This window comes from Arvicola amphibius, chromosome 6 (genome assembly GCF_903992535.2).
Source record: "Arvicola amphibius chromosome 6, mArvAmp1.2, whole genome shotgun sequence".
In the NCBI taxonomy this organism is placed as follows: domain Eukaryota; kingdom Metazoa; phylum Chordata; class Mammalia; order Rodentia; family Cricetidae; genus Arvicola; species Arvicola amphibius.
Window position 1 is genome coordinate 106,281,947 of NC_052052.2, and position 139,577 is coordinate 106,421,523.

General features: G+C 41.7%; 4 protein-coding genes across 6 annotated transcripts in view; 1 reads left to right on the forward strand and 3 right to left on the reverse strand.

Annotated features, from left to right (window-relative positions):
- The window catches only part of Taf3 (TATA-box binding protein associated factor 3), a 145,118-nt gene extending 110,067 nt beyond the window's left edge, over positions 1-35,051 (reverse strand). Inside the window, exons 1-2 of the mRNA XM_038335305.1 lie at positions 34,695-35,051; positions 30,413-30,655 (exon numbers count right to left, since the gene is read on the reverse strand). Of these exons, the coding sequence (XP_038191233.1) occupies positions 30,413-30,655; positions 34,695-34,860 (409 nt within the window). The 5' untranslated portion in view covers positions 34,861-35,051. The remainder of the gene's footprint in view (positions 1-30,412; positions 30,656-34,694) is intronic.
- A 10,487-nt stretch (positions 35,052-45,538) lies between these two features.
- Atp5f1c (ATP synthase F1 subunit gamma) lies at positions 45,539-68,372 on the reverse strand. 3 transcript variants are annotated; one of them, XM_038332527.1, is made up of 10 exons: positions 68,221-68,371; positions 58,000-58,034; positions 57,129-57,260; positions 52,193-52,397; positions 51,571-51,714; positions 51,404-51,468; positions 49,814-49,969; positions 49,209-49,305; positions 46,265-46,301; positions 45,539-45,664 (listed from the first exon to the last, which is right to left on the reverse strand). In XM_038332527.1, exons 1-9 carry the CDS (start codon positions 68,274-68,276, stop codon positions 46,295-46,297), a joined length of 897 nt encoding a protein of 298 aa, XP_038188455.1. In that variant the 5' UTR covers positions 68,277-68,371; the 3' UTR covers positions 45,539-45,664; positions 46,265-46,294. The 3 variants fall into 3 exon arrangements, with proteins under 3 accessions (XP_038188455.1, XP_041911129.1, XP_038188456.1); XM_042055195.1 differs by lacking the exon at positions 45,539-45,664 and having other exon boundaries at positions 46,260-46,301; positions 68,221-68,372; XM_038332528.1 differs by lacking the exons at positions 45,539-45,664; positions 46,265-46,301 and having other exon boundaries at positions 49,205-49,305; positions 68,221-68,372.
- Positions 68,373-68,451: 79 nt separating this feature from the next.
- Positions 68,452-80,362, forward strand: Kin (Kin17 DNA and RNA binding protein). Its single transcript, XM_038332526.1, has 5 exons — positions 68,452-68,618; positions 72,497-72,591; positions 77,574-77,617; positions 77,700-77,822; positions 79,380-80,362. Exons 1-5 carry the CDS (start codon positions 68,505-68,507, stop codon positions 80,177-80,179), a joined length of 1,176 nt encoding a protein of 391 aa, XP_038188454.1. The 5' UTR covers positions 68,452-68,504; the 3' UTR covers positions 80,180-80,362.
- Positions 80,363-82,899: 2,537 nt separating this feature from the next.
- Positions 82,900-120,765, reverse strand: Itih2 (inter-alpha-trypsin inhibitor heavy chain 2). The gene is made up of 21 exons (XM_038335563.2): positions 120,543-120,765; positions 119,265-119,339; positions 117,582-117,614; positions 115,998-116,167; positions 111,783-111,887; positions 107,664-107,826; positions 105,974-106,081; positions 104,831-104,959; positions 103,543-103,659; positions 101,189-101,357; positions 100,277-100,402; positions 97,700-97,881; positions 96,379-96,564; positions 95,877-96,016; positions 93,251-93,420; positions 90,948-91,085; positions 87,093-87,206; positions 86,335-86,533; positions 85,462-85,634; positions 84,493-84,604; positions 82,900-83,200 (listed from the first exon to the last, which is right to left on the reverse strand). The coding sequence occupies exons 1-21, from the start codon at positions 120,624-120,626 to the stop codon at positions 83,053-83,055; spliced, it is 2,841 nt and encodes a 946-aa protein (XP_038191491.1). The 5' UTR covers positions 120,627-120,765; the 3' UTR covers positions 82,900-83,052.
- Between the last annotated feature and the right edge of the window lie 18,812 nt (positions 120,766-139,577).

Here is a 139,577-nt window from a genome sequence, read left to right on the forward strand (position 1 = left end):
GTTTAAGTGATGAACAAATATTAGAAATTCTTGGATAATTCAACATTTCTTTGTCAAAGATTTAGATGGCAAAAGAAACTAAGATCCCCAATTAAGTGTATGAATTATATTTCTTAGCATGCCATAAAAATGAGCACCGGCCTTATCAACAACAGGTCTTCATGCATGTGGACGCTAAACAGCAAATTGTTTAAAGCCAATTCAGATGTGGAGACAACATGTGGCTTTACTTATCTCTTGTAACTAGCAGTATCTTTTTAATGCCATGAGTAGTTCCCCAAGAACACCCTTATTTTCAGTCACACTTGATGCATCCACACCACACACCCGTCAGTAACAAAGCAACGGCGGAGTTTCTTAGCTGGAACAAAAACTCCACGTGTTGGTAAGAAACCACAATACGAGTCTCTAAGCAACATGAATCCAAAGCTTTGAATCTTACACTATAAGACAGGACATTAAAAACTGTTTAGGAACGAGCATATTAAAAACAACTGATTTCAAATTATTGCTAGTTCACTATTAGTTGACTAGGCTACAGAAGACTTTCTGTTGCCTTTACTTACCTATAAATAAACAGGTTAATTCTACTGGAGGGGCTAAAAGCTCAAGCTGCAGAAATTTTATCATAAAGTTGGCCCCAAATGAAACTGATTTCCCTAGAATCATTCTCTCAAGAACAAAATGGCCACAGCAGGGAGCGATCAGGCAGGAGTTTAAACAGTCTTAGGGCAATGGGCTGTTGAGAAGTGGAGACTTTGAAAAAGGAGAGAAGGAAGCAAACAGAAGTGTGTCAAGTCCAGCAGCTCACAGACCATGAGGGGCTGAAAACTTTCATGAGCTGGGTTTAAGAGTTACCACCTCACCAGGCGATGGTGGCACACATCTTTAATCCCAGTACCCGGGAGGCAGAGACAGGTGGATCTCTGTGAGTTCGAGGCCAACCTGGTCTATAAGAGCTAGTTCCAGGACAGGCTCCAAAACTACAGCGAAACCCTGCAAAAAAACAAAACAAAAACAAAAACAAAAAACAAAAACAAAAAAAAACAGTTTACCACCTCAACAACACGTCTTCATTTCGTATTAATGGTAAAATTTTCAATTTTATAAGGGAAATCAAGAGAAAAATGAAACTTTCATCTAATCTTTTATTTTATAATGAACTCCTAAAATCACCCTTCATTAGGCAGTAGTACTTATGTAAAGAAATTATGCTTTACATTGTCAGTGGAAGGAAAAACAGAAGAAACAAAGAATAAATTTTGAAAGTACAAAAGAACTATCTATATATTCTGTATACAGACATTTCAGATTTCAGATCTGAAATTAAATTTTTACAAGAATATACTTTCCCCAAAATGGTCGAAACTTGCAAATGAATGACTGGTGATATTTTTGAACTTAAAAACATAATGGATTACAAAAGGCAAGGAGCAAAGTGATCATGGGTTCAGAATTCTACTGTTTCCTCTCCAGAGAAATAATTCACGGCTATGTTTCTCTTCCACAAGCTCTCAGTGTGTGTGTGTGTGTGTGTGTGTGTGTGTGTGTGTGTGTGTGTGAGAAAGAGTGCAAGCCAGGTGTGTTCACACATGTGTGCACATACTTTCACTATTATTTGTATAACATCCCAAGCCACTTTTTATAATTCCTAGTTATCTACCATTTTTAAGGTATGAACACCTAAAATCTCTGAATTTAAACATGCAAAAAGTGAGATTTTAAAAATCTACAAGGAGGGACTGGAGAGCTGTCTCAGTGGCTAAGAGAACTTGGTGCTCTTGGAGAGGTTCCAGGTTCACTTTCCAGCACCCAGTGGTTTCTTCCCAACCATCTCTAACTTAAGTTCCAGGGGTTTTAACATCCTCTTCTGACCTCTATGGGCACCAGGCACATACATGATACACATACATACATGCAGGCAAAGCACTCATACACATAAAATAAATACATCTATAAAAGTTAACAAAACAAATATTTTGGAAATGAAGACTGAACTAGAAAGTAACACAGCAGCACATAAATTAATATCTTTAATACAGAAGGTAAAGGAAGAGGTTAAGAGAATTCACATGAAATAGCAAATAGTGAAGAAAAACAAAAAGGGTTCAGCATGGTAGAGAGCAGGAGCTCAAATGAAGCCAAACAAAGATCAGTGAATCAGATGCAATATTCCAGGCAGATTTCCTCAAGATTCTGAACTAATTATTCATAAAGGACACTGTGTGCCACCAAATGCAGCTCAGAACAGCTGCTATCAAGAACTGACGAACTCTTTAGACTTTCAGAACAGGGAAAACAAACATGTTACATACAAGGAAAAAAGGCCAGACTAGGGTCCTGAACACAAGTCTGAAAACTTGTGGGTCAGAATCCAGTTTCTACAAACTGTAAAGCTGCAAATCAGAGAATATAATGTAATTCTTGGCTATCAGATAGGAACTCTGGATAAAACACTAACGACAGTTATTTGAAGGTTCTAGAAAGCAAGGACAAGCAAGCAGACTTGAAAAATAATTACACTTGGGAAAGGGGCAAACACTGGGAAGTGTTGCGATTTGGGGTCTTCTGCCTGTACTCTGTGAAATCACTGGGACAGAAATGGAAGCCTACAATGCTGCTGTCTTCTGGAACCAAAGGACGGCACATGTGATTAACAAATCTTACAAAGGAGATGGATGGGGGGTAGGAGATCAACTGGGGACTGGGGGCGGGAGTGCTGGCTTCTACTTTTAAACTCTGACTAACTTTTAAATTCTGTAAGCACAGGATAGGCTCCGTGGGTCAGGTAATGACAATGACAGCAACACTTAAAGTGCTCCCTGTGCACAGATTTTTACAGCAACTTTATCATAATGAGATAGGTTAGCAACTAGGAATGCTCTTCAGTGGGCAAACATAATCTGTGATAGATGGGGCAATGGAATACTATTCAGTGCTAAGAGGAAGTGGGCAAGCATGGGAAGTCATGATGGAGTCTTAATACATAATTGGAGATGGTGGAAAGATCAGTGGTTGCTAGGGATTAGAGGGAAGAGGGTTACCAGTGGCAAGGCGGGGAAACAGGTTTTCACTCTGTATGATACCATTATGGTGTTCTGATGTTTGGTCAAAATGAAAAAAAGGGAAAAGCAACAGTGAATCTTAAGTAAGCAACACAGTTGGGGTAATAGCAACATGACTGTCCCAGCTCCTTAGGTTACTGACCTCATTTAAGGTCTTGGCGTGGCAGAGTGTGTTTGTAGATGCAGTGAGGATGCCAAAATTTTTGTATGTTCTGCACAATTTTGCTTTGAACTGAAAATGGCTCTTAATTCAAACACATAATTAAATAAAACCCAGGTCATGTAAAATAGCATTAAATATAAAATATTCATGGATAAGTTGATAAATTATGTACAAGAGGCACACTAAAAACTACTGCACAATGCTGAGAAAAATCAAACAAGATAAGAAAGTGAGAGATAAATCAAGCTCATTAATTGGAAGACTCAACATCCTCAGGATAGAAATTTCCTCCAAATTGACCTAGAGATTTCATACAGTCCCAATAAATTGCCTGCAGTCTTTCCTGCAGAGGTCAGCAGGCTGATTCAGTCTCATGAGGGAAGGCAAAGGACTCATGGCAAGAGTTCTGAAGGGTCTAAACTGCTAGCTTACTTCAAGTTTAGAAGTTGGTCTGGCACAGTTCTCTGCATTTTCATAGACAATATCTGATCCCAAGATCACAGATTAAAAAGTTTATCTCTCTCAGCCTTCCCATCTCTAGGTATTTATGAGATAAATTGAAACATAAATGCTCACAGCAACTTTATCTGAAACAGTGTAAAACAAGAAACAACCCAAATGTCCATTAACAGGTGAATAGGCAAATAAACTGTGGTATATATACATAATAAATTGCTACTCCACAATACAGAACATGCAACGACATAAATGAACCTTAAAATAATTATGTGTGTGAAAAAAATGATAAGCTACCATAAAGGAAAAGATGCCAGCAATGACCTGGGGACAGAGCTGGAAAGAAGGGAGGAGAGACTCCTGGAGAGGTGGGCATTTCCTTACTTTGTCTATGACAGTAGTTTCAGAAGTATTTACACATCACAAAACTTAGACTTTAAACACATGGGGTTTACTGTGTACTAGGTATACGTCAATCAAAACTAAAAGGTAGGTTCCCAAACAAGTGCCAGGTGTGACACAAACCTGCAACCCCACAACTCAGGAGGTTGAGACAAGACTCCGGCTGGAAGGCCAGTTTGGGGTACACAATGCTAAGCTATCTCAAAAGGAGTAAGAGCACAACCAGCAATACTGAACCATGCAGACTTCAGATGCTGTGCAACCCAAGAGGCACAGCTGCGAGTCTGAGCTTAGATAATTAACTTCCTGCTGATACAAGCAACAAAACCAACATCAACACTAATCAGTGCAGTGCAACAAAACTCCAAGTATTCTACAGACTAACACTAACAATGTCAAGAACATAACTAGGAATTATTAGATAAACAAAGAAATGCTTGTAAAGCCTGACCTGTGCACTAGAGAAAAGGCAGTGAGAGCCAAACTAAGATGATCAAAGGAGGTGATCTCTCACTATGTTGAAAACATAAGTGATATTCACAGGCACTCTCAGACAAGGAAATGGAATCATCACAGCAAGTCAGATGATAATTCAAGAAGTGGGGGTGAGGAGACAGCTTAGTGGGTAAAGTGACCACCGTGCATATGTGTGCATATGTAATCCCAGCATTGGGGAAGGGGAGACAGACAAAGTCCAGAGTTTGCTGGCCAACTATTCTTGTTTAATTGATAAGTTCCAGAGCAATGAGATGATTGTGTCAAAAGGAGGTTTATATATAGTTCCTGAGGACGATACCTGAGAATGTCCTCTGGTCATCACACATATGTGCACATGCTTGTCTGCACATCACATACATATGTGCACCTGCATACATATGAACACACACCTGAACAAACATTAAAATAGAACTGGAAAATACTGACTCTAAGTTAAAAATTAGCTACATATTGCTGCAGAAGTCAAGGACCTTAAATATAGATTAATATAGCATTACTACATCTGAAGAACAGAAAGAATAAGTTCTGTATAAATGAATAGCCTACCAAGAATGCATAGAACCATGTTAAGAAGTCTAACCCTAATCTCAATACCCAGGAAACAGAGGTAGGCAAATCTTTGAGTTCAAGACAAGTCAGGGATACATATGGAGAGCCTATGTCAAATAACACAAAACAAGAAGTCTAACCCTGGGGCTGCTGAGATGGCTCAGTAGTTGAAAATGTGTATTGCTCTTACAGAGGACCTGAATTTGGTTCCAGAACTCACATCATGTGGCTCACAACCACTTGTGACTCCAGCTCCAGGGGATCTGATATCTTTGGCCTTCACAGGTACCTGTACTCCTGTGCACATATGCTAACATACACACACACATGAATAAAAATAAATTATAAAAGATGAAGTCTAACATATGTTTAATTGAGGTCTCAGAAAGAGATGACAGAATAGAGCAGAAAAAGTATGTTTCCCGAGCATAAAGGGAGGAAACCGCAAACTGCTGAGATACAAATATAAAGTCTCAAAAGTAAGCTGGGCGGTGGTGGCGCACGCCTTTAATCCCAGCACTCGGGAGGCAGAGGCAGGCAGATCTCTGTGAGTTCGAGGCCAGCCTGGTCTACAAGAGCTAGTTGTAAAAAAAAAAAAAAAAAAAAAAGCTGCAGAGAAACCCTGTCTCGAAAAACCAAAAAAAGAAAAAAGAAAAAAAAAGTCTCAAAAGTAACGGCAACAACAACAAAAATTCTACAAAATTACAACACTTGGGTCCATGAAGCATCAATGAAAACAACATCTGGCTTCTTATAGAAATAGTGGACATTAACAGGCAGTATTATGGTGTCTGTGAAGCAGTAAAAGAAAAGAAGAGCCCGCCAATGCAGACATCTATATTCATCGTAGCTGTTTTAAAGCCAAGACTGTAGGGGCTGGAGAGATGGCTCAGAGGTTAAGAGCACTGGCTGCTCTTCCAGAGGTCCTGAGTTCAATTCCCAGCAACCACATGGTGGCTCACAACCACCATGTTGATGAAATCTGGTGCCCTCTTCTGATATGCAGGCATACATGCAGGCAGAATGCTGTATACATAATAAATGAATCTTTAAAAAAAAAGCCAAGACTGTTTTGAGAAGTGGGTGATTGTAGATCTAAGCCAGGGAACACACAGGATTAGCCTACAGCATCCTGACATAGTTAGGAAGAAGCCTATGTTGATGGTGTCTGAGGCTAAAGAACAAATGTGACAAGGCTCCTGCTGCTGAAGGGCAGGGCAGATGAGTTCCAATAAAGATAAGAACTGAAATGCTTGATACCATTAGGAGGTTTAAACCAACTAGTTTATAATGCACAAACTTTAATTATTCTGCTAACCTCAAAACTGAGCAAGTGGGCCAGGTGGTGGTGGCGCACACCTTTAATCCCAGCACTCGGGAGGCAGAGGCAGGCGGATCTCTGAGTTCAAGGCCAGCCTGGTCTACAAGAGCTAGTTCCAGGACAGGCTCTAGAAACTACAGGGAAACCCTGTCTCGAAAAACAAAAACAAAAACAAACAAACAAAAAAAACCAAAACCAAAAAAAAAAAACTGAGCAAGTGAAGGAGACACACATTTATCTAAATTTTTAACTACATAAACTATACCAACTATATAGACAAAAATGTCATTATAAAAGCTTTCAACTGACAGTGAAGAGTTACTTTGGGAGGGAGGCAATGGTTATGATTCAGGGGCAGCAAAAAACCTGCAGGAGAACTTTGACCTTAATCCTAAACCTCTAAGGTCACTTTCAAAACAGGTGTGGGAACCCTACGCATTTAAAACCCTGAATCTGCCAGGTGTGGTGACCAATGCCTTTAATCCCAGCAGAGGCAAAAGCAGGAGGGTCAACATGGTTTACAAAGAGAGCTCCAGGACAGCCAGGGGGACATAGAGAGATCCTGTCTCAAAAAATAAACAAACACTGAACATGGCTTTGACTTATCTGGGTTATAGAAACTGGGTCCCTAACAATCAATCAATCAATCAATCAATCAATCAATCAATCAATACACACACATACAAACAAACAAATCCTTTCTAAAAGATAAAGTCTGGAGATTTAAATGGCTTCTACATGTCTGCTACTGTAAACAATTTTAAACAGTTCTAAAGTAAAACTTCTTGAAGAAAGTTCACTAAACAACATAGAATTTTAAACCAAAGCTTACTAAATATGCAGAGTTCAAAGAATTACAGAATTGATGATGGACAGCAATCTCAGCTCACATCCCTGAGTTTGTATTAGAGGACTTCTTTTTGCTCCTCCACTCTTTGACTGTTCGGTTGATGGTGCTATTACGTAACTCTTACTGGAGATTAATCAAATAGTGAGGAAGCTTTTTCAGTTCACAGTGCCCTTACTGTCTCAGGCCACAAAAATGATTCTACTGGTTAAGTAGTTATAGACTCAGAATTTAGAATTCATGTAATAATGACTTACTTAACTGTTTAAACAAACTATGCACAAATATTTAAAACTTTGCTAAGTTGGATCTGGACAGAGCAACCCCTATTTCCTGCTTTTCATTAGATTTAATGAACTGCTTACTTCTTAATCATAGCAATGACTAAAACTCTAGTTCTGAAAAGATATGACATCATCAGGAATTAGGTGTGACCTAATGCTAAGCCTATAAAGCATGGTGAGTGAGCCCCACACAAGTGTCTGGAAGATGTTAAGCTGTGCTTTTCATTGAGTTTAAAATTCTTAGGGCAACCTTGCACATTCACTGTGCCATCTACAGCATCAGCACAGAGCGGGAAATCATAAGACCAGACCACTGGATCCCCGGTCCTGCTTTATCAGTTACTTTTACAAACATTTTGAAGGTAATAAAAAACTATTTTTCTTAAAACAATATTTTATTACATCATAGACTAAATAAGCTTTAAAGAAAATGTCAGTGCGAATTTCAGTCTATATAGTGGCCATCAGTAGCCACATTTAGTATTCAATGGATTAGAAGGCATAAAACAGGAAGAATGCTAGGGACTGGCAAGATGATCGAAGGTTAAAAGCACTTGCTACTCTTACAGAAGATCCGAGTTTGGTTCCTAGAACTGATCATGGTGGCTCATAACCATTCTTAATTCCAGTTCCAGGGAATGTGACAACCTCTTCTGATGTGGGATCCCCCTCTGTATGCTGTGAATACCATTGGTTAATAAAGAATACAGGCAGGAGTGTATTTGCCCTAGCAATGCCACCACTTAGGTTTTTAAAAAAGCACTTAGCATTTTAAGAAGCAGTCCTGGTCAGAAAAAAAGTTACAGATACACAATAAAGACAAATTCAGATGGAATAGACTTCTAAATGGGTCACACTGTTGGATAAATGTACATAGGCTTGGGAAAGAGAAAAAAAAGAATATAGAGTTATAAAAAGAAATAGTTTTTAAAAAATAAAAAAATAATAGAGTATGAAAAATAAGCCATGTAAAGATGGAATATACACAGAGAGTCTAGATTATGTATTTTACTGTGTTTTCTTTGAATTTTTTGACTGTGAAGGAATTAAGTAACCAACATATATACTTTAAAGGTATATATACTTTAAAGGTAGCTTGTCTTCAATATTTGAGTCTAAGAATATGTTGCTTTGGAAAAGAGGTTCTGTTTGTGTTTCCACAGATGATGAGAACCTGTGGATTACTTCCAGACTAATATGGTTTGATGTACCAAGATCCCCCAAAAGGTCACCCTAAACACCCCCAAAAATTACTTCACCCAACAAAAAGCAGAAAGCAGTTTGGAGAGAACTATGCCCAAATTCCCAAATACTGTTTATAAATGTTTGTTTACATTTTAAGTAGGATATGATATAGATATGAATAATTTGCCTCAGTATGGATCTTGGTCTATTGATGGATATTTCTGTTCTTGATTAAGATATTATGATTGTGCCGTTCATTTAAAAATATAATGTATAATTAAAAAACATAGGTTAATAGATAATCATCTATAATAGTCAAACTTGTAGTCATGTTAGTTAGATTTTCTAGAAATATAAAGATATATTTCAGTTAGATAGGTAGTCTTCAAATCCTTCAAAGACCTTCAGAATGTGGCATTTAAAATGTTTAAGAACTTAAGACTTTTCATGACAGTGAGGCACATCTGTTCCTGGCAGCACCAATAACTTCAAGAGGATGATGGGCACCAAAGAGGCTCCTTATGGAGTTTGCTAGCCATTTGGATAAGAAACTGTTCTTGCCTGGACTGCTTGATGCTATGTTGTATGAACTGGACATGCAGAACTCACAGAGAAATGACTGCTGAACTTGCCTAAAGGTGAGACAATCCTTCAGGGTTCCTGCTTCATGAAAAAGTCTGCCAGACATTCTGCAGGACACAGAAGAAAGTGACTGACAAACTGCCAATATAATAGAACTGTCTTTGAAATTTCCTGCTTCATGAAAAAGTTTGCTGGATACTATGGGCATATAGGCTGAAGATGAATGTTCCAATGTTGTAGAAGAACTTTGGATGACTATCCAGGCAGCGAGATGTCTCTGTCAATTCTATAGTTTTGGAAGTTGCTTACAATGCCCTTCCTTTTTACTTAGGTGATATTATATTCTTCTGGAGTCTTTGATGGAATTGAAAAATAGACAGTTATAATATAGTTTTCCTTAGTTATGAAAAAAGATAAATATTTATATTGTAACTATAATTCTTGCTTGATACCTGTTTTGTTATATGTAATTTTACTATTTAAAGTTAAAGCCTTCCTTTTTATTTAAACAGAAAAGGGAAGTGATATGGGATTCCCCTCTGCATACTGTGAATACCATGGGTTAGTAAAGAAACTGACTTGGCTTGGTAGGGTAAGTAGGGCTAGGCAGGGAAAACTGAAGTGAAGGCTGGGAGAAAGAAGGGCGGAGTCTAGAGAAGCCATGTAGCCCTGCCAGAGACAGACGCCCAATGGAACTTTACCAGGTAAGCCATAGCCATGTGGCGATACACAGATGAATAGAAATGGGTTAAATTAAGATGTGAGAGCTAGCCAATAAGAAGCTAGAGCCAATGGGCCAAGCAGTGATTTAATTAACACAGTTTCTGTGCGGTTACTTTGGGGCTGAGCAGCCGGGAACCAACAAGCGGCCTCCCTACTCTTCTCACCTCTGAGGATATCAGGCACACCTGTGGAGTACATACATCCGTGCAGGCAAACATCCACACACATAAAATAAAAAAAAAATTAAAAAAAGCTAGGAATACTAAGGCACTAAGCATGATGATGGCAGACAAACCATATCTCTGGAAAAGAAAAGGAAGAAAGAGGAGGAGGAAGAAAAGGAGGAAAAAGATGAAGACGACGACGACGACGATGATGATGACGACAAGCAAAGAGAAGCAGTTAGGGATGAAAGAAATGAGATCAGATCAGTAAAGGGCAAGCAAGTTCAGTCAGCCCTGATTTCAGGAGCCAAGGGTGTTAGAACAGACAGCATCATGATCCTTCTAGCCCAACTTGAAATGAGCAAAAGAAAAAGACCATGTCAGATAATTCTGGACTTCAATGCTGCTCTCCTGAAATCCAGAATCCACACAGCAGAGTTTGAATGGCACCCGTCTATATACAGAGGGGGGGTAGGTCACAATTGGAAAACATGTGAAAAGCAACCTGAAGAAGATGAAGAAGCAAGCAGACAGGCTCTGGGGCCCTCTGAACAAACCCTCAGGTCATCCAAATTAAACAAGAGACAGCTTGATTTTCAGAATGGCTGTGCACCCCCAGTTGTACTTACACTCATTCACTGTAAGATTAAAAACAAAAACTCATGCTGTTATATAAGCCTCACTTTGTACATGGATCTCCCGTGCAAAAACCGTGTGAATTTAAACAGTCAGGTAACGCCCCTGTCTATACCTGTTTGGGTTTTTTGCTTCATTTTTCACCTAAAATGACGATGATACAAACCTCACAAAACTGTTGAGAACTGCATAGATGTCCTTGAGGCAATACGTACAGAGAACACTGACTGTTGCTCAGAAAAAGTTGGTCATGGCTAGGCTGGATACTAACATGCCCATTCACAGTGCCTGTAGCAAGTGCCTCCCCTATTTGAAATGGGATATCAAGCCTCTAAAATTAAATACTGTCTGAAGACACTGAAAACCAAAGTTCTGTTTTTTTTTATTTTTATTTTCATTTTAGTTTAGTTTTGTTCTGTTTTTCAAGACAAAGTGTCTCAGTAGCTATGGAGACAGTCCTGGAACTCACTCTGTAGACCAGGCCGGCCTAAAACTCACAGAGATCCGCCTGCCTCTGCTTTGCGAGCTCTGGGATTAAAGGCTTGCACCACCACGGCCCAGCAGACCAAAGGCTTATTAAAAACAAACTACTAGATAATAAAAAATTTTTTTTGGTTTATACCAGAAGTTTTGTGACTTATTTCCTTTTGGTCTGGTCATGAACTAAAATTTGCTATGAATCCAAGACCTTATCTCATTGCCTGAATGGTGGGATTACAGCCATGCCACTATGACCAGCTTCTGTATTGTGCCAGGTACTGAATATAGAACTTTGTGCATGCCAAGCCAAGTATTCTACCAACTAACCTGCACCCCAATCTGAGATACAGCATTTCTTTTAGCAGATGGGTTACAAGGTCTTGGTCATTTGGGGTCATAGCACATTGCAAACAGAAAGAAGGGAAAAGCTAGAATTGTTTCCTTATAATACCACCAACAACAGCTTGTTTTAACTATACTAGAAACCAAGGAATAAGCTACTGAAGGCACTCACTTTTCTGCTTCGTTTAGTATGAAGAGAACTGGACTTAGGTAAATAAGGCTAAGGGTATTGTCTTATAAGATTCCATATCCCAACACTAAGAGAGACTTAAATAGATCTAGTCTACATGGGAAGTAGAAAAAGACAAGATCTCCTGAGTAAAGTGGGAGCATGGGGACCTTGGGGGAGAGTTGAAGTGGGGAGGGGAGAGGCAGGGACGGAAGAAGAAAAAATGTAGAACTCAATAAAAATCAATAAAAAAGATTCCATATCCCAATTTGTAATAAAATATATAAAAAGTAATATATTTTCTGATAAACAAAAACACAACACACAAATGTCTATAATGTGCCAGTGATCTCATGATGAAAATGATGCTGAAGTAAAAAGAACAAGATGGCTCAATGGGTAAAGGTGTTTGCCTCCGCTCTGGGTAACTAAGTTCAATCACAGGAACCCACATGGTGGAAGGAGAGAAGAGATTCCCAGAGTTTGTCTCTGACCTTCACACTTTCTCTCCTTCCCTACACATATAAAATTTGAAAAAAAAATTAAAAACAATAAGCAATAAAAGAATTAAAAGTCACTGTATGTTATATATTAAACTCACAAATATCCTAAAATGATACATCCAGCATGAACAGTAACTGAGGAATTAAGGTTAGGTTTTTGAATTTTTGTTGGTGGTGATGGTTTGTTTTTTGTTTGTTTGTTTGTTTTAGTTTTTTGAGACAGAGTTTAGGTTAGGTAACTGAGCAGTCAGGATCAGAGTTGGTTAAAAACAAAGTGTGTCCAACAATAGGGAACACCTGTGATGATAACTGTAGATCACCTGACAAACGTGATTACACAATCTAGAATATTCCAGCACAGCAAATGTTAGGCAGAAAAAGAAAAAGTAAAACAACCAAGTCCAGATAATATAAAACCACTGGCAATATCACCCATTTCTTTGACAGCTTGTAAGTAAACAGACAAAAGATGATGAGGATTTTTGGGCTGGAGAGATGGCTCAGAGGTTAAAAGCAGTGGCTTCTAGCTGCTCTACCAGAGGTCCTGCGTTCAATTCTCAGCGACCACATGGTAGCTCACAACCATCTATAATGAGGTCTGGTGAGTAGGCACACATGCATACAGAACACAGTATATATAATAAATAAATCTTTAAAAATGTTGACTAATTAATAAACTGAATTTTGAAAAAAAAAACAAAAATACACACAAAAAAGATGAGGATTTTATTACGACACTCTCCAAATTCTTTAGGAAAAGCCCTTGACACCCAGACCAACCACTATCATAAAAGAGCAATTCTTTTACTATGGTATATAAGAAAGTAAAATGATTTCATATTCCAATCTGTAATAAACCAAAGCTCAAGTTAATATGCTTCCTTAGACATTTGATGCTATTTATATTACATCTGCCACATAATCTCAAATTCCAGTCTTCCCCACTCTCACCTTCCTACTCAAGTCATTCAAGTGGCATAAGGTTCTGAGAAATCCCTAAGGTCAGAAGGGAAAAAAGGAATGTTGAAAAAAGCCATGGGGTGTGATCCAGCTGGAAAGGAGTTCCCTAGGAAGGCAGAGAGCGAACAGTAGGCTCCTAACTTCTCCAACGTTCTCCTATCGTTTTCTCGCTTGACCTTAACAAAACATCATCTAATATACTGAGGTAAATAGTCACATTAACAAGCAAAGAGAAAGCTAAGAGCTCTGCTTACATATTTATACCCGTGTGAAAGAAAAAAGTCATGATTTCCCTCAAATCAAAGTACAATTGCCCTTTCACGAAATAACTCACAAATACGATGATGAATTCAGGCAACATAAACTCAAAATGCCTTTTAAAAAACTCTAGAGCAGGTCTGAGGAGAGTCATCCACCAAGTAATATGCTATCCAGTGTCCACTCTAATGTTCCAAAGACTGGCCGGCACCAAGCCTTCCACTCTGGGAATAGCTACTGCGATCCCACAGGCATCCTGCCAAGTCCTCCTCTGGTTCAGAGAACCAGCTCCTGGCCACAGCACCTGGGGAGCAGGGCTACAACAGCTCCAGCCAGCTAATGGGGAAAGCACAGTCCTGGGCAGTAGAGAAGGCTTCAGGAATGAGCAGACAATGTGGTGAAGACCCTGAATTTGAATTCGTGTAAATTCTAGGTTTGCCTTCCTCTCCCTTCATAGACATTCATTTTAGGCAACAGCAAGATGCTTCCAATTCTATCACCTTAGAAACAGGGGCTTACCTACACTAACTGTTACTCCAACAAAGAGAAGATTGAATTCCAATTAAAAAGTAATTTCAAAAGAAACTTCAGAACACTAGAGAGTGTATTGTCCTTTTGGGAAGGGATGATAACATTGTTAACATAATATTTTAAATATACAGCACTATCTACCTTTCCTCCAGTGATAGAAAAGTTCAAGATGTAGTGTTATGATCTGAACTTTATGACTAGATATTCCTCTAAATTTAGCCACGCAAGCATACATGACAAAGAAAAAGATACACTGTCTAGAGGAGGGAGGGAAGTTCACTACATTTGTATAAAGTATGTTCGAAGTATATTACATTTCTATGAAGACGTGTGAAGCCCAGTACCACATACAATGAATATGTGCCAACTATAGATATTATTAAAAACTAGAAGATGAGCACATGGCTTTTAGAATAGACTTGTCACTTCGCAAAAGACTCAGGCACATGTCATTCAGTGGAGAGCATTTTTGGCTACACTTTAATTCCCTTTGGAAAAAACTGAGTAACAGCCTGGGGTGGGGATCTGGTAGCATACAGTTTTAATCGCAGCACTCAGAGGGCAGAGGCAGATGGGTCTCTGTGAGCTCAAGGCTGAAGGCCAGCCTGGTCTGCAAGAGCTAGTTCCAGGACAGGTTCCAAAGCTACAGAGAAACCCTGTCTTGAAAACAAAACAAAACAAAACAAAACAAAAAACACAAACTGAGTAACGGTTTTTCTCAGGTGTTTGTCTACTGTAAAATGTGCGATCCCCAGGGGTGTTCTGGGACAGTTTATGACTCAGTTGTATCAATAAAGCTGCTGCACCCAGGCTTGCAGTCCTCTCACCAATGGTGCATTGGGAACTCCGTGACAGTGGAAGTCCCAGTTCTCGCCTACAATGATGGCCTTCCACTAGAGGCTTGAAATTGGCCATGGGGTGGAGTGTGAGGAATCACAAACCACAGAAACATCAACTCCTATGCTGACTCTGAAAACTGCAGGAAACTTATAGAAGAAATACTGAAAATGTAGACTAACTGAAGTGTGCTGTGTGTGCACAGCTGTTCCACTGAGGAGACATTCTTCCAGCATTCAGAGACTAGAGCTGATAGAGAGTCACTCACTCATGCCATAACAAATAAGTGAAGTTCAACTAACATACAAGACATCAAACAGACTCAGGCCAACATGACCCAATCTGTCAGTACCAATAGTGGTATGTTACAGACCTGAGAGCTCAGTAAAACTTAACTGAATTAACCAAACTTATACATCTTCCCATGTCCAGCACAACAGTGGACACACAGAGCTAACTGTCTGAGCTATACGTTTCCTTCTAATTATCTACTGTGCAGCTTAGGGCCACAGTTCTCCAGAAATCAACAGCAAATTTTAAATACAAATTATGGTGTTTGGAGAGATGTCTCATTGGTTAAGAGCAGTTGCTGTTCTTGCAGAGGGTCTGGGTCTGGTTTCCAGTGTCCACATGATGGCTCATAACCATTTCTACTACTAATACCAGGGAAACTGACACCCTCTTCTAACCTCTGTAGACACCAGGCATGTATATTCTACAATACATACACATATGTAGGCAAACACCCATACACATAAAATAAAATTAAAAATCTTTAAAAATACAAACTATGAATATATGCAATATCCACTATTGAAAGGAATTTCTTTGAGCTCCTAGCTATCCTGCTGAGTTTTATATAGGGTATATTGTTTGTGTTTTAATAAATAAGCTTGCCTAAAGATCAGCGCAAAGCAGCCAGACAGTGGTGGCACACACCTTTAATCCCAGGAGCCTCTAGTCATAGAGGCTGGGTGGTGGTGATGCACACCTTTAATTCCAGCACCAAAGAGGAATATAAAATGGGAGGAGACAGGTCTCAGCTCAGTGTCAATCTGAGGATTCATGGAGGCAAGATCACCATTTTTGGTCTGAGGCAGAGGTAAGAGCCAGTGGCTGATTGCTTTTTCTGATCTTCAGATTGAACCCCAATATCTGTCTCTGGGTTTCTATTATTCATGCTACAAGTTTATATACTTGCTTTTTGTAAAACCGATGGTTCCTTCTGCTTACTCAGTTTCCAATTCCCCATTCAGAGGGCAAAGTCATTTATTTCAGCAATAGAATCAGTTACTGGATTCACTTGCTAGATGACACTTCAAGTTTAGCAACTGCTTTGGGACATGGTGCTATGCACACATGCTATGTTAACATTTTAGTTACATAAAGGATTCATAGAACATAATTTAAAAATATAGTACTATTTGTCATAAATTACCCCATATATGCACCTCTTCTTCAGCCGTACAAAAGAATACCTGAGGCAGACCGGCTCTGTAAAGAAGAAGCTTGCTCAGTTCACAGTTTCTAGAGGTTCAGGTTCCAGATAAGGCATGGGTGGAGAAGAACCTGGAGGTACTTGTTCTGACTCTGCTGAGTATCCTAATAGCAGCTGATGTCACAACAGTAGGAGCCCATGTGGGAGGAAGCTATTTTATCTTTATGTTCTGAGCTAGCATCTCACATTGTAGTTCAGGCTAGTATCAAAATCATGATTCTGCTGCCTCATCCTCCAGGGTGGTGGGATAGAGGTGTAGAATATCAATCCCAGAAGAGAGTTACAACTTGAAATAGGAGGCCATAATTGGATTCAGCAGCCAGCTTCATTCCTAACAACTCACTCAGAAGGGCTTAAGTTCCCAAGAGAGCTAACTCAATTCCTTCTGAGGGCAGTATCCCAAATGAACTAAAGAACTCTCACTAGCCCCATCTCTTATAATCCCGCATCACCACACTGGGAACCAAGCTTTCAACCCATAAACCTTTTGTGTATGTGAGAAGGGAAGACAAATTCAAACCACAGCCTACCATAGGATGAATACGTGCAAAGTACCCCGAGACACTTCACTGGGATAGAAGTCTGGGAAAACTGGGAACTAAAACCTCAAAGTTAAACTTTTCCCCCCAAGACAGGGTCTTACAGTATAGCCTTAGCTGTTCCAGAATTCACTCTGTAGACCAGGCTGGCCTCACACTCACAGTATCAGTCTGCCTCTGCCTCCCCAGTGCTGGTATCAAAGACTTGAGCCACCACCACCCAGCTGAACCTTTATCTCTAAATATTACAAAATATACTGCAAGGTTGGTTTGTGATATCATGTGTGTTAGCATCAGGCTTAGTTTTATGTGTTCTGTGGATTTTGCCTCCCATAAATTGACAAGAGGAGTTTTTCATCAGTACCAGAATGAAGGGAGTGCAGCACTTTCTCACTCTGGAAAGGTAATAAGAAGATTTCTACCTTTAATACACACATCACCGAGGACAGAAAAACACTGAGTGCTGCTGCTGACTGAACAACTCACCCTGCGCTGGCTAGAAAGGGCTATTAGGAGATGATGGGGCTCCACACCCGAAGTGAGACCTGCAGCTGTTCCTTCAATGGATCTCTTAACTACTCCTGTAGACCCTGGTCCATTCCACACACTTTACTCATGAATATCACTCATAGGAACAAATTCTAACTACAAAAATGAGCCAAGATATAAGAAAAGGGTTTTGGAGCTAAACTGCTTCAATTCTTTTTTTTTAAAGATTTATTTATTATGTATACAGTGTTCTGCCTGCAGGCCAGAAGAGGGCACCAGATCTCATTTGGGAGGTTGTGAGCCACCATATGGTTGCTGGGAACTGAACTCAGGACCTTTGGAAGAACAGTCAGTGCTCTTAACCTCTGAGCCATCTCTTCAGCCCAACTGCTTCAATTCAAACCTCAGATTCCCCCACCAATTATTAAGGTGTAACCTTAAAAATTATCATCCATACACCTCATTTTGCTCACCTATAAAATAAAACTGTAGTGGGTTTTTTTTCCCAGTTACTGTTAGAAAATACGAAAGAAACTGCAGTGTGAAATAGTTTATTTTTAGCTCAAAGGACAGTCCGCAGTGACAGATGTCTTGGGGAACTGGCCACACTGCATCTGCTCAAGATGACCCAGTGTTTGTCTCCCTCCCTTTCAGTCAGTCCAGCCCAAGAATCAGTCCTACCCACTATGAAGAGGGCCCTTCCCACATCAACACAGGTAAAGTAATCTCCCATGTACATGCCCAAAGGCCCACTGCTCAAGTGACATACACACACCACACACGAGGGTTGGGGATAGCCCTCAGTAGTAGAGCATGGCCCTGCATGCAAGCAGCCTTAGGTGCAATCCCTCATCATGAGTGATGAAGTTCTATTTCAGCTGCTGTAGTAGGTTCAGGAAAGACTCCCAGCACTGTGTATGAGGAGAGTAAGTTTTACTGAATTTTTAAATAGGGAAAAAGCAAATACAGATAAAATAAGTAAATGAAGGGTTAGTGTGCAGAAACCCTTGAATACATTTATGGTACTTCAGTCAGGGGCACACAGATGCTGGGTTTTTTTTAAATTTTTATTTAAAAGTTTTCTTTTTATTTTACATACCAATCACTGTTCCCCTCCCCTCTTCCCTCCTCCACTTCCCTACCCAGTCCCCCAAACACTCCTCAGAAAGGGTAAGGCCTCCCATGGGGAGTCAACAAAGTCTGGCATATCAAGCTGAGGCAGGACCAAGCCCCTCCTGCGACCCTGTATCGAGGCTGACAAGGTATCCCTCCATAGGGAACGGGCTCCAAAAAGCCAGTGCTGGCACTGGAGATAAATCCTGCTCTCATTGCCAGTGTCCCCCAAACTGCCCAACTCACAGAACTGTCACCCACATTCAGAGGGCCTAATTCGGTCCTATACAGGTTCCCCAGCTGTCAGTCCAGAGTCAGTGAGCCCCCACTAGCTCGGGTCAGTTGTCTCTGTGGTCCCCAACAGATGCTGTTTTTACAGATAACATTTCTTCAAACCCAGAATCCAGCCTCTTACCCCTCGAGGTCTAAATCTAACCCACCATGTTTTATTTCTTGTTACTACTAAGACACAGAAAGAGAAAATTGAAAAAGAAAAGCTTCAAAAGAACTCTGCTATGAAACGGCTGTTGAAAACTACAGACAAGTCCGCTAACAGACTGCATTTCTGTGGGCTTGCCGACCCTGGACATTAACAAGGAGAACTGTTAAATGCGCCACATAGACATAGAAAGGTACAGAACTGAACGGCATTCATTTTCCAACAGTATTTTCTATAACACCACAGAGACAGTCAAGCTATCCCTTCCTTCTCAACAAAGCCAGCTTTAATAAAAACGCATGCACCAACAACTTCATCTGAACTTGAAGAAATCCTTCAAATGCAAAACTAAGTCCATCCCTGTTTCATATTTAATTTGCAACAGGATATCTGGCAGTTGTCAAGGGGCCTGGCAAGGCCTGTTAGCTGGTGACTGGATGCCTGCTGAGATGGGCTCCACACACAGGTAGTACTCAATTGTAGACAAAATCTTCTGACCTACCTCTCATGCTCCTTTAAAGTTAATCTGAACACACTGTGCATGAAAGGAAATGAGAAATGAGCTTTTCTCCTTTACCACAGTGCTGGGACTTCCTGAGTTTTCATTCCACTGACGACTGCTCCAGAGCTACCATTTTTTTTCTATTCCCAGTTGTGTCTGTCAGCCACAATTAGGGCTGGACACTGAAGAGAGGTGCTAAATTTCAACAATACCATTAGATCTGACAAGTCTGGTTTTTCCTTTCTCACTTTAACCCTCCCTATGTTAGGAAACACAGTCCTTGCCACTTAGCAAACAAATCTGATGTAATCTTTACGTTTTAAAATTTGTGTATAATTTATAGAAGCATGTATAAAGGACAAAGAAAACAACTTTATTAGAGATTTTACTACAAGGCTGGAGAGGGATTGCCCAATGGTTAAGAGCACTTGCTGCTCTTGTGGGGGACCACAGTTCAGTACTCGGCATCCTTATAAGGCAACTCACAATAGCCTGTAACTTCAGCTCCTAGAGATCCAACGCCCTCTTCGGATCGCAAAGTGTACCTGTGCACACATGTGCACACACAATATTTTTAAAAATCAACAAAATAATGTTTTACTATAAAATATATTAACCATTACTATGTAAATATTGTTGTATAAAATATTTTCATACTGTTACATACCTTTTCAAAAAAAGAAAATTTAGGTTCTAGTCCTGAGAGTCTTCCTGTATGATAAAACCTTTCTTGTTGAATGGTAAGAGAGACTATACTTGTATGTTCCTACAAATAAAAATTTTTTTTAAAAAAAAATGGCTGTGTACAGGGCTATCTGAGATAGATGAGACACTGTCTCATGAGAAAAAAGAAAAAAAAAACCTAAAAGCAGAGAATGTCAATAAATCATCTGCTAAATCAGAAGGCTCAGCTGAGGAGGTAGGCTGAAATGAATGGCTACCCTGTGTTGATGGAGCAGTGACTGTTTCACACAGGGGCCTGTCGTGTGGCCATTTACAATGGTGGCTGGAGAGACTATCCAGCAACACAGAACCATATTCTTTACCTTTATCTCAGAGACCTCTCAACCTTCACTTTAAATCTGCGTGGCTAATTTAGGTATATATGTTCAAATATTTACTAAGTAAGCATTCCAGACAAAATTACCCAACATACTTGCATAGCTCCAGTATATTATGTCTCTCAAACACAATCTTCTATCTGCAGCTGATCATGCCTAACTGGTCCACTTCAGCCCAAATTTATACATTTACCATTAACCTAGGACTCACAACTATCCAGCAGCCAGAAAATAGTCAATGGCTAATACAGAATAGGTGTGAATTAATCACATGGAAAATGCAACACATAAAATCATATATGCTAAGCTACACTAAAATGGGCACTGCACACACATGTGTATGTACACTTATAAAAGTATATAGGACCTCAAAGACATTAAAATTACATCAGTGGCCACAATTTTAGCCAGGGTCAGGAGTGCTAAAATTTTCATTAGTTCCTACCTTTTAAGTTAAAGCTTAAAAAACAAATGACCCTGTCTCCAAAAATGTTTACTCTAGGCTACCAGGGGGAAAAAGAGGCTTTGACATGCATTTAGTGAGAGCACTGGAATGTGGCCCAATCCCACATTCATTGTGGCTCTGTAAACTGACACAACTCTTTTTGAAACCAGAGTATAAGATGTGTCAAAACTCATAAACATGTTTATACCTTTGACCCAAGAACTCCTGAGAATTTGTCATAAGGAAATAATATGAAAGAAGAATGTACACAAGGAGCTATGTTATGAAGCCGAGAGACTAGCTACGTAAATTGGGGTATATTGAATGTACAAAGAATAAAGAAATACATGGATATAATAAACACCACACACATGTGAAATCTATGAAGGGAAGAGACACGGCTCCAGTCACTCAAATACTCTGTCATAAAGAGGGAGCTGCATAAATAAGAAAGTCTGCTGCTTTAGCATAAGAGAAATGAGTCCATTTCTAATGTGTCCTTTGCTGGAAGGTGGGTGATAATGTTTAAAAATAAAGCATATAAGAAACAGAAGAAGACAATGGATAGTAATTTTAAGCTTTGGAAAGGCAACTTGACTTCTGAAAGGACGAGGAATCTATTCTAGATGCACATGTTTCCTCAGGGTGGACACGAATTCAACAGATTGACATGTCATCATCCCAGCGAAATTCCAAAGAGCTAAGTGAGAAAATGGAAATGAGAAGGTCTAAAATGCCATGAATAAACAGCTGACGCTGCTTGTACTCACAATCTCTAAAACATTCTGGCCTTTGATAGATACTCATTGATACTAACAAGAAAGGAAAGGGTGCCTCCTACTGAACTGCAGTCACCGTCACACTAGAAAAGGGCTTATCTTCTTCCTTACACTACAATACACTACTTACACTTCTTACTTACAGCTCCAATGAGAATAAAACAAGTAAGAATATTACTAGCAATATCAGTACATACCTAAACTTTATATTTTGTACATATAACATTTTATTAAAAATTGTTAGCTGAGCCTGGCAGTGGTGGCACACACCTTTAATCCCAGTACACGGGGAGGAAAAGGCTGGTGAATCTCTATGAGCTCAAGGCCAGCCTGGTCTACAGAGCAAGTTCCAGGCAGCCAGGGCTACATAGAGAAACCCAGTCTCAAAAACCAAAAACAAAAACAAAAATATCAAACAAACAAAAATTGTTAGTTGTTAGTTGAAACTAAATCTGATGAAATGAGGGGAAAGTGTGTATCTTACACATAGGGTATTGCAATGTACAATGCACCAACTGCCAAAATTTAATTAGCACCATAACAAAACTTGTCATAGAGTGAAATAAGGCAAGAACAAGTAAGAGAGACAGAAAGAGAGAGGCAAAGACAGAGTACAGCAGGGACAAGAGGAGAGGCACAGAGCGAGAAGCATTACCTCCTTATGGTAAAATAAGATGTAAATAACTATATTTAAATATTTCTAAATAAAAATAACTATATTCTTGGGTTTCAAAAAACTAAAATATATAAAAGAAACAATTACTAAAAATAAGCCTATTATTACAAACCAGTGGAAAGCAAATATGGAAAGTAAAAATACATTTGCACAGATCTCCATTTCTCTTACAGGACTAACTACCTTCCCAAGACCAAGTCACTCTCCGGTCTGTGTAAGTGGAAGTGCAAAGAAGGTTCTGTGGAAGAGATGAAGTAGAATTCCCTCAGGCAGAATGCAGAGGAATCCCCCAAACAGAAGCAAACTAAGCCCTAATATGTGCTTCATTCACACGGTGTTGTTATTCCCAGGTTAGAAAGACTCAGGGGGAGACTAATCACAGATATACTTACTGCATTGTGGTTTTGAAGCTATGTGTTATATAAATCATCATACCCACTATAGATTTTCAGGAAAAATAATGTAAATGGGAGTCTATTTTCAGGAAAACACACCCAAGACCTACAGTAAGATAACCTATGTCATTCAATTAAAATTCCAAGAAAGTAATTATCCCCCAATTTACCAGATCGAATAATTTTCCCAGTTCTATCATAATTATTTCCATTTACCAGGTCTATCATATTTGAGAGAGAAAAAACAATGACTTTGCACTGTCCTGTTGCAATAAATGCGAAGTTATCAATCAGGACAGCAAATATCACGTGGCAACAGCAGATACTATAGCATCAGATACAAATGTAGTTAGATAACTTGAAACTTCAACCCCAAAACCTCAAGATTAACACCTAATCTTCTGTAACAAAACTGACTTCAGACTTTTAGCAATTTCTGCTTACGAACTGAAAGAGCCAGAACCAGTGGCATATGCCAGTGTCCTAGTACTCAGGTTACATGGCGAGACCCTACCTCAGAAAAACAACAGAAACAATGTGAGGTCACTGTCCTCCAGTGAGAGCAGGGCCATCTTTAAATACTTCACTAAACCAAGAGAGGAGTGACAGAACCTGGGTCCCAGTGGATGTCTGGCACATGGAAGACACTCAGTAAGAAGTCCAGATCTCCACCCATCTGCAGTACAGCAAGCATATCCACTGTTCATAACAAACACCTTTGCCTGCCCTGGGCCCAAGGTCCTTGGCATATTGCATAATCTTAAACTCTATCTGATTCCTATCTTTACAAAAAGCATAAAAGGTGTCAGAATATCCTCTTACTATAAACTTGAACTCAACATCTGGCCAATTTCTTTAAGGTCTGGGTAGTTACATATCTGATCACCCACAGTCTCCCAACTATGAAATCTTGGCTCTCCTGTGTAGTGAATTCTCTAGAACAACTCTATAACCAAATCTTATTTATGAAACATCCTCCAACTGTGCTCTTTCCTATGGTCATTCTCCTTTCCTTGGATAGCTACAAGGAGTCTATTAGGTCTTCAGGGGTACCGCATCCCTGGATGCCTCCCCACTCAACAATACCAGTATTTACCAACTGAACCATCTTACCCCACACACTTTAAAAACAAAATCCATCCATATCCTTCATCTTTATTGTTCACTAAGTTAAAGACCCCAATACTTACAGTTTGGGAACAAACTTTGCTTTCCATCGATGGTTCCAAATTATAATTCCACGTAATACGTAGACTTGAATCTTTTAAGAGCACTAGAAAAGCTAACTTGAAGGGAAAGGAAAGATCCAGGTAAAAACCTGGGAAACAGGAATGGAAAAGTTTCAGTATTTGGGGGCATTACACAAAAGCAACAGAAGAGGGCGCACAGAGAAGCTGGAGAAACTACCTTGAACCTCCTAGAAGGTCACCAAAGCTACAGACAGCCTTGACCAACAATGGTTCAGTTTAGGATTTTTAGAAGTGATGATGGCAAAGGAAGCATTGTACTTCGAGGTTCAGATGTTCAACACTTTCTTCAGATGCTGGGCAAAGTCAAGAAATCCCACGCCCAGGTCACTGAGTAAACAGGGAATTTTCTTCAGGAGCTCTGAGACTATACATACATTTTAATTTATGATATGTTCAAGTTATAATATGTTCATGAGGATGTAACTTCACAATAATTCAAAGGCACATCTGTAGCCACACTTAGAATTTTTTAAAGCAAAAGGTGATTAAATACCAAAAATAACACCTCAACTCAAACAACAGTCATTAAAAAAATGGTCAACAAGATGAAAACCATAAGAAAGCAGCTCTATGACCTGGCAAGGTATACACAGCACAGCTTTCTCTACATGTAGATACGACAGTGTGTGCAAACACAATATAAAATGTATTTACCTGCTTTAGTACTCATAAATGACAGTACTCTGAGATAAGAAAACGAACAATTATAGAATATTCTAAAGCTATGATCTTCATTATCCCTGAGAACTGTTAGTTTAGATAAAACACATATTGATATAACATAAAAAGTAAAATTCCTATAGTCCTGATCTTGAACTGGAGATATCTGTTTGACTGCAATGGGTATCTCTAAGAAGATACATGGATATTAACATATACATTTAAATGTGCTCAACATCATTAATCTTTAAGGAAATACAAACTGAACTCACATTACCTCACACTGGTTAAGAAAGGCTATTACCAGACAGATAATGTAAAAGTGTGGCAATGATGTGTGCGAAGGCAACTCTTGGACACTTTTAGTGGGGCCTCACTTAGACCTGGAGCTCAAGACCAGCCTAGGCAATCAAGAGAGACCCTATCTCAAATAAGTAAGTAAAACGGAGCTCAGAAGTTAAGGCCACTTGCATTCACATAGCAGCTTATAACTGTTCATATCCCTAGCTCCAGGGAATCTGATGACATCTATAGGGACTGGGCACTCATACATACATACACACAGGCAGTAAACACCCATACACATAAAATAAAAATTAAAATAAATAAATGTAGCAGTTCCCCTTTAAATGTTTGACTTCTTTTTTCTTTCTTTTTTCTCCCCCAACCTTTGGTTTTTTGAAACAGGTTCTCTGGGTAGCCCTGGATGTCCTGAAATTCACATTGTAAACCAGGCTGACCTTGAACTAAAAGATCTGCCTGGGTCTGCCTCCTAAGTGCTGGGACTAAAGGCATGATGCACCACCACATCCAGTTAAATATATGGTTTCTAATGAAAAAAAATTTAAGTGAGATCATTTTGCTTCAAATAATTCAGGAAAGAAACTCCAATATTACTTTTTTTACTCATGTATTTTCATTACTTACTATAAAACTGATATTTTAACTAAAGTTATTTGGCAGCATTTAAATATGACAACCATAACTTTATAAGAATTTTATTACATGGCCAGGTGGTAGTAACTCACCTTTAATCCCAGTACTCGGAGGCAAAGGCAAGCAGATCTCTGCGAGTTCAAGGCCAGCCTCTACAAGAGCTAGTTCTAGGACAGATAAAAAAAAAAAAAAAAAAACCTGTCTCAAAAAAAAGAATTTTATTACATCAAATAAAAATAAAGGAAAACAAATCCATGTTTTCCTGAATCCAAATTTCTTGCCTCTTATTTGTTCTAACTACTATGCTATACCTTAGTCTCATAAATCCAGTTCTCCTCCCTCCCCTTTGTTTTTCGAGACAGGATTTCTCTGTGTCCCTCTGGCTGTCTTAGAATTCATACAGATCCACTAGTCTCTGCCTCCTGAGTGATAGTATTAAAGGTGTGTGCCATCACTGCCCTGCATAAATCCGATTCTTTTTTTTGCCAAATTCTTTTTATTTCTTAATTAATTCTTTAATTTTTTATTGAGCTATACATTTCTCTCCTCTCTCCTCCCTTTCTTCCCCTCCCCTTCTACCCTTTCCTGTGACCCCGATGCTCCCAATTTGCTCAGGAGATGTCTTTTTCTCCTTCCTATGTAGATCCATGTATGTCTCTCTGAGGGTTCTCTGTTGTCTAGGTTCTCTAGGGTTGTGGATAAGTCCAATTCTTAAAAGAACCTTTCTTCCTTATACAGCAACTTAATTATTAAGTAGGCAGTCTCATGTCTAGTAGATAAGAAAACTGCAAAAATGTTCAATTTAGAAAGTTTAAAAGGTACAATGAACGTGGGCTAAAGTTTTGAAGCTAGAAAAGATACCTGCAATCCCAGTGCCAGAGAAGGTTGTTTACCAGTTTAAGGTCAGCCTGGGCGACATACTGAAGTCCATGCTCACTTGGGCTATAGTATAAGAACCCTAACTACATCAAAGAAAACAGGAAAGACCAACCCCCAAAACAAACAAACAAAGCAACTACACAGATGGAGCAAGCGGGTCGGTGGACAATTCCAGATTAGCCACATGCCATACACATGACGATATATGTAAAATCTTGGTCGTTAACTTAGCCTCTATCTTATTCACTAATATAACACTCATGATCGCATCATTTTAAAAACCAATGATGAGCCAGGCGGTGGTGGCGCACACCTTTAATCCCAGCACTGCAGAGGCAGAGGCAGGTGGATCTCTGAGTTTAAGGCTAAATAGAGAAATTTTTTTAAAAATTGATGTACTGATTACTAATACATTAGTATCATTTTTTAAGTTTCTTCCTCTAATACCTTGTTTCTTCTCAGCATTTGAGTTTCATCCATGTTTTCAGAACACAAGTACAAACTTTGGGTACTACTAAGTACACTAGGAGATAAAAACTTCACAGACATACATGGGTTCATTTTCACAGGATGAAAGGACATGTCATGGATTCTTAGTACTATCTTCACAAAGATATCTTGGATATTTAAGTAACCACATTTATTGACACCAATAATAAAGAAATTCCAGGACCACCAGAGCCTTTAGGAGACAATAGAATTCTAGTCAATCCAATTATTATCTGGTCACTGTCCCACCCCGAAATCCTTCATTAATATTAGTATTTAAATGCACTAGTTACATTTTAAAAGTAAATAATTTCTGTTAAAGCAGATATAACAAAAGTAGCTTTATAAGGTTAAAAAAAAAACATTATCACCAAACAATAAAGGGTTTAAAAAGAACTGCATCGAAGTAAGATTTTCCCAACAGTAAATAAAGGTCATAAACACAGATGATCAGAGGCAGAGATAAGCAGCATGCTCATTGGCAGTGGCTGAGTTATAGCTTAGACTCAGTCTGAGAGAACAGCACTGGCACAGAGGGAAGAGAGCAGGGACTTCTGAGAGGTCTGGCAGGACAGGTGATGCCTCGCTCCATCATGAACACCCACTGATGGTGTTGCTTGGCTTGACCCACCACTCTCAGCCCTGTACCACTACTAACTCCTGACTCTGGTCAGTATCCTCAAGATTTTTTTCCCCAAGATCTTGAAGAGAAAGTGCTGAGCTAGTAAGCACAGTTTGTCTCATAACAGGCTCAGACCAGAGAATGATGATAACTTTAAAAAGTTACAGTGAAGGGGAGACGGACGGTCCAGCGGGTGAGTGTGCTTGCTGGGCAGGAACGAGTACCTAAGCCTGGATACCCAGCACCCTGTAAAACGCTGGGTAAAACATGCACACCTAGTACTATGGGCTGCAGGGGAAAAAAGAGGATCACTGGCCAGTCAGGCCAGCCAAAACCCAGCCAACTCCGGGTTCAGTGTAAAGCCATGCCTCAGCAAGGGAATAAGGCAGACACTGAGCAGGACATCTGACATCTTCCTCTGGCTTCCTCAGGCATGCACATGCCCGCACCCCAATTCTAACCATATTCACATACATCACCACCTCCCAAGAAAAGAAAGCTTACGTCAAGTACTTTCCTTGTCTACCATGACGACTGCCAATATGAATGGGCTTCACTTTCAGAACAACGCATTAGAGCCCCAGTACTTCTCAGGGGAACACAATGCACACTAGAGCCGGGGTCTAGCAGCAGCAACCCATCAGTCCACAAGAAGCTCTACAACTCCAGTGCTTGTCCAGTCTTCAGATAGGCAGCATGACCACATGAATTGTAAAACACCTTACTCCAAGCTTAAGCTAGTCCATGAAACAAGCACCTAATACTTCAAAGGCTAGGGGAACAAGAGATATACAAATCGAACTGTAAGAAACTGCAGCTTTGGCCATTCCTGGCTGGAAGGTAAATGATGACAGCTGCTTTGGAAAATAGTAGTATGGTTTCTCAAAAATGAGATATACACTAGAGTAGCAGAGATGGCTCAGCAGGTTAGGGAGCTGTTGTTAAGCCTGATGACCTGGCTTTCATGCCCAGGACCCACAAAATTGAAGGAAAGAACCAATTCTGATCTCTACACACATTACACACATGGTGTGTTCTCTCTCTCTCTCTCTCTCTCTCTCTCTCTCTCTCTCTCTCTCTCACACACACACACACACACACACACACACACACATACACACATACACACACAAATAAAATATAATAAAGTAAAACTTAACATGTGGATGGGTTGCTCAGCGGAGAAGCATGTGCAAACCCCAGCACTAAACCAAGCAAGATTCTATATTCTATACTTCATTCCAACACAGCATGTCCATTTCTGGGTGTACACGCAAGAAACCTGAAGGCACGGACATAGACAAGGATTTACACTCCATGCTCACATGGTCCTAACATCCTTACTCACAGAAAGTGAAAGGTAAAAACAACCGAGTTCTATTAAGGTGCTGAAAGAGATGTGGAATATGCAAATGTCACACCACCCAGCCTTAAAAACAGGATAAAGCACCAGGCATGGTGGTGCCTAACTTTAATCCCAGCACTCCAGAAGGCGGAGATAGAATGATCTCTGAGTTCAAGTTCAGCCTGGTCTACACAGTGAGTTCCAGAACTATGTCTCAACAAGCCAAAACAAAAACAAACAGGACAATTTTAACCCATGAACACTGGAGACAAAGCATAAAGACATTATGCTATGTGAAACAGGCCACTCACAAAGTATAAACACGGCATGAGTCCATGCATAGGGCATTTAACCACTTCTAGTGGTCCAGTTCTGTGGTACGGAGTATATTCACATTCTCATGAAACCATCACCACCATCAATCTCTACAATGTATTATCTTCCCAAACACAGACTGTTCTCATTAAACATAAATCACCATTCCTTACTTCCCCCAACCTTAGTAAATATGATTCAGTTTCTGTCTTTGTGAATCTGTTTAGCCTGTAAACCAACTAGCCTTCCTTCCAGCCAGTCAGCTGCTTGCCTGCCTGCCTGCCTTCTTTTCTTTGAGACAGGGTCTCATGTAGGCCACGCTGGCCTTAACTCACCACGTAGCCTCGGATGACCTTGAATTTCTGATCTTCCTTCTTTTACCTCCCGAGTACTGGCATTACAAGCACGTGCCATCACGCCTGATTTTATACAGCACTTGGGGCTGAACTCAAAGCTTCCTATAAAAGAAAGCAATCTACCAACTGAGCTACATCTCTATCCTCTGTATAACCAAAAGTTCTAAATGGCCCAGAGGAAATTATTTCTACTCATCCTGAGAGGGGGAAAAAAAAAAAAGAAACAAAACAAGAGAGCCAGGCCTCATATCAGCAAGTGCTCACAATGCACTCATTATCCCCATGCACACAGTGGTGCATTCAGCTCTCCAATAATCAAATAACGGGAGGAGAGGAGATACCTAAGGTTTCTTTTTGTTTCAAAGGTCTTCTAACTTGTGTAATACATGTACCAAGAAGATTCTGTGTGGTCACACTCTGTTCTCGCCTATCTACACATTACAAAGGAGATCAATGCCTCTTCACAAAGAACCTTGATCACGCCATGACTGCCTGATAACACCAGCCGCAAGCATGTCCAGTAAAGGGTTAGAGTAATCAATCTGTAAATCACTTTAAGACGCAGAGACTGAACTTGCAGGATGTCTGTGCTAGTAGAGTATGAGAAGCTAAGGAGACGAAGACCCCATCAAAGCAGTCACTAGTACAGGAAGATTAAAGGGCACAAACCTTCTTGAGAAGACACAATGGGCGGCAGGTAATCGGGAATGTAGTCTTTTCTTTCCTCTGCATCTTTACTTCCGGGTTGAGGAAACTGAAGGACATTGTTCTTGCTAACAGGAAATGAAGGAATTTGATGTGGGAAAGTGACAGGTTCAATATTATGAATATAGTCCTCTAGTTCATGCAAATTAACCCCCATAAGTTGGAAAGCTTCACCAACATCATCCAAAATGGGGTCTGTTCGGCCATCTGAAACAAAGTCAAAAACAAATCTTATCACTGGAAATCCACAATTATTTTCAAAATATTAAAAATATATATAAATACAAAGTTTGAAATGAAATATATTACTTATTTAAACCCTAGATAAAGGAAAAAATTTTAGATTGTAAACAGAATATCACATTGTTTAAATAATACAAAGCTGACTGCCAAGCATGGTACACACCTTTAGTCCCAGCACTCAAGAGACAGGCAGAGCTCTGTGAGTTTGAGGCCAACCTTGTATATATAACAAATTCAAGGAAAGCCAGAGGTATGTAGAGAATTGCCCTACCCCCCCCCCAAAAAAAACAAATAACAACAGAAAAACCCAAACACTTTCAGTAGTGATGCACAAAAAAGAAAATAATGCTCATTCTTCCTCTTACTAAATAATAAACATGCATTTCACTTCTTCTCATTAAAGTCTTTGGTGTAGAAACAGAACCATCTTAAATTCTACATGTCTCATAGTCTCAGTCTAAGAAATTCTGTTATTCTCCCGACCCCCTTTTCTTGCCAAAGAGTTCAGATAATTTTTTTCTCAACGCTATATTTTTATTATAACTCTATCAGTAAAAAATGTCTCCTGCCTACCAGGTGTGGTGGTGCATGCCTTTAATCCCAGTACTAGAGACAGAGGGTAGGCAGATCTCTGAGTTTAAAACTAGCCTGGTCTACAGAGCAAGTTTCATTAAGAGACAGGGCTACACAGAGAAACCCTGTCTCAAAAAAACCAAACAGAAGAATGGTCTCCTTTATCCTCAGAAGACATTACAGCAACCCCAGTGGATTCTGGAACCATGAAAAGTACCAAAGTCACGTAAACTACAGTTTTTGCTTATGTATAGCTTAACTATGTTAAATTTTAATTTATCCATTAGGCACAATGAAACATCATAACCAATGCCAAAACAGAAAAATTGTGATATACTCTTTAAAGTGATTTAAGGTTTATAAATTGCTTATTTTTTATAATGTAACATCCATGACTAGGGTAGCTAAAAAGTTATTATGATGTGGCTCAACATGACTGATTAGTTGAGACAAGCTCTAGATATAGTATTCACTGACACAGAATTCATTATGTAGCACAGGTCAGTCTCAAACTCACAGTGATCCTCCTGTCTCAAACTTCTGGGTGCACAGGAGTGAACCAAAGCTCAAGGGAGCTTTGGAAGGTAAAAGGAAGATAAAGCAGGGCTGTGGCTTCAAGTTCTACCGACTTGACATGTCACTGGCAGAACAACTTTCTTAGAATACCCTTTCCCAGGAGACAGACTGATCGTATTCATAGTCTACATAAATTCTAATATTCTAACTGATTGGAGAGCACTGTATTTGTATTACCCTAAGGTGGGGCCAAAATAGTACAGACGCTCAGGAAATAGTTGTCCAGTAAATGACACAATCCTACAATCTATAACTACTTAAATAAGCATTTCTAACAAGTCACCAAACCCAAATGGAAAATAATAAACCTGACAATCATATTCTCATAAAGGAGGGGAGTCTGGGGGGGGGGGGGGATGAAGAAAAGAAAACTATTTAGAAAAAAATGGGTATTTAAGAAAAAGGTTCATATCGGATGTCATGGCCCACGCCTTTAATACCAGCACTTATGAGGCAGAAACAAGTGGATCTCTGTGAGTTTTGGGCCAGTCTGGTCTACAAAGAGTTCTGGGATAGTTGAGACTATGTAGAAAGACCCTGTCTCAAAAATAAAACACAATAGAAAAAGAAAGAGGTTCACAGTAAAGCACAATGATCCCTTGGCCATTTTGGAAAGCTTAAATCCATTACTACTTTGGCATAAACGGTAACTATGTATTCAGGGGATATTTTGAAAACCAAAAAGGTACACAATATTTAGCTCAAGAACTAGGTAACAAAATATAATTTATCTTAAACATAACAATAACAATATACTCAAGATCAGTGGAGGAGGGTCTTAAAGACAAAGAAGCAAAGGCTAGAAAATCATTCTGCATGGCATATTTTTTTTTTTTTTTTTGGTTTTTCGAGACAGGGTTTCTCTGCAGCTTTAGAGCCTGTCCTGGAGCTAGCTCTTGTAGACCAGGCTGGTCTCGAACTCACAGAGATCCGCCTGCCTCTGCCTCCCGAGTGCTGGGATTAAAGGTGTGCGCCACCACCACCCGGCCTGCATGGCATATTTTTAAGGTGCCAATGAATGAATGCCACTTTGGAATCCCCTGGGTAGGAAAATAAACACTCCAAAACAATGCATTTTAGGAACTCATTCAGTAAGTAGCTACTATTTGTAGACTATCCATTCATTTACTAGACAACTGTTTCCTGAGTGTCTATACTATTTTGGCCACACCCTAGGTTAATACAAATACAATCAGGATGCTCCAATCAGCACATTAGATACTTATGCAGAGTATGAGTATAATTTATCTGTCTCCTGGGACAGGGTACACACACACACAATTAGAAAGCAAGATGACAAACAGCACAAGAGAAACATGCACAGGATTATGACAGCTGATAACACAAATTCCCCAGAGCAAGTGATAAGTAAATCTCAAAATATAAGTGGTACTGCTGGTGGACCAGAAGGACAGTCAGTAAAACAACGCGTGAATGCGAGTGGATAGCTTCAAATGTGTTGGAAAAGGCAGGCACCACAGCATGGTTGCAGATTAATAGTTAGGCTGACAGAAGATAAGAAAAAAATTGTGAGCTCACTAAGGGAACTGTGCATTGCTAAGATTTTTAGAAGGTAGCAAACGGAACATGATCGAAATACTTTTTAAAGGATGATTGACAGGATGTGATTTTTATCATAGACAGGATCTGATTTATGTTGGGATCTGATTATTTTGACAGGAATGGCATTTGGAGTCTTAAAAGTACAAAGAGTCTATAGGTCTTAATTTAGCAGACCAAAGTACTTTATAAAACACAGTTCTACAATTTACTACCTTAAAAGCTGTATGTGGGCTGAGTGGTGATAACCCACGCCTTTAATCCCAGCACTTGGGAGGCAAAGGCAGGTGAATCTCTAAATCTGAGGTCAGCCTGGTCTACAGAGCTAGTTCCAGGACAGTCAAGTCTACACTGAGAAACCCTGTCTCGAAACTGCTGCGCCCCCCACCCCCATCATATCACGCAATTTAAATGAATGGTGTAACTCCCAATACAACACACACAAACACAAACACACACGCATGGCTTCACACTTCAATAAAAATGATCTGTAGTTTCTTAGAGAAGTTTAAAATTATTAAATACTCCCCGGTTAAAGATACTATTGGGCATCCAGTTAAAAGCCAGTAGCTATGCAGCCCTGATGACCCAGGAAACCTTGCAAATTACCTATGATGGCTCCCCTCACACTTGGCTCAACACTGACATAAAGGCATAAAGAAGGGACTCCGTGCGTAACTAAGATGCTAGTCAAAGTTATTCAGCGACATCGACAAAGCTGGCCTTGAAAAGTAGCAAGCGGAGATGCTGTCTGTGAAACGAACAGATAACAGAAAACCAGAGGCGACGACCCTGACTGAGCAGAGCTGTCAACGAGTCTATAGTTAGGAGCTCCAGAATGGCCAGCCTTGTAAGGAACGGCCGGTAGACGGAGCGCCTGTGACAAGTACTTGTAGTAGTTTGCGGGCATGGGAAGCAGAAGACCAAGGTGAGCGAGGTGGAGAGCATTCTGGGGTGGTTCTGGCCGCAGCCGACCCGAGACAATGAGAGAGAGCGCAGCACCATGGCAGGACCAGGAGAGGTGAGAGGGTATAGAGCTGCAAGCAGGGACCCTGCTTCCCGGCTGGTGGCGGGAAGTTAGCGGATGAGGAAGAGGCACTTAAGGGATGACTGGAGTTCGCAGGGGACGGTGGAAGCCCAGAACCATCAGAGTCTTAGAGGATCGCCCATCCCGAAGCCGGATTCCGAACGCCACCCCTGGAAGGGACGCCCAAAGGGGGCCGGGGGGGGGGCGGAGGTGTCACTCGTGACCGGCTTGGAAGCAGCCCTCCCGCAAGCCAGCCCCAGTACTCACAGAGTTCAGAGTAGCGATGGCAGCCTCGGCCCAGCTGCTGCAGATAGCGCTGCAGGACGTCGGTGAGGAGGTGGCAGGCACTGAGCTGCACCGAGTCCCAGCCCAGCGCCTGGCAGATCTGCGCCACCGAGACCCTCAACAACGACCTGGAGTAACTCTCGCACATCCCGCTGCGTGGACGCCACCGCAGCCCTTTGCTGCCACTGCTCTCCAGCCCCGCCGCCTCGTCTCAGCAGAGCCCCCGATTCATTCTCTGGGGGCCCCGCGGCGGGGAAATCGTCCCCTCTCCGGCCCCGGGCGACCACCTCAAAGCCTCAGCAGCACGGAGCGCGCCAGCCTGAGAGCCGCCATTTTGGACTCGCTCCGCCTCTCGCTGGACGGCCGCCGGGGCGAGGCAGCACAAGCAGAATGCCGAGAGGGAGGAGGCGCAGGCTCCGCCCCGTGGGAGCGGAGCGATAGTCTCGAGATCGACTCTAGGGCCTGGAGGGCCTGGAAGCCGGCCGGAAGCCGATCGACCGGGCGCAGGTGGAGTCAACACCTCCCTGACAACAGGTGTCAGGGGCCTCTCCTGGCTGGCAGCAAAGTAAGAGGGGAACGTCGGTGTGTCCAGGGGCAGACCGGGGAGACGCTGCGCGACCCTGGACTAGGAAAGAATTAACATTAATAATGTTGGTAGAGATTAAATGTGAAACGAGGGAACTGGGAGTTTAACCTCCTTCCCAGAATGTGGATTCGATTCAGTCTAACTTTTCCAAAATAAATAAATAAATACACACACACACACACACACACACACTGTATGATGTAAGATAATATCCAAAATGAAACAGAATAAAAGACAATGGTCGCTTGCCACACTGAGATTTGAATGAAATGCAAAGTGTTCACTCAAGAAGCTGAGGCCGATGAATCATGTTAGAGGGTAACCTGAGCCACCGAGAAAGACTTCATCTCCAAAAAGCAAAGTTAATAAACTGAAGTTGTTCAATGCTCTTCTGGAGAAAGCTGGAATTAAGGGGAAGAAGGACTCAGTGCTCAATTCATGGGAACCGACTCGCCCCCAAGGTAGTAAGCAAAATACATACCATTTTAGTGCAGGTTTCTGTTCTTTCTTTTAAAATAGCTAAGCTCTCATTCACAGTATGCTACAGAGGTTGAGCACTCATTTAAACCCTTGAGATTGGCTGTGTCCAGAGAATGATTGCCTTGCCTTCCTCGGAACCTTCTCCCAGCGCTAGCAGAATTTTGCCTGGATGTTTGTAGTATGCCAGAAACTGAGATGTTTTGATAAAATAGCTTGGTTTAAATATTGAGTTTTTTTTCCCTTTATCTCTCAATTTTGTTATGTTATCAGGACTGTCACTAAACTCCCGGGCTGAACTGATCCTTTCATATCTGCCTCCATGACAGCTGGAACTTCAGGTGTCTGCTCGTGGACCCTGGTTACTGGGAATGCAATATAAAAATTCCAGTTTATGCCAGGCGGTGGTGACGCACGCCTTTAATCCCAGCACTTGGGAGGCAAAGGCAAGTGGATCTTTGTGAGCTCAAGGCCAGCCTGGTCTCTAAGAGCTAGTTCCAGGACAGGCTACAAAGCTACAGAGAAACCCTGTCTCAAAAAAAGAAATAAGGAAAGAAAGAAAGAAAGAAAGAAAGAAAGAAAGAAAGAAAGAAAGAAAGAAAGAAAGAAAGAAAGAAAGAAAGAAAGAAAGAAAAAAGAAAAAATGTTTCAGTTTGCAAGCCAAACTAATCCAAAGGACTAGTTAGCCTATCCAAATCTAGTTCAGCTATATTCAACCTCTGAGTTGCCAGGTGGTCTTGGTTCATCTACTTAAATCCTTAGGTGTGCCTGCTGTACCTAACATTGTGTATTAGAGCTATAACTTTATGTGGCTCCTCCAGTGAATTCTTTCTGGGTAGGTATGATGGCTAGTCTTAGTTGTCTACTCAACTACATCTGGAATTCTCTGAAATCCAAATAGCCAGGCGCATATGTGAGAGATTTTTCTTAATTAAATCATTTGAAGTCGGAAGACCCACTTCTAATCTGGATCCTTGAGGTAGGAAGACACACCTTTAATCTGGGTCGCACCTTCTGCTTGCAGCCTCTATGTGGAAGAAGGCAGCTTGCTCTCTCTCTCTCTGACTTCTTGCCCCTCACTCTGGCTGGCAAGTGCATTTTTTTCACTGGCATTAGAGCCTCTTCTTTGGGATTCTGGCCTATACTGAAGACCAGCTGAGTCATCCAGCTTCATAGACTGAACAACTACTGGATACTTGAACCTTCTGCTGGTAGACAGCCATTGTTGAACTAGCTGGACCACAGTCTTGAAAGTCCAATAAGTCTGATATATGGTGCTTTTGACAAATAACAATCTGTAGGGAAGCAACAACATACTAGGTCCATTGCTACTTCTGTCCCCAAGATTCTCGGGAACCTGTTTGATGCAAAATCTCTAGGACACTTTTCACTCCTAGCATTACTTGAACATTTTTATTTTTTGGCTTTTCATGACAGGGTTTCTCTGTAGCCCAGGCTGGTCTTGAATATAGAGATCTGCCTGCCTTTGCCTCCCAGGTGCTGGGACTAAAGGCATGTGCCACCACACCCAGCCCATTTTTATAACTATTTGATAACATTGAACACTTCCTTAATTTGAAAATCACACCTTAGATTTTACCCCCACTGCTTCTTTATTTGCCTGTGTGTGGCGGAAAAATTTACAAACTACAGAAAAACTGAAATAAACATAAATGACTTGGTCTAGATTTGCCAATTATTAACATTTTGCCACATTTACTATATGTGAATATATTTTTAAAAATCTACTTATACTCACTTTTTCCAAGAACAGTTTGAAAATAAGTTGCAAACCTCATGACACTTCACTGAAAAACTTTAGCATTTATCTTACCAAACCGGCATATTTCCCTGTATAACCATATGTATGACCATATGTCCACAACTTTGGTTTCCCAGGAAGCCAAGAGTGGGATGGAGCAAACTCTACAGCAGGTTTATCTAGGAGGACTCCTGGGATATTAAATGTGGGAGGGAAGGAGTGGGAGCCAGGCAGATGCCTAAGTCAATGTCAGAGTGCTGGCTGAATCTGTCGGGCCTTTAAATTGCCTATTCACAGGTCACTTGGTGTAGACTTTCCAGGAAAGGGTGTGTGATCTTAGGCCAAAGTGCTGTTTAAAGCTGAGTCAGTCCCAAGGAAGACTGAAGTCCTTGAGGCCCAAGGAGCTCTGGGTAGTGTATTATGACATTCAGAATAGTCTCCCACTGTTTCCGCTCTGGTCTCCCTCTTGGTATAGGTTTGATGAACAGCTTCCATAGCTGGTGCGGGAATCTCCTCTCCTGAGAACACCATTTAAAAAGGAAGAGTGGGAGATGTCACCATTCTTCCTGCTGCAGATGGCCCCACTTAGATGCTTGCAGTGGCTTTGCTCAGACCTCATTGTTAGGGTTCCGAGTCCTTGGTTTCCATAGTCTTCCTAGAATGTGACTGCTGAACTTGTCAATTTACCATCAAAATTGAACAACATCACCCAAACAGACCACTAGTAAGGCAAATAGTGCCCGTTGCCCACTGTAATAACAGTTCAACCTTTTTTTTTTTTTTTTTTTTTTTTTTGAGACAGGGTTTCTCTGTAGCTTTGGAGCCTGTCCTTGAACTAGCTCTTGTAGACTAGGCTGGCCTTAAACCCATAGAGATCCATCTGTCTCTGCCTCCCAAGTGCTGGGATTAAAGGTAGGCATGCACCACCACTGCCTGGCCAACCATCTTCTACAATCAAGGTCAGCTGCTTGGATGGTGACTTCTCTCTGCTGCTATGTCTTGGCTAAAGTATCCAAGTAGCACCTTTATTGCCTTTATTCTAGCACGGCTTTTACTGTGTCCCCTGGTGAAAGTCCCCTATTTTGGAGACTAGACCCATAAGCCTAGAGAACTCTGGGTTTTAGGGATTGGAACAATTACCTAAGCCCCTGGGAATAGTGGCAAGTGGAGAAACTTCAGCCTTTACCCCATATTATCTACCTGTTGAGAACCCAGCTCGAAAGAAAAGCATCCTCAGAGTTTGTTTCCCATCTCCACAAAGAATTCTCTATAATCTTGTGTTTTAGCAGAGTCTATGAAAAGCCACAACATCAGAAAGCCAGCATGGCAGCTTCTGAGTGGTCTAGGGCATTAACAGTGGATTCATACAAACACTCTGTGCTGTAAAACAGGTCCTTGTGGATTGTTGCAGCACGACATGGGTCACCAATTGTGCTTCAGATGATAATGGCCCTTATAAGGTTACATATTTGAGTAATTGTTCCCCATTGGTGGAACTGTTCTGGAAGGATTAGAAGGTGTGAATTTGTTGGAGAAGGTATATCACTGGGATGAGATTTAACATTTCAAAAGCCCATGCTATTCCCTGTTGTGGGAGGTCCTTCTATCTATGTGTTGCTTTTATTGGTTAATCAATAAAGAACTGCTTTGAGCCTATGGCAGGGAAGAACAGAACTAGGTGGGGAAAGCTAGGCTATATGCTGGGAGAAAGAAGGGCGGAGTCAGAGAGAAGCCATGGAGCCGCTGGAGACAGCCACTGGGAACTTTACCTGGTAAGCCACAGCCACGTGGCAATATACAGATTAATAGAAGTGGATTAAATTAATATGAGTTAGCCAATAAGAAGCTAGAGCAAATGGGCCAAACAGTGATTTAATTAATACAGTTTCTGTGTGATTATTATAGGTCTAAGATAGCTGGGTGGCTGGGAACTAACAAGCGTTTTCCTACAAACTGGCCCCCACGGGGAAGCCGGGAGCCAACAAGCACCCTCCCTAAAACAGTTCCCAGTTACCCTTTTGTATCTGCCTCGAGCTTGTGGATCAGATGTAAGCTCTTAGCTACTGCTCCAGTATCATGTCTGCCCGCCTGCTGCCATGCTCCCAACCATGATAGTCATGGACTCTAATATGAATCCCTAAGTTAAATACTGTCTTTTATAAATTGCCTTGGACATAGTGTCTTGGCAATAGAAAAGTAACTAAGACACTAGTGAATCAGAAACCATGAGCAGAAATGTCCACTCCAAACCTAGAGTATGTATCTGTTTCTTAGGAATGCAGTGGCTGCTCTTTCCAGAATAGAAAGGCCTGATGCAATCACCTTAATCTCTTTGGAAAGCCTCAAAGGTTTCTGGTTTTGTTTCTTAGTTTGTTTTTGTATTTATTTTTATTTTTTTTTTTTTTTGCGACAGGGTTTCTTGTGTAGTCTTGGCTGTCCTGGAACTCACTTGTAGACCAGGCTGACCTCAAACTCACAGAGACTGCCTGCTTCTGCCTCCTGAGTGCTGGGATGAAAGGCGTGTGCCACCGCCACCGCCAAAGGCTCTCAAACTTGTATAACACAACTCTGCAGCTTGGTGGCTTAACCAATGGACATTGTCTTACATTCTGCAGGCCAACATGCTTGGTTGTCTCTGAGACCTCTCTCCCTGGGTTACAGACTGCTGCCTCATCTTGTAGTGGCATTTCATTTGTATTTTAATAAATAAAGCTTGTCTGAAGACTGGAGATTAAAACAGCCCCACTGGTCAGCCTTACAGACCAGGCAGTGGTAACACACACCTTTAATACCAGTAGCCACACTAGTTGCCATAGAAACTGGGTGGTTCATGCCTTTAATTCCAGCCCTAGAGAGGATTATAAAATGGGAGGAGACCGCTCTCAGTCAGTCTCATCCTGAGATTCCTGGAGGCAGGATTGCCATTTCAGACTGAGGTTGAGGTAAGAGACAGTGGCTGGTTGTTTTGCTTTTCTAACCTTCAGGTTGAACCCCAGTTTCTCTCTCCAAGTTCTTATTAATTGTGCTTCACTTGGTGACCTTTTATGACCTTTGTCTCTGTATGTGCATCCCTTATTTCTCTTTCATTTCTTAAAGGACAGCTAGTCCAGTGAACCAGAACTCCATCCTTATAAAAGTTTAATGTTAACCATTTTATCCATTGAATTTATTTGTGTGTATGTGTGTATGTATGTATGTACACATGCACATGTGCATACATGCCACATTATATGTTTGGAGATTAGAAGACAACTTTTGGGGATTAATTCTTAATTACATTTGGGTCCCGGGGATCAAACTCAAGTCTTCAGGTTTGGCTGTAGGTGCCCGTACCAACTGAGTCATCTTGCTAGCTGAACATTATTTCTTTAAAGACCTTATCTCAGCTAGGTGTGCACACTTTTAATCTCATCACTGGGGAGGCAGAGGCAGGTGGATCTCTGTGAGTTTGAGGCCAATGAGACTCTGTCTCAAAGTAAACAAAACAACAAAAACCTAACGCAAAAGACCTTACCTTCTAATCCAGTCACATACTGAGGGTGGGGTTTCACAATCATATTAGGAGACACAGCTAGCTCAATGTCACAGAAAATCAGCTTTGGTTTCCGTTGCCAAGAAAATGCCCTAGAGATTTGCAAAGCCCTTGTTCCTAATGGAGAAGGTTTAACTGACAGTGACATCATGGTACAGTCCCATTCCACTTGTGACTCGATCTGCCTATTAAGTCTCTTCCATCCAAGAAAGGAGCTTGGCTTTTTCTCCTCCCCGTCAGCAGGAAGAACTGTGGTGGGACCATTGTTCTTGGTGAGGAAAAGTGCTGGTAAACACAAACAAAGGCAAGTGGGGGGCCGGCAGATTCTGTGTATTCCTGGTGTCTTGGCACTCAATATGGAGACCAGGTTGGCTTTGAACTCAAAGCAGTCCTGCTACCTCTGCCTCCATGCCACCGTGATCAGCCTAGTGTGGAAAGTTTGGACTTGCTGGTTTTAAACACCTAGCATGTGGTGAATAGTACTGGCTTCAGAGTGACCACTTGCCATCCGTCTCCAGACACTTCACCTCTACTCTAGCCTCTTTTCCTTCCCCTCCCTTTCGGCATAGCCTTGGAGGTTCATAGGACTCTTGATTTCACCTCACTGGTAACCATCTAGTGTAAAGTACCGAGCAGAAAACCAATAAAGAAGACCTTTCGCAGCAATTCCTCTTCCTGTAAAATGGGGTAGCCCACAACTCAGTATACTAAATTGAATTTCTCCGTTTTTGAGACAGTCTCACAATGTAGGCTGGCCTGGAAGTTGGTAACTCGAGACCCTCCTGCCTCTGCCTCCAGAGTGCTGTGACTAACCAAGCTTGGCTGAACTATATATACTTCAAAGGGTGTTTTATGACAAGTGACTTGTATCTCAGTAAAGCTGCTCTTTTCAAATAGGAAGTTTGGAAGCAGGAACTCTCTTCTCTCTCCTCTATGTCTGTTGGTACTGGGATTGAACCTATGATATTCCACTTGCCAGGTACCAAACTATAAACCCAGCCTAGTAGGACATGATGTTAAGTGCAACAGAACTTAAATGTCTGTAGACAATTTTTAACTTTTTCAATTTTCTTTTTTTTTTTTTTTTTTTTTTTTTTTTTTGGTTTTTCGAGACAGGGTTTCTCTGTGGCTTTGGAGCCTGTCCTGGAACTAGCTCTTGTAGACCAGGCTGGTCTCGAACTCACAGAGATCCGCCTGCCTCTGCCTCCCGAGTGCTGGGATTAAAGGCGTGCGCCACCACCGCCCGGCTCAATTTTCTTTTATGTATGTGCATTAGTGTTTTGCCATGTGAGGGGACTCCCACGTCAGCCATGGATTTTGGGTCCCTTGGAACTGGAGTTACAGACAGTTGCGAGCTGCTATGTGGGTGCTGGGAACTGAACCCAGGTCCTCTGGAAGAGCAGTTTGTGCTCTTAACCACTGAGCCATCTCTCCAGTCCTGTTTGTAGACAATTTAATAGGACACAAAAGCAAAGACTTCTGAGCCCCAGTCCCTATCACTCTCTCTTCATAGATGAAAAGAGCCAAGGATAAAATGACAAAACCTTATATTGAGATAAAAGCAGTGCCCAGCTAGATGTCATCCCAGTTCTTGGTAAGGTTTAGGCAGGAGGATCAAGAGTCCCAGGCAGCCCAGCTGCATTTGTAAGTTCAAAGATAGCCGCTAAAGACTGCATTTCAAAACAACAAAGGGGACTGGAAAGATGGCTCCCTGACTGTTCTTGCATTGGACCCTGGTTCAGTTCCCAGCACTTACACGATTGCTCCCTTACTCTCCTCTTCTAATAATAGCCAAAAAGTTATTTTCCAGGCGGTGGTGGCACATGCCTTTAATCCCAGCACTCAGGTGGCAGAGACAGGCAGATCTCTGTGAGTTCAAGGTCAACCTGGTCTACAAGAGCCAGTTCCAGGACAGGCTCCAAAGCTACAGAGAAACCCTGTCTCGAAAAACAAAACAAAAAATTATTTTACCCACTAGGATTAAGAGGGCTGGAGAGGGGACAAGAGGAAAACATCAACAATTCTGAAGCTGAAGCCTGGCCCCTTATGTACCAGTCACTCTCCAGTCCTAGGAAAAGCCACAGGTTTGTTTTCTGGAGAATTAACATCAGTTTGTCAGTCATGACAGTTTCGCTTGTGCAGGTGCTAGCCAGAAGAATTTTTATTGTGGTTGATCTCTTAGCTGCTTCTCTACCCTGTACCCCACAACTAACCTCAGTCTTCACTCTCCAGGAAGAAGTTGGGAAAAATCTAAGACCTGAAGATACTGATAAGGGTAGTGGTCCAGTAAACAACTCAACTATCTGATGGCCACCAATATATTCAAAAGTACAGGTTTATGATTTACATATATGGATTTTCATCTGCACACCAGAAAAGGACATCCGATCCTATGGGTCCAGTTATAGATGGTGATGAACCACCACGTGAGTGCCAGGGAACTGACCTCAGGAAAAAGAGCTGGTGGATAAAACAGGATCAAGTTGCTAACCATGTTTTTGTTTTTTAAAGAATTGTACAAAATAAAACAAGAATGAATGTGCAGCTGGGCGGTGGTGGCGCACGCCTTTAATCCCAGCACTCGGGAGGCAGAGGCAGGCAGATCTCTGTGAGTTCGAGGCCAGCCTCGTCTACAAGAGCTACTTCCAGGACAGGCTCCAAAGCCACAGAGAAACTGTCTCAAAAAACCAAAAGAATGAATGTGCAGCAGAGACCTTATATGGCCCATAAGGCCTAAGGTATTTACCATACGGCTTTCAAAAGTTGCCAAGCCTTGGGAACATGAGAACTAGCCACTGTGCAGGGAAAACAAATTGAATTAATAATATTTAATGTTTTAAGGAATTACAAGAACACTGAGGAGAGAAATGATTGCGGTAGATTTACTGGAAAAGATTGGAGAACAAAAGGGGGAAATTACAAACCAATGTAAGAAACAGGTTCTGAAAAGTGGAGAGATGGCAGGAAGAATCCATCAATGAAATGGGGGATGAGAATATCGGTCCTCTACTATAGGTCCTTTTCCTCACTCGGTTCCCACAGCTGAAGCTGAGTGCTCAATACAGTGTACATTCAGAATTATCAGGACAGAAACCTAAATGCTTGCAGGGGGCAAGGGGTGTGGCTCAGTAATAAACGACTTGCTTACCAAGGGAGACTGTGTATGTTCCCCTGCACTACACACAACACAGTGCTTTCAGAACATATCATGGATGAAACAGCTCCAAGACTTGGACAGTCATTTGGGAGTCAGAGATTAAAGCCTACAAACTTAGGGAAACCAATTTCTATCCATACTCAGGAAAAGAGACTGATACGTGAGAGGACATTCAGAACGCAGGCCTTCGAATGTGTGCCACTAAAAGAGAATAAATAGGAAATGAGGCCCTGTTCAGAAATGCCAGGAGAGCTTGCCATGTAACTCCAGCCTTTTCAATGAGGTTTCATACAGATATATTACTTTGCTCTTTCTTGTTCACTCTCCCCAGAGCCCACTTCACATCCGAGCTCCTGTTTTCATCACAAACACATTTTGATTTCCCATTACTGTTTCCTTCTCCTTTGAGACTTTGTCTTCCCACTTGATCCCTCCTCTACTTTCATGTCCTATGCATGTGTACTGGAACTAAAATTAAAACCATGAGAGGAAAATATGCTGTCTGAGCGTCCCTCACTTATGATTCCAGTTGCATTGTGACAGGTACTTCCTTTTATTCATCCATCTGTTGGTGGACATCTAGGTTGGTTTAGTATCTTAGCTACTGTCAATAGTGCAGCACTAAACATGGTATGCACACATCATTAAGGTATGCCAACAGACTGCTTTGGATACACAGCCAGGAGTGGCATATAGCCGAAGCATATGGTAGTTCTGCTTTTCCTTGTTTTGAGGGACCTTTATACTGATTTCCACAGTGACTTTATAGTACACGGAATCACTTCAGACATTCAGATTTATGCCACAAGTACGCATGTTCTCAAGGAGACCGGAATATAGACTGGATCCCTGGAGCTGGAGTTGCTGGGAACCAAACTCGGGTTCCCTGGAAGAGCAGCAAACATTCTTAAGTACTAAACCATCTCCCCGCCCTTCCAAATCTTAACGGTAATCTATATGAAACATACTTGCTTTCTCAATGCATGTAAAGTGTTAAAGAATTACTGAATATATATGAGCACCAGGAATTCTGTAGAATTTTTTTGTGAGAAACAGTAAGTGCCCCCAGTAGCAAAACTGATTTTCCCCTGGTCTTTAAGGCTGCAGAGGAATGGTAGCCTGGGAAACTGGCCTGCAGGTATTCCTGCCTTGGTCACAGAGTCCAGACTGTTGCAGGTTAGCAGAAAACTGTAAACCAGAGCTTCTGAAATTATCTTCTCTGAGGGGCTGTAAGAGTGCAGTGTTAATATTTTCAACCACTTAGCATTACCTCTTTTTTGAAAATATTTTACTAATAATAACGAGACGGATGTTCTTTCTCATTGTAAGTTGTTTATTGCAAGATAATTTACAAACATCTTGGCTTTGTAACTCTGTGGATCAAGTTTCTTCTGACAAAGACAGCAATCAGTTAAAATCAGCTTGCTGTTTCTTTTACCTGAAAGACAGTACAGAACAAAAAGGAGTCAAACAGAACGCCTTCTGGAAAATGAGGAAGAACACACACATAAGGCACAAGGAATTGCATTTACACAGTAAGATGCAGATGCTTCTCAAATTCTGGTCTATGGGACCCTGGGATTTATGAGGGCAAACTGGTCTCATAATAATGCTGTTTCATCCTCATCCCACTCACAAGTAAATGATTGTTTCTCCAGAGGCAACACAAAACACAACAGAATGAAGAGAGGAGATTCTCCTATAGACCAGACCTTAGGAGTTTGGCCATGAGGTTTGAGAACCACTGTTCTCACTAACCCACATTTAATACTCTCCAATAACTCAAGTTTTCTATGCCTACAATTATTTCCTTATATCTGCACTCCTAGAACACATTCATTCAATGTAAAATTACAGTTTAAAAAACTCACCAGCACCACCCACATTTAGCTGTCTCCCTATCCAGTACTGCCCAAACACACCCACCAGCCGGCTGCACTTCAAACCAGCCTGCCCATCTAGCCTTAGAGAAACCATTTCATTACTGCTTTGTTGGCCTTGATAATACCTGGCTAGGGGAAGAGTGTATGGACTTTACCTCTTATCTGCGGATGCAACTTGATTTTCATTAATCCCTGGTTATTATATTAGAAGAAAAAAAAGAGCACAAAACAAGCAGGTTAAGAAGCATTCCATGCTAGTTAACTTCAGGCCATTTCTTTGCATGTTACTCTGAGCATACAATGTAAATAGTTACACACAATCTTTAACACCAACTCAGTATAAAAATGCCAGATTCTAATGTAGTCAGAGACAATAAAAACTTCATATAAATAGGAAACACTCAAAAAAAAAAAAAAAACAAAACAAAGAACCCAAATAAACAAAAAAGCAAAACAAAACAAAAACCAAATAGGTAAGACAACATGTACTTTTCTATCTAAAAAAACACACATTAAAAACATTAATATAAAAATGTAAACATGATTTATTCATGCTTTTCACTTTATCACAAAATAGCCAATGTTTGTATTAAAATTTGAATCACAATCTGTGTTAGGTTACAGAGCATGCAAATCAATTCATAAAATGATCTACTGTTGAGACTGGACAAGTAACTTTTTACAATAAGGGCTTTGATTATCTAGAAAGTGAAAATACATTTCCAATAAGATTATTTTTAAAATTCTCAGTTTAATGCCCCAATTCCCATGTTTTCATTTTCCTAGTTTAAGTGAGGTTTCTCACATTCTTTTTCTTTTTCAAGACAGGGTTTCTCTGTGTAACAGCCCCAGCTGTCCTAGAACTCACAGAGATCCGCCCATCTCTGCCTCCTGAGTGCTGGGATCAAAAGGGGCATGCCACTATCACCCAGCGTTTTTCACATTCTTAAGCAAGACCTCAATTGTGCAGAATTTATATTCTCACTGTTCATGCAAAAACCTGATCTAAGATTTTGTGAAGTCAATTTCCCCCCTAAGTATTCAAAAATATGCAAGTTTGGGGGCTGGAGAGATGATGGCTCAGTGGCTAAGAGCACTGACTGCTCTTCCAGGGGACCTGGGTTCAATTCCCAGCACCCACATGGCAGCTCACAACTGTTTGAACTCCAGTTCCAGGGGATCTGACACCTTCATATAGACATACATGCAGGCAAAACACCAGTGCACAAAAATAATTTAAAAAATGCCATCTTAGCATTTGATAAATGTTGTAATGACTTAATCCTAGTGTTAGTCTCCATGTCATACAAGACAAAATCCCATGAGTCAAACAGAATACTTTAACCATGTTTATAAACTGGATATCAAGACTCCATATTGTGTGATGCTAATAAGGCAATGATGAGCAGGTTGGGAGATGGGTCAGTCCTAACAATGCTATGTTCAGAAAGCAAAATGGTTTAGGAAGAGGATGCTCAGCATGGCAAAGCTGATGAAGCCAAGCTGCAACTTTTAACATATTCCACTGGCTCAATCAGTTTCAGGACACGGTCCCATCCTTCCGAGGAGGATGGAGACCAATGCAAAGTCAGTCCCTAGTAAAATGGCATAAGTGCAAATACCAAGTGAAGCCAGATGCTAAGAGATACCTTACTCAGACTATGAAGGATGGTTTTTTGGAAGCAAGACTTCCTCTAGCCCAGTCAAGGAAGACAAGTATCAGATGAAGAATGAATAAAGCAATCAGAAGAGAAAACCCAAAGCCCAGGCAAAACCCTAGAGCACCTCCATGGAGGTGAGAAACAGAATGAATTATTTAAAGATCTGGGAAGATGGATTGCTGAGGTCCAAGCAAACAACTAACTATACGACATTATATTGGAAAGAGTGCTGATGGCCAGAAAATACAGGATCACATACAATAAACTTAGATGCTGGTTGATTCTGTGAAAAGCCAGCAAGGAAATATCTTAGGCCTTGTGAGCCATATACTGCCTTTTTATAACACTTTAAAATCTAAGACATAACCTGGACCATAGTTTCTAGCTCCACAATTTTGCAATTTCTTCTTTAATACCTGTTTCTTCTGTCAAGAGAGTGAATTCTCCAAAAACAAACACTGCCTCCACTACATCGTGAGGGTCTGGCACCTACAAATTACAGCTGTTGCCAGGCAAGCCTATGATGGATCCCAGCTAAGGAGATGGAGAGTTGGCAGCTTAAACCTAGGAGTTTGAGATGAACTTGGGCAATATGGTAAAACCCCCACCTCCAGCAAACCATTTTATAATTTATGAGATGACAATAACCTGTAGTATGTGGGCATGAAGAAAAGAAAAGAAATTTTTCTTTTGGTTTTTCGAGACAGGGTTTCTCTGTGGCTTTGGAGCATGTCCTGGAACTAGCTCTAGTAGACCAAGCTGGCTTCGAACTCACAGAGATCCACCTGCCTCTGCCTCCCGAGTGCTGGGATTAAAGGTGTGCACCACCACCGCCCAGCAGGAAAAGATTAAAGGATTTAGAAGGTGAAACATTGGTGAACAATCAGGAGGAGGTAAGACTCAGTGACCCAAAGGCAATATACTGCACACGTCATTGTCACATGGTTGATGCCTAGTATAATTTTTCAACAATCCAGAGATTTTCTGGAGGAAAGCAGTATGCTGTTTTATAGTACCAATGTAGAATACTTAATAATTTAAAACCCTCATCATTCAGTAGATAATAGAATTATATAAAATAATAAAACCAGTCTTGTAACTCAGAAGTTTGCCTTATAAATGTTGTTCTTAAGTTCCAAAGACTGACTTTCCAGATTGATAGGGAATTGTTCACACCTTTGGTCCTAATACTTTTGGAAAGTCAAAGCTGCAACATATGTATCTCTCAAGATGAGAAATTAAACTTAAATGTGTCAGCTCAAATAAGCAGAATAAAGCAAAGATCCCCCTTCCATCAAGATTTGATGAAAGGACACAAGAGGCTGTAACAAGTCTTCCTGATTTTAATAAAACAGAAAACTCTAGCAACCAGAGACCCACTAGACCCCATGCAAAGATAACAGAAGCCTTCTGAAGACCCCCAGCTACATTTACTTACAGAGCAGCAGCCCCAGAGATGATTTCAATCAACTCCTTTGTGATGACGGCTTGGCGGGTGCGGTTGAACGTCAGAGTCAATTTGTCAATCATATCAGCTGCAAACAACAAAAGGTTAGAGAAGAGTAATTTCTGCTTAATTGAAGAGGAGTTCCTGCTGCATTTTGGATCATCAAACTGGCCTCTCTGGTCAGTAAGAATTTTATCAAGTTATTTTACATTTTTCATAGGCTATTTTCAGTCTTGCAAACCCACTACCTACCAAGTAAGTACTCCCCCCAACAAGACAAAATAATCTGTTAGCATTTTTGGGGGGGAGGGGAGAAGGTTTATCGAGACAGGGTTTCTCTGTAGATTTGAAGCCTATCCTGGAACTAGCTTTTGTAGACTAGGCTGGCCTTGAACTCAGGGATCCACCTGTTTCTGCCTCCCGAGAGAGGGTACTAAAGGCGTGCGTCAGCACCACCCAGCTTCTGTTAACATTTTTGAAGCTACTACCATGAGCAATGTTCACCTCTCCTCTCAGCAGAGATGCAGGTGGGCGCTTTGTCTAATCCCACATTTCTAGGGCAGGTTACATCCTCTAGCACTGTATCATGGGCTTACAAGCATTCTTGCTGGCGTTGTCCATAGCCGTCATCCTGGCACTCTGCTCACTGGTGGTGGACTCCTTCAGGGAGTAGTAGATGATGTTGGCCAGACTGTACTCCTGGTAATTCTGTAGCACATCAGCATCGATGTCATCATAAATGCTCATGCTCTCTGTTCAAACAAGCAAAGAGTTTCTTTGAAGACAAAGACCTACTCATTAGATTTTTTTATAATTATAGAAATCATCGAGTTGAATAAAATTTATTCTAATAATTTCTTCTATTTCCATAGCATATTGTCAACAAAATGTGTCAATAGTTATTTAACATTTTACCCCAGAAGGTTAACCAAGTTCACATTTAAAATAAGCTCAATGGCAGAATGCTTGCCTAGCAAGTGTAAGGTCCTTGGTTCAGTCCTCGGCTATGGGATTAAGGTGTGTGTGTGGCGGTTATAAAGCTCTTTGAATAGCAGTCAGCCAAATGTTTGCCACATAAACAGCACTCTATAAAAATGCTTTTTTCCAATGAAAAGAAAAAAAAAAATCAAAGACTGAATCTAAAAGCACTATACAGATCAACCTTAACCATTAATTACTAAAGAAATAAGAATGTCAGTATGACACAGTGTTTATTCTACAAGTCCAACAAAGGTAAAACTGCATCAGGAAAAGTCTTGGAAACACCACCATCCAACAACGGCATTTACGGTTGAAGAATCGACAACTAGAAAATAACCTGGTTACCAACTTCAAGAGAACTGAACACTTCAAAGGAAAGGAAGGCTATGGTCACATTTATTCTACTTGATTCCTGGTATAAATGAGATCTATGGAGATAAAATACAAGAGCTCATGCTTGGAGCAAAACCCTCCTGAGTGTAAAGGCTGAAATCTGAATTGTAAAATTTTTAGGAAAAGGTAAACTCTCTATTGAAACTTGGCAAAGTGTTTTACCTGTACTATACTCTGATCCACAACATGCTTGTGTAACTTCTTGACATACAAAGTAGGCTATCAATATCCAGTTAAACATGCATAAAGCTAATTTTTAGTAAGGCTTTTTGGTCACTGAAAACAGAAGCATGCTTACCGGTATTTGTTCACTAGTGAAGGAATGGAGCTGGGTTGTCTACATGACTGAGGATTGCTAAAAGGCACTACTGCTGCTACTGCCTTTTTTCTTTTAAAGACTTATTTTTGTTTTGTGTGTTTGAGTGTTTTGCACATGTGTGCCTTATGCCCACAGAGCCAGAAAAGGGTTAGAAGTGGACTGAAAGATGGCTGTGAACTGTCGTGTGCATGCTGGGACCAAACCCACATCCTTTGCAAGAGTAACAGGTGCTCTTAACCATGGAGCCATGTTTCCAGTCCCCCTCTGGTGCTCCTTAAAAGTAGCCCAATCCAGAAAAGGCAGTGCACACTTAACAATCCTCACTACCTGGGAGGCCAAGCGGTTCGATGAAAATCGGAGATCAGCCTGGGCTACATACAGATAGAGACTACATTCAGAAATTAACACTAACAAAACAACCCAATAAGCCCTGGCTTTCCTCAGTGTCCAGACAGCTCCTGACCCCAACACCTGCCGTGCGAAGGCAGCTTACCAGCACTTGCAATGGTGTTGAGAGAGAAGATGGGCTTCTCTTCTGTCTTGTAGGAGATAACAGATCTGGAAATGACAGAAGCACATGTGAGTAACAAAATAACTTCTCAACTAAGCAGGCATTCAGAACACGAACACGAAAGAGCTCTGAATTCTTAATGTCCTTACTTGAACTGATTAAAAATGATAGAGCCTTCATCAAATTCATATCCAGAATTCAACAATTCCAGGGCAATGACTGATGCGTCTCCAAAAGTAGGGGGCTTCCGTCCCACATCTTTGAATGACACCAAAAACTGGTCAGAGTGAGTCCTAGAGATCATATAAAGAAGTTAATGAGATGCTTGTGTTGCAAGAACATAGCAGTTAAGGAAAAGGTTAACATGGTGAGGTTTCTGTGGGGTGTGGGGATGTGGGTGGCGGATTGCCCGAGGGCAGTTGTCCCATACATCATGAGCACTGCTTTCGTGGCCCCTCCCAAGAGCTAAGAACTACAAAGGGCTCTCTATTTTATATTCCTCTGTTCAATCTTAACAAGTTACTTAACAGATTTCCGTTCTTGTATTTCTAGGCCGTGACAATTCTGTACGGATTACCTCTTTAGCTTAATGCCAATAGACCTGGTAATTTTTATTATATTCCACTGAAGGTATCAAGGAAGTGTACACACACACACGCGTATACACATACATACAACGTAAAAAGTAACACAGGATACATACTCCAATACATCATGAGACTTCTCTATCAAAGAGACTCCACTCCTCAAAACATGAACACATCCATTTACCTATAAAGTATGCCCTTGATTTTGTCACCAATTCCAACAATCATAACTTCTTTCCCGGCTGCTGTGAGGTTAGCTACCTCATTCTTCATCTGTTTAGCCACTGAGGAATGAATAGCACCACAAAGCCCTCGATCTGACGACACACCAATAAGGAGGTGTTTCTTCTTGTCCTCAGGTCCCTTAATCTCAGCCTTCTCATAAAGCGCTAAAAAACGAAATAAGGAGTGCCGAAATGAAATTTATAGTAAATGTAGTGATCATCTCTAATTTTAAGTCGCTGAAGGGAGCTGCTTTCAACACTTCACTTGTCTCATTGCCTGCTGAGTATAATCAAGGGTGCTTGTGTACTTACTCCATTTACAACCAGGACACTGCAAAGGTTCCTAAGGATCAACTGGTGGCCAGATTTTTAAAAAATATTGAGTAAAATACCTAGATACAACCAAAACGAAGGTAGAACACAAAAGTAACTGCTTAACTGGATACCAGACTTTTATACAATGTAAATTCCAGCACACAGCTAAAAAAAAGTAGTAAGCAAGTATTTATTAAGCCTCTGGTGTAATCTGCACATCATGCTCTTATTTTATAGAAACTGTGGATATTGAAGTTATGGCTGTGAATTTATTTTTGGCATTACTTTATTAACTTTCCTGGTCTGTTTTCTAAGAAGCAGAGGCAAAGAAATCAAGTGGGATTAAAAATACCTGGATTGCCAGGCAGTGGTGGCACATGCTTTTAATTTCAGCCCTAGAGAGGCAGAGGTGAGCACATCTCTGTGAGTTCAAGGCCATCCTGGGCTACACAGAGAAACTCTTGTGTGTGTGGGGGGGGGAGAACACCTGGATCTTACTAGATGAATTACCTGTGACAGAAAACAAGAAGTTGAGGGGATCAAGAGCATCAGACCCAGGGGTGGCTTTCAACAGCTGGCTGCTGCCAGGACTGCAGGAACATCCTCACCGCCACCATATGTACTCAGCTTAAGAAATCATTTCTGTGTTCACTGCACAGTAAGAATTTGGCATTTTTATGCCAAGTGCCCCTTCCTAAGCCAAAAGAACCTAAAACCACAAAGTCCAGGGCGTGGGGAGAACACATGAAACTTTTTAGAAAACATTTCACAGCATAAACTCCTGCCCCCAGTCTTGAGACACTTAGGTTAACGTTCATTTTCTGTCTGCAGTCAGCACTTCCCAGCTTACATGCCCGACTGCTCCATCGCAGACTCTCTCGGGCATTTCTCCTTCATTAGGGGAGGATTCCTTATTTCACTCTTATCAGCAGGAAAGGTATCAGTTAAGTGCTCTCCTTTTCACACGAACGAGGCAGAGATCTGAAAAGAACCCCACTCTTTCTGAACATTAACTTGGTTTGAATTTTTGATTGTGCAAACCAGTAAAGCAATGACGTGTTTGTGACTGCAGGGCAACAGAGGTGCAGCTCAAGTGCTGCAGAGTACAGGGTGAGGCCCTGAGTTCAAGTCCCAGCAACCACATGGGGACTCACAACATCCACAATGAGTTCTGGTGCCCTCTTCTAGCATGCAGGCATACATGTAGGCAAAACACTGCATACATAGTAAGTGCGCATATATACACAGATAATTAATTCATTTCGAAACAGGCAAAATTTTCCTTGAAAGTTAATGCTTCTTTTTCTCCATCCTTTTTTTTTTTTTTTAAAAAAGTTAGTTTCATTCCCTTATCTGTTTAGCAAGGGTTAACTGTCTTAAGTGCTGGACCTGCAGGAATAATATTTCTATTTTTTTGTTTTGTTTTTGAGACAGGGTTTCTCTGTAGCTTTGGAGCCTGTCCTGGAATTAGCTCTTGTAGACCAGGCTGGCCTTGAACTCACAGAGATCCACCTGCCTCTGCCTCCCGAGTGCTGGGATTAAAGGCGCGCGCCACCCCCACCCGGCTGATATTTCTATTTTAAAAAGTAGTCAATAGGAAAACAAACAAGGACACAATGGGTCATGACATAATTATTAGGTGAAAAAAAAAAAACCCATGAGGGGTAGAGGAGATGGTTCAGTTGGTAAGTGCTTGCCCCACAACCATGAGGACTTAAGGAATGCACCCACGTAAACACCAGAAATGTTGGTGAATGTTTATGACCCCAGTGTTAGGGTGAAGACAAACGGATGGATCCCTAGGGCTCACTGACCAGCCAGACTAGTCAAAACTGTTGAGTTCCAGGTTCAATGAAAGAGCCTATCTTTGAAAGAGACTATCAATGAAAGAAACAGGTAGAGATTTGACAGAGACCTCATATCCACCCCTGGCTTCTACATATACACAGTACATACAATAGACCTGAAAGGTAGAGCGGGGAGAAAAAGTCCTAGAAGAGAGCTGTAGCACAATTAATAAAAACCCAGAGACAGAAACTGGGGTTCAACCTGACTATCAGGAAAGCAAAGCAGCTAGTCACTGGCTCTTACCTCAACCCCAGTCTAAAATGTCGATCCTGCCTCTAGGAATCTCTCAGAATGAGACTGAGAGCTGTCTCCTCCCGCCTTATATTCCTCTCTAAGGCTGCACCACTACTGCCTGGTTTCTATGGCTAACTAGTGTGGCTACTGGGATTAAAGGTGTGTGTCACTACTGCCTTGTCTGTAAGGCTGACCAGTGTGGCTGTTTTACTCTCTGATCTTCAGGCAAGTTTTATTTATTAAAATACAAATGAAATATCACTACATTGAGCATAAACCTTATTTGCACTAAAATCTCGGTTCAGAATTCATGATAATGCCAGTCATAAGAGTAAACATGGATTCTGAGCAGTCTCAAAGGAGTTAGATACAAGGTTATCAAGCAAACCATAACTGAATCTTGTTGGGTTTGGGATCTCTCTTGACTGCCAAAATGTTCCTTTCTGCGTAAACATCCTTGAGACTGAAGACTGCTCTTGCTAAACCAAAAACTGAGGCAAAGACTGGACAAATGGCTCAATGGTAAAGAGCACCTACTGCTCTTGCAGAGGACCTGAGGTGGGTTCGCGACCCCGCTGCATTATAACCCCCATAACTCCAGTTCCAGGGGCCCTCACACCCTGGCCTTTACTGGCACTTTTACACAGGCACATAATTAAAAATCTTAAAACCAGAGCATTCCCCGCACACATACATAGTAAAAATGTCTGCACGATCAAGAAACCTTGGTTATACATCAGCATCATTTACAGTGTGGTTTTGATATCCTTATAGTGGACTTTCCTAGGTGACTGTGAGAAGAAAGAAGGGTGTTTCTCTCTTGGAAACCCCCCCCCCCCTTCAGGAGTTTCCCTCGCTTTCCTTTAACAATTCTACCTTGGCTGTCATTTCCAGAATATGCCACCCACCTCTATTGACTTCATGGCAGCCCACTCCAGTGTCTGGAGTGTGTGTTTTTCAAAATAAACTGCTATTTATACTTTCTATGTCTCTTCACTGAATTCTTTCCTTCAAGATGAAAGAAAAAAAGAAGAGAGAGAACCCTGTAACATAATGACAGGAGAAATAAAGTACAGGAAGTGATATGGAAGGATGCCACTGGGAATAAGATGGCTCGGGGGGCCTACAGAGCAGGTGGCCAGAGGAGAAGAAGCAGGATTACAACCATATAAAGACTTGCGCGCCACTGACAACTGCGTTCTTATTGTAAAGAGATGTGCAGGAGGGACAGAATGGCTTCATTCACTGCAGCCTTGGGTGAGGAAAGACTGCAAGAAAGCAGAGCAAGGGAACCAGCAGAAGGCTGTAGAGGATGGGCAACAAAATCCGAGCCGACTATATGACCTCCTTCACTTTCAAAACATTTCACAGTAAGTTAAACTCTGCCAGCGCTCAGGAGACAGACAGGCGAATCTCTGTGAGTTCAAGGCCAACCTGCTCTATAGAGTGAGCACCAAGACAGCCAGGGATACATAGGGAAACTGTCTTGAAAACCAAAACCAAAACCAAACCAAAACAAATTCTTTGACGTGGATTTCAGTAAAAGGCAGCAGGATACTGAAAGAATTTGGATAACGTAATTATAGTTAGGATGGGAAATTTCCTACTGCATTTGCTTATTATCTCTATGACAAATAATCAAGTCAGTATAAAATCATCTAAACATTAAATGTAAGTTCTAAAAATACCATATCACTTTTCTCGGTAGGAAAAGAATTCAAGAAGAGATTATATAAGTTACAATCAAGTTGTCCTGTCTGTTTTCCCACCAGCTGTCCCCACCCCACTGTCCTAAAACAGCAAACAAGGTTATTAACGGGACGACAGCATTTCTTCGTCTTTCAGATGGCAGTATAATAACCCAGGAAAGGTTTTAGGCTGTTTAAGTGAACAGTCACAGAGAGTGCTAATACAGAGGCTTTGTGGCAAAACTCAAGAGAGCTTTGTTTAGTTATGTGACCCTGGGCAAGCCCCCAAACTCTGGTGTGCAGAAATTACATGAGCACGTAAATGTACATGCATGAAAACACGAATGCACATATAGTGCTCAGGATGGGCTTGGTACCATACCAAGTATCTTAGTTTGGTTTCTGTTGATAAAACGGGAATTCAAAGTAACTTAGGGAGGACACGTTTTACTTCATTTTACATTCCAGGAAACAGTCCATCACCTCAGGGAACCAAGACAAGGACCTGGGAGCAAGAACTGAAGCAGAAGCCTTGGAGGACTGTAGCTTGCTGGTTTTCTCCACTTATTTTATATACAGCTCAGGTCCTCCTGCCCAGGGATGGCCCACACTGGGCTGGGCCTCTCTGCATCAATTAACAGTCAAAAAGATGTCAAACAAACACGCCCATAGGCCAATATCACGGGGGCAATTCCTCAGATCAGAGTCCCTCCTCCCAGGTACATCTGGGCTTTTGAAAGTGGACAAAAGCTCCCAGCACTAGATTCACAATGAGCACATCATCTCTGTGTGGACACTCCTCCTCACTCACCCAAGGAGCCTGTTCCATACACTCGAGCTGGCTTCAGCTCCCGCTCAGCCCGGGCATACTTTGCAGCTGCCACCATCTTCATAGACTTGGTAATTTTCTGGATATTTTTGATGGACTTCAGTCTCCTGGTAACTAAAAATTCAAAGTGCTATGTTAGACAAAGGAGGCAAGTACAATTTCATCTGTGAATACAGAGAGCAATCTTTCTTAAGTGCCAAGCAGAATAATTAGCACTACGGCTCAACAACAAGCAGCTGACACTAAGCTAATCTAAATGCACAAACTAGTCCCAGTCACGGAGCGAGACTAGCTACACAGGATGTAGAAATGAACATCACACACACATATTAAACTGGAAAAAATGGCCTCACTTACTTACTTCATACCATTATTTTCAGTTGTTTTAATACAAACATGAAACTAGTATAAATTTTTTTATCGTTATTATTCTGCAGGTCATAAGGACCAGCATTCTTCTGTGTCATTCATGTGGTCTTTCAAAATAAATCCAACACATAGAGTGTAAACTAATTTGACAACTTTGAAAAAGATACAATGGGCTAACGAGTCATATATGTGTGTATGTATAATATATATAATATTGCTATTATTATATTAATACACATATTGATATTGATATTATTTATCTTGTGAGAGTGCCCGTGTGGGTGTGCACCATGGTGTGCATACGGAGATTAGAGAACAACTTGCAGGAGTTGGTTCTCTTTCTCTGAAGTCTTTAAGCTTGGTGGCTAGAACCTTTATCTGCTAAGCCATGCAGCCTGTCCAACTGGCACATCTTAAAAATCAGTTCTATTTGTCAAAATTTAGTTTGACTTAATTTGCATATCTAGAGAAACAACATACTTACTATCTTTCAAAGTTGCCATGTTTCGAACTTGGATCCTGAGGATAAAGATTTAAAAAGTACTTCAGTTTTTGTTCTAAAGAAGCTTTGCTACACAATTATTATCTGAGTATACTATACAAACATCAAATACAGGACAATGGATATGAACAGAATGTTTGCCTATTTAAAATCTAGTATTTATACCAAGCCCTAAAGCATAATAGCACTCCTTAACACTGGATTTCCACTTCCATACCCCTGCTTACTTGATTTCAGAGCAATAGAGTCTTTCCCATCTTTGTCTAACTACATTTGAAACTCAGGATTGAAATGAAACCCGACTCCCATGGTGCATATTAAAAATAATACTCAAGCTGAGCAGGGCACAGTGACACATTTCTTTAATCCCAGCACTAGGAAGGCAGGTAGATCTCTGTGAGTTTGAGGCCTGCCTGCTGTTCCATATAGTAGACTAGGATGGGCAGAACTATATAGTGAAATCCTGCCTTAAAAACAAAACAAAATAAAACAAACACAACAAAACCACTACCACCACCAGCAGCAGCAAAAATAATACTCAAGGCTCTCACTGGCGTGAGCACAAGTATGTTAATACATTCATCTCAATTTATGTTTAACTTTTTCATTTCAATAAATGTTTTCTAAAGAGTTTTTACATTTGTGCTAGTGAACAGATCATGTTTTCTGAACAAGAACATAATATCAGGGAAAATTCACAGAAAATGTAATCAAATATTTGTCAAGTCTTTAAAATTAGAGTGCTAATACACAGAAGTAAAAAGGAAATGTCAGAGAAAACAGATTTCTACCCTAGCAGGAAAGACAGCATGTTATTAAATACCACTTCTAAGCTTTGGATCCACACAAGCTACTAAACTAAAAACAATGACCAATGAGCAAGCTTATAGAGAGGACTCAAGGAGGGCAACCGCAGAATACAGTTCTGAAGGTCAGCGTCTTGTTTAGGGAGCATTAAGACACTAGCGGGGAAGTGAGGGTCAAAGACTGTGTTGAAATATTTAATATTTAATGTTTTTAATATTTTTTCTTATAGAGGGAGGCTGGGAGCTTACATATACATACGTGCATGTGCACGCACACCATGAAAGAGCGAGAGGTGATAAAGATGAGATGCATGAAAATGGCACCACGGAACCCACCTCCAGCACACCCACTAAAACCATTCTAACCCCCCCAATAACAACCCTAAAGAGTGGGCTCCGCACCCTCAGCAATCTGACAGCAGTAGCTTAGGCTATTCCTGTCACTTGTTTGTCCATGCTGATAGTTTAGGCCACTCACAATAAAACTTTCTTGTTTCCATTAAAGTATTTTCTTTCTTTTAAGTTAGATATTAGGAAAATTAAGACAGTTTTTGTCCCTATGGGAGTGGGCAGAGAACCACAAAGCAAAGCTACACACTACACGACCCCACCTCACCTACATATGGTAGACTTTATTCCAAAGTTTATTTTTTAGTTTTTATTAACATATATTAATTATAAGCAAGGACTGTTTCATTGACAATTAAATACATATGTGCATTTAATTTTGATCACATTCAGCCCCCATTATCCTCTTCTGTCCCCCCCTTCCTGTTCAGTCTTCCTTCCACTCCACCCCTTTTGCCCCACCCCTTATTTTAGGTGAACCAATGAGTTTAATTAGGTTTTTTTTTTTTAAAAAAACAAAACAACAACAACAACAAAAAAAAAAAAACAGGAGTAAAGGACTATTTATTTATAGGGGCAAGGACAACTCACCAGTGCCTGATCCACTGAAAAAAACACCTCTTCCTCCCTCAGCAACCCTCAACTGCCCATAGATCCTCAGGAAGAGGCAGGGTCTGTGAGTCCCTCCCCTTCAGCAACTGTTACCTGCCAATCAAATGTCACTCACAGAGGGAGGGGTTGCTCTCCTCCCCTTGATGAATGCTGAAGGGCTCAATCTTGGACATAAAAGAGTGCCTCAGCCATGTCACGGCTAGAAGACTGAGTTCTACAACACTCCACTCCACCTGATGGCTCTTGACGTATTTTTTATGTTGGGGATGTTCCCTGAGGGACATTAGAGGGAGCAATACAGATGTCCTATTCTCCCCAGCTGGCAGAAGCACTAATCTATGGGCAGAAAAGTTAAGTATTTAGAAGGCAGTTTGGCAGGCACAGCGTATCCACTAGCAAGACCGCAGCAGCAGCTTCTCTACTGGCGCCTATGGCCTCCACAGCAACAGGCGTCTGACCAGGTTTATAGTACCAGAGGTGAATCTCCTGTTGTAAGGTAGGCCTCAAATACAATCAGAAAGTAGACGGTTAAGGCAAAGATGTTTATAAGCCCACAAATTAGATTTCAGATGGCAATCCCCAGATGCGATGAGGATGCGATGTGGTCCAGCAAAGCAAACGGAGACAAGACGTTAGTACGCTCTTTGAGGAAAGGGCAGCAGGAAGGCTGACCCAGAGGCTTGATCTAAGTGGACTGATGATCATAACCAATGCAGAGAAACAGGTAAGCTCCCTGGAAGAACTGACTTTTGAGGAAGACTAGAGGTTAGCTGGAAATGTCTAGTGGGAAACAAGAGACATATTGAGAGTTTAGATACAAATTTGAAAACCATCAGTAGAGAGACAGTAGTTGATTCTAAAACCAAAACCAACCAGAACTAACAAAAACAAAGTATACCCAATAATGGCAGGGAAAAGGAGAGGCAGAAGGAACTCTTTCGAATTCTACAAAGAAAGTAGTAACTTAAACTAGATAAATGCACTGTAAGAAATAAAAATACAGGAGCTGGAGAGAGGGCTCAGTGGTTGAGAGCATATACTACTCTTCCAGGGTACCTCACACAGACATACATGCAAGCAAAACACCAATGCATGTAAAATAAGAATTAAAAGTAAAGAAAACTACAGAGACTAACACCTTTCATGAACACAGGCACAAAATATTTAAAATAAAATTACACCATAACCAGGTGGGGCTTATTTCAGTTGTATATATTCATTTACCATTTAAAAACAATATAGGCCCATCATACCAATAGCTTAAAGAAGAAAAACCATACCAATCTACAAATGCAGAAGCATCAAATAGAATCTAACACGGATTCGCAACAAAGCCTCTGAAAACCAGGGCAGATAATTCCCTTAAGCAAAACCTATGAGTTTATGGTGAGAAACTAGAGGCTTTCCTCCCGAACCTGGGAGTGACCCACGACGTCCTCTCACTTATTATATTCCAAGTCACAGCTAATGCAGGAAGGGAAGAAAAAAACAGAAAAGAAAAATTCATCTCCACAGATGGCACAATTGTCTATTTAGAAAATTCCCAAAGAATCTGAAGGGGGAAAAAACCTTTGTGGCTGGAAAGAGGGCTCAGAGGGTAAGAGCAATTGCTGTATACAAGGACCCAACCTCACATGCAAAAGTCCACAGGCAACTGAGTAAATAAATCTGGGAGCAGGGAAGGTGGCTCGCCCTTCACAGGGAAGATACCAAATACACATACAAATAGCATTATATAAACTCATCAGGTAATAGGAATATATGTGTATATACTGATACATATACACATGTAATTGGTGTTGGCGGTCCTTCTATGTGTTGCTTTTATTAGTTAATGAATAAAGAAACTGCTTTGGGCCTATAGCTAGGTGGGGAAAACCAAACTGAATGCTGGGAAAAAGAAGGACGGAGTCAGGGAGAAGCCATGGAGCTGCCACTGGTAGGCCACAACCACGTGGTGATGCACAGATTAATGAAGATGGGTTAAATTGATATGTAAGAGTTTAGCTAATAAGAAGCTAGAGCTAGCGGGCCAAGCAGTGATTTAAATAATAGTTTCTGTGTGATTACTTTGGTTCTGGGTAGCCTGCTGCTATACGTAATAACAACAAAAGAATAAGGACCCAAGTTTGAATCACTGGCACCTACATAGAAGGACAGGTGTTGCTGCCTGCATGAGGGAGGGGTAACAGAAGGGTCACTACCAACCCTGCTCCAGGTTCAGTGAAAGAACCTGCTTTTTTGTTTGTTTGGTTGGTTTTTAGAGACAGAGTTTCTCTGTGTAGTTTTGGAACCTGTCCAGTCACTTGCTGTGAAGACCAGGCAGGCCTTGAACTCAAAGAGATCCACCTGCCTCTGCCTCCCGAGTTCTGGGATTAAAGGTGTGCACCACCACCATCTGGTGAAAAGAACCTGTTTTAAGACAACTGGAACACCTCATGTCCTCCTCTGGCCTCCACACACACACCACCACTACAAGTAATAAATAATTTAGCAAGGTTGCAGGACAGGAGGTTAGTGTACACAAAAGCTAACTGCTTTTGTATATACCCATATACTCTCAGCAACCACAGGGTTTGGTTTCAGGATGCTTTTTAAATACCAAAACCCTTGGTGTTCAAGTCCCTTACATGAAATGGACTAATATGCTCAATGTTCAGATGTAATGCCACAAAAAAAGATGGCTAATTATACCAGTACAGACAGTTGGGGTACAAAGCTAAGACTATAAAATAGTTAAAACAATTAAATCTTATGTGTATTTTACAATAAAAAACACCAAAAATGGAAGTAGTTATGCATATAAGGTCTATATGAGGAAAGGCATATTATTGAGGAAAGAAACTAAATTTTAAATAAAATTTAAGAAAAAACAATATTGCCAAAAAGGTCAATTCTCCTTGACTTGATACATAAATTCAACATAACCCCAACTACAATCTTAGCAAGCTACTGTGGACACAAATAAACCAATATAAAGTTTATATGGGACTGCAATCAATCTAGGGTGGGCATGTAATACTGAAGAAAAAAAGAGCTGAAAATCTGACTTAAGTCTTCTATGAAATTATAGCAGTTAACACTGGTTGAGTGGACAAAGAGCTGGGCAATTAGATGATTCTACTTCTATATCAAAGTGATCACAGACCTAAATAGAAAAGACAAGACCATAAAACTTCTGGGAGATTAAAAAGACTTAGAACAGCCTCTTAACCTCTGAGCCATCTCTCCAGCCCTTAAACCTCTTTAAAGACAAAGCAAAAACCATTCTTGTATGTAAGCCACATAAGTGACAAGGTACATATGTCAATGTCAAGAGGACAACTCTGAGGAGAGGGATCTCTCCTACTATAAGGGTTCTGGTATCAAACACAGTGCATGAAACTTGGCGGCAAGTGCCTTTATCTCTCTGAGCTATCATGATGGCTCTAAAATTTGTAAAAACATTTTTTAAAAAAATCACAAAATAAGTGAACCTTAACAGAACTACAGACTGTAGTAACAATATATCAAAAGTGATGTTAAGCACAGGGAAAATGGTCCAGAGTGGTGAGTAGGGATACGAACTCTCCATAGTAAATGAATGCTCAACATCACACAAATCTAGAACTATAATGGAAAATGTGCTTTTCTTTTAATTAAAATTTTCAAATGTAGGTTACAGAATGATGTATGCTCTGTGTCTCAATTACATGTGTAAAAATAAGAGCTGTTTTAAAGAGTCAATCTCTTAGCTCGAAAAGTGAAGGATGCAGCTCTCTGGTATTTTATTTACCTGCCATGTTCAAGGTTCTGGGATCAGTCCCTAGCACTAGAAAAAAACTAAAACACAAAACACAAACTTTTGACTTACACAATTAATACTGGTATTACTCAGCCATAGAAAAAGAAAATTAAATAAATAAGAGAAACAGACTATCTAGAAAATATTAAGTCTGATTGAAAAAAAATAAAGAAAAGAAAAAGATCGAGGCCAGCAGACACGACAAGCTATTTTAACAGACTATTGGACATAGCGATCGTTCTATTCATCCCTTCTAGAAATGGCACAGCCAAAGATTGAGCTGCCCCCCCTTTCTCTCAATGATGTTATCAAAGGCTCTAGAATTACAATTAGAAAAGTGTGGTTTTAGGCACATGCTTCAATTTAACTGACATGTGATGTGGGATGCCCTTCTGTATGCTGTGGATGTCTTATTGGTTAATAAAGATGCTGATTTGGCTAGGCAGAATATAGCTAGGTGGGAAATATTAGCAGAGACACAAAGGGAAAGAAGGCAGAGTCAGGAGACATCAGCAGTCACTAGAGAAGCAAGATGTGAGGCAACAAGCCACAAGCCCCATGGTAAAATATAGAACAGAAATAGGTTAATTAAATTGTAAGAGTTAGCCGGGTGGTGGTGGTGCACGCCTTTAATCCCAGCACTTGGGAGGCAGAGGCAGGCGGATCTCTGTGAGTTCGAGGCCAGCCTGGTCTACAAGAGCTAGTTCCAGGACAGGCTCTAAAAAAGCTGCAGAGAAACCCTGTCTCGGAAAAAAAAAATTGTAAGAGTTACTTAATAATAACCCAGAGCCAATAGCCCAAACATTTTGTAAATATTAAGCCTCCGAGTGGTTATTTGGGAACTGGCAGGCAGAAGAGAAACCTCTAGGTACAGGCATGAGTTCCTAATAAAGGAATAGTGCACAGAACAATTCTGAATTGCACAATGTGTCTGAGCCATTGTCACAATGCTTTTGTTTTGACATCCCAAGTTTGTAGTATGGAGAAGAAATATCTTTTAACTTTCTATGTAGGCCACAGGCTGCCACTCCATAAGCTCTGAAGTGCTCTCATAGTCTGCCTTCACTCAGCTCAAGATGACTGTCTATGCTACAAATGTATCTTTAAAATCAATTTGATCACTGAACAGCCATCAGGTGCTTGAACGTTTAAAAAGTATTATGGGAAAAATATAAATATGGAATATAGAGTCTCACAGGTAAAAAGTCTAAGGACAGGACAACTTTTGGGAGTTGGCTCTCTCCTTGAGTTGTGAGTTCAGGATGTTGTTTTCAGAATGTCAAGCTTCGGAAGAGCAGGCAATGCTCTTAACCGCTGAGCCATCTCGCCAGTTCAATTCCCAGCAACCACATGGTGGCTCACAACCATCTGTAATGAGATCTGGTGCCCTCTTCTGGCCTGCAGGCATATATGTAGACGGAATATTGTATACTTAATAAATAAATAAATTAAAAAAAAAAAAAAGAATGTCAAGCTTGTACCTCTTGGGTAATCTTCCTATCCCTATTTCTGGAACCTTAAGGGACAATTTGATCTACTGAATCTCACACTGCAAAGCAGCATTAAGAGGACAAAGTCTTGGTCCCAACTTCTCCTCTGGAGGTATTACAGAGACTCGGTATTATCAAACGCAGTGGATGCACAACCAAGGGGACAGCGGGTAAATTGCAGGATCTCCTCTTAGAGTACTGGGTTGGTTTCAAACTTCAGGAGTCATGGGTAATGCCTATGCAAGAATCAGCAGTCTGGAGGGATTTTTTTTTTTTTAATTTTATGTGCACTGGTATTTTACCTGTCTCTATGTCTATGTGAGGGTATTAGATCCACTGAAACTGGAGTGGCAGACAGTTTTGAGTTGCCATGTGGGTGCTGGGAATTGAACCTGGGTCCTCTGGAAGAATAGTTAGTGCTCTTAATTGCTGAGCCATCTCTCCTGTCTGAAGGGATTTTAAGGAGCGTGCAATGCTGTATACTATACAAATGAAGGAAATACTTAGCATTAACTAACTCTCAAAAAAAGTCAAGTTTATCAAATTCTTTAACACCTTTATTATTTCCTCCTTTGACAGAGTAGCCTTTTTATACAGTGTACGTAGTATTTAGAACCCTGTTTTCATGGTTTCAATTTATATATTTGATCCAGACCAGCAGCAGTTCCTCCATGGTGCACTCATTTATTTAGTCCTACACTCAACAGTCAACTAGCACTGCCTCTGCTTCAAAGAGGAGAACCCAGTAGGACAGACACTAGGGGATTTGCCCAAGGCCACACACAACCACACAAGTGGCAGTGTGAGTATTCAAACCCAGTTCCAGAGTCCATCTGTGAGATGACGCTCTGATGCCTTTCAGTTCATAGTTATAGTAGATAAACGTGTGTGCCCTCCTTACCCCAGATGAACTCTGCCTCCCCACACTTCATTATGGCCACTTGTACCCATTATAGCGCAGTTCCATTTTAGAGCTTGTTGAACACTAAGGAAATAAAAACATTTCTTTCCTCAAAGCTGAAGATGGGAAATAAACTCAGGAACCTCCTTTCTCCAGTCCTCCCTGAAAACTGACAGATTGCGGTTTCTAAAGCTTCGCACAATCAAAAGAACCAAGAAAAAGCTTCTCCATGGTTCTCTGAAGGTGAAGGAAGGCACAGTCTCCTCCCTTCAATTACCACTCTGGAATATGAATCCTTAGACTTTTTTTTTTTTTTTTTAAAAAAAAGGGTTTATGTGTATGAGTATTTCTGCCTGCATGCATGTATGTGTACTGCACGCACGGCTGGTGCTTATGGAGGTCAGAAGAGGGTGTTGCATGCCCTGGAGCTGGAGTTATGGATGGTATGTGTGGGTGCTGAAAACCAAACCCAGGTCCTCTGCAGGCGCAACAAATGCTCTTAACCGCAGAGCCAACTTTCCAGCCCCTGAAACCTTAACATCTGAATTTGCGAATTCCAAAGGCAACTAAAATGGGGAAAACAAGGACTCATGATGGAAATCAAGAACAATGAAATACTTGAAAAGAGAAAGGAATATGCATTCCATAGAATACTGAGGCTCACGGAATCTCCAGTCTATCCATTTAAGACCAACATTCCAGAGGTTAAACTCAGCTTTCATTTGCCCATTACGCTCCAGTTTAGGTTCCCAGCAGCTCTTAAGGAAAAAGCAATACTTTACCAGACCTCATCGTCAGATGCTCTCTCCCGTGTTTCATAAAAAGTTATGTCTATGAGTTTTATGTAAAACATCTACCTTGCATTAACTTCAGGCTCTAAAACTATGAGCCCATAAAAGGCACAGCAAGTGCAGAGGATGGAAAAGTGCCGGCTACCAAGCACCACGGACGTCAAGAAATTTCCCAGGAAGCTCACAGACCCTTCACATTTTAACGCCTGCGTGGTGCCAACTGGTGCAGGCAGGCACTCCACCAATGTCCAAAGGCAGACTGATGCGGCGAGAATCCAGCTGCTGTGACCTCCCATATCAAATGAACCGACCTTCCGTCCAAGGTTAACCTACCAACATGCTTTATGTATATATTCAGTTTCCTCAGTACTTTGGAGCCTTGGCATATGCCTATAAATTCCTTGCTTAATGAAAGAGCTATATTTCAATTCATGCTTAGTAGTTCCACAAACTAGGCTACAAGAATCTAGTTTAGCGCTGGAGGACCTTAACAATCCTCCATACTGCAAAACCAAAGAATCTCTAGGCATTGTTTATAGTTAATAACTCCTAGCACCAATTCTTCCAGACTTCTAGCTTCAAAGCACTATATGGTATTACACTGTGTTATCCATAAAAACCACATTCTATCTGTTCATCCCTAGACATTCTAATACATACACATATATATGTATGTATATATTGCCCAGAGAATATTTAAAGTCAATCCTTGCAATATCTATTCTCTTTGTATGGAAGCTAACAAATGTCACTTTTTGAAAGCCCATACGCGGTGGCCTCCCCCCTCCTGCCAAGGTCCCTTGGAACAGTTTAATGACCTTGCAGAGAAACTACCTCAACACGAGAGTGCGCTTGCTGACAATGCTTCGTGTCTTTACCATTAAAATCGACAGATTTTAAAGTCTCTTCAACACCAAGGCGACCAGCAAGATCAGGAGAGGGGCTAATTTAGATTCCCTTAGTTTCTCCAGTACCTAGCAAGGAGCCCGATACCCGGTGAATACCTGACCAATGAGTTCAAGCACAAGATCAATCTCGTAGCTCAACAGTGCAATGTTTCACAGGGCGTCACAGACAAAAATGTACAACCCAACTTTCCCTAGGCCTTTTCTTCTGTCTCCCCTGCACCCTGAGGACCTTCCTAAAGACTTTACAAGCCATGAACCAGGGTACGCAGCGGAAGTACAGAGCTGATAGAAACCCAGATGGTTCCAACGCTCAATTCGACTCCAGTCGGGTCCTGAGGTCCCGGATGGCCGTTTCAGTCTATGGGGACTAAGCCGTGACCTTGTTCCCTTTGACCCCGGCCCGGGACTGGCACGCGCCCTTCCCGCTTTGCAGACATTTCCGCGGCCCGAGCGTCCGGGACGTGCAGGAGCCCGTACCTTTCTCGGCCTCGGGTGAGCATGCAGCCCGTACCCTTCTGCCTCGCAGTAGCCCGAGCCCCACATCCCTCCCGATGTAGTCATACCATTGCGGCTGCAAGGCACAGGCCGACAGCCCGGCAGCACTGGCCCGCGAGAACATGGTGGAACCTTGAAGGTCGGGCAGACGGGGCTCACTGCGCGTGCGCGGGAGCTCCCACGGCACCGGCCTTCTTCGCTTGCGTCTTCAGTCTCGCTAATTCTCGTGAGCTCCGAAGCCTCAGGTTCCCTAGCCCCACCCACTTCCTGCTGTCAGTTTTAGTCCCGCCTGTCCTCGCGTCGATCCAGTTCCGCTTCCGGCTGCTTCAGCATTGTAGTGCTCTGGGTCACCATGGGCAAGTCGGATTTTCTGAGCCCCAAAGCTATCGCGAATAGAATCAAGTCCAAAGGGCTCCAGAAGCTTCGCTGGTACTGCCAGATGTGCCAGAAACAGTGCCGTGACGAGGTAAGTGGCTCAGAGTGGCCGCGACTCCAAGGTCCCGCCAGCGACCCTGGTACCCAACCGACGCTGCGCCCCGCTTCGGAGCGTTTTTCCGCGCAGTCTTCCCTAGCCAGAGGCCTGTGAACCCCAGTGCCCTTCGCGCGACGCTCCAGCTCCACCAGAAATGATCCCAGACAGGTACCTACTGATTGCCAGGCTCCGACTTCCCTGGGGTTGGTAAAAATTAGGAACTCACACTGCACTGCTTAATAGAGATACGTACGGGCTTGGGCAAATAAAGTGCCCTATAACTGTTAAAGTGGAGGTAATAACTGTACCTGCCTGCTCTGAGGTTGTCACTGGGTTGTATTTTTGTTTTGTTTTGTTTTTCCCCTTTGAGACTGAGTCTCCCCATAACTTAAATGTCACTATGTCCCGAAGTTCCCACTTGTTACTGCTATCAGGGGGTTAGAGATTCAGTATATAGATTTCAGGAGGTACCTAGCACCTAGAGGAGGTTCCATAGCACCTAGAGGAGGTTCCATAGCACCTAGAAGTTACCCTTAAGTGTTCTACCAAATTTACTTTTTTCCGAAATATTTTATAATAAATTATATAAATGTCAGTATACTTAACCTTTGAAAACTTATGTGATCAACATAACAAAGTAATCGCCCGTTTCATTTCAATATATGTCAAAATGCCACCAATATAGCAAACCTAATAAAAATTCCTTTACATCATCCAATACACTATTTAATTTCTGCTTTATTTTGGAGACAGTGTCTCAGTATGTAACTTTAACTGGCCTGAAACTTCACCATGTAGATAGACCCTGTTCACCTCAAACAAGATCTACCTGCCTCTGCTTCTCTAGAGCTGGTGTCAAAGACAGACCAACCCACTTCATAGTAATGCTTGCTCAGTTGTCTGGTGGTAGTGGTGATGGGGACCAGGAACCTTGCTTGTTAGTGGTACTACAAGTTAATTCAGAATCTTACACATGGCTGGCAAATGCTCTACCACTGAACTACTTCCTTATGCCCCTGTAGTGGTATGTTATTTGCATTTTAATAATTAACTCTTGCCTGAAGGCATAGCTAAAGCTTCTAGAGGTGACACACACCTTTAATTCCAGGATTTGGGAGGCAGAGGCAGATGGATCTCTGTGAGTTCAATGCTACCCTGGGCTACACAAGATCAATGCAGAAACAAATCTGGGTGGCGGCAGCTCACCTTTAATCCCAGTTTTCAGGAGTCAAACACCTTTACTCCCAGCAACAGGGAATATGAAAAGAGAGGAGAGAAGCTCAGTCTGCTTAGTTTGCGGTCACCCAGCCTTGGTAGAGATAAGACTTCTCTAGTGACTTGGCGGCTTTGCTTTTCTGGTTTTTCAGGTTGGACCCCAATTTCTGTCTCTGAGTTTTATTCGTACTACATGCCCCCCTGATTTATATTACTTTTTGATGAGCGTGTGTCACCAAATGTCTACAGATGCCTACTGATGCCAGTTAAGGGCGTACAAGTCTCACACACAACGGGGATCAAAGGGCAACCTGTAGTTGGTTATTTCCTTCTAGCACGAGTGTCCTGGTGATTGAAATGAGGTTGTCAGCATTTGACATGAGCACCCTTACCCACTGAGCTACCTTCCTGCCCTTACCACCTTCCTAATAACTCACACCTTGCTTCTTAATCCCACTGCCACTGGCTAGTTCTCAAAACCCCATCTCTTTTGTTGTTGTTGATTTTTTTGAGACAGGGTTTCTCTGTGTAGCCCTTTCTGACCTGAAACTCTCTCTGTAAACCAGGCTGACCTTAACCTCACAGAGATCCATTCGCCTCTGCCTCCCTCGTGCTGGGATTACAGGTGTGTGCCACCACTGTCCAGCTTCAGACTCCGCCATACTTACTGTCAGTTTTAACCTTTCGTTATCCATGGACCACCTATAATTTTCCCTAATTTGTGCACTACCTGAAAGAAATGGTTATTTCAATTTTACTTCAAAAAAATTTGGTAACAGACAAGTATTGCTTTCCATAAATTAAAATATAAATAAAAAGGAAAACAAAATGTTATTAACTTCTAGAAATCCAAAGGAATGGATTAGGAAAGGTGAAAGGGATATGGCCCTTATGTTCTTCCTCCTCAGTTCTTCTGCATTGCAGGGTAGGAATAGAAAAGGGAACGTGTAAGAGCCAGCATCCTCCTTCCTTTGAGCACCTTTGAAGGAGGAAGGCAGCCAGAATCAAAAGAACCTACAACAAAACAAAACAAAACCCTGACACTTAACGGAAGTAGTCATTCATCCTCTTCTCATGAGAATTTAATTTCAGAATAACTTCTGAGAGTAATAAGTAGGTGCAGGTGTGGTGGTGAACACCTCTAATCCAGCAATCTAGAGGCAGAGATGGGAAGGTCACAAGTTTCAGGCCAGGGTGTCCTAACGCAGTGAGACCTGGTCTCAAAAAAAAAAAAAAAAGAAAAGAAAAAGAAAGAAAGTAAGCTTAGACAAGCAGTCATGGTTTCAGATCCCCAGTCTGTTCGCTCTTGTTCTCCTCTCAGGAAGGGAAAGCCCTTATGTGTATGAGTGCTCTGTTTACGTGTATGCCTGCATCACAGAAGAGGGTACCTGATCCCATCATAGATGGTTGTGAACCACTATGTGGGTTGTTGGAAATTGAACTCAGGACTTCTGCATATGTACTATATGTACTATTGAAATTTCAGGCTCAAATAAAGGTAGAAGTAATTTACTTATACAACAAAGCATATATGTTGATTTTAAGTTATTTATTTATGTCAGAAGAGGCGCTGTATCTCCTGGGCTGGAGTCACAGGCAGTTGTGAGCACCCTGGTGTAGATGCTGGGAACTGGGCTGAACTTTAGGTCCTCTGCAGGAGCAGCTTGTTCTCTTAACCACTGAACCATCTCTAGCTCCCACTTGCTTTTTTTCTTAACAGTCTTAAAAAGCACAGCTAAAATACAGTTAACAAAATTTAAGTAATAGGATAATAAACTAAAGAGGAAGAAAACAAGAGAAAAGAGTGTTTGTAGGGGACACTCAGATATGATCCTTTTTGCTCCATTGCATCTCCCCCCCCCCCCCCCCCCCCCCCCCCCCCCCCCCCGCTCTTGCTAAGAAGCAGGTGCTGGGTAAGAATTAGTTAAATCCCTAGTGAAGTCAGCAGGGTCTGGTAACATTTTAAATGTCTGTTTCACAGTGCAGCTTCCAGTCTCTTGACCTTGACTACCCTGTAATTGACAGGGTTGCAAGACTCAACTCTGGGGAAGCAAAATTTGACACAGGGCTGCAGAGAAGTCTCAGTCAGTACAGTCTTCTCCCACACAAGTGTGAAGACCTGCATTTGGATCCCCAGTACCTGTGTAAAACTAATTACTGAAGGCAGAGGCAAGAGAGCTTACTTGACTCTTCTGAACCTGTGAGCTCCAGGTTCAATGAGAGACCCCATCTTAAAAGAATTAGCTGGAGAGCGACAGGGAAACTTGCTACCCATCTCTGGTTCCCCCAACACATACACACTCACTCAAGCTAGAACATGGTTATAGCTAGTGATTTGATTTCGTAGAAATAATTTATCAGTACTAGAGAAATGGCTCAGTGCTTAAGAGCTCTGGTTACTGTTCCAGAGGACCCAGGTTCTATTTCTAGCACCCCTACCGTCTGTACTTTGGTTCCAGTGGATCCAACACTGTAGCATGACCCCCTTGGGCACGGCGCAGAAGTGGTACACAGGCGTGCATGCAGGCAAAATACCTATAATTTTACAAGTTAAAAAGAATTTATCATTAAAGGGCGCATTTACAGGCTTAATGTCCTACTATGGGGGAGTGTGTGTTATGGAGATGAGAGCTTAACACCCTTTGCATTTTTTGTAGAATGGCTTCAAGTGTCACTGTATGTCAGAATCTCATCAAAGACAGCTGTTGCTGGCGTCAGAAAATCCTCAGCAGTTCATGGATTACTTTTCAGAGTAAGTCACTCAAAGACAGTCTTCCCTCTTAAATGTTACTAAGTTGGCCGTGTAATAGAAATGCTTACAATTTTATATTGAGATCTGTTGTCGCCTACGTTTTGTGATGGCTGGAGTCTCACTGTACTCAGTCTTTGTCTTCTGAAATTAATCAGTGCCATTGTTGCCATAGTGTATCTTAGAACTTCCCTTTTCTTTTAATTCAGCACCGCCTGGCCTCACATCTTTCCCCCTGCAGGGGTTTTGGATGATGCCTTGGGATGAGGTTCCTGAGTTTTTTTTGTGCTTTAGTATTCTCATGGGTATGATGGCACTGATGTGGCACCCTGACCCAGCTGTTGGGCTGCCATGTAGGTCTGGAAGAAGAGTGAGAGAATTAATATTTTTAAAGGACTGAGAAGTGTGTCTAGTACTAATAATGTTTTTTTGTTGATTATTACCAATACTAGCCTTTATTTTTTTTTCTTTCTTTCTTTTTTTTTTAGACACTATTTGTCTGTGTAGCTTTGGAGCCTGTCCTGGAACTCGTTCTGTAGACCAGGTTGGCCTCGAACTCACAGAGATCCACCTGCCTCTGACTTCCAAGTACTGGGATGAAAGGCTTGCGTCACCACTGCCTGGCTTTTTTTTTTTAAAAAAACTAGATACTTTCTGAGAACCCCTTTATACATATGTTAAAGATTCCAAAGGGCTTTTGTTTCTATGGGTGATATGTGTTAACATTTGAAATTAAATTTGAAAAAAGTTAGAAACTCTTATTAGTCTATTTAAAATACTAATATATTTACCCTGTATTCAAGTAAAATAGGAACCTGGGGGAGGACCTAGAGGATAAAATGGTTGCTGTCACATTTGAGGACCAGAGTTGCAATTTGCAGCATCCACAATAAAGCCAAACAGGCATGATGAGAAGCCCATAATCCCAGTGCTCAGGAGGCAGAGACAGTTGATTTCTAGGGCAAGCCACTAACTAGACTTGCTAAATTGCTACGTTCAGCAAGAGTCCCTGCCTCAATAAGTAAAGTGGAGAGCAATCGAGAAAGATACTCAGTTGACCTCTGGCCTCCGTATGTACACAGATTCTGTGTACCTACACTCAAGTGCGTATACATGGGTCTTCGTGTGTGTGTGTGTGTGTGTGTGTGTCCCACCCCTGTTAATTTAAGATCTCACTGTGTGGCCAAGGTTAGTCTTAAACTCACAATCTTCTTGCTTCAGCACCACGAATGCTGGAATTATAGGTATGTTCCACTACACCTGGTGAGATATTTTAATAGAAAAACAAAACCAAAGCAACATAGTATATTTTCCAAATACAAAAACATCTATTTTACATTTTTGTAAACCTCTTCAAATATCACTTAAAAGGCAGCTGAGTTCTCACCTTTTCTTCCACATTTAGCCTGTTATATTGTCTTAGTAGAAGTTACGCTTTGATGCTGCATCAAGAGTGTGTGCAAGCTTCTTAGAGTAGTTATAATACAGATCCCAAAAGACATGTGTATTCTGTTGAATTAAAATCCACTGATCTACATTTTATGTGGATCTTGTACATGTACGTGGTCTTGTAACATATGCGAGTCTCTTGGAAAATATCAGTTGAGTTACAAACACCTTCCTTTCAAATAGTGACCCCACTTAATGTACAGTGTCATCTGATGGTACTCATTAATAGCACAGATGTTGTCAGAACAGCTCTGAGTTTGAGAGGTATGTTGAGCTCACAGTGGCAGGTTCTACTTGACAACATTCTAATCGTGGCTCAGGAGCTCCAGTCTCTTCATTGGCAGCACAACGCCTGTTCTTTACCCCAAACAGCAATCTTACTTTAATTTTGAGGACATGTCTACCAGATGTCCAGTTTGGAATAATGGTAGTTTATGTCTTTCCATCTTTTATGTCCCAGGAGAAAAAGTATTCAGCTCACAGCGCCGTCGCACGGTGCTTTGTCACAGCGGCTGTGATGCTCAGTGGTGGTGGTTCATCTGTAATTCCCAGTTTATCCCAAACTATTAGCAAGGTGATGTTGACGGCTGAGATTTAATACAACCCACAAATTTTACTGCTCCATAGCGACGTGCTAGATAAAGCTAGTCTAAGTTTTCAGTAGTTGGTGTGGTGTTGTAGAGTCCATCATTGTTAGATGGCTTGAGATTACTACCTGGGACCTTCTCTGTATGCTAAGCTCCTGGTGGGTTTACCTTCCATCTTCAGAAAATTTATTTGTGCACTCATTCATTCATTCAGTCATTCATTTATTTGTGTTTTGAAACAGGGTTTTATGTAGTCCTGACTGGCTTGGTACTCAGGCAGTACAGGCTGGTGTCAGATTCAGAACAGTCCTCTTGTCTGAGTCTCCTTAATGCTGGCATGACAGGTTTCTGCCATGAAACCCATTTTCTTTCCATTGCTTTTAACTTTGTCAATGTAAAAAACCACAACGACAAAGGAAAATTTGTTTTATCTGTGCACTACCTAAAACAGTCTTGAATAGCACTGGATGCTCAGGCCACACACTGGGAAAGAGCATTGTGACAAGTGCTGGACTCTTCTTGCCTCCGCGTGTTGTCCACAGCGCCGTCTGCTGTCAGCTGCCCCGCATGGCTTTTCCCGTCTTCATCTTCCTTGGTCTGTCTCCAGTGGGTAATGCTTGAAACTCCTCACTGCCACACTTCCCTCTGTGTTCTCCCGCGGCCCTCTTCCTTCTTCTTCCTTCTTAGCTCCTCAAATAGCGGAAAGTTCTCTGGAAGTTTTAGGATTCTCTCATCTTTTGGTCCCATCCCACAGTCACCTTAAGTCACATGTCACCATAAATCACACTCTTTTCAACTGTTGCCTTTATGGTCAGGTGTCTCCTAAATCCCTCCCCCCTTAAATCTTGACGTTCTTTTCTAACATCTGTCCTAAGTTACACATGTTTTTTTTTTTTCCCTTGACAGCTCTGCTTTTCTGAAAGCTCGTTCAGAATCATCATTTCTATTATTTTTATTTTAAAAATTGATTTTATGTGTATGAATGTCTTGCCTGCATGTATGTATGTGTACCATGCTCATGACTGATGTGTGGAGGTCAGAAGAGGGCAGTGGATCTCCTGGAACTGGAATTAGGACGGTTGTAAGTTGGGAATCAAACCTGGGTCCTTCACAAGAGCAACAAGTACTCTAAACCACTGAGCAATCTCTCCAGACCCAGAGTCAGCATTTCTGAAGTTGAACTCAGTATGCTATCCTCAGTGTCAACTAGTAGAACCCCTAGTCCACTTGGAATCCTTCTTATCTATTGTATGTGATGCCCTTCAAACTCAGGTCCTTTCCATTCCTTCTGTCTAGTATTGGTTCCCAGCATTTCTCACTTGAATCACTTTCATGGTTCCTCACTGTTCCAGCTTGCAGCTTTAGCCACTGCTGTTCCTGTTCTACCCAATGTTCTACAAACAATTGTGTGTACAGGCTTAGCTTTGATTTAAAACAATGGCAGACCCATACCCAGCTTCTCATTCAGGAAATTTTGGATGGGGCCAGAGACTTTACATTTCTGTGACATTCCCAAGTGATGGTGTTACTGTTCTCTGCTGCCCACCATGATTTTCTCCCTCCTTCCCCCTCCCTTCCTGCCTCCCTCACTTCTTCTCTTCCTCTCTCCCATCATTTTCCTTTTGAGTATAGGTTAAATTTTTTTTAAGTTAGCATGTAAAGCATTGATTTTCCTCATAACTTTAAAACGTTATTGTACTGTCTCATAATTCACAATTCTCCTACTGGCATCCTCTCCTCCTTGTCCTCCACTACTTGTCTCATTCCCTTTTCCCCCAAGTAATCCACTCTTCCATTTTCTGGGCGCATGTCTTCTGTTACCCTCTTTTTTCCTCTCCTTTACAATCTTATCATCCTCTCTTATGAGCCCCATCAGGATTCATTTTACTCCCCTATGCACACACACACACACACACACACACACATTTAAATCTAAGTTTCATATGAGAGAAAACTTCATATTTTTCTTTATGATCTAGCTTAACATGATTTCTGTTTCTGTCCTTTTTGTCTTTGCAAATGTTATGATTTCATTTTTCTTTTAAAAATTATTTATTTTATGTGTATGAGTATTTTGCTTGTGTGGACTCAAAGAGGGTGTCTTTGGAGTCAAAGACAGTTTAGCTGTGTGGTTTCTGGGAATCAAACCTGGGTCCTCAAGGGTAGCAGCTACTACTGTTATTGACTGAGCCATCTCTCAGCCCCTTTATTTTCCTTTATGACTGTATAATTCATGATTATGATTACAGAGTTTAATTAATTTTTTAAACTTATGTTATTTGGGTTGGAAATGCTTTTCTATTGCTTGCTGGAAACTAGATTTGTAAGACATGACATTCAAGATGTCAAAAATTGGATCAGACTTCGTCTTCAAGCCACATCTTCTTCCCTCGTGTTATTCTGCTTCTGCTCATCCTTACTATTATCCTAAATTCCAGCCAACGTCAAATAAGTGTCGCCTTTCAAACACACCCTGTGGTCTGTTAAGAAGGAATGGGCTTCCCTTTTGGCCTTTGAATCATATTTCACTGTCCATATTAAAGTCCCCTCTGACAATGCCCTCAAATTTGTTTATGATATTTTGTTAAATTTCTTTTTTTAGTTGACTTTATTAGAACTGCTTGAAAGTTAAGATGTGACGTCCTGGACAGAGTGGTATTATTATACCATAATAGTCAGTAGTCATTAGAACAAAGACCCTATGATGAACCTAAAGACATGGACTAGCTTTTACCATGGCTGCTCCTAAGGCCAAGCATTTCAACTCCAGGCTAATCTTTGCAGTTCTTTCTATGTTCACGTTAAAGGTTTATAGCACATTGGCACATAGTAACATAGATGGTTGATGTGACATCTGATCACAAAAGTTTATGATTGCTTAAACTTCAAGAAGATGGCGTTTTATGTTTGTAGCAAATACCATAATGTTTTCATTTCTTTCATCTCTAGAGAATTCCGAAATGACTTCCTGGAACTTCTGAGGAGACGCTTTGGTAAACATCTTAAATATTTTATAAATAACAATTTCATAATCGTGTGGGGTTTTCAGGCTCAACGGTGTCACTTCTTTTTCAGGCACTAAGAGAGTCCACAACAACATTGTCTACAATGAATACATCAGCCACCGAGAGCACATCCATATGAATGCCACTCAGTGGGAAACGCTGACCGACTTCACCAAGTGGCTGGGCAGAGAGGGTAAGAGGAGAGCAGTGAACTGGTCTTTCATGGCTTTATTTCTGTGAGAGAAGTCATTGTCAGTTTCTGTCTGATTTTATGGAAAATAAGATCTCTAGGGCAATTAGGAAAGCAGGAGGGAACCTACTATTCCATAGTTACTTCGTTATATGCCGCTTTTGTCTCTTATTTTTTGAAGCTGGGACTTACATAGCCTAGGCTGCAATGGAAATTATGATTCTCTTGCCTCTGCTTCCCAGGGGTGGGGTTACAGGTTTTGGATGCGCAGTGGCCAGCTTGAGGACTTCTTTTGACAGTGCACTGCAGCATTCTGTAGAAGGCACCTTCCATCACTGTGACAAAATATCTAAGAAAATTGGTTTTGACTCGCAGTTGGTGAGAATTCGCTTCACGAACTCTTGACTCCTGTGCTTCTGGGCCTGAAGTGAGGGAGAAGCTTCATGCCAGGGGCACATGATGAGGCAGAGGAGGGCAAGAGGGCTAGGGTGAGATGCGCCCTTCCAGAGTGGCCCAGTGGCCGCTTCCCCCGCCAGCCTTACCTGTTAGTCTCTACCACTTCTCAGTAGTGCTATCAGAATAAAGTTTGTGAATGGGGTAATTCACCAATGAGGTCAGAGCCTGCAGATCCAGTCACTTCACAATGATGGAGACCAAGCTCTCAACACATGAGCTCTGTGAGACAGTTCGTATCCAATCCATAGTATTTGTATTTAGTTTGTTCTTAGCAGTCCAGTGACCTGAGATTGATCCTTAGGACACACATGGTAGGAGAGAACCAACTCCTGAAAGTTTCATACCTCCATGTGTATGTCCACACACATACATACCTGTGCACCACACATACATACACATTTTTACCACATATACTTGTATGCCACACATGTACAAATAAAAGTAATAAAAATTATTTTAAAAGTTATTAGCAGCCTTTTCCATTCTTTCTTTTCCTTCTCTTCCATATTCACCCCCGCTCATCCCATCATTTATGTGCTGAGACAGAGGCTCACCGTGTACTCCAGTCTACTCTAGAGCTCAGTATGTGCCCCAAGTTGGCCTGCACTCATGGCTGTCCTTCTGCTTCAGCCTCCCAAGTGTTGGGTTTATAGCATGACGACAGCACTCAGCTTTATAATCCTCTTTAGGAAATGTTTCATGGTCTATCTCAAGGTGATTGTTTAAGTTGCTTTTTTTTTCTCCCATCTCTAATCTTCATATGATGATGAGAAATTAGGAAGAAACTTGGTGTCAGTATTTTTCTTATTTATAGTGTTACTTTATTCTAAGTTAACAGATCCTTCTGTATTCACTAGACAGTAAGAACTCTGGTGCAGGTGGATAGTTGTTCTGGGGCATCTCTTGTTTAGCTGTCACCTCAGTGTAGCTATGTAAGCATGGAAGTGAAAACTCCCTGTGTTTCGGAGCTTTGTGTTTGAGGATACTTGGTTGTAGTTACTGAATGAGTAAATGTGCAGAGATGGAACACAGTGTGCTTGCAGTTTTCTTTGGATATATACAAAGTCACGCTGGGTTTCTTGTTTTTCTTTTTTTTCCCCCAAGGCTTGTGTAAAGTGGATGAGACACCAAAAGGCTGGTATATTCAGTACATAGACAGAGACCCAGAAACTATTCGCCGGCAGCTGGAATTGGAAAAAAAGAAGAAGCAAGATCTTGACGATGAAGAAAAAACTGCCAAATTCATTGAGGAGCAGGTGAGAAGAGGTCTGGAGGGGAAAGAGCAGGAGACGCCTGTTTTTACAGAGTTAAGCCGAGACAATGATGAAGAAAAAGTTACATTCAATCTGAATAAAGGAGCAGGTAGCTCAGCAGGAGCAACATCGTCCAAGTCAAGCTCTTTGGGACCAAGTGCACTGAAAACCCTTGGGAGTGCAGCATCAGTGAAACGAAAAGAGTCCCAGAGCTCAGCTCAGCCTGCAAAGAAGAAAAAGAAGTCTGCTCTGGACGAAATCATGGAGATTGAAGAGGAAAAGAAAAGAAATGCGCGAACAGACTCCTGGCTACAGCCTGGCATCATTGTAAAAATTATAACCAAGAAACTTGGAGAGAAATATCACAAGAAAAAGGGTGTCGTTAAGGAAGTGATTGACAGATACACAGCTGTGGTGAAGATGATTGACTCTGGAGACAGGCTGAAACTGGACCAGACTCATTTAGAGACTGTCATTCCTGCACCAGGGAAGAGAATTCTAGTTTTAAATGGTGGCTACAGGGGAAATGAAGGCACTCTAGAATCCATCAATGAAAAGGCTTTTTCAGCCACGATAGTCATTGAAACTGGACCTCTGAAAGGACGCAGAGTTGAAGGTATTCAGTATGAGGACATATCTAAACTTGCTTGAGCTTGAAAATTTGTTAACAATACATTGAAATTGTAAAACATCAAATTGGTGTTAGTCAAGGTACTATGTAACTCTACTGTGTTAGGGAATTCATTTCATATAAAAAATGGATCTATTTAAATACTACTGGATAGTTGTTTGGGTAAATTTATAATGAAATCTAATGTTTTTTAAATGTCAAAACTGTCTTTATCTTTGTTCCTTTTTCTTTCATAATACACCCTTGATGGTTTTTTTTTTTTGTTTTTTTTTTTTTTTAACCATCATTAAAGAATACTTTAGTAAAGTTTCATGTAAGACAATTTGGAAAAAGCCAGTTCTTATACCACATTAGTGTCTGTGTGTTTCTAATCAGGCAAGCTTGACCTTCATTCTGATGAATCATTGGAGTCACTTATCTTTTGCTAAAATAAGACCAGTGAAAGATGTCACTTTATTTTATTAAAAAATCCTTTAGAGTCTGTTGAGGTGGCTCAGCTGCTAAGAGTACCAACTTTTCTTCCGGAGAATCCACTTTCACTTTCCAGCATCCACCTAGTGGCTCAGAACCATCCATAACCCCAGTCCCGGATCCTGTGCCCTTTTATGGCCCGGATCCTATGCTCTCTTATGGCCTTCGTGAGCACTGCATGACATCCTGTACAGATGTCCATGCCTGCTGAACACCCATATACGTAAAATCTTTCAGTTGCTTTTGTGCCCTACCTTTGGTTTCTCTGGGCCTTATTGGAAAAAGAAAATGTCTTGGAACATTCGTCTAAGGGGGTGCCTAACTGGTGGCCCATAGGTTGTAAGAACATAACGTTCTTTTATTTTCTGTGACCATTGGGTCATGATGTTGTCATTTACAAAGTTCATACTTGAGAACCAGGCAATCAGGTTACAATTAAATACACACACACACACACACACATATATATATACATACATTTAATAAGATACTGCTTAATTCTATTGATTTAGGATTTTTTTTCTCTAGAGTTTAAAAGAACTATTTGTTCATGTGATGTGCATGTAAGTGGTTGTATGTGTACCACCTATGTTCAGGACTCTGCACAGGTCAGAAGAGGGCATTGGATCTCTTAGACCTGGAGTTACAGATGATTGTGAGCTGACACATGTGTGTTGGGAACTGGACTTGGACCCCTCTGCAAAAGCAGAAATGCTCTTCACTGCTGGGCCAACTCTCCAACTCTTTGCATTTCCAGTTTTTATCTTAAAGAAAACTGACTTAGTTTATAGTCACTTTACAACAGTCTTTAAAACTTTGAAAAAAAACTCGTAACTCAGGTATAATCTCAATTGAGATTTGTTTTTCTCAATTAAGTTTTCCCATTTATTTAAGATGAAATTCACATTTTATTGGTTTAATGGTAACTGTGTGATTGATATTTTGGCCAAGCTTATGAACACAAGCCACGTGAGACCAAAAGATAGCTAATATATCTCACAAGGAGCAGGTCAGTGTTAGTTGGCTGAGATCTCAATTGTTCATCCTGTATATAACTAAGTATCAAGTTGTAAGTTGTTTATGGCATCTTCCAAAGAATGATCAGACTTACTTAGGAGGAAAACCGTCCTTTTCCAGCTGTTCCCACTAAGTGCTTGGCTTTACTTGAAATATAAGATTGACAATTCATTTAAAATAGAGAATAAAAAAAAAGAAAAGAAATCAACATATTTCTGGTGTCAAGAGGGATTACATTTGACAGCTACTGATGAAAGTTAATTTTATAGGAAAAGAATGTTGAAATACCCACTTTCAAAGTTTGGTCACCTGAGTTACATGTATGAGGCTGATTCTATAGAAGAGTGTTGGGTGTTTTGTTTTGGTGTTTTCGAGACAGGGTTTTTCTGTAGCTTTGGAGCCTGTCCTGGAACTAGCTCTTGTAGACCACGTTGGCCTCGAACTCACAGTGATCCGCTGCCCTCTGCTTCCCGAGTGCTGCGATTAAAGGCAGGTGTGCACCACCACCCGGCTATAGAAGAGTTTTATAGAACTGTTACCCCAAATTTTGCACATAAATGTCTGTCCAGTTTTGGCAGTACTCTTCCTACAACACGGGAGTTCAGTGTAGATCTCTGTCATGAAGCAGCTGTGATGCAGGAATATCCCCTGTTTATTGTCAGTATTCACCCAAAGTTTTCCAACTGAGCCTTCTGTGTAATAACAGCAAGTGTGTGCTTAATCTCAGTGCTGAGGTGACATTTAACAGCAAGTAGACAGGTTTTCCCTGTAAACACCAACTCCTGGGGTTGGCCTCAGTGGCATCTTGACTCTCCAACCACTTCCTGGGTGTCATCTCTATGAACACACATAATCTGAAAACAAACTCCTGAGACATATGTAGAAGGAAAGGAGCTGCTTGTTCATCTAGGCCACCCGGCTAGTTTAGTCCCAAAATAACCATACAGAAACTATTATTTAAATCACTGCTTGGCTCATTAGCTCTAGTTTCTTATTGACTAATTCTTACATCTTAATTTAACCCATTTCTATTCATCTGTGCATCGCCACATGGCAGTGGCTTACTGAGTAAAATTCCCAGCGTCTGTCTCCAGCAGATCCATGGTGTCTCTCTGACACTGCCCTTCTTCCCTGCCAACATACAGCCTAGCTTTTTCTGCCTAATTCTGTTCTTCCCTGCCATAGGCTCAAAGCAGTTCTTTATTAATCAATGAAAGCAACACATAGGCAGAAGGACCTCCTACACCAGACGTGTTTGCAAATGTTTATTTTCTTCAGATGGGTTAGCATGTCTTTTAGACCGCTTTAATATCTGGGTTTGTTTTGAATTGCTGGAGCCGAGGCATAGCTGCAAAAAGTGTCAAGGGAGAAAATGTACACATACAACTTCCAAAACCCTAAACCATTAAGGCCGCTTGAGAAAGCTATAAAGCTGAGGTACGAAGTAATCTTTGTAGTGCCCATCGATGAAACCTTTCCCACTGTTGTGCACAAACCAGCAGGGCACATCCGTTCCAAACACTATATCCATCCTGTAGTCCTTCTGTAAGCCTCTGAAAGGAAATGGTGTGTATGCTTAGGGAAAAGACAGCACAGAAACAAGGCACAGCCGGAGACAAGGCAGCTCTTTGTCCCTTCCTACTGTATACTCACCCCCACTCCTTTTCTGCCCCCACCCAAGTTAAAAGAGGTGTCAGTGTCTGGGTTGGTGCAAGAACAGAGTAATCAGTGTGTCATCAGATAATTAAGACAACCCTCCTAGGAGCTGGCCTACAGGGGTGCTTCCACCAGGGTAACAGTAGCAAATGAACAGCAAAGAAGGGAAAGGCTAAATAGAACTCAGTGCCATAGCTAATCCGTGCTCTCTGATGAATCCGAGGCGCCTCCTCAGTTTATGGGTGTGTTTTCATTAAGGGTGATGCCAGCTATTTATGAGCAAATTCAAGTCTTCCCCATGGAGGATAAAGAAGCTAGTATTTAAAAACACATATGGCACGTTGCCATTAGTGAGCCTTCAGAGAATGGAGCGAGGCCCTTTCAGTTTCTTTTGCTCATCGGCAGAGGCACAGGAGTTCGAGAAAGGCTCGGGTCTGCCTACGATGTAAGGCAATTGCTGCGTAGCCGCAGCATTTCTCCATGCGTGCTGATGTCTAGTAACTCAGCCAATACTGTTTGGGTGGTGTACTCAGAATCCACCGTTTAGTTCATGTGTCTATATTGTGGTGTCATATATCATATATTTTTGTGATTTAATTTTCACTGTAAAGTTACATTTTAATTATGTGGAAGATAATAGCATTTCTGTACTGTTATATCTAATAAGGAAAACAAACTGCTTTATAAAATATCAAAAAGACGAAAATGTTTTAAAATGATATTAAATTAAGCATGAGGGAGATAACTGAACAAGAAAGAGGAGGAAAATTCAAAGATTTATAATTTATGCTCGGAATGTTAAATTCCCACTTCAATATGAAGCATATGGATGTGAGCCGTGTTAGAAAAACTGTCCCAAAATACACTCAGTCTGTCCATTTTCAAGAAGCCCTTACATAAAATATGCACACTTTCTCTAGCACTGGGCTTCCTGGATATTTTATGACCTTTTTCTTTGGCCAGCATTTTCAATTACTCAGTTTCTGACTGTAGGGCTCTAACATGTGGAGGGGAGCACTAGATTCATTCATTTTGGCATTTCATGGTGTTGTGCACATACGTGTGCTCATTACTTGCATTTAATCTGGGCTATCTGAGCCGTCCTTTGGCTAATATTGTTTGTGTGTCTGTTGTCAATGACTTGTGGCGTTTGGCAGGGTCTCATGTGCCTTCTGCATCCAAGGCCTACCTGGTGACGGTCAGCTTGTGGCCTTTCACGTCCATGCTCGCCTCTGGTTTTCCTGGATCTTTTCCTGGTCTCTCATTGAAGATAAGTATGCTCGGCTCATTCATGAACTGCCCTAATGACGCAAAGCACAGACGTTAATTCACGTGGAATCCTAGGCCTGTCCTTGGGTTCAAGTGACATTTTGGTTCTCCCCCTTGGAATCCCTTTATACTTGATGCTGGTCTATTAGACCGTCGGTGGGCTGCTGCTCTCCTGATGGCAGCAGACTGAGTAGGCATTGGAGCGTGTAGCTCAGATCACAGGAATAGGGCGGCTTGAATACCACATACTTACATCTGAACCCTTAAACTACCTGCATGTCATAGACCTAAGTCACCTCTCTTCAGTCACAGAAAAAAGTCTTTGCACAATTTGTACCCTGTTTTGTCACTTGTCTTGCCACATCCGTGTCACTAGGCATCTGGTGTTGGCTGTCGCATTCCCTGGTCACCTTGCTGTGTTGGGCCCTCTGTTCTTGTAGCCATACCGGCCACCTTCCCAACTTCCCTCCCACCCCCCAGACAGGGTTTCTCTGTATATCCCTGGCTGTCCTAGAACTCACTTTGTAGACCAGGCTGGCCTCAAACTTACAGAGATCTGCCTGCCTCTGCCTCTGCTTCCCAAGTGCTGGGATTAAAGATGTGCGCCACCACCTACCCACTACCACCTTTACCTACTACCACCTTCCCAACATCTAATTGTAATTGTCAAAGTCACTGCCTGCATTACATTCTCCTTCCTTCCTACCTACCTACTTACCTACCTACTACCACCTTTACCTACCTACTTACCTACCTACCTACCTACCTACCTACCTACCTACTACCTTTACCTACCTACCTACCACCTTTACCTGCCTACCACCATCTTCCCAGCTTATAATATAGTTGTCAAAGTCAGTGCCTGCATGTCCATGGTTGAGATGCTTACCTAAGAGTCCATGTGCACTGGGTGAAAACTTGTTTGTGGGGGGAATGTAGATCCCCAGAAAGTCCACATTGACTGGATGCTTCTTCCACACATGATGCAACAGGACAGAAAAGAACATCTCCTTATTCAGGGTGAGTGTCACAGACTTTTCTTTCTTCACAGAGATAAGTACCCTATGTAAAAGTCAACACAGAACTAGTTTCTAGACGGTTCCAGAACAGACATTGTATTAAATGTTAAATTATTTTATCTATTTACTGGGTGTTATCTGTGTGTGTGCACATGTGTGTAGTGCATGTCAGAAGAGGACAACCTGCAAGGGTTTGTTCTCTCCATCCACTATGTGGGTCCTAAGATTGAACTCGGGTAATCAATCTCAGCATCAAATGTCTTTAAACACTGAGTCATCTTACCATCCCCAGAGCAGACATTTTTAAAGCAGGTCATTCTCGAGCCTAATACAGACTCTCCATTGAGAGCACCACCATGTCCGTGCTATGGGATATTGCATATCTATAACAGTCAGTGAGCAGGGAAGACACTCTTGCATAAAATGCAGTCATACTGCTTAGAGCATACTTTCTGATGTAGTCAACTAAAGATTTCCATGGATGGATCTGCTTACTGACACAACACACATGTGTTGAGCACTTACTGTATGCCATGCACTGTGGCTTCTCAGTAAGACACAGTGCACTTTGGAAACAATTTCTGGTGCCAGGGATAGCAAAGTGGATGAGAACAACTTCCCTGAACCTCGACTTCCATGTATTTACAATGATGACTGTATGTTCTTTGCTGACATTGAGCATGGGCTTATTTCTGCAGCCATGTTTTAAGGGCAGATGGGAATCAAGATGAAACACTACTTGCCTCTGATTCCCAAGACGAGCTGTATCTGACCAGGACAAGCGAGATGTAAAAGAACCATTGTTCAGGGTGATGGTCTCTGTGCTGATTTCTATTTTCATGTCTTCTTTTTGGAAGTAAAATCCAAGTTTTCCAAAGTACGTTTTTAGTTTTCCATTCTCTGCCTTCTTGGCACCGATAAGCTGACCATTGACTAAAATCCCTGGAAGTGAAAAGATGCTTTCTCTCTTGGGCTCCATATGTTAGCCCCACAGTTTGTATTTACAAAATTTAACAAGAAAACGTTTTTTCATAATACAGTATTTTTCTTTATAGAATTTTATTTTGCAGTTAATATTTTTATTATAAAATAAATCAAAATAACATCATCTAGCTCATGCTCAAATATACGTTTTTTTAAAATATTTATTTATTTATTATGTATACAATATTCTGTCTGTGTGTACGCCTGCAGGCCCTTAGAGGGCACCAGACCCCATTACAGATGGTTGTGAGCCACCATGTGGTTGCTGGGAATTGAACTCAGGACCTTTGGAAGAGCAGGCAATGCTCTTAACCTCTGAGCCATCTCTCCAGCCCCCTCAAATATACGTTTTAAGCTATAACTGAAATGCTTGATATATAATTTGATTTCTCACTAATAAAACTTTTAAAACTGTAAAATATCTAATGAGCTGAAAAAGAAAGGAATCCCAGGTGGTCAGAGGAAGCATAGCCATGATGCAAATAGTTAATTCAAATATAATTTGCTTTTATGTTACCTGATTCTGGATCAGACACCAGGCTAAGGATTTTTCCAGGTTCTGAGTCAATATTAAAACAAATATTCTTTTGGCTTTTAGGCAGGTAAATGATGAAGTGAGGGTCATTTTCCACTAGAAAATACACAAGGAAAATATAAACAAAATTACAGAAAGGAAGATTATTTGTGTCGTTTTTTTTTGTTTGTTTTGTTTTGTTTTGTTTTTGAGAAAGGATGCAGCTTTGTAGCCCAGGCTGTCCTTGAATCTATGATCTTCTTATCCTGCAGAATGCAGATTACAGGCATGCATTTGCATTTAACTCCTGTTACTTCCTTTCATCCTTGAAACCACTTAGTTCAGATCAAGTGGTAACAACTACTTGGTTCCTTGATTTATGTCAGAGCTGGGCACTAGAGGGCATTGTTAAAGGGTGAAACAAAGGCTGCTTTGAAAAGAAATGATGGTCACCTTTTCCTTCTATATAAATACAGTGCTTGTGATGTTTGGCTAAGAATGCCCCGCACCCAGATTCATATATTTGAATGCTTAGTCACCAGGGAGTTGCACTCCTTGAGAAGGATTAGGAAGTGTAGCCTTGTTGGAGTAGGTGTGGTCTTTTTGGAGGAGGTGCCACACTGATGCTGGCCTTTGAGGTTTTAAAAGCCCAGAGCCAGTATCTCTCTCTGCTGCCTGTGGATCCAGGTGTAGGATTCTCAGCTACTTCTCCAGCACCATATTTGCCTGTGTGTCACCGTGCTCCCTGTCATGATAGTAATAGACTAAACCTCTGAAACTGTAAACGAGCTCTCAATCAAATGCTTTTTTTTTTTTTTTTAAACAAGAGTTCATGTGTTCATGGTGTTCCTTCACAGGACTAGAACACCGACTAAGACTGTTTGCTTGAATATAATTGTTTTAGGGAAGACAGTGGTTATTTCTGACATCCTGCTTTTCTGAAATCCTGTCAGGTCAGTAAACTATCCACTCGGTCCTACTATATTGAATTGATGAGTTTCTAGGCAAATTTAATCTAGTCATTGTAGCTTTAACTTTCAATCGGGTTGGAAATAGGTTGAAGATCTCCATGGTGACTTTATACATTCTTGAAATCCTAAAGTTTATAATACTAGCTGGATTTTGTTGAATGTCTACATATGAGAATCTTATTTTATAACTACTCTGTAACCATTACCCCATATTGCAGGTAGGATAACTGAGACCAGAGAAGTTTCAGTGTATGGCCCATGGTCACATGGGAAGAGTTGGCCCCCAGGATGGTCTGATTCAAGGCTAGTCTTGTTATTGGATCAAACAGCAGACTAGAGGTGGAAGAAGCCGTAAGGTCTTACTGGGAAGATCATTTTAAAATAGGCTGTCTTGTCCTTTCTGTTGCAAAACGCTTTAGTCTGCAAAGTGACAGTGTGCATGGCTCATATGCTGGACGTCTTAGTATGTCCTGTTCTTGGGACCATTCACTGTGCAAGCCCTGCTCACCAATCTTCCACACAGGGGCCCTGCTCAGGAGTGTGGCTCTAAGGAGCACTATCAGCAAAACAGAAACACCAAATCATTTGGGGCCACAAACAATACTTTTAGAGATAAAGCACAGGAAGTGAGACAAAAAGCTACTTAACATGTTCACCCTAAGTCCTTGCTGTTTCCTTATCACAAAAGGATGCTTGGTGTGTGTAGATAAACAATCAGTCTCTCTCTTTCTCCCTCTCTCCCTCCTTCCTTCCCTTTCCCCGCAACCGCTTTACTGTGATATGAAATCTAGGGTTTTGCACACACTAGGTGTGTGCCCATTCACTGAGTGACGCCCTCAACCATTCTTTTGGGAGATGGGGTATTATTATATGGTCCATGTTCACCTCAAACTCAAGGTTCTGCTTTCACCTTGAGTGCTGAGATAAGAGGTGCCACCCACCCAGCCTGGAGTTAATGTCTTTTTAATAATTTTATTTTGTTTTAATTTTAATTTATTGTTCTATGAGACAGGGTTTTCCTGGATCGCCCATGTTAGCCTTACATCTATGATCTTTATACATTAGTTAGGCATTGCCAGCCCATGTTGCTGTGCTGGCTTCACAGTCTTAAAACATCAGTCCTGAAGCTTCTTTCATCTTTAAAAAGTTTATATTTATTTACTTAGTGTGTGTATATACATATGGGCCTGTGTCTATGTGGAGCAGGCATGTGGAGTTCAGAGCATAAGTTGTGCTAGTCTCTTCTCTCCTACCAAGTGGGTTCCAGGATTGAACTCAGGATATTAGGCTTGTTAGCAAGTGCCTTTATCCTCTGAGCCACTTCACTGACCCATCTGAAGATTTTTTTTTTTTTTAATGTATGAATCTATTCAAGAGGAGCTAGAGATCTGCACTTGTATTAGCAACAGGTACAGTCTTCCACTTCTTTTTCTAACAACTCTTATGCTTCTGGCTGGTGGGGCCTTTCTTCCCTCATGGAGGGGACCAGAAGCACTCTTAGAATGCCCAAAGTCCCTTCTCTAAGAGACAGAAGGACGTGAAGTGCATCACGCTCCAGGGGCTGCCAGGAAGTAAGTGAAAGTGACAATGTCAGGGAACCCCCGAACCTGGGAGGGGGTGGAGCCTGGGCAGTCCCTCAGGTGCCGTTGCTTTCTGTCAACGTTGACAAGCACTGACCACAGAGGTGACACACCTAAGCGATCCACTGTTTGTCTCCTAGCTTTGTTGTGGACAGCAACTGGGTGTGTTTGGATCGTGGTGGTAACGGTGCCTAGTTCCTTCTCAGAGCCTCGAAAACCTTGCTTGGTGAAGGCACTGACTCTTCCCTGGGACACGCAGAGGTGTCCGGTGGGTGACCGTATGATGTCACTCCACCCTCAGACGATGCCGACATCTCCCTTTTCTGAATATGCATTTCACAAAGGCCTTTGGAATTTAACTGTATCTTTGTAAACCACAGGTTCCTCCCCCTCCAATCATCTTTCCCCACACATTAATCACTGTTTCTTTGCCTTATAAATATCCTCAAGCCCTAAGAGATGTGGCTTTGAGAGCTTTGCCCCGATCTCCCCATATTCAGTCACCATGTGAGTAATATACTTTATCCTTTGTAAAACTGCTCATTTCAGTAATGGATTTAATGCCTGTGGAATCAAAGACAGCAGGTTCTGGTAGCTGGGGGGACGAGGAGATGCACTGACGCCTACATTCTCTAGGTGGCACCTTTGTCTCACATGCTGAGAGGGAATGGGTCAAAAGGTTGAGGACAGCACAAAGGAACCTTAGTGCCCAACCTCTCCAACAAATACATGTTATTGGCTTCCAGATGATCACATTTGCTATTTGTGCCTCCCACCTGCTGTTATGCCAAGGACAATAATACATTTGCATAAAAATAAAAACATTGATAGTTCCTATTCAATGATAACATCCACTTACTGAGCAACTAGCAAGTGATTAACCAATCAAGGCTGCTCATCACATGTGAAACCATGCTCCGCCAGTGCATTTCTTTGATGTCATAGGGTTCACTTCATACAGCTGGAAACAGTGCTGGGTACAGATTTGTCCCATGCAAATCCTGAGGCCTACCCCTCAAAACGTGATAGTATCTGGACACGGAGCCCTTGGGAGCTCATTAGGTTTCCATGAGTCAGAGAGTGAGGCCCCAATGCTAGGGTTAGCGCCCTAATAAGAGACACCGGAGGAACTCCAGTCTCATTTTGTTACAGCAGCTGCCGTAAGCTAATACATGGAGCTGTTGTCTCTCCACAGAAGGCAACAATGCCTGTAGAAGTCACCTAGTTTCTCAAGACACAGTGAGTCTATTAACTTAGGGAAATTTACATGGGATTCTGATGGGCTGAGACAGGAGAAACGCTTTTACCTCGATTCACATGTGGAGGTGGGGTGGACTCAAGTGGCTTCGCTCCTACCGCAAGCATGGCCATCACTGGTGTCGGGGACAGACTGGCCCACGAGGGGATGGAACCTGAGGCAACCTTGGTGCCATAATACAATGCACCTGTGTAGAAGAACCCACATCCATTAATTCCTAAGATACTCTTGCGTAGGGATTTCACTCAGTTTAAAGAATCTGGTTTTTTCATCCTCTTCCCCCAACCAAACGTCTCAGCTAAAATTTTGTCTACTTTCTTTAAAAACTGCAGTGCCAGGTACCAAACGCAGGGTCATGATCATGCAAAGTAAGCCCCGTTACTGCTGAGCTTCAGCCCACAACCCCCTCTTCTTCTTCAGAAACCTTCCTCCTCTTCCTCCCTATGGCATCACACCACAGAGGCCTGTGATCAAGTTCTTCCAGTATCTAGGACTACAAATGGGTGTGCAGGAGGAGGAACTGCTTTGCTGGGCATAGTGACACTGCCTACAACCCTAGCACTCAGGAAGTGAGAGCAAAGGGACAGTGAGTTCAAGGTTATCCTTGCCTAGATCCCATTAAACCCACTGGAACAAAATTAAAAATTCAGAGGATCATTGTAGCATATGGTGGTCATTCTCGGGACCATGGGAGACGAAGCATCGACAAGACTAAGGCAAGAATCTGACTGATTCAGTCAGAGGTCCTCTTAGCCTTGGGCATTTCTGGAGACTCCCATAGGACATAGACCACAAGGATAACTTTCAAGGCTGTGTCTAGGAACCAGTTTCCATATATATTCCTTTTAAAGAAGTGTGTGTGTGTGTGTGTGTGTGTGTGTGTGTGTGTGTGTGTGTGTGTGTGTGTGAGATAGAGGGGTGGGTAGGTGTGTGTGTATGATAGAGGTGTATATGTGATAAAGGGATGTGTGTATGTGTGTGTGTGTGATAGAGGGGTGTGTGTGATAGAGGGGTGTGTGTGTGATATAGGGGTGGGTGTGTGATAGAGGGGTGTGTGTATGATAGAGGTGTGTATGTGTGTGAGATAGAGGGGTGTGTGGGTGTGTCGGTGTGTATGTATATATACATGTGGGTGCACATTTGAGGGGAGGTCAGGGGTTAACCTCGAGTGTCATTTCTTAGGAGCTGTCTATCATGTGCTTTGAGACAGAGTCTCTCACTGGGACCTGGAAATGATTTAGGCAGAGCTGGCTGACCACCAAACCCCAAGATTTCCTTTGTCTCTACCTCCTGGGTGCTGAAATTGCAAGTGCATGCCCTCGCACCCTGATTTTTAGGTGGGTGTTGGGTATCAAATCAGGTCCTTATGCTTGTAAGACAATCCTTTTAGCAACTCAGCCATTTCCCTAGCCTATTTTCCTAACTAATTCATGCAGTTCCCCTGCTTCCCTGCTAAAAGTCCCCAGGAGCCAAAGCCCCAGCTAAACTAGTGTAGCACTAAGAAAGAATGGCTCCAGTGACTAAGTAATGCTCTCTTTCTTAAGCAAAATGTTTGTCTATTCTTTGCTTTCAATTAATATTAGAGAAAGGGGTTTGGAAAGATGGCTCAACAGATGAGCATACTTGCTGCTCTTGCAGAAAATCTGAGTTTGTGGTTCCCAGCACCCAAACTGGCAGCTCACAACTGCTTGTAACTCCAGGTCCAGGGGATCTGATTGCCTCCTCTGGCCAGCATGGACACCAGCACACACATAGGATGCTCTTACACAGACACAATAAAAATAAATCTTAATAGAGAAATACATTGTCAAATGATAAATTATTAAAGACTTTTGTTTTGCTTTTTAATAAGTTTTTATTTATGTTTTATGCTTTTTGTGTATGAGTGTTTGCCTACATATGTGCCTTTCTGTGTGCATGTCTTGTGCCCACATAATCCAGAAGGTATTAGATCCCCTGGAACTGGAGATGCAGATGTTTGTGAGCCAACATGTGGGAATCAAATCTTGATACTTTTGGAATGCGGCAAGTGCTCTTAACTACCAAGCCATCTCTTAAATCCCTCCTTTATTTGGAGACAGGGTCTTGTTATGTAGCCTGGGCTAGTCATGAATTCACTAGGCAGCTAGAGAGGCCTAGTATATCAAAACCTCCTGCTTTGGCCTTGGGGATGCTGGGATTTCAGATGTTCATAAAGTATCAAACCAAACTGAAGGAATAAGCTTGAGCACTTGTGGACACAAGCTGGGAGCAAAACAATGGATCAGAGATGGGAACAGAGGCTTTGGGACTTCAACACAAGGCAAGAAGGCCACTCTATATTGTTGCCCCATGAAGTCTCAAAGCACTGACCTGAGCAGCAAGAATGGTCCTGCGGTGGGGAGTCAGCCAGCATGCGTTCGTCCCCAGCATCATTCTCAATCACCATGGCAGTAAGTGGAGTCACAATATGATGGTCTAGAGACATCTCCAAGATTGTTTTCGTGATTTTCCTCTTGATGGCAGCGGTAGGAGCCAGGCTTCTGCATTCAGAAGATAAATTGAATAAAGTCAGTATACACAAGGGTAAAGTCATGCTCCAAACCAACACTCACCTTTCTGATATTTAGTCAAGACCTGGGCACAGGGTAGGGCTTCTAAGGCAAGGGGCAAACAGAACTAACAGGCTTCAGGAACCTCAATGTTTTGTCTAGCCCTGTAGTCTCAAGGGAATATTTCAAAAATTACATTTATGTGTTTTATGTGTTACTAAATAAAAAATTGCATTTATTTGTGTATGTGTGTATGCACACATGTGCCACAGGGCCTATGCGAAAACCAGAGAAAACTAGTGGGAGTTGGTTCTCTTCCCGTCACGTAGGACCCCAGGATCAAACTCATGTTGGTAAACTTGGCCACAAGCACTTTTATCTGTTGAATCATCTCACTGTTCCTTCAAGCGATCTACCTATCTATCTATCTATCTATCTATCTATCTATCTATCTATCTATCTATCATCTATCTATCTATCTATCTATCTATCTATCTATCTATCTATCTATTTTCTGAGACAGGGTTTCTCTGTATAACAGTCCTGGCTGTTCTGGTACTCACTCTGTAGCCCAGGCTGGCCTCAAACTCACAAAGATCCACCTGTCTCTGCCTCCTGAGTGCTGGGATTAAAGGCATGCACCTTCACCGCCCAACGCCCTCAAGGGATTATTTTTAAAGACTTTTTTTTCAGAGAAGTTGTAGGTTCATGGTAAAATTTTGTAAAAGGTACTGAGGGTTCTCCATGTATCCCACCCACCCGTAGCCTCTTGGATTACAGAATCTTGTACCAGAGATGTGCATTTGTGACATACATTGACATATAGATTAGTAATTTATACCCAGGTTTACTTGTACATCCCATGGATAAATAGATAGAACACATCTATCATCACAGAGTCATATAGATGAGTTCCTTGACCCTAAAATGCTCTATGCTCACCAGGCGTTGGTGGCACATGCTTTTAATCCCAGCACTTGGGAGGCAGAGGCAGGTGGATCTCTGTGAGTATGAGACCAGCTTGGTCTATAAGAGCTAGTTCCAGGACAGCTAGCACGGTTTCACAGAGAAATTCTGTCTCGAACCAGCACCTCCCTGCCAAATGCTCTATGCTCTATCCGTCACCTGAAATTCTAGCAACCACCGATCTTTCCATAGGGTTATAAAAGTCAATATTTAGCTTCCAGAGCAACTTCTCTGTGCCTTTAGATATGGTCAATGTACTTCTGCTCGAGACAGGGATAGTTCTTTCTTCAAAGTCACAGCTTATGGCCACATGTATTGTTTTTTTAAATATATATATATATATATGTATGTATATATATATATATATTCACATTGGCATCAGGGATTTTGTCTGTGAGTCCAGTTATATGGTGGTTACAGCTCCTGTAACCTAGTTCAATGACCTTTGTCCATCTTCCCAGGAATCTGATCTGAGGGGTGAAGTGAGAACTCTGCAAAGTCAAGTTTTAGCAAAAATTCCCCATGAAGCTCTGGTGCACATGGGCAAGGATGCTCTAATGAGAGGGTTATGTTAGAGAGAGCCAGAGATGGGATAACTATCAGCGACCTGTCCTTGGGGGGCACTGTCATCACACAGTCATACGGTTTTCCTTGCTCCTATTCTCAAGAGGACGTGTAAATGGACTCCTGACACACGCAGCAACGCGACTAAGTCTTGCAGGCATCATGCTGAATGAAAGTCAAAAAAGGGTTGTGCAGTTATGTGAATGGACAAAACTAATCAATGGTGATACATGCCAAAATAGTGGCTCCTCTGGATGTAGAAAAGGAGGCCTTAAATGGTTCTATATTTAAAGCAGGACGGCCATTACATTGAAGATTATATATACATATATATGTATATATACACATATTTAATACATTCTTCACATTTCACGTATTACATTTAAACTTTAAATATTAAAAGATGTGTGTGTGTAGGTATTTTGTGTGCATATCTGTCTCTTGCACTACATGTGTATAGTGACCACAAACATCAGAAGAGGGCATTGTATGCCCTGGAACTGGAAATACAGAAAGTTATTAGCTGTCATGTGGGTGCTGGGAGTTGAACCTAGTTCCTCTGGAAGAACAACCAGTGCTCTTAACTGCTGAGTCATATCTTCAGGTGCCAAATGTTACATTTTTAATAAAAAGAAAGAAAGGAAATAACTCAAAGTTAGTTGAAGTGCTGGGGACCAGTCAGTAATAATCCGATCCCTTCATTAATTTGATGTCTTTCTTGGTTCCAAATAATTCTTGCTTATGACTTCAAATATCCCACTTGCTGTTTGGTTTACAGTATGGGAACTGTACAGAGACCCTTGCGTGTGCTAGGCAAGAGCTTTCCCAATAAGCTATATCCCTATCTTGACGTCAAATGTTATAGGTGGACATTTCATGTTTGGAAATCTCCAAGGTGTATGCTCGTCTTGCCTTACCTCTCTGCTAACAGCTGGTTGATTGTGAGATAGGCCCATAGTTTTTTGGTGAAGTCAGGGTCTGCATGCTTGTCTTTCGATAGAAAATCCTCCAAGTCATCCATCTGACTAAGGGTTTCCAAGACCAATTCTGTATTAGCCTGGACAAGAGAAGCATCAGTTGACAGACACCCAGGGACCAGAATAACAGCTCCTCTGCTGTAAGTGCACTTATACAAGGAAGAGAGACTTGACTGGATAGGTTAAGTTCACAAACTCCAGAGACTGGGGTTGGGTTTGGGAGAAAAAGTGAGGTTGAAAAGATAGCAGAGATGTGCCATTCCTTCCCTTTCAGCTCCTGCTTCTGTTCCACACACAAGAGCCTGGAGATGCAGAATGTTAGCTTGTTAACACAGAAGCCGAGCGCATTAGGGGACCAGCTAGGATTAGCTTGTTAACACAGAGACCAAGTGTAGTAGGAGACAAGTTAGGATCTTCAGAATAAGCAGGGAGGCAGAAGTACCGAAGTCGCAGTGATGATGCTCTGAACTTCAGACAATTTACTCGGATCAAATTTTCCTGCCACCACTATCTCAGAACCTCCAAAGTAGTTGTGGAAACTGTTCTGAGTGACATCTGTTACTGACGCCTGGGGGTAGTTGAACTGAACGTTCCTCAGCAGCGGAGTAGAGACCTGGTTGTAAAATTTCTAGAAGACACAGGAAAGAAAAAATAATTCACAAATAGTTATTTTCATACCACTTTGTAGACCTAAAGTATTTTTTCCTGAAGCTTTCAACATACGTAGCAGATAACTCTCCATTTATTTGCAAGGATTTTGGGGATGATGGACACACCTGTGGTCATGAACTACGGGTCACAAAACAAAAATGTGATGTTAGGAAATTACCTACAATTTCAGAGTCCACAATGTCTTCACTTTTTATTATGATCAGAAATGAAAGCTTGTGGGCATTCATAATAAAATGTATCTGGGTTGAAATAACCCGAATTAGAACTATATCTTCTAGGTATCAAAAACTTCAAATGCTGTGCCTGGTGTTGGCATCATTTGGTTGTCTCGAGTCAGGCATCATCTCTCTCTTTCTTTAATCTTGATCGATAAGTAAGTAAAAAGGTAATTGATACTGAAAGCGTAAAACCCTAAGTGAAGCTCCGTGGCTTCAGAACGGCCATTCTAACTGAACAGAGTTCAGAGTTTAAGACTGGAAAAGTGTTGAGTGGCTTCCTTAAACTAACAGTGGGAAGGTTTTGTGTGTTAATTAGAATAAAGTGATTTTATTTAAAACTCCAATAAAATACATACGTGTGTGTGTGTGTGTGTGTGTGTGTGTACTTGCTATGTACACAGGCTGGCCTTGAACTCACAGAGATCCACTTGCTTCTACTTCCTGAATGTTGGAATTCAAGGCACTTGTCATCCTGTCACCTAACAGGTCTCTCTTGTTTGAGGAGCTTAGTGGGCATAGTTAGTGGTTTGCATTACAAAAACGATATGCAAAATGCCAAGCAATTCCAAGAGAAAGCAGGTGGCCACCGTAGAGGGATGGGCAATTGCACGTGGGACCAGGAGGCTGGCAGAAGAGCGAGGCTTGAGAAGCCCTTTTGTTTCAAATAGCAGACAAGTGTTTGGTTTGGCCCTGGTCTCCCTGTTTCACATGTCACTGCCTGAAAGCAGTGAGGGAAACGTGTGAGAAGGCAATGAGCCGTCGCTGGGATTGTAAGAGCAAATATGGCTTCAACATCTGAGCCACGCTCAGCTGTCTTTGCCGTCTGTTTCGGGCGGCGGGATGGCCTTCCGGAAGGGAGAAAAGCGATGCTACCTTGAGCTGGGAGGATGTGTCACGGTTCCCGTAGATCCGTTGAGCGATGCCACGGTTTTCGTTGGAGAGTCTCTTCAAAAAATCATAGTCGACGTCAAATCCTATCCCCAAACTGAACAAGGAGATGCTATCCTGGATGTTCTGCTTCACGTTCTTCTGAATTTTGGACAATTTTAGTTCACCTGAAGTTGGCCGTGACCAAAAAGCAAGAGGGACCAGTCAGAAGAGGATAATCAGCAAATTTTCTCAAGGCTAAAGCTATATTTGCCCTTTGACCCAATAAGACAAAATTTAGATTTTTTTTCAATAGATTCACTCTTTTGTTAAGCTTTGACGTGGGGGCAATGGTGCATACCCACAGTATTTGAGCATAGTGACATTAGAAACGGCTCAGAACAAGTCACCCACAAGGGAACCTGGTTAGATCATGGTGCAGCTGAAAAGCCTCTGCAGCCACTCTCTGTACTCACAGTGAATAATCTCAAAAGCATTCAAAAGCTTTATTGGCATATATTGATTCTGTGTCAAATGGGTTTTATCATGACATTCGTACGTGCACATTACGTATTTCAAGCATATTCACCCCGGTATCCATTTTTGTCACCCTTACTCCTACTTTTGCTGCCTCTTTCTCCTCCTACTTTCATCTTCAAAGACACTGTGTCTTTGTGAGTATGAGAGAGTGAGAGGTGTATTTATGCGTGTGCGGGTGTTCACGCCTTGGACATGCCTGCGGGAGCTAGAGGATGGCACCGGGTTACCTTCTGTATTATCCTCCATCTTATTGCCTTGAGCCTGGGTCTCCCGGTGAACCGGACACTTGCTGTGCTGGCTAGGCAGGCTGTCCAGCAAGCTCCTGGGCACCTCCAGCCCCTGTCTTCACAACACCGACGTCACAGGGATGAAGAGCCCTGTCCAGTTATTGTAAGAGCATGGGTTCTGGAGACTCCAATTCAGGTCTTTATGGTGTGTCATAAGTGCTCACATCCCCAAGACGTTTCCCCAGTTCCATCAAATGTATTTAAATAAAAAACCCATTTACTTACTTTATGTGTATTAATGGTTTGCCTGCATGCATGTATGTACATATATGTGTGCTTGGGGACTGTGGAGGTCAGAAGAGGGCACTAGATCACTTGGAACTGGAATTAGAGATGACGGTGAGCCACCATATGAATGCTGGGACTCAAACCTAGGTCCTCTGCCAAAACAAGTGCTCTTAACCACTGAGCCAGCTGGAGAGTTTTTTTTTAAAGACAAAAATCAAAGTAAGTGAACACATGTAGGGTATCCTTATATGTTATGCATGTATGTATATGTATGTACACACTATGTGTATGTACACACATATACAGATTTGTGCATAAAGTAAAACAGGAATGTGTTAATGTCTCAGGACGCTAGTAGCTTGAGACTAACCCAGTACAGAAACTGAGGGATTAGGAGACAAGAGTAAGAAGCAGGCATAAAAATATGTATTTCCTTGTATTCTTTATTATTTTGTTCAAAACTTACATCTAAAAGGCTGCAAGATGTGAAAGGAGAAAATAGCGACACAACCACAAGCTGCTTAGGTTGGTCTTGGTACTAAAGAAATGATGGGTCTTCCTCCTCCTGAAATCCTGGCTGCTCTTGTGATGGCTGCCTCCTATACTTTTGTTTTCTCCAGCTGGACAGCACTGGTTAGACACCAACCTCGTGCACATACAACTCATTCTTGCTGTGCCATCTAGCGTTCATTATTCCCAATCCTTGTCAATATAAAGACAAACAGAAGTAACGGCCGGTCATGGGAACAGGGAGATGTTGAAACCATTTTGTAGATAAGAAAAATGATTTATTTAAAGGTTGTCCAAGGCAGCAGTCATTTCTGCCATGGCAGTCGGGAGAGACGTGGAGAACAATAGAGACCACATTCCTGTGGGAACTGAGATAAACACGGGCCATTCACCACTCCCATCTACCACCTTTCCAGAGCTAATGTTGAGGAAATAAATGCATTTCCCAGCATGCACTACCAGTTCTCGCAATACAGACTGGAGCTCAACCTTAGCTTTCTGAGCCTGTTCTGTGGGGGGAGAAACAGAGGCTTTCGGGAGCAATGCTGAGGGGTGGATTAACACCTGACCATGTGTGGGTGGGTTTACAGCCCCGAGGACTTTCTGTCAGGAATCGCTGTGCAAATTGACCCTCAGACACCCCTTTCTGGTTGGTAACTCTGCTGTGATGGTGTCCTTTTCTGTTTTTGCACATTTTTTTGTATATTTTTCCTTTGAATTTCCTTTTATTTTGATTTTGATGCATTTTAGCATTCATTAGCTCTTATTATGCAAAGGCAAATATTCTCATGTAAAGTTTTAAAAAGATTGTTCCTGGGTGCTTCTGGGATACTTTCTTGCAGAAGCCAGAGTTTAAATATAAATACACAGAGTGTATATATATATATATATATATATATATATATATATATATATATATACATTTCTAATGCCATCACAGTTTGCACATTAAGCAAATAACATTCTTAAGAAGCAACAGTGAAAACGTTTGTCAATAGAAAGTTGAAGCAATACTTGCCCACTGTTGGATCTCCATCGGAAACCAAAACAATCAGAGAGACTGAGTCGGGGTTCAACAATCCCAAGTTATTGGCTTCATTCAAAATGAAAATTGCCCGTAGGAGTGCCTCGTTGATATTTGTGCCTGTTAAAGTAACATAATGCTCACCAAACACACACACACACATACATACACACACACCGCAACTTGGATTTAGGTTCATCTTTCTATGAACTACTTATGCATAATTTGCTCAATATTAAATTCATTTGATTGCTTTCTAAGTGACGAGTTTCTCTTTGCCCATCAAGATCTCACACTGCAGTAAATTATTTATTAAAACTATTTCTTTAGAGATGAATAAGTCCCTTAAAGCATCGGTCTGTCATCTTATAATGCAACAAACTTAATCTAAATGACCTTCCAAAATGCTCTGGAAGGTACTTATATTTTACAAATACATACATACATTACATTACATAGTTAATAAAAAGTCTAGAATGACTTCATAGTTAGCAAAGACGCCTAGAATTACTTGCTAAACATTTTTTTGGTAATATGATGGACTGTTTAAAGACATGTCTGAGCTATATTTTGAGCTATTCCTTCTCCACAAGCAGTATTTTTAAAATAAATAAATGTGTTATTTAGTGCAGACTACTGCAGACTGGGCAAATACCAGTTTTGTGGAGAATAACAATTTTTGGTTGTTGCTGTTGGAGGCAAGGTTTTACTGTATACTCCAATATCAAGACTGGCCTTGAACTAATTGGCCTTGGACACTGAAATCACAATTCTTCTACGTCAGTCTCCTAAGTGCTAAGATTGTAAGATCTATCACAGCACTCAGCAGGGACTATGATTCTCAAGTGAATCTAGACTGGAACCTTCTGGAAGTTTCCCTGTAAACTTTAGACCAAACTCACTCACCTCCACTAGGCTGGATTTTCTCAATGTATCTCTTGGCATCTGCAATTTGCGTTTTAGTTGCTGATACTAAATCGTTTCTCCAGGTTCGAACATTATGGTTGAAGTCAACCACAGAGAATTGGTCTTCGGTTCTTAGGTCATCCAATATGGTCTTCATCGCCTCTACAGTCTAGTTAAAAGAGGACTGAGAGAAGCCTCATAATATTCACCTCAAGCTGAAGGAAACATCAGGAGTTCCCTTACGGGCTTCGCTCACCCTTCAAGTACGGACTCAAGCTTAACTTATTAAAGAAACCTTTTGTCAGTCACTGTGGCCATCAATCGCATGTACTATTGGACCTTGGGTACTCCAATCGCCTGTCTTCTTAAATACCCCAGTTTGATTAGCTCTACTTTAAGATAAGCAACACGAATTTAGGTCTTCCCTTGGACTGCCTGGCACAGAGGAGGTACTGCACAGGTAGTTGTTGAGTGAAGGAAGAGCGGAAGGAACAAAGGAACAGTCAACAAGCATTTGCTTTAGAATAATGATGTTTAACTGGAGGCAACTGTTCCTTCAAGAAACAGAGGACAACATATGAAGTCACTGTGTGTGTGTGTGTACGTGTGTGTGTGTGTGTGTGTACGTGTGTGTGTTTGTACATGTATATGGGTATGTGTGCATGTGGAGGCCAGAAGTGAACCTTGATTGTCATTCCTCAGATGCCATCTACTGTGGTTTTTGAGACAGGGTCTTTCATTGGCCTCCCTTTTGCTGATTGTGCTGAGGTGGTTGGCCTGTGAGACTCAAGAACCTGTCTGTTTCTGCACCCCCCCCCCCTCCAGTGCTGGGATTATAAACACATGCTACCAGGCTTGATTTTTTTCACATGGATGTTGGGAATCAAACTCAGCTCAACATAGGTATGTGGCAGAGATGTTAGCAATTATCCTATCCCTTTAAACCTGGTGTAATTTTTAACTGTCACAGCTGGCATGGACATTGTACTATTGAGATCAAGTGGGCAGAGGCCAAAGGTGCTGCTCAATATTATGAAATAGGCAGGGCAGCCTCCCACAGCAAAGAAGAACCAAACCAGCTATCAACAGCTCATTCCTGGAGAATCTGTAGTGCAGTGCAAGCTTAGGTGGGCAGGGACATCCAAGACACTAACTTATTTTAGGTTGCTACCGAGTAGTAATTACTTAAGGTAGTAATGATTTAAGGTGGTCAAAATGGCTTAATGAAGGAATAGTTAGTTGACTGTTCAAATTATTTGACTTAATGGGAAAATTAAAAAATTACCTCTGGGCAGTGGTGACACACACCTTTAATCCCAGAACTCAGGAGGCTGAAGCAGATGGATCTCTGAGTATGAGGCCAACCTGGTTTACATACCAAGTTCCAGGACAGTGAGGGATACACAGGAAAACCCTGTCTCAAAATCTACCCCCCAAAACCCCAAAACACAAAACAAATAAACAAAAACCTCGTTTGTTGTTTAGATTTGCTTCTATCCTATTTATCATGAATAAGCTTATGCTGATCTATGAACTAGAGGACATAAGGCAGGATCATTACCCAAAGGAATGATAATTAAATAAAAACGATAGGCTAAAGTCTGGGGAGATGGCTCTGTGGATAAAGAGCTTGCTGTGATAGTATAAAGACTTGGGTTTGGATCACGAACACCCATGTGAAAACCAGATGTGGTTCTGTGCACACATAACCGCAGCACCGAGGGAGCAGAGATAGGCAGAGCTTCAGGAACTCGCTGGCCGGCTAGTATATCCTACTGTGAGAAGAGACTTTGTTTCCAAAGGTAAAGTGGGGAGTGATGGAGGGAGAGAGCAAAAGTTCCTCTCTGGTCTTCATGTGCTCTACATAGACACAGATACTCAAATGCCATAACGCATGCATGCATGCATGCGCGCACGCATGTGCACACACACACACACACATACAATAGGCATGTGTGGATTTTAAAAGTTACTTGTGACTAATGGCAATATACTAAAGCCAAACACCACACTGAGGCATGACTAGACTGAGAAGACATTAGGTTAATATGGGACTTTTCAAACGGTGAATTAAAAAACAGCAGGAGAGGGAAAAGGAAATATGAAATATGGAGGTGAAAACTTTCTTTTGCTTATAACAAAGAAGCATTGATTTTTGTATAAGCCCAGGGACATGCAATAACCTCACAAAATTGGGAAGGATTGGCACCCTCAGTCTGTGAGTATCAGTGAGTACAGTTTCTGAGTTTTAGCCCAAAGTAGGGAGTCAGAGGGAACATTCAATTACTACATTATTTAAAGAGAATCACAGAAGGTGAGAGTCTCACCTACCACCGTAAGCAAAGAGTTCTTACCTGTTTCATCTTTATTCCCCACATGGAACCACTAACATCAATCACAAAAAGGATGTTTTTGGGAATTGGGTCCAGGTTCTCAGGAGCAAAGAAGTGCACAAAGTATCCATTAAAGACCTGAAAAAACAAAGCATATGTATGAGTCAGATGATGGCCAGTGTTTGGATGTAGGAAGTGGAGGCTGGAGACTACAGAGGAGAGGTGGGCTATGGAAGGAAGAAGGTGTTCCCGAAGATGAAAATAAGAGCAAAGGTAAAAACTTGGCTTGTGGCCATCTTTCCCTTCTGATGTCTCTTGCTCCTCCGCTCTGGGGGTCTAAGCCCTTCTCGGGGCTGCTTTACCACCCCACTCTGTTTCATTCTGTCCCATTCCACTTCACTGGTCTTTATCTCAAGCCTCTGTCAGGCACTCTGTGAAGCAATGGTGAATCAGGCAGTCTCTGCCCTCATAGTTCCCAACCAGTGAGGATACAGACAGCTAACATGTGTTCTCAGCACAGCATGCTAAGTGTTATGGCTAGGAAAGAAGTCTCCAAAGAAACAGCAACCACGCTGGGCCCTGAGAGATAAGGTTAGCAGAGTCTACCGTTGATGCGATTAGATTGATGCAATTTTGAGTGACCCAAGGAGAGAGTCTCAAAGGAATTGTCTGCATTCGTTTGGCCTGTGGCCATATCCATATATGTTGTTGGAAGATCCGGCCCACTATGGTCACCACTATTCCCTTGTCAGGGGGATTCTGAATTTTACAAGAGTAGAGACGTTTAGCTCAGCTCAAGCAAGCAAGCGAGTGAGCATGTGCACATCCATTTATCTCTCCTCTTAACTATAGATGTGGCGGGAATAGCAGCTCTAACTTCTTGCCATTGTGACTTCCCTGTTATGAAGAACTATATAACCTTGTAAGCTGAATAGAAATAGACCCCCTTTCTCCCCTAACTTTTTTTTGGTCATGTTATTTTTATCAGACTAACAAAAATGAAACTAGGACAGCATGCCACCATCCTCAGACTTTTTTATGTTGGTCCTGGAGGTTGAACTCAGGGCTTCATGCTTGCATGGCAAATACTTTACCAACTAATCAATCTCTATAGATTCTTTTATTTGTTTTTTTATGACACAAAAGATAATTCTTGAATGCACATCAGAAAAATATGATTCTAGTCTCTTCTCTTTATCCTGAACACTTTCCTTGACAACTAGCAGTGACTTACAAGCCAAGGAGTTTGTTCAATTGCAGTGCGATTGGCAGCCTCAGTTAGATAGTTCTGGAGCCAGTTGGCACTCACCTCCAGCTCCCCAGCCTTCTCTTCTCTGCTGACATCATACATCACCACCAGCTCTCCATCCACTGCGGTCTCGGTGCAGTTGGGGCATTTTCTTTGTTGTGCTACTGTGGGCTTGAAGGAGACATGTGCCTGCAAAGGATGGGGACCTCAGAAGCTGATCTTTGCTCCCAGATCCTGATATTTGAGGGTTTGGCAGTTGCCTCTTGTCACGCATGCAGGAGAACAGCATGCTGACTGCATCCACTGGCCTAATACTTTGGGAAGTGTCAGCTCTAGAGTGATGGAGGAGGGTCATCTATCTAAGTGTTACTTTCGTTGGTTAATAAAGAAACTGCCTTGGCCCTTTAATAGGACAGAAAATTAGGTAGGTGGAGTAGACAGAACAGATTTGTGGGAGAAAGAAAGCAGAGTCAGGCAGACGCCTCAGGCAGTCGCCATGCCTCTCCTCTCTGAGATGGACACAGGCTAAGATCCTTTAGGCTAAGATCCTTCCCTGTAAGCCACAACATCAAGGTGCTACACAGAAACTAAATATGGGTTAAAGCAAGATGTGAGAATTAACCAATAAGAGGATGAAACTAATGGGCCAGGCAGTGTTTAAAAGAATACAGTTTCCATGTAATTATTTCCGGTAAAGCTAGCCAGGTGGTGGGAAGCAGCCCGCCACTCCTTCTACACTAGAGCAGAGTGGAACAGTCAACAAACTGTGGTGCTGTTTGTCACGTGCCAGACCTTTAAAAAAGAGATTCAAAGATTCTGCCCCCTCCCCGAAACTGGAAAGGGTCTGTGTAAGTTCTTAGAGGACACTGACCTTTTCATAGTTGTGTGTTATTGGCCATCAAGGCAAGGATAATTAAAATAAATATTTGTTGAGTTATGAAAATTCTCTATGTGAATGTTGAATCTAACTACTGGTCAAGTAGATGTCTTGGGAAATAGGAGGTTCCAAAATGGTCAAAATAAAATTAAATAACTGGAAGTGTTGTTTTTTATATTTATTTTGTGTTTATATTTAATAGGAAAGAAACTCTAGTCTTTGACCTCAGCTCAGGTCACTCTTTTTTGTTTCACTGCCCAGGGAACAGGAGATAAAGGGCCAGGACCTAGTGCCCACTCAACTGACAACATCCAACCATTGGGTACCTTCTGGTGTCCTTTGGATATAACTGGAACACCTTGGAAATGGCCTTCAAAAGTGTCAGGAACATGGAGATATCTCATCCCTTGAGGTTCAACAATCCACACGTTCACCTAGAAGGGGGGAGGGAATAACAGAATTAAAAGTCTTTAGAGACCTTTAAAGCAGGAAGTAAAGTAACTGTTGAGCCCTCTGATGCTTTTTCTCATCTCCCAGTTTCTGCAGCATGGTTTCATAGCCATTCTGGAAAGTTCCTGGATATGACCTATCTCGCTGCAGCAGCTACCTCCTTGCTAGTTCTCAGTATCTTTCTATAGCCTTGTTCCTCCAGGATTTATTTTCCCTGACCGTGGTTTGAATGTATGACTTAGTTTCTTTTCCTATGGCTGTGATAAAATACTGATCATGCCTCGAAAAAAAAAAGTGGAAAATAGTAGAAGAAGATCCCTGAAGCTAACTTCTGACCTCTGCATGCACACTCACAGGAGAGTGCACCCATGAACACACCCATATACCCCCTACACACAAACAAGAGATTGGGCCTTTGGCAAGATATATGGGTATCACCCCAGAAGGAATGAATGATGGAATTGTGGTGTGAGTTAGTTCTCAAGACAGGAAATTGATATAAAGGGAGGTCATATATTTTCCCTCTTCTGCATAGAGCTGGCTGCCTGTTTCTTTACCACATTAGAAGCCATCCAGGAGCCCCTCTCCAGGATGCTAGCACTAAGGGATTTAAATTTTTTTAATTTTATTTTATGTGCATGAGTGTTTCGTGTGTTTGTGTGTAATAGAACAATATGAAAAGCACTATACTATTCCACTTTTAGGTATGTTAAAACTCTTAGACTTGTTACTTTATAGGCAAAGTCATATATTTGGCTTATGATTCTAGTGGCTGCAAGTCTCAAATCTCAAATGGTACACCTTTTACAGATGACAAAGTAGAAGTTCACAATGCCTTCACCCTGAAGCTTTGTGAGTTGGGTGGTGGTTCCCTGAAGGGTGCATTACTCAAGCCCTGGAATCTGAATTTGAGCTTAATTGGAAACAAGTCTTCAGGGATGTGACTAAGTTAAGGATCTTAAGGGGATGTCATCCTCTGCTACTCGGCTCTTCATCCATTTGAGCTTAATTGGAAACAAGTCTTCAGGGATGTGACTAAGTTAAGGATCTTAAGGGGATGTCATCCTCTGCTACTCGGCTCTTCATCCAGCAAGGGGAATGTAAAAGGAGACTTGAGATTCTCAGAGTAGGAGCAAATATTCAAGGGCCATAGGCCAAGAACTGCCAGCACCTGCCAGATACCAGCAGCAAGAAAAATTTAATTCTGAGCTGAGTGTGTAGAACACACTCTCAGCTCAGAATTAAAATTTCACAAGGAATAACTCATCCTCCAGTCTGGGAACAATTCATATGCACTCTTCGGATGCTTATATGACCGTGACAACAAATGTCTGTTGTTTTAGGTTACACTGATAATTCGTTACAACAACCAACACACTGATGAGCGCATAAGGAAAGCTCGCGTTGGAACCTGTAGAGAAGCGATGTAGTTGACTCAAACCCTGAATCTTTTTAGTATACTGCGTTGTCTTTCAGAGCTAAGGCCATCAAACACCACCAATGGCAGTGGCAGCAAAAATAAAGAAGAGGCGCGCACTATTGCTGACTGTATAAACCCAGGCTCACCTCCAAGTGTTTGGCCAGCCTTCCTGGCTGCAGATGAATCTTGTGCTCATAGGACCCCAGCTTCCTCCACTTTACTTCCTGGTAATGAAGTTCAAATTGCACCTTTGCTCCAGGGGGAATGTTTACTTCGGTGTTAAAGTTCTCCATATCGAGATTTCGACTCCTAGATGTGGGAGACCCCAACACAAGCGACCATACACATAAAGGGGTAACAAGGTACAAAATTTTAGGCAGAGTTCACATCTTTATCCTGGTTAATCACACCTGCTCAGTTGTTTGTGAGCTTGGTCCATCAGAGGAAAGGACAAGTTGGAGATAAATTTAATGAAACCAGGAATTTTAACTTTTCCCATATGGCTTATGTATTTATTTCTTTACCTTCTCATTGATTTGAGTGTCATTGGTCAAAGGCCCATTGATGGGTATGGTTTCTGATACAGAGGTTATGTGAACTGAAATCATCACCCTCAACTTTCAGATAATACGTGAGGCTCATCGAGGTAAGGAACCTACTCAGGGTGCCCCACAAACAAGTCAGTTGTCTAGTCTATCCTAAAACACAGCTTAGGTGTCTCCAAAGGTGGTGCCTATTCTCTATATTTCATTCTGAGACTTACATTGAGTTGGTTATATTTTGAGAGTTCTACAGAGGGACGAATGTCAGTGTTTTATAAAGCTGAATCTGTGTTTCCAATGTAAGCCCTGTTTTGTTTTCTACTTAAACACTTTTGACTTTATTTATTATTATTTATTTATTTTACATTCTGATTGCAGTTTCCCCTCCCTCTTCTCTTTAAAGTCCCTCCTCCCACCACCCCTTGCTTCCCTCCATCCACTCCTCCTTTGTTTCTATTCAGAAAAGGGCAGGCCTCTCATGGATACCAGACATGGCATATCAAATAGTAGCAAGACTAAACACCTCCCCATGTATTAAGGCTGGGCAAGGCAACCCAGTATGATGAATAGGATCCCAAAAGTCAATAAAAGAATCAGAGAATACTCTTGCTCCCACTGTTTGGAGACCCACAAGATCATGCTACTCAACTGTAACATATATGCAGAGGGCCTAGGTCAGTCCCAGGCAGGCTCCCTGGTTGTTGGTTCAGTTTCTGTGAGCTCCTATAAGCACAGTTGATTCTGTGGGTTTTCTTGGGATGTAAATCATTCTCAAGTCTAGTACGACTTCTTTTGACATGCTTGCTTAGAGTTTTAAAGAGGAAGCAGCAAGATTTTCCAGTGAGGTTGAATCCAGCATCAAGACTAGCAATGAATGGTATGTATGTGTGTGTGTGTGTGTTCCTGTGTATGTATGATGTTTTTTTGGATACAAGGTCTCACTGTGTAGCCCTGCCTAACTTGGATGTCACTATGTAGACCAGGATGGCCTTGAACTCACAGAGACCTACCTGCCTCTGCCTCTGGAGTTCTCAGATTAAAGATGTGTGGCCCCACACCTGGGTGGATGGCTTTTAAAATTAAATATTAAACTAGTAGAGGTAGGACTGTGCATAATTAGCCAATTTGGGGTCCGGGAAGTAGTATGGGATATTCAGTAGTGGAAGAAAAAGCTGAATATGCCTGCTACAAGCTTTCTAGGTAGAACACACCAAAAGAAGTCATGTTGTACAAGAAGCGGATGTTAAGTTACAGGTCTCCTGATATTTATCCAATGCCCAGAAAAGATGCTGTTCCAAAGCCATCTGTAGAATGAACAAGTGAGTGATAATGAGCATGGAAGGAAAGCTGGGTGTGGTTGTGCACAACTGTGATCCCAGATCTTAGAAGGTTGAGGCAGGAGGATTCTGAGTCTGAGGCCAAGCTGGGCTACACACGTAGAACTGGCTTTAAGAAAACAACGCAAGAAAGATGGCGCCAAGATTCGTGAAGGTCTAAGGATGATTGACACACAGCTACTAGCCTCTGCTTGTTTTTTTTTTTCTCTCTCTGTCCTACACATGGCTGAATTCTGTGTATCTGGTTGGGCTCAGCTGAACTATTAGTCTCCCCTGAGCATTTTATGAATCTCTCCACAGAAGGGCACACTAGGTGGTCAGACCCCCCTGGGTCCATTAGCACTCGCCCACTATAGCCACATGGTGGCCACTGCTTCCTGTCTGGGTGCTGTGTGACTTCCAGTGCTTGTCTTTATGCTGCCTCTCATAGGACTGGGTGCAGAGTTGGCATCCAATGTATTTTGCTAATGCAAAAGAGCTACATGAATGAAATGAAGGGCACTTCTACTACAGGTAAGTTTTGTGATAGAGAAGAGGAGGCAAAGAGGAAGAAACATGGCAGGATTTAGCAGGAGATGAGGTTTGTGGTATGAGGAGTAAATGAAGAGTTCTTTGAAGTTTTGGGTTGAAAAGTTTGCTTGCTTTTATTTATAAATTTACACATTTTTCCTGTATGCATGAATCTAAGTATGTATGTATATTCATATGTATGAAGGTAAATGTGTTTGTGTGCACCAAGTATATTCTCAGGTGTGTGTTTTAAAGATTTTTTAAAAAGTGATGTGTGTGTGTATGTCTTGTGGGGATATATATATATATATATACACACTCAGGCATACAGATGCCTGATGCCTGTTGTAGCCAGAAGAGGGCATCATATCCCCTGGAGATAGAGGAGTTACAGGGAATCAGGGAATTGTGAGCCACTCAATGTGAATGTTGAGAATCAAACTAAGGTCTCTAGAAGAGCAGCAAGTGCTCCTAACCTCTGATTCATCCTCCAGCCCTTCAGGTATTGTTCTTTAGTAAAGCCATCCACTCACCAGGTAAGGTCTTTCACTGACTTAGATCTTAGCAATTGGTATAAAGTGACTTGCTAGCGAGCCACAGGAGTCTACCTGCCTCTGCCTCCCTTGTACTGAGATTGCAAGTGTGTGCCATCCCTTTGTCTTTTTTATAGAGGTTCCAGGGGATTGAACTTAGGTTTTTGTGTTTGTAAGGCAAGAACTTTACTAACTATGCTATTTCCTCTGATCCCAAAGGTAGGTCACATGTAAGATACAAAAGAGAAACACAACAGAATTTATGTTTTGTGATTAATGCTTTAAATGCCATATCCCATAAAAATAAAGCAGAATAAATCATTAAAAATAAGTTTCAAGGCTTTTCTTTGGATATGTTTTATTTTTTTAAGATTTATTTATTTATTATGTACACAGTGTTCAGCCTCCATGTATGCCTGAAGGTACTAGATCTCATTACAGATGGTTATGAGCCACCATGACTACCCGGAAGGGTAGTCAGTGCTCTTAACCTCTGAGCCACCTCTCCAGCCCCGATATATTCTATTTTATGTGTTAGTGTTTCGCCTGTATGTGAGTCTGCATACCACAAGTGTATAGTGCCTGTGCAGACCAGAAGAGAGAGTTTGATCCCCTAGACCTGGGGGATTTTTTTATTTTTAAATATTTTTATTGATTTTTTTATTGTGCTCTACATTATTCTCTGCTCCCCTCCTTGCCTTTTCCCTCTCCTTCAACCCTCTCCCAAGGTCCCCATGCTCCCAATTTACTCAGGAGATCCTGTCTTTTTCTACTTCCCATGTCAATTAGATCCATGTATGTCTCTCTTAGAGTCCTCATTATTTAGACCTGCAGTTTCTAGTGGTTATAGGTGGTCATATGGGTGCTGAGACTCAAACCTGGGTTCTCTGGAAGAGCATCAAGTGTTCTTAACCCTAGGCCCCTGTTTATATTTTTTTTAACAAGATCACTAGTGAAGTATTTTTATAGTTCCTATCTCTGCACTTTTGGGGGTGTAAGGTGTTTATTTAAAGAAGATCCATTTACTTACAAGTCATATAAAAACATATATAAACAGCCTGGTCTACAAGAGCTAGTTCCAGGACAGGCAACAAAAACTACAGAGAAACCCTGTCTCGAAAATCCAATATATATAACAATCTATGCAAAACTTCCAAACTCCATTGATAGAAAAGAGGTTTTTATGGAAACAGACATCGAGACACCAAATTCTATTTATCACACTAGGAGTTGGCCATTTCCCTAGGCTCAGAGGCACTCTGGAGCCTGGTATGCCCTGGGAGGAATGGGACAGAAGGAAAGCAGATATAGAGGCAAGGTGAGCTCTGATTCTTAGCCCTTACCTCACCCATCCGGCTGTCTTGCCTTTTGCTCTTGCCTGTGAATAAAGAGCTCGGCCCACAGTTTTCTCCCTGATGGTGCTCGTAAATGTCATACCATTCACGGTCCTAGAACAGATGGAAGTCAAGACCACATTAGTAGTCTTAGGGAAGCTAACAATGAACAAGCCATCAATTAGATTTCATGAACCAGGGCAATGATCATTTTGAATTTGCAGGAAACAAGAAGCATGACCTTGGATGACATATAGACAGACCTCTCTGACTGTGATTCGAGAGACGTTAAATTGGGTTCCAGCCCCCAGATTTCTCTCATGTGCTCTATATGTTTAAACTTTTCCATATTCAAATCAAACAGGGGTGTGGATGTGCCCTTTGAATGTGGCAGGTGCTGGGAGAGGTGGCTGAATTTTCATTTCCTTTATCAGACCATTCTTTGGAGAGTTAAAAATTAAACATAGCCTGGTGCAAAAGAATGAAAGTGTCCCACCAAAATTGGTAGATTGAATTCTTCCTCCTGGTGCAGTGGCTTTAGAAAGTGGGGACTTTAGTAAGTAATTAGGTCATGAGAGAGGAGCCCTTACAAGTAGGATGAGTGTCATTACAAAAGAAGTCCAAACTCTCTTTGTCCTTCCCACCATGTGAAAACTGATATAAAAAAAAACATCAAGGAATCAGAAAGTGAGATTGCACCAGACACTGAATCTTGATCTTGAATTTTCCAGCCTCCTGAACTATAAAACAGTATTTTGTTGTTGTTGTTCACATCCACCCAGCCTGTAGTACTTAGTTTTGGCAGCACCAACCAATTACGACAGGGTGTAATGTTGTCCTGGAAGGATAGAAAAGAACGCGGAAAGATGGAGGAGAGTCCAGGTGAATACCCCTAAAAGTGTCTGTTTATCTTCCTTGGGGATTCCCTGCTTTCATTTTGTGTCTTTGCCTCTATCTATCTTACTCAGTTGGCTTATACTCAATTCTCACCAAGTAATGGTGTTTGGAGGAATAGAATTCTATAATTTTAGCTTAATGGTCCTTAAATGGGATCACCTCCCTGAAGAAAACATTTAGAAGTAGGTGGAGAAGTTTCTGGTGGCCATGGTGACTGGCAAGTACCACTGGTGCTTATGGAAAATCACCAGAATGCTAGATATGCCATAACACGGGGGACAATGTCTCTGGAGAGTTTTCTTCCCAAGTGCCAATAAGTATACAGGTTGGAGAAACATTTCAAAGCTTTATCTTTCAAGTGACAGAAATTAGACACAAGGAGACAAGTGACTTACTCAAGCTGGTCAGACAGGAATGAAACCCAAGTCCGGTATCCAGACTCAGTGTTGAACAAGTCTCAGAGACACAGTCATCTTCCCCAGTGATACATTGGGGATCTTTTTTTAAAAGATATATTTATTTATGTATATAGTGTTCTGCCTGCATGTATGCCTGTACACCAGAAGAGGGTACCAGATCTCATTACAAATGGTTGTGAGCCACCGTGTGGTTGCTGGGAATTGAACTTAATCTCTGGAAGAGTAGTTAGTGCTCTTAATCTCTGAGCCATCTCTCCAGCTCCACATTTGGGATCTTGATTAAAGGTAGAAAAATATTTTGGCTGATCCTAAGGTTTAAATAACCCATTCTGTCTTATACAGTCTATAAAGTCAACCCAAGTAAAGGCAGACCGAAATAAATGCACGTTTCATGGTGTTGTCTTTTGTTACCTTAAGAAGGGAAGAAAATGAATGAATTAAAACTGAATCCCAAACACCTAGAATAAGCCCTAATTTTGTGGTTTAATCATAATAATTTATTGAAATAGTTTAAAATGTCTTTTATATACACGGTGCCACACGGCAGCACTGTACAAAACTTACTCTTCTCTTTTACTTTTTAGGAAGAACTAACTGAAATTGTCCTAGAAGCCAGGCATGGTAGCACATGCCATTAATGCCAGCACTTAGAAACAGAGATGGGTGAGGGCAGGACGAGATTTAAAGAGATACTCTACCAAAAATGTAAAATTTCAAGGTAATTTAAAAGATGCCAGTCTGCATATTACTTTTTCACATATTTAATATTTTTTCTCTTTCGAAAATATAGTTAACATAGGAAGTGCTGAGATGGTTGAACGGGTGAAAGCACCAAGCCTGATGACCTGAGTTTGATTTCCAGGATGCATATTGTAGGAGAGAGCTGACTCCCACAAGTTGTCCTCTGACACTCATGAATTTGCAGAGGCATGGACATGTGCACACATGCACACACACACACACACACACACACAGAGACATGTGCGCATACACACTCATTCATACACTCACACAGACATGCACACACACAAACACATACACTCACTCACATAGACATGCACACCCACTCACATACATGTATAGACATGCGCATGCACACACTCACACATACACTCACATAGACATGCACGTGCATACTCACTCACATACACACACACAGACATGCACGCACACACAAACACACACATACTCACATAGACATGTTTGCACACATACAAACACACACTCACATAGACATGCATGCACACATACTCACACACACTCACATACATTCACATAGACATACGTGAGCACACATTCTCTCTCACACACATGAACACACACAGTGAATAATAAAATTTAAAAATTCAATAAAAGGCTATATAGTTAACATGATCTACAGGTTGTTGTTTTGTTTTGTTTTGTTTTGTTTTTAAGACAGGGTTTCCCTTTGTAGCAGCACTGGCTGTCCTAGAACTCATTCTGTAGATCAGGCTGGTCTTGAACTCACAGAAATCTGCTTGCCTCTGCCTCTGGGATTAAAGGCAAATCTAAAGTTCTTATCACTCAAAACACTTGCAAACTTGCCCCCTTTATTTTATTCATTGACAAATATCATTGATTGTCTAGGTGTATGAAAGAAAAAAGCAAATGAGAAGTAATCCAATCTAAAGTCTTAATTAAGAAAAAAATCTGAGGTTGTATGCAGAGCAACGTCCTGTATTCCAGGCAGTCTAAGAGAGACATTGACCAACGAGAACATTGTGGGGATGGCCACATGGATTTCCAGGAACATTAGTTAGTTTTAACATCCAAATGCTCCAAATGGATAATGGACTTAGCTATGAATAGTAGCAGAGTAGTTAACTTCTTTTACTAAGAAAAATTTCAAAATTATAAAATTACCAAGAGGATAGTATGAGGCCACCATGAAAGCATCACTGGCATTCCTTATGAATATCAGGCTAATCTTAGTTCATCCTTACTCACTTGCTTCCCACTTCAGTTATTGGGAAGCCAATCTCAGACGTCATATCATTTCACCCATAAGCATTTCAATACCCACTTTGTAGTAGAACTTTAAAGCTTCTATGTGAGTAACAGGGTCATTAGGTAGAAAATGGAAACATTTTAAATGAAGCATAAGAAATAATTTTAACAGAGCTGTCAACCATTGAGTTGATTGCCCTGGGAAGCAGTGGGTTTATGATTAAAAGTCAAAGCTAGCCTTTATAACCCGCTCGTTAGGGATGTCATAGAGAAATTCAAACGCTGGCTATGAGCCTGGGCTTAATTGCTGGTTCTCAACTCCTTCCTCCCAAAGAAATATGTCGCATACAGCACTGTTCTATTACAAATACACTCAAGTGGCTTCCTGTAAGATTCATGTATTTTTCTCTCTCAAAGGAATCACCTACGAATATAAGTAGAAAGTGGCTGCCATAGGGAGAGCCTTACATCTGCTTCAGTATGTGCTAGAGGGGCCTGAGGATGGCAATATCGCTAAAGTGCTTGCTGTACAAATACGAGTTCAGTTCGCTGCACCTACATAAAGACTGGGCGTGGTGACACACGCTTGTCATCCCAGCACTGGTGATACAAAAACCAGGGGATTTCTGGAGCTCGCCGGTCAGTTAGGCTAGCCTACTTGGTGAGTTCCAGGCCAGTGAGGAATCTTGCCTCAAATAAAAGAACAGGGCTGGAGGCAAGGCCCCCAAGGTTGGCCTCTGCCCACCACACTTGAACATGCATGTGCAACTCCATACACTCACATACCACATACACACAAGAAGGCAGCCCATCCCATAGTGCCCCAAAGTTGGGCCATAGCTCTGAGTGTAAGAACCCCTAAAGTCCATTACAGCAGAAGAGCTTTTGATGCGAAGACAGAGAAGCATCTGATCCCTGGTTCTACATAGGTGTTACTCACATGGTGAAGTTGGAGATAAAGGCTCCTTTGGGGATCTGAACATCAAACACGACATTTTGGGACTGTGGGGAATTATTCACCAGTTTGCTCTGGATCATAGTGGTGGCCATCCGAGAGGTAATAGTGGATTGGACTTTGTAGCTATAAAGAGTTACTTGATCAACATCGTCCTGAAATTAGCAAGAACATATAACTGTAGTAACAAAACCTCACATGAAATGCACATATATGTGATATTCTGAGTGCTCGATTTTACTTGTTATGAACAATTCTAGGGTAGTAGGTAAATGCGCATTTCAGGCATCATTAAGCAATCTTCTAACTCCTTGAAATACCCACAGAAAGAGACGTTCCGTTGTTATGATGTTTCTCCTCCTGTCTCTTCTTTCCCTACCTCTCTCCCTATCTTCCCCCCTCCCTTCTTCCTTTAACGCTTCTTTCCCTTATTTCCACCACCTTAGAATCTGAGTGGAAAATGGATGCGGGAAGCAAGATGGTCAGAAATAACTCAGGAAATAATTTCTAAGTCAGAGCTGCAATTAGGAAGAGGAGGTTGGGTTCACAGGGTCAAAAGAGGAACCTGGCTGCTTTTTCAGCATGAAATGCAAGCAGGGGTGCTGTTGAGTGAGCTGTATGTGCAACCCCCAAACTCCACATTGCTAGTTGTTTCCTTCAGTCTCTCATTTCTATTACACCTTCCGCCCATGCTTCTTTCCCTGTATCGAAACAAGCTAAGGGAACACCGAGACTGCACGCAGTGAACGCAATTGTCCTGCACTGGGAATTTTGATTTAATTATTTGTTTAATAATACCTTGGACCTCTTTTTCCCTCCTCTATGGTGAAAGCAGCCCCAGCTTAAGAAAACAAAACAAAACCGTGGTGACCACAGGCCAGGTATAAAAATTTTCTCCTTTAGGATGTTCCTGAGAGCTGCAAGCTCCGTCAGACCTGTGGCAATGTGTGACCTGTTAGATTTTGCTCTTTCTTCCCCCAAGATTTGCCTACATCACTACTGGGTCTTATCCCCTCAGATTTTGTTTTCCAAGATTGATGATTTCAACTAGTTAACCCAAGCCTACTTCAAGCTAAGATAAAATTCAGACTGACTTATTTACCCTTCCCCTGTTTCATGGGGAAGCTCTCGGTTCAGAAAAGGAAGCCAACTCAAACTGTTTCCTTTGGGTGTTCTCTTGTGACAAGAGAGTCCACTCTGGACCTCACAGGAACTTGAGCCATGACGCCTGAGAGTGGTTCCCATAGCCACAGCTATCAGACACCATAGTTTTAAATCAAAGGTATTAAGTCAGGATTAAATACATATTGTTGGGCGAAAGCTATCTCACTAGTAAAACATGATTAGATAGGAAAGCCATTTCAGCCCTCAGTGCCGCCTACCCGGTCTGCAAGCCCTGCACTCGTCAGAGATGAGCTTCCAAACAGAGTTAGGCAAGGCAAAGGTTCAAAAGTCAGGTCAATACTTCCAGGGACAGAGACAAAGGAGACACCTAGATTGATTTCCAGGTAATAACTAACAGAAAAATCGCTCACACACCAATCCATGACACAAAGGAAGCCAACTTACCGTCTTCTCCCCTGACTCTTCAGGAAGGCTTCTCTGTGGGAGGAAGTCAGAGAGACAGTCATTCTTCAGCTACTCAAGGCTTACTTCCTCAAGGCCAAATCCCATGTTCTCAGTCAGAGAATTATGTTGCTTCCATACCGTGGTATAAGTCATTCACTGGCATCAAGATGTAAATATGTAGTATGGAAAATGATTTTCCCACCTGTGAGCTTCTCTGAGCCACATTCTCAGCCATTTTTGTTGGGATATATGCTGCTCTATGAGGGTAAGGTCAAAGTTGGAAGAACTTTCTCCATGAGCTTTTCTGACCCTCCAGTTAGCTTCCTTTACCGTTTACATAGCACGATACAGTTGCCGTTCAGAGCACTTACCTTGCTCCTAACGATCAGCCCTATGTGTGGAAGTGTTTAAGATCTGCCTCTTCCTTTTAGACTAAGCTACATGGGAGCAGTGACTTCAATGTGTTTCCTACACTGTTAGCCCTGGAACCACACAAAGTGAATGATACCTTGAAGATTCTATGCCTTCAATTACCCCCTGTGTTAGAAGACTAGCCACACGAGTACAGGTCCCATGAGCACAGACAAAGGGCCCCCCTTACCTTTGAAAGGTAAGCAGTTGAAGAGTTATGGGTAAACTAATGTCTCAGGCTTAAAAAGTAAGTCAGTTGCTATATATGAGGTAATTTGGGGTGGGCTGATATTTTAGCGGGTGCTGTGTGACACAGATCAAGGATTGCCTTTTGAGGTTTTTGTTTATTTGTCTTTGAGACTCTCTGTAGACCAAACTGTCCAAGAGTTTAACATGCAGCTCAAGCTGGCCTCAACTTTGTAGCAACCCTTTTGCCCCAGCCTCCAGAGCACTGTAATTATGTGACCTACCATACCCAACTCTTTTAGAGTTTTGATACGGGATTTAATAACTAAATTTTCTCTCTCCTCTCCCCAGGCTAGATAAAAACCCTGACACAGGTCCTGCCTATTGGGATTTTAATATTATTGATCTGTAAAAAGTTGGACTTTAGAAAGTCAAACATTCATACCCAGACAAAACCAGTCACTTCTTGGTTTAGTGTTATTTCCGTAAATACCTCTTTTCTCAGTGTGTGAACTCTTGGTGGGAGAAACCAAACCCTTGTTGGCATGGCAGAGCACCCCCTCCCCACGAATTTGGAGATTTTCTGTGTCTCCTTGGCAGCTTCCAGGATATGGCCTCAAGCCTGTCTAGTTCTTTGGACCAAAGTGCTCTCCCTTTGACTAAATGGCCAAAGGAAAGAGGATGTGTGGCTTTACCGTGTGTCCTTTATAGGTAGAAACTTCTGGAAAACAATGTGAAAGTCTCTTTGTACCTCAGCTTGAAAATATTCCACAAGAGTGCAACAATACTGGCCTATTCTCTGTTAGAAAAACACCCAAATTGTTGATAAAACAGAGTCATCTTTGATTTCTATTCCTGTCATGATCTCTATCACTTATTTTTTTTTGTTTTGTTTTTTGTTTTTTTTGTTTTTCGAGACAGGGTTTCTCTGTAGCTTTGGAGCCTGTCCTGGAACTAGCTCTTGTAGACCAGGCTGGTCTCGAACTCAGAGATCCGCCTGCCTCTGCCTCCCGAGTGCTGGGATTAAAGGCGTGCGCCACCACCGCCGGCTCTATCACTTATTTTTGCAGTTTGAGTTTACTATACCTGATGTCTTCCATTCTCTTGCACAAACGGAAATTTGTCTGGTGCCAGTTTCACAAGATCATCGTATTCTGCAAACTTAAAAACAGTTGAACATGTTCATATCTTTTAAAAATCATCTACACTAAAAGAGGCAGCCTACACTCATTACATTATTTTATATTTTTCCTCTGTCCTTGGACTATCTTATTTTTAATATAATAATTTCTTCAATATGTACATTTCCTAGTTAGGTCTCAGAAAAAAAGTAAATGGAAATGAAGTATGTCAAATTTGTTGGGTGTAAGAATTCAATTTTGAGCGTTTCTGAAGATGGCAGGACAGACAATGTAATCTAATGACAAAAGATGCCTGCATAAAGCACTTGGATGGAGTAAGGGGACGTCAATCCCGTGAGACCGGACAGATGCAGATATGAAAAGAAGGCTGCCTAGAAATTACTGAAAAAGCACAAACATATCTGGGTGTTTTAGCGTTAATCTGAGATTTCTGACACTCTCTTGTGGTTTTTCAGAGTGTTGGAAAATATGAGAGTTTCTAAACAGAGTGATTTTTCTCCTTCTGAAAACACACTATTTTTTTTTCCTCTGCTATTTTTGTGTGCAGTTCACTCCCTGGTATTTTCTAGAATAATCCTGTAATACATTTCTCTCTGCCAGCACAGAAGTAGCTGATACTGTGTGATATTTAGAATGGCTCAGTTCAAGATCTCTCCTACACTGGGGTGGCAGAAGATCTCAAGAGGAGACCTGAAACCCCCGGGCGTCATTCCTGTGTTTCCCCAGTTGTGTTACCACCTTCTTTTATCAGAATATTTAAAGTGTCCTTATTACAAAAATAATTGTTTTCTTAGGTATAAAAGGCAACGATGCTTTGAGAATGGCTGAGTAAAAGAGAAACAACAGTCTTTCTATATACTACCACCAGCAAACTACGTAGTACTAGTTCATGTGCCGTGCTTGGTAGTTTATGTACATCTCTTAATCCTTAGGGCAACCCTTTGGCATAGGTCTGTTGTTACACACATTTTTATATATAAATGAGCAACTATGCTCCATTTATGAGACACTGGGATATCTGATCACTGAACTTGACTTAAATTTCAGGCAAAAACCTGATAACGTCTTAAGAGGTAACTACATCTCATAATTATAAAGTCTGATGAATATTTCTCTCAGTTTATGTTCTACACAGAACAAGTTCACTGAATGTAAACAGCATTCAGCTTTTCGCAGCCCATTTGTAAAGGCCAATGGCTAGGAGTCCCACAGAAGTACTTACTTCAGAGTACCCGTTTATGGGGATTTCGAAGGCTTGTTCCTCCAGAAGAAAGAGCCAGATGAGAACGCCTGCGAGTCGCCGCATTTTGCTGGGCAGCTGTGCCAAGCTCCCCAGAGCAGATGGTCTGGGGAGAATTCCCCTCCCCTGAGTCGAGATCACAGCAACTTGATTCTGCTCGTTTTAAAAAGAAGAAAAAAAGAAGAAAGCACTTTAACTTTGCTCAAATTCAGGACAAATATTTGCTCTGGAGCTCAAACTTGAGCTGTGGGGGTAGAAGGTACAGTGGGGGTTATTTAAACACCAAAGCCAGGAGCAATCCCTGGGCTGTAGGAATGAGTCAGGGTCAGGCCCCGGGTTAGATGGTTGTGCTTCCCTCCCTTGATTTTAATTTATCTTAAAAATCAGACAGACCTGAAAATAATTATCAGCCTCTTTAAAGGGCCAAGTAAGGAATTGCACTAAGGAATAAACACAGAAAGAAGAACTAAACTGACAATGTCTGGAGATCAAATTATTCCATTTAAATGAGAGAAAGAAGGCTAGAGAGATGGCTCAGAGGCTAAGAGCACTTCCTGTTCTTGCAGAGTACACAGGTTTGATTCCCAGCACACACATGGTGGCACATCTACATACATGCTAGCAAAATACTCAGACACATAAAATAAATAATCCTGAAAAAAAAAAACAACCAAAAGAGACAAGAGGCATTTAGAAAAAGCAAGAGAAGAAATATAGCAATTTTCTGGGGCGAGAATTCACGCTTCCCGGTCCAGTCTCACTTTGATAGCTGAGTACTCCCTACACATGACTATCAGGGAAGGATGCTGGGGAACAGGGATCCCTCTTCAGGGAAGATGTTCACAAAGCGAAGTGTTCCCTCCTGCCCCTCACCTTTGTTGCCATAGTGGTCCCATCATTCTGGTGAGACGTGCAATGAAAATACCTACTATGAATTATAAAATTGTGATTGTGCTATTACAACACCAATACAAATTTCTGGGAAATTATTTAGAGAAAATTGTGTGAAAAATCTACGTCTTTGAAAGATGAACAATAAGCACATGTCAAATAAAGGAGAAATGCTAAGCAAATAGCTAAAACAGTTAATGAATTAGTTCATATACTGTAAGCATTAGAGGAGGCTTTATTGTGCGTATTGGGTATCAAATACATAAAAGAAGGCATGGGGGGCTGGAGAGATGGCTCAGTGGTTAAGATCACTGGCTGCTCTTCCAAAGGTCCTGAGTTCAATTCCCAGCAATGACAGGGTTGCTCACAGCCATCTGTAATGAGATCTGGTGCCCTCTTCTGGCTTGTAGATATACACACAGGCAGAATGCTATATACATAATAAATAAATGAATCTTAAAAAAAAGAAAGCATGGGAATCGTCCAGGAATCGCTCATTGCAATAGTGGAGGAGGATGGAAAGCACACTAGAATGGGGGACAAACTAGAATGCCAAGTCCAATGCAAAGATGGGACGTACTGACTGGAGGAGAGCAGACCCTCCACAGAGAAGGTGGGGCTTTATCAGCTGGATCTACAAAGATGGGAGTGATTGCTCCTGGCTCACTGGGGGCATGCTCGCTCAGTGCAGAGGATGAGCATGACCCGAGGAAGTGGAAATACATCAATATGGCAGGAGATGGAAGGAAAAAAGAGGGAGCAGGCAGATGAGACCACATGCATCGGGCCAGAGAGGTCTGAATTCTGTGCTCCAGGAAGTGATAACTCAATAGATTAGGAGGGGGAGAAGATGGTACCCCCATCTTACAATGATTGCTTTGATGATGAAATTAGCAAGATACGAATTCAAGGACCTGGTTCAGAGACTGACTCTTGTTGAGATGGCATGAGATCCTAGGCTAAGAGAAAGGCAGCAGGGATAGCTTGAGATGATGGGTTTGCTCATGAAATATCCACTTAAAACTCTAAATATTAATGTGAAATGACAGGTATACACCTTTCCCAAGCACTCTCTTTTGACATGTAGATAAAGATTGCTAATTATTGATAACCAATGCAAACACTGTGCTGACTAATAATGAGGCCATGTGTTGACCACTGAAGAGCTTACATAGACAGACAAATAACCAAGACATCATGGTGACTAGAGTATTGTCCATGTGGTGGGCTTATACCCACCTTATGCCTTTTTTTTTTTGCAATAGTAGTTAAGAGTCTGTCTTCCTAGGTCATACCTGCTTTACCACTTGCTCGTTGTGGAAGAAGTATCATCTCCCATTGCTGTAGAAGGAATTGTGTTCTTCATGAATCCACATGGCTTCACACCTACTGTAGATGTGTTTAGAGTAAAGAAATAATTACCATAAACGATGTTATCTAGTAGGAGTAGTGTCATTATAAGTCTTCCTCTGAAGACTCAACAAGAAAGCAGTCATGCACAGATTAAGAAGGTACCCTCATGGAAAGCAATTGAATGGTACCTTGATCTTCAATATCTATCCTTCAGAACTTTACTGCTCAACTCGTAGTATTTTTAAATTCTAATAGCTTGAGCTGGGACACTAACCTTCTCTATATCATAGACTTTTAGAGCATTAAATATAAACATGTGCTTAGAATACTTGGCACTGGGGTTGGAGAGGGGCTCACTCGGTGGCTAAGAGCACTTGGGGCTCTTTCAGAGGACCCGAGTTGATTCCTAGTATCTGCAGCAAGCTACTCATAACCAGTTTCAGTGGGATCCAACCCCTTTGATCTCTGTGGACATCTGCACTCCCTTTCACATATACCTGCCCCACACATAATTAAAACTAATAAAAATAAATAAATAAAAATCTTGGCAAATGCTAAATGCTCAATAAGTAACATTTACAAATTGTGTTTCTACAAAGGAAGGCAGATTTTGGTGTGAAAACATTTGGACCTACAGAAATAGAGCTTAGTAATTATGATCTCTTCTTATCCACAAAACTTCTCTATTCTATATTAGTGAAAGTAAACCTTAGCTCAGTGCCTGCAGTCTTTTCCTGCACACTGTGCAGAGAGAATCAAGACTTGTTCAATTTATTTTTTTTATCATAGATTATTTTGTTATATTGCTACCCTTCTTTCTTTTTTGTTTCTTCTGAACAGGTAAACCATGCATAGACACTTCATATCTCTCTGATTTTGCACATTGGTGAGCATATGACATTATTTCCTCACTGTAGAACAGGGAGACCTGTACATTGAGGACATTTTATGTATTGTTCACCTAACAGAATTTTATTTTCCTTGTTCTAAAATACAGACCCTTGGATGCAGACTATAATTAAGCAACTCATGCTCTGAGGAGAATTATCATCATAATTCAGGAGGCTGTCCTGTATAGGGTCAGGAACTCCAAGCCTATGTTGGTGTCTGGTAGCTCCCTGACCATTTAAAACCTGACTCCCATGAAATATGAATGACATTTATCTTTATTTCTCTAGTTTTCTCTTAAGCCCGGGAAATTACACAATAGTGTATCTGCTGGGAAATTCAAGTCCAGTGGGAGAAAGAACATTGATCTTCCCTCCCCCGTCTAGGATGGGACAGGTGAGCTCACTTCAGTCCTCGTGGGAATGACATTCTCCACTGAGAAAATGATTTGTACCAAGTTGGGCCCAATGGCACATTTCCCATAAATAAATACGATTTTTCAATATTCTAGTCCCTCTCATCCATCATCTCTTCTTCACTGACTTTAATATTTTGAGGTATTTAGCAGTATCTCAGAAGAAACCAAATTTGGGGCAGTCTGGGTACCTTTTCCCTTTTCCTGCTGCCAACTTGTCTCCAAATGCCAAAGTCTCCAGGAAAAACAGCTTGTTTGCTCTCTCTTTATGTTTGGAAATGTCTCGATTCTAACCAGGAAGGGCATGTGTGTTTAGGTCACTGGGTCCTGAACCTGTGACCCTTCCCCTCACCTTCCAGGCCCAGGCAGTGATAATGCAGTGAACTGAAGCTACCCACTATTGCAAGTGTTCATGATTTACAAGACAAAAATCAATATTATAAAGACCACTTTCACGTGTATGAAAATCAACAGTAAATTCACAAGAAAAAAATCACACTATTTTATGACGTTTGAATGGAATAATAACTGAGCGAGTACTCATTGAGAGTTTTGAGAAACATCAGAGAGCAACTTAACAGAGAAATCAGAGAACTAATAGATATCATGACTCAAATGGACTTAGTAGACATCTACGGAACATTTCACCCCAACACAAAAGAATATACCTTTTTCTCAGCACCTCTTGGAACCTTCTCTAAAACTGACTACATACGTGGCCACAAAGCAAACCTCAACAAACATAAAAAATATTGAAATAACCCCTGTATCTTGTCAAATCACCATGGCTTAAAGTTAGAACAACAACACTAATTGGAGAAATGTCAATAAATTTGGAAGTACGCTAGCTGGCCTGGATCTACCTGTGTCTGAATGTGTTGTGGTTTAGTGACAACTGTGTCCTTATAGAAAGCTCAGCTCTCATCCTATCTGAGATACAGATAAACGATGATTGATAGATAGACAGATAGATAGATGATAGATGGATAGATGGATGGATAGATAGGTAGGTAGGTAGATAGATAGGCAGATAGATAGATGGATAGATAGATAGATAGATAGATAGATAGATAGATAGATAGATAGATAGATAGATAGATAGATAGACAGACAGACAGGTAGATAGTCAGGCAGACAGAACACATGTATTTATAGGAATACTTGCCTGTGTATGCTTGCGTGGAGACCAGAGTTTGCTATCCATTATCTTCTTCAGCTGCTACCCACCTTATTTTTTGAAACCGTGTTTCTCCCTGAACCGGAAGCTCACCATTTTGGCTAGGCTAGCTGGCCTGGATCTACCTGAGTCTGTCACCTTAATGCTAGGGTGACAGTTATGACTGTCACATGGCTTTTATAGGAGTGCCAGGGATTGAGCACAGGCCCTTATGCTTGCGCAGCAGCCGCTTTCCCCCTGAGCCTATCCCCAGCCCAAGAATATGTTTCGAAGTCCTAAGCTGAAGTTAATTTCCAAGTAGCATATTTGGTTCTTCCCTCCTCATTCACGAGGTCCAATGGTGCACAGCATGGAGGAGGTCTGTTTCTACACAAAGATGGGCTCTGATCACTTCCTTCTCATAGTGAAGCCAAAGCATTTTGTTAGAGGTTCTTAAAGGATTATCTGTTTGCCTTTCAAACCTTCTGTTCTGCTACTTGGCTACATCTTCTCCCTTACATTAGGTACAGGGATGCGTTAGTGTCATCTTGATGCACAATATGAAAGTGTTTTGGGAGAAAAATAGTTGGAACAAAATATCTACAGCGTGAATAAAATATGACACAGAGACTATGGAGCTGGAGCTCGCGTTAGTTCCTGGGCCAATCAGACTTTTGCTTTTGAGTCATCTTCTGTCCTGTGCTTCCTGTTTTCAAAGTTCAAGTTCATACCAACTGCCACGGTAGGGATAACGAGTCTGGGGGTGCAGAGCAATCAGCCACCATAAGTCAGTCACAATATAGTAGGCTTAGGCATTCTTCCTGGGGAGTCTCGATGTTTCTGGAAAGGTAGGGAGCATATCTAGAAGCTGAATCATCCTAAGATCTGATATCAGTATCAATCTGCTGGTCAAGAAATTGTTGTATTTACTGTGTTATATCAGGTAGGTCTCTCTCCAAGGTGCAGAAAGTGTAAGGAGTATACTTGGATGTCCGGGACATTGGGATGGTAGAGTTCATTCAAGCGGATCCTCTAAAAGGTGATGAAGAGTGACTCAAAGTGGTTGTCATTTGGCCAGAGCCATTGTAGGCAGTAAATACCCAGAATGAAGGGCACAGTACAGTGGTGGCAGCAGGTCTGAATACGCAGTCTGGTTCCAGGTCCTCATTACCCATCACAAGGGCAGCCTGCCTCTCTGATTCACTAGTACCCTCATGCTGGGGCAATATTTGCCAAGGCATACAGGTAAAAGCCAGAGGCCTCAACCCTACACAAAGAACTATAGGCAACCAAAGAAAGCTGGGAGGAAAACTGGGAGTGGGAGATGTAGCCTTCGCCAGAGAAGAACAGACCAACTAGTTGTCCAGGGCCAAATGTACAGCCCTGGAAATATATGTAAAAATAACATTATATTATTATATGCATGCAATAGCAATTAATGAAGAAAGAGACCACACATTTGAAGAAGAGCAGAGAGAGATATACGGGAGGGTTTAGAGGGAGAAAAGGGAAGGAGGAAAAAGGTTGTAATTATACTATAATCTCAAAATAAAAATAAATAAAATCAAAAGCTGAAGGGGAACTATTTGAGGAGGGAGGAAAGAGACCAGTGAAGACCAGCAGAGGGTGATGGGGGTAAATATAAGTAATGTATAAGGCTATGAATATATGAAATGTTACAAAGGAAGATAATAATAAATAGTACTAGTAGAGAGCAGTGCTGGAAGTCTGCAAAAAGGAATGAATTGTGGTTTGTGACACAAACAAACAAAATGCACTTTTTAAACTGTATTTCGGCAGGGCGGTGGTGGTGCACGCCTTTAATCCCCAGCACTCAGGGAGGCAGAGGCAGGTGGATCTCTGTGAGTTCGAGGCTAGCCAGGTTTACAGAGTGAGTTCCAGGACAGCCAGAGATACAATACACAGAGAGACCCTGTCTCGAAAAACCAAAACAACAACAACAACAATAAACTGTTTTGGGGCTGCAGAGACAGCTCAGTCGGTCAGTGCCTCTGGTGCAAGCACGAGGATCTGAGTTCAAGTCTCAGAGCCCACAGAAAAAGCAGAAGACAGCCACAGGCTCCTGCAATCCCAGCACTGGGGAGGCAGAGACAGGCAGATCCCTGAAATGCATTGTCCAGCAAAAGTAAGTAACTAGAGAATAATGGAGGACAGAATCATCTTGAGCACTGTGTTTGAAACATACAGGACAGAATGAAGAACAATAAGAGACTGACAGCCCAGCAAAGGGGGTTTAATGCCATTCAGTAGCTTATTTGGCTTGTTGTTCCTTGGAACACAAACATCAGGCAGTAAAGAATAGAGCATGCATTGGGAAACACAAACCAAGAGAAATACAGAGCTAGCAAGGCTGTGCTAGCATAGTTTAAATGAGTCATTTCTCCCTCTGGTGTACCGAGAGAAGTTCCAGGTTGAAAGAAAGTCTAAGCTATCACTATTAGATCACCTCACTATTCAAAAAGGACTTGGGGTTAATAAATTACAGGATGGGGATCTTGAAGTGGATTTAATCTAAAAAAATAAATATAAGAAACTATCTAAAAGATATGTAGTAGTTCTTAAAAAGAAGCCAACATGCATGTGTGTGTCGTGCACACGTGTGCACACATGTAGAATGTGCCTGGGGCTCACTCGATATGGAGTGGAGAGGAGGTTGGAACTCACACGGCAGAGATCAGTGTGAGGTTGGAGGCTGTGCTAGTTTCCACCACTGTAAAAACAGCGGAGAGGGTTCTGAAGGAGGAAAGTATTCCTCGCCTCACACAGTTTCAGAGGTTCGATCCCATTGCTTTTTGATCTGTAGCAAGGCAGCGTGTCTTGGTGGGAGTTTGAGGCAAAGGAAAAATGCTAGTGGCAGTCACGCAATGAGGGCCGGGCAGGGTCACTATATACCTTTCAAAGGTGCCCCTCCAGCTTGATGATTATAGTCTTTGCTGTCAACTTGAGGAAATTTAGAGTCACCTAGGAGACAAATTCCTGGGTTTGTCTATGATGGTGTTTCCATAGAGCTCCGTCTGAAGTGAGGGTGACACTATTGTATGGTCTGGTGGTGGACTGAGTACAGAGCAGGAAGCAGGGGAGTCATCACTGTTCGTGGCGCTGCTCCGTGACTACGGAAGCAATGTGAACACCTGCATCCATTTCTGCTGCTAAGCCTTCACCCTGATGATGGGCTGTGTCCCTTCAAACTGTGAGCCCAAGTAAATCTTTCCTTTAAGTTTCTCTTTGTCACCCTGGGCTTCAGAAGTGAGCAATAAAACCAATATGCCCAGTGGCCTAACCTCCTCCCTCTATGTCTCCTCCAAACATTCTACCACGTCCTGACAGTGCCCAAATCTTCAACACATGGACCTCTGGCTGATGTCCCAGACTCAAGCGATAGTGCTGAGTGGGTAGCTCAGTGCTAGAATGCTACCTAGCATGCTGCAGGCCCTCGGTCCAATCTTTGGTACTACAAACAAGCGTGTCTATAAACTATTTGACAAAGGTCAACAGACGAAAGAAGACAGAAGAGTCCCATGTTCAGGAAGAAGACAGAGGGGCATCTGGGAAACCAGGTCAAGTACAGAGAGTTCTGTTAAGATGTGCTTAAGAGCGAGGCAATGGAGGAGTCAAAGAATCTTCAGGGGGTTGAAGTTGGGGTTACATCCAAGCCAGAGCTGTGGCCTCACTCACTCTGGGCAGACACTCAGAGGTGAACTAATTTGTCAGCACACAGACACACAGACACACACACACACACACACACACACACACACACACCATAAACACTGCCTCATAACACAGCTAACTCCTCCCTGATAACGGAGCTTGCAAATGACATGGGGAAATTTGCTGCCTCCATAACCAGCAGTTGACAATGCTTTATAGAGCACTGAGTTGAACTAATTTTACATCTCTTTACTGTGGTGTTTTTAAACTGAAGACACAGGTTTGTCATAGTACAGATTGAGTTCAAAATGCTTCTTATGGGTGAGAAAAAAGAAAGTACAATGAATTTTCATCAGGTTAGTTATGGGACCAGTTGTTTGAAAGAATCTAACCTGGAAGACAGAACGAGGGCTTAAGAGATGGCTCAGCTGGTAAAGTCTTTGCCTTGTAAGCATGAGGTTCCGAATTGGTTCCCCAGAATCCATCTGAAAATGCCAGGGCTTGTTGGTGTTGGTGTGCGCTTGTCATCCCAGTGCTGGGAAAGGAGAGGCAAGACAGTCTCTGGGACTCCATGTCCAGGGAGTCAAGCCTAATTGGTGGGCTCCAGGCCAACTGTAGACTGTCTCCAAGGAAATGGACCCTGTTCTCGAGGATGACATTGAAGACTGGTTGAACAGAGATTTCAAAACTGCATTGTGAGAATAGAATCTGAACACATAGTTCAAAAAGGTGAAGCTGGAGAGGATTTGGCTGCCGTTCAAGTATGAATCCAGAGAGAAGGTTGTTATGGAGTTATTATCCTACAGAGACTCCATGTGAGGAAGAAGGAACAGAGTCTAAGTCCAGGGAGAGAAATCAAAGGTTGGAGAAAGCCGGGCAGATGGCCAGTCTCCGCTGCAGAAAGATGAGCGGGGTAGGCTTGCTCTGAGAAGGCCAGGGCAGACGGAGTTCAAATGGATGAAACCGGGCCCTTCTGTAGCTCACCCCAGGAACACTGAGCATCTGCCAGCTGTTCCTTTGAGGTGCAATTTGGCAGCATTCGCTGGGCTAAGACCGGGTCGGTACCAGGAATGCTTCGGCTTCCTTCTGCTGCATCATTTAAGCAAGTTAATAAGTCTCTTGAGCCTGTACGTTGACAGGGTTCATCTGGAGGTTCTTTGGCTCTGTGTGCTGTTGTCTGGGCCTGTAGTCAAGCAGAGACTCCTCTGGGCTATAGCATCCTGGACCTCACTAGGGGCTGGAAGACCAGCATCTGAATTCTCATCTCTATAGTATCGCCACGTGACACACACAGCAAGTTGGATCTCAAGATGGGCATTCTGAATACTCAATAGTGTAATCCGCAGACCTCTAAGTTCCAGCCTTGGATTCCATAGGTCCATAGTGTTTAATTGGGTAAACCAAGTTTGAGGGACAGTACTGATTCAAAGGAAAGAAAATAATTCCCAACTCCAGTATGAAGAATGAAAAAGAATTTGGAGACCGCCTTTAGGCTAGGGGATATTCTATCACAAAACCATATCCGGAGCCCATTGGGGATGCCTTTAATAACAAGGAAGTGGATGATGCAAAAGGTGTAAGGGAACAGACTTTCAGAGACTTGCTGCCAAAGTGGAAACGGATGCTTGATAAAAGTGCTCCAGAGGTAATTTAAAGGCTACCGTGAAGAGCTTTGCAATAAATGGGACACAGCCAAGTCTCACTGAACGGTGTTTGCTCTAGATGGTGACACCGTGACTATCAGTGCTGTGTCTGTCGTCAAAATGTCTGAACTTTACACAGAGGCCGCTAGCCATGTTTCAGGAAGGGCCTGCAGGGATTCTTGCATCGGGATTCTTGCATCGGGATGGTAAATGGCTGAAAGGCAAACTCTAAGGAAATGCGAGGGCACCATGGGGAGCTAGGAAATAGCTTTCTTCTGTTTTTCAGTTGCTTCACAGCAACTCATCTGAGATATGAATAGAGCAGGATAGCCCAACTGAGATGTGAATAGAAGAGGCTAGCCCAACTAGCTATGAATAGGGGTGGATAGCCCAATTGAGATGTGAATAGAGGAGGCTAGCCCAACTGAGATATGAATAGTGGGCAGCCAATGAACACAGATCCAAAAGAGAAATATTTTATTTTGGATCAGTGTTGCTACACAACATTCTTACAGCTGGAGCAATTAATCAGTTTTTAAAAATTCTCTCTATTTTACTTTGTTTAAAAATATACTTTTATTAATTCTTTGACTCATATGCTACCTCCACAAGCTCACAGCTCCTCAAGATTGGAAACCAAAGAAAATGAGGCAGATGAAATGTCAGAAAGCACTTTCAGGTCAGACTTTTCACAAAGGTCAGTGACCCAGAAACGACCGGATGGGATCAAGGTGAGGAAATCAGTCAAGAGCTAGACAAGAAAGTTAGCAAAGTGGAGGAAGCAGCATGGAGGGGAAAGTCTGGCTTCCAAGCGAGGACTGGTGCCTTCAAACAGCAGTCGTGTGATTAGCAAGGCCGAGCGAAGTTAACCGGGAACAGCACCTGTCCATCACACATTTTCATTCCCCATCACAGCCTCCGCCCCTTTCCCTCAGCGCCTAGACAGCAACATAGGCTAGCAGGAGCCGCTTCCTCGCAGCGAGAAGCAAACACGTGTTTGTTATCAATGGGTCAGCCACAGGAAACAACAGTGTGTTCTGCAGGAAGTGATGAGTAAGAAACGGTAGGGAGGATGTTTTATCTTAGCTGCATATTTGTGGGAAAATTCTCATTTTCTCTGAAATTTCCATTGCTCGTACTCTGTGGGTTTTGCATAGAATGGGCAGCCTAAGTCATTTGCTGGACTTTCCAGAATGTCTCCACTAGGTGGCAGACAGTGGTCATCACTTCAGGACTCGTGTACAGGACTTGTACTAAACTGAAGAGGAGGAACTCGCCAATAAAACAGGGCCTCACGCTGGGAGCTGATGGTCAGTCCAGTTGTTACTGGGACAATAATGCAATCAGGGCTTTACTGCCATGTCGTTAAATAAGTACACAAATACTATCATGGGAGCAATTTATAAGAAATTAAGCCCTTTCTATCCAAAATATTCACATGAAATATTCACATCCTAAGACTACTACAGATTGATTCTGACAATATACACATGCAGTGTGTGTTATGAATATATAAGGGTATATAAAGGTTTATATAATAGCATAGATACAGCAAATATATAGACGTATTGTGATAATTAATTTAATTGTCAACTTGACACAGCCTAAAATCACCTGGGAAGAGGGTCTCAATAAAGGACTGTCTAGATCAGGTTGTCATTCCAGACGGTTTGTGGGGGACTAACTTCATTGTCTAATTGACTAGGAAGACCCAGCCTAAGAGTGGGTGCTACCACTCTATGTTTTGAGACGCTGGGTCATACAAGCTTTAAACATGCATGCATTCACTTCTCTCTGCTCTTGACTGTGGATGCGAGTTGACTTTCTACTTCAAGATTTTGCCGGTGTGATGTCCCTCCAGCGAGGGACTGTAACCTAGGATGGTAAGCCAAAAATAAACTTTTCTCCCCAAAGTTAATTTTTAAAAAATATTTATTTATTTATTTATTATGTATACAATATTCTGTCTGTGTGTATGTCTGAAGGCCAGAAGAGGGCACCAGACGTCATTACAGATGGTGGTGAGCCACCATGTGGTTGCCAGGAATTGAACTAGGGACCTTTGGAAGAGCAGGCAATGCTCTTAACCACTGAGCTCTCCAGCCTCCCCCACCCCAAGTTAATTTTTGTCTGGCTGTTTGACCACAGCAATAGAAATGAAGCTAGAGCAGGTATGTGGGAACAAATACTTAGAAACAGTATTCAGAAACAGGGCGCATAAGTCAGAAAGTGTGGAGGTAGAGTAAATTCCTGAGCCAAACAGCTAACTGATATCCACTGCACTGGAAAGTGTGGGTGGAAATGAATTTAATACATTTAAAAATCTTGAATGTCTCTGAAGATTTTGTCAAGGAGCCTTCTTCTTCTGAAGAATTTCTGCACAGGGCATTGAAAGTCACTGCTAACTACTACAGCCCCTAATAGGCTGTCACTCAGGAGCCCAACCAAAGTCACTGCTAACTACTACAGCCCATAATAGGCTGTCGTCACTCAGGAGCCCAACCATCAAAATGTCTCACACAAATCTTTTTTTGGAAGTTACTAGTTTTCTCTACAACTTCACCCAAAATATTTGTACTTGTTAAATTTTATTGATGTGGGGTGAGGGTGGCGGGAGGCTGCTATGGAGACCAGAGGAAGATGCTGGGTGTCTTGCTCTGTCACTCTGCCTTATTCTCTAAGACAGGGTCTCTCACCAAATCTGTTGCCATGTTGGCGGCAACAACCAGTAAGCCCCAGTGACGCAGGTGTAGGTGCAGCCATACTTGGCTTTTCACATAGGTACTGAGCTCCAAACTCACATGTTCAAGCTTCATAGTGCCTGCTCTTACTCGGCTGGACCATCTCTCCAGCTCTTCCCCATCTTGTATCCTGAGACAAGATCTCTCAACTCACCTGTAACTCATGAAGAGGCCAGGATGGCTGGTCAGGGAGCCTCCTATCTCTGTCTGCCTGCGCTGGGGTTGTAAGCACTCCCTGCCATCCCTGCCTAGTGTTCTCTCTCTCTCTCTCTCTCTCTCTCTCTCTCTCTCTCTCTCTCTCTCTCTCTCTCTCTCTCTCTCTCTCTCTCTCCTCTAAATTCAGGTTCTCATGCTTGCAAGGCATGTACTTTATTGTCTTCCCAGCCCTGTGAGGACCGTTTTGATCTTGGGATGTGTAGAAACACATCCCTATGTAAGATGCTTCTCTCTCTTCAGAAGCACAAGGTGCAGGCTTCAAGGTATAATACGAAGTGAATATTCTGATGGTAGGAGGCCGGAGGAGAGATGCTCCTGTCTCAGTTCCGGAAACTGTATGTTCTTTACACAGCGAAAGGGACTTTGTAGGTGTCTAGGTTAAGTCAAGGATCTTGAGATGAGATCTGAGTGATCAGGGATACTCCAATGATCATAGGGTCAGAGAGAGAGAGAGAGAGAGAGAGAGAGAGAGAGAGAGAGAGAGAGAGAGAGAGAGAGAGAGAGAGAGAGAGAAAACAGGAAGATCAAAAAGGAGGTGTGAGACAAGAAGGGAAAACAGTGTGGAGACAGAGTGCAGAGGGATGTTGGGTGTTGGGGTGCAGTAGCTGGAGGCTAGAGAAGTAGGTGAAGGATTCTGCCCCGCAGCTTACAGGGGCAGTGTAAGGCAATACATTTGCGCTGCATTAAATAACTAAGTTTATGCTTTGTTGTATCAATAATAACACAGAGAAATTCTTTGTCTTCTGTCACTGATAAGTGCCTCATTGCACATAACAAAATCGATCACACCTTCTTCCCTGCTGTGACTACGAGATCATCTTTGCAAGACCTTCCTTTCTGTCTGTGTGCTGGAGGTTGAAACCAGGGCCTGAGGTATGCCAAGTATGTGCTCTCCTACTGCGGTGTGTGCTACTGAGCCTAGCCATGAACGGTTTTTGGACTGTTTTTTGTTTTGTTTATGTGTGTATGTGCGTGTGCGTGTGCGTGTGCGTGTGTGCGTGTGCGTGTGCGTGTGCGTGTGTGTGTGTGTGTGTGTGTTTGTTGCCCAGTGATATGCCCAGTGGCATTTTCTTTGCTACTCTCGGTGGCCGTGAGAATTTAGTGACTCTGAAAGATTTGGAATCTACTAGAACACAGATCAAATGTGCAATAAAAGTACAGCAGCCTCAAGAGGAAACGAAAGCTCCGCAGCTGTTCTTCAGACAATCTTGGATTTATTAAATCCCAGCTCTACTGTTTATAGCTTTGTCCTTTTGGGGAAGTTGCTGCATTTCTCTGAAGCTGTATTTTTTCTGTGCTATGCAGATTATCTTCAGGAGCAAATAAGGTAAGGCATGGAAAACACTTCGCATTATGCTGGCGTGTGGTCCATAAGTTGTCTTTCCCTTTTGTGGTCATGAAGTCACATTAGACATGCTCCCGATAAAAGGGAGATATGTGCTGGTATTCCTGTTGAAATGGTGCCAAAACCTTGAAAAACATTTAAATAAGAGAGGTTGGTGGGGCCCAGTGGCACATATATGTAATCCTACCATAGGGTAGGCTATGGCAGGAAGGTCATAAGTTTGAGACCAGCCTGGGATACATAGCAATAATTTGCGTCAAAGGATATAATAGAGATGAGATAGATGATAGATAGATAGATTACATTACAAGGTTAAATCAGGAAGCAATTAGCAGAATAGAGAAATGACCATGTATAATAGGACCTCAGAGGCTAGCATTCTCCTTTGATATACATGTCATGTGCAATTGGGAGAAGCTAAGAAATGCTCTCTGTATTCTTCATTTCTCACAGTAGTGGGGAATTAAACCCAAGACCAAACAAACAATACTAGGCAAACACTTGACCACTCAGCTAAATCTCCAGCTCTTTACTTGCTGTTTCTGATAAGATCATTAAAAGTAAACAAGATATTATGGTAGAGAAAATGTAGAAAGAGGCCAACACAAACACACACACACACACACACACACACACACACACACACAATCTGTATAACCACTTTTCTGCTGCTGTGATAAAATACCATGATGAAAGACAGCTTAAGGAAGACAGAGCTACTTTGGTTTAGAATCCAGATGGATTAGAATCTGTCATGGCTGCAAGTAGCAGGCACAGAAGCAGGAGCAAGAAATGGAGACATCATATCTTTGGCCGCAAGCATGAAACAGGGAGCAAACCGGAAGTGGGATAAGACTAAAAATTTCAAAGCCTGCTTCCAGTGCTGTATTTCCTCCAGCAAGGTCAACTTCCATAATCTGTTACCAAGTGGGAAAAAATATTCAAATACCTGAGCCTATAGGGGACATTTATCATTCAAGCCACTGCAACGTCCAAACGCATACATGCACACACATACACACGTTCTCAGATACACACTATCACACAAACACACAGAGCCCCCTGGAAAATATCAGGTGTATCAGGAAGACATCTTTCTTTTCCCTCCAGGCTTCATTTCCTAAGAACATTCTAAGAATTTAGAATTTAGAACTAACCCAAATGATAGGGAAGAAAATGAATTCTAAGTTAAGGAAGAAAATAATGCTTTACTTCTTTGAAAAATGCAACATATAAGTTTTCCATCATAAAAAGGAATCAAGTTATGTTGTCTTCCAGAAATCGTATTAGGAGAATTAAGTTGTCCTCAAAAAAGATTACATTTTCTCTCATTTGTGGATCTCAGAAGTTTATTTTGTTTTATATATGTGTGCCTGTGTGTGCATCACAGGCCTGTGGCCATCAGAAGAGGGCATTGAGTGTCCTGGATCTGGAGTTACAGGTGACCATGTGCCACCACGAATGTTCAGGTTACAAAGCCTGGGTCTTCTAGAAGATTAGTAAGTGCTCTTAACCGCTGAACCATCTCCATAGGTCCTGGATTTTATACGGATAAAATCAAGAATGTGCAGGTAGCAGGGAGGTAGAAGTAAACCTGTCTACAGGAACAAGGTGATCAACCTAGCACAGGTAAAATGGAAAAGGGTGGTGGGGAGTGGGAGATATGTACTTGAAGTTTATTATATCCTTGTATGAATATGGCCTTAGGCAATCCTGTGTAATACCAGAAAAAGAATTTTAAAATAAAACATAAGAGAGGTATTCAACAGTTTTTCATAAACTGGCAAGTGTCAAGGTTGTTCTAATCAGACATCCTGGAGATTCAGGAAGAGAAAGGATGGCATTATTTTCTCAGCAAGTCTGTACCCATGTGTTTGGTACCTGTTGCACATGTTGCATGCCACAGAGGCCCCCTTTCTGCCAGCCAGGCAGCCTGCCCATCAGCATTTCCAGAGAACCCAACAACGCTGCCGAGTCAGGTCCTGGTTTCAGCTGGTGTGATATATCTCTCAGCACCACCCACAAACCCCACACTCTATGGGAGCCAGAACACTTCCAGAGACAGGTCTGTGTTGGCAGGGGAAGCTCTCTGGAGCTCTCCCAACATCTGCCTGAGACACTTCTGGCAGCTCTTCAGGTTGAAAACATTCTCTGGGGATTACCTTCGGGTGTTGCTGGGTTCTCTGACTTCGGGTTTTAGTGTCACAGAAAGTACCAAGTGGGTGACAGGAGGCAAGGGAGAGAAGCCATGTGTCTTGTCCATCTGTGTTTGAAAACCCCTTTGTGCTATGCCAAGTGATAATTCCATGTCAAAGCTGAGAGCTCTCCTCTGGAGCACCATTGTTGCTCTGGACATCTGTATCAGTTACTTTTGCCATCATTGTGACCAAATACCAGAAAATAAAACAACTGAAGGGAGAAGGGTTTATTTTGGTTATGGTTCAAGGGACATAGTCCATTATGGTAGCGGAGGGAAGTGAGGTAGCTGGCCACATGACCTCCACAGTCCGGTAGCACACATAGAGAGACAAATATCGATGTTCAGCTTTCTTTTTTATTCAGCCCAGGACCCCAGGCTGTCCATAAGATGGTGCTACACACAGTCAGGATGCCTCTTTCCACCGTGATTTACCTAGAATATTAATCTAGAAAATGCCCACAGATATACTCAGAGATTTGTCCTATTGGCAATCCCAGATCCTGTAAAGATGAAATACTATCACTATATCATTTTAAAAGAAAATTAGAATGATTCTCCTTTTGATTACAAGATTTTTGATCAATGTGTGTTTCTGTAGAGATGAATGGTTGCTCACCTGCAAATGTTTCTGCAGAATTACTAGCCTGGCTTTGAATTCCTTATGAACACAGATCTGAGCAGACATGGTAGCTAGCTCTTTTCAGCTAGTGCCAGCCAGTGAAACTCCAGCTCTGATTTTTGTTGTTGTTGCTGCTGTTCACCTCTGGAAAACAAGGCAAAATGGACATCACCTCTGGAAAACAAGGCAAAATGGACATCAGCTGAGTCTTCTGATGTCTTCAGGAATCTATTAAAATGTACTGCTACAATCCAGACATGGGAGCACACTTCTGTATACCTGGCATTGGGGGAAGTTAAGGTAGAAAGGTCAAGAGTTCAAGACCAGTCTGTCTCACAAAGCCAAAACCTGGGATGTTAGCTTAATGGTTGAGAGCTGGTGGCCATGTTAAAGGAGCAGTAGATGGCAACTGAATTTCAGGTGTCAGCCCACCAGAAAATCCCTGATGGGTGAATCTTGGATAGGAAAGATCCCAAGACCACAGGTTCCAGAATGTTTTTTCCTTCTGTTGTGTCTTCACATGTTTGCTGCTGTCATCTTTCTCTAGTACCTGGCATGGTGTGAATGGGTGTGGGGAGACCCCCACTGCCTGTGATGTGGTGTGCTTATCACATGGAAACATCCTGTTCTTCTGGGCATTTTTAACCATGGGCTATGATGAAGATGATTGCTTCCTAAGCTGTACTGTCTAATTGATAATGATAATGTTAGTTTAAATAGAGTTTTGATGATTAAACATAAACCAAGACAGTGTCACATGGCTAGAACACAAGAGTTTCTATTGAGAAGCCACATAGACTGTGACTTAGGTTAATGATTCAGGAAAACAATTGAAAACAATAGCCCAGCTAGCTTAAATTCTTTTAACCTTAATGCTGGGAGATGCATTCACAGATTTTGGTGTGCATTATTAGCCACAAAGCCTTATAATAACTTCAGGTTAGATCAGATGTTTTGCTAATAGCTTTGAGGTGAAAATCCCAAGAAGACAACCTAAAGTTTTAGAAATGTATGTAGGTGAGTGAGGAACTCTTTGAGGTCAGGAAACAAAAACAAAGCAGCCCAATTATTACTCAGGGACACACTTTTCCTACTAGGATTTGTTGATGATCAAAGGTGATGATTTATTCCTTATACCCATTTCTGCCCACATTCTCCTGATTAAAAACTATTGATGAGTGGGTATGCACTCTAAAGATTTAAAGTAGAAATGACTGATTCTTTTTCATATATAAAAGTTTAGATTTGTGATTTCTTTAAGATTTAAGATTACCTTTCAATATAAGTAATAAAGTGATTGGTTCTTTCTTTGTAACTGCAAAATGCAGCCTCCCAGTAAAAGACTTGATGGAGAAGAATATCTTGCTTGCCTTCATGGTTAATCTATAACAAGTTGCTTGAATAAAATGTATGTAGGTTCTTGGATTAATTTATTTCTTACCTGTAATATGTAAAATGTTTGATCATGTAAGGGATATGGAAAACATGTTGTTTTTGCTTTTTACTGATTTTTATTGAGTTCTACATTTTTCTCTGCTCTCCTCCCTGCCTCTCCCTCCCTTTCAACCCTCTCCCAAGGTCCCAAAAACATTCTGTTTTTTACTCGTGTTCATTGTAATCATTCTGTTGAAAAACAGAATGTGACCACACTGTAATTTTTTTTATTGCCTGAAAGATTTTGCTGGGATATGTAAGCTGTAAGGGAAAGAATAAAGATAGAGTTAAAATGGGTTAGAAGGAAACCATCGAGAATGAGAGAGTTAGAAGGGAAACATCAAGAATGAGAGAGTTAGAAGGGAAACATCGAGAATGAGAGAATTAGGGGGAGAACATCAAGAGAGTTAGAAGGAGAAGGAAAGTATCAAGAGAGACAGAAGG

Coding starts and splice junctions, on each gene's coding strand:
- Atp5f1c (XM_038332527.1), bottom strand. CDS start 68,276: ATGTTCTCGCGGGCCAGTGCTGCCGGGCTGTCGGCCTGTGCCTTGCAG. Junction 52,398..57,128: donor GTATGGAACAGGCTCCTTGG/GTGAGTGAGGAG, acceptor TTCGTTTTTTAG/CGCTTTATGAGAAGGCTGAG. Junction 49,970..51,403: donor CAACACCATTGCAAGTGCTG/GTAAGCTGCCTT, acceptor TTGTTTGAACAG/AGAGCATGAGCATTTATGAT.
- Kin (XM_038332526.1), top strand. CDS start 68,505: ATGGGCAAGTCGGATTTTCTGAGCCCCAAAGCTATCGCGAATAGAATC. Junction 68,619..72,496: donor AGAAACAGTGCCGTGACGAG/GTAAGTGGCTCA, acceptor CATTTTTTGTAG/AATGGCTTCAAGTGTCACTG. Junction 72,592..77,573: donor TTCATGGATTACTTTTCAGA/GTAAGTCACTCA, acceptor TTTCATCTCTAG/AGAATTCCGAAATGACTTCC.
- Itih2 (XM_038335563.2), bottom strand. CDS start 120,626: ATGCGGCGACTCGCAGGCGTTCTCATCTGGCTCTTTCTTCTGGAGGAA. Junction 104,960..105,973: donor TATCCAAAGGACACCAGAAG/GTACCCAATGGT, acceptor CATCCTTTGCAG/GCACATGTCTCCTTCAAGCC. Junction 91,086..93,250: donor GGACCATTCTTGCTGCTCAG/GTCAGTGCTTTG, acceptor TCTTCTACACAG/GTGCATTGTATTATGGCACC.